The sequence below is a fragment of the Urocitellus parryii genome, chromosome 4 (assembly GCF_045843805.1).
Source record: "Urocitellus parryii isolate mUroPar1 chromosome 4, mUroPar1.hap1, whole genome shotgun sequence".
Lineage (NCBI taxonomy): Eukaryota > Metazoa > Chordata > Mammalia > Rodentia > Sciuridae > Urocitellus > Urocitellus parryii.
Window position 1 is genome coordinate 78,962,295 of NC_135534.1, and position 144,179 is coordinate 79,106,473.

At 35.0% G+C, this 144,179-nt stretch overlaps 3 protein-coding genes and 1 pseudogene across 3 annotated transcripts; 2 read left to right on the top strand and 2 right to left on the bottom strand.

Moving 5' to 3' along the window:
- The first annotated feature begins 37,043 nt into the window (after nt 1-37,043).
- Nucleotides 37,044-57,765, top strand: LOC113178032 (putative N-acetylated-alpha-linked acidic dipeptidase). The gene is made up of 12 exons (XM_077797678.1): nt 37,044-37,138; nt 37,498-37,583; nt 38,714-38,833; nt 41,399-41,481; nt 42,812-42,875; nt 46,498-46,565; nt 49,133-49,224; nt 50,005-50,095; nt 51,920-52,184; nt 52,465-52,546; nt 55,810-55,902; nt 57,576-57,765. The coding sequence occupies exons 1-12, from the start codon at nt 37,044-37,046 to the stop codon at nt 57,763-57,765; spliced, it is 1,329 nt and encodes a 442-aa protein (XP_077653804.1).
- An 18,851-nt stretch (nt 57,766-76,616) lies between these two features.
- On the bottom strand, nt 76,617-82,087 carry LOC113191695 (tripartite motif-containing protein 64-like). The gene is made up of 6 exons (XM_077797297.1): nt 81,659-82,087; nt 80,789-80,884; nt 79,858-80,088; nt 79,120-79,142; nt 78,159-78,256; nt 76,617-77,095 (listed from the first exon to the last, which is right to left on the bottom strand). The coding sequence occupies exons 1-6, from the start codon at nt 82,085-82,087 to the stop codon at nt 76,617-76,619; spliced, it is 1,356 nt and encodes a 451-aa protein (XP_077653423.1).
- A 12,066-nt stretch (nt 82,088-94,153) lies between these two features.
- LOC144254522 (tripartite motif-containing protein 51-like) lies at nt 94,154-100,621 on the bottom strand (annotated as a pseudogene).
- An 18,345-nt stretch (nt 100,622-118,966) lies between these two features.
- Nucleotides 118,967-140,739, top strand: LOC113191696 (tripartite motif-containing protein 64-like). The gene is made up of 7 exons (XM_077797298.1): nt 118,967-119,356; nt 120,859-121,098; nt 121,872-121,894; nt 122,105-122,177; nt 122,797-122,894; nt 124,252-124,618; nt 140,407-140,739. Exons 1-7 carry the CDS (start codon nt 118,967-118,969, stop codon nt 140,737-140,739), a joined length of 1,524 nt encoding a protein of 507 aa, XP_077653424.1.
- The last annotated feature ends 3,440 nt before the right edge of the window (nt 140,740-144,179 follow it).

Consider the following 144,179-nt stretch of genomic DNA (forward strand, 5'->3'; position numbering starts at 1 on the left):
TGAAGAAAACTGGTTCAATTCAGAGAAAATCACCCTGATCTAGCCCAGGACTCCAAGACATCTGATGTCTACAAGAGGTGCCAAACCCAGACCCCCAAGAGACAAGCTATGATTAGCATAAGAACATGACCAGGACAGGAGGCCCAGATTCCAAGTTGATATCAATAGACCAGTGGTCTCTATCAGCTGAAAGAAGAGAATCAGGGTCTGAAGTCTCCATGGAGGGATTCACTGGAGGTTTCTCACATGCCATCATCTATCATCATTTCCTTACCAGGATCAAAACAGAACAATAAGGAAGGGTTTGAAGAGGAAGAAGAAAGTAACTTATCAGTTTCGAGCAGTGGAGATGAAGATGGACATGGTGGGTCTGAAGGCAGTGATTCTACCTTGCTTATTTTTCTCAGGGGAATCCTCAGACAGACTTCATCTGAACTTTATTTATATTCTAAATTGTTATGGTCCTGCCTGAGAAATATACACAATGAAAGGAAGGTGTCCAGGTTGGAAAGAAGGGAATATGGTGCAGTAATTTCTACACCAAGTTTGTAAACCTGGGAAAGGAAGATCCTTCTGAAAGAATCAGTGGAAGTGTTACCAAGTGGAATTACACTGAATTAAGACTCTAAGAATACAGAATGAGATAATTGTGCTTTGGAATGCACACAGAACTAGACTGAATATTCTTGAAGTAAGTTCTGCTTTCACTTTCTGGCTTCCAGAAATAGTAGAGGGTACACCCATAAACTTCTCACTCACTCCTTCTATGAAATTGTCCCTCAGGATGCTTGCACTGAATCTGTAATTAGAGATATTAGATGGTAGTGGGTAGAGTAGGTGCATTAAGAAAATTGACCATCTCCTAGTATCTCTCTCCTATATGAAATTGGGCAGAGATATGCAGGCAGAAATATCTCTATGTGTATATTTACCTCCTAGTTATCAAAGAGACTTTGGTCAATAATTTTTAAAAATGGAAATTAAAATTAAAAAAAAACACCTCATTTATTTTGTCTAAATAAACTCATCCATGGAGTCAAAATTTTATAACTTTGAGATTAGTTCTTATAAGTGATGCCTGAATTTATTCTGAGCAGAAGCCCCAATTTCTTCCTATTGCACCAGGTGAGTGAATCTCACCTTTCATTCTTAGGATAGATAATTATACAGATATAGACATGAGAAATACACTATTATGACTTTATCTTTTCTGAATTTGGCTTATGCACCAATATACAAATATATTGATTATTTTCATTGTCTTGTGTTTTTGAATGTATATGTAAACCTAGGACCTTTTTTAAAAAATAATTTCTCCCTTGAATATTCCTTGCTATTTTCATATTTTGTCCTCATGAATGTTAGTATCCTAATAATTGAATCATATTTATGTGAAAAACATTGAGTTTTCAGTGTTTAAATTGTTCTGAACTTTAACAATTTTTTTCAGATAATAATGGTATTATTTACAATTGCTGTACCTCTGCTGTCTTTTCACTACTAAATATGTTTCGTGAATTTCTAGAACAATGTTAAGCAAAAGCACTAATATGATCCTGATTTTCAAGCTAAGTCTTAGTGATTTTTTATTCATGAAAATCATTTTGATATACACATTTGAAACAAATGAGGACATAGTAAGACATTGTATTTTTTCTTATTATTAATCAGTTTGAATATATAGTGTTTACTATTTTGCTGATATACACATTTGAAATAAATTAGGACATAGTAAAACAATGTATTTTTTCTTAATATTAATCAATTTGAATATATTGTGTTTACTAATTTTTCAAATACCTTTTCTCATAGAACGAGTTTTTCTTAATGTATTAGGCATGATTTTCCACAAAAATAGAACTCACAGACAGAGATGACTTCATTATGAGGAACTGACTCAAATATTTATGGAAGTTGAGAAGTCACATGATCTCCTATATGCAAGCTGGACAATATATAAAACTGGTGCTATAATTCAGTCTGAGTCTGAAGTCCTGAAAACCAGTAAAGCCAGTAGTATAAATCATAGTCCAAAGTTAAGAGAAATACAATGAGATTTCTTAGCTCAGACAATTTGGCAAGAAATGGTAAAACCTCCCATCATTTGCTTTTTTTTTTTTTTTTTTATTGTTGGTCGTTCAAAACATTACATAGTTCCTCATACATCATATTTCACAGTTTGATTCAAATGAGTTATGAACTCCCAATTTTATCCCGTATACAGATTGCTGTATCACATCAGTTACCCTTCCATTGATTGACATATTGCCTTTCTAGTGTCTGATGTATTCTGCTGTCTGTATTATTCTCTACTATCCCCCCTCCCCTCCCCTCCCCTCCCCTTTTCTCTCTCCTGCAGACGCTTTTTGTTATATGTAGTACCTCAGTGGTGAGGATGAGGTTCATTCATTTGGGGTAGGTAAACTACTCTACTGTCTCCACTGATTAAGTTGACACATAAAACTGCCACACTTAGTATTATTAGTAAAGAAACTGAGTTTTGAGTAACCTGCCTAATGTTATTCCTTTGTCACATTCCATAAATGAACCCCTTTGGCTTTAAAATTATGAGTACAGCTTATGCAATTCTTTCAGGTACTCTTATGTTGGTAATATGATATTTAGACACTGCTTCTGAATATTAAACTTACTACCTCTTATTTTTCACATTTCATAATCTAGATTTGTATTGATACACCCCATACCACTGAGTAATAAGATTTAAGGGAAATCTGACATGTACTAAATATTTGCCTAAATCCCAAAGATGTCTCTCACTGTCTTCTCTAGAAAATTTGTTTAAAATGCAAATAAATAAAGGGAGAAAAATTTCTCATCAACTCTTTCATACACAGAGTCTGAACTGGATTAGCTTGTACTCTCTTTTACTTTTCAGGAAATGGGATAAAGTATGGAATAACAAATATACAAGTGTTACCCTAAGTGCTATATGTTCACAGCACTCAAACTACCAGAGGAGGGGCAGGTTCCCCTTCTTGCAGTGATGACTGAGCTGAGTCTTAAGGAACTAGTAAATCCAAGAGGGTAAAGGAAATGAAAAATTGTTTTGTCTCTTATAAGTTTTTCCTTGGCAATGATACCAGACACACACACACACACAAAAGAAATTGTCCACATCCTATCAATTCTACATTCAATATTATCTTCTCCCCTCTTCTCCATCATCACAGTAAATGCTACCTGCTCTCTCAACCCCGGTACAAAAAATAATTATAATAATTGAAGGAAATAATTAATCTTGTTCTCTATTCCACATTATATTAGCCTACAGTTCCAGTTCTGTCTAAATTTTCTTCTTCTCTTTCAAAATTGTACTCCTTATGTTTTCTCTATTAAGGATATCCTTAATTTAAACTTCCAGCTTAAACCAAAGACATCCTTGTAAAATTTTGAGTTCTCAATTTTAGGCTTTTAAGGTCTTAAAAAACATATGCAATAGGTAATGGGCCTCAGTCTTTTATTTTCCACTCAACTTTTCAAAGGAAAGATCAGAGGAATCAAAAACAGGAAATTAAATATTATAAAATCTTAGAAAATAAACACTAAAATATTTTCTCATATTTTAAATTGTTATATTATAGTTGTACATCAGTATTTTTTAAAAATTTATATTTTATCTGTTAAATAAAATGGATAAGAATCCACTGATTTGAACTAGACCTCAACAATTCAAACCAAAATAGATTCCCTGGTGCTAATATTCCACAACACTAAATGAAGATCAAACTTTTCATTGGTCCTTTTGAGAAACCAGGAGGGAATGACCAATTACCTAAATAGGCCAGTTTTTGCCAACATAGTAAGAGAATGTTTCGTGTTTTAACCCTTAGAAGGAAAGCAAGGTGAAGCTAACCAATTCACTTTGTCTTATCCCCTTCCTTAGCTTCTGCTAAAACAACAGTATAAAAACTATTGTTCTGTGAGACCTGGTAGAGTGCCTCTAAATTTCCGTGTTTTATTTTATTTGTGGACCCCTCTATTTATAAACAAGATGAAATTCATGAGTTGAAAATAAAGCCAATTATATTATTTAACCAAATTTGTTGAAAATATGTTTTTCAATTAATCCAAAGAAAAGTCTTAATTAAATTTAAAAGTATTTATTTGAACAATTATAAGTAAACAGAGCAATGCAAAATAAAACAAAAGCAGTTCTCAATCAGACAACCACCAGAATTAAAACAAATTCAGGGAACTCCAGCCTAGGACTTGTTCTAATAGCATTTATAGAAACTGGAAGTGAGATATAAAGACAATTTCATTTGTTCATGGGTTACAGAGGCTTCTGTGATTAGTTGACATTGGATACTGTGGTTAAACACTGTAATAACTTGGTCTGTTAGTATTTCTTATTTATTTATTTATTTATTTATTTATTTATTATTCTGAGAATTGAACCCCTCTCAAGCCACTGGGATTATCAATATGCATCACAGCACCCAGGTTGGTTTGTTAGGTTTGGAGTGGGAGCCCTGTCCAAATCAGTAGTTTTCAATGAATTTTAAATTACAGACATATTTAGAGATATAAGGTGGGAAAAATGGAAATATGAAAATTGGACACCAATCACACACATGCAACATAGTTTAGCTGGAAACCAAAATAACATTTTCTGATTTGAAAGTACTACAGTTTTCATCATTTAGTAACATTAACACATAATCTTGAATGATTGGTCATTAGCAATGAATCAAGGTGAATATGAGAGCAGAAAAGTGGGAAGATGTTTCTCCAAGTCCACAGTTCCCAGCCATAGTTGGAGTCATAAACTGGATACTGCTGGTAACATTGAGGGCTCAAGGGCAGCACTTCATTTATGCTGTTGTAATTTCTTTGCTTAATTTTGCTACACACAATTTTATTTTAGCTACAGTATTTGCCAACTGAATTAGTTTCTTGACTATTTTCCACAGCATGTCCTTCAAATTTTTACTTTCTTAGCATTGTATCATCAGTGATGTTCTTTTTCAATTTGTACCTCTCCCTCTTACAATTTCATCTGCTTTTTTTTTTTTAAAACTGAAACATGCTATGTTTTCCACATCGGTTTCTATTTTTATTTCTATGAAGAGTTATACTTTTGCCAAAAGAAAAAGAAGAAGTATGAATAAACAACAAGAAAAGCCTTGGATTTTTTATGTAAATGGTGAGGATTCCAGTGTTCTCACCTTGATTTCACTTCGATGTTTTATAACTAGATTATAATAATTGTTTCATAGGTCTATAAAAATGAAAGAGAGTAAGAATATGTAATGGGCTAGGAGCAATGGTACACACCTATGATGCTAATGATTTGAAAATATGAAGCAGAAGGATCACAAAATTAAGGCCAACCTCAGAAGTTTAGGGACATACTATCTGAAAATAAAACAAACAAACAAATAAAGCACCAAAGATATGGCTCAGTGGCAGGGTGCCATGACTTTAATATCCAGTACCACAAAATGCTTTACAAAAAAGTAATTAAGTATTTTCAGGAGCATCATTGGGTTAAGATATTCTTTTAACAATGGCTGAGAAAAAATATCAGGCAGATATATAATTTTTCCTGGGGTACATCTTCCCTAGTGCCATCCCCCACATCATTTCCTGCAGCCACCACAAGGGAAGTAGCTTCCCTCTGCTGGGCCCTTCCTCCCTGAAATGCTGTTTCATTCTTAATCAAGAGCATTGTGGTCAGCCACCTATGGATTGAAACCTCTGAAACCAAACTCTGAGACTCAAAAATGCTTTTCATTCTCTAAGTCGTTCTTTTCAGAAATTTTGGTTACAGTGAGGGAAAAGTTCAATAAGATACTTAGCTATTAAAGGACTCTGTAAAATAAATAGGAGGGGGAGAGAGAGAGTCAACTATAAAATCCAGTTGGTATAGAGAGTAAGAATAAGGGAACATTTCTGAAATGAATTTTCATAATTTGGAGAATTGTTCCTATTTTAGTTGACCACTTAAGAGAATAAAAACAAGTAAACTGTTTCTTAACATATAACCCTCACTTACTCAGACAATAAATAAGGGAACATTCAACATATCACCAATGTTGAAAAACAGAATTTAATCTTGAATTGTACTCACTCCTAATTGAAACTCAAATTATCCTAACATCCTTGATTAAAGATTACATTACTTTCAGCTTGGTGCAGTGGCCCACACCTATAATTCCAGTCACTCTGGAGAATAAGTCAAGATGATCATAGTTCAAAACGAGCCTCAGCAAACTACCAATTCCCTCAGGAGTTTAGTGAGCCCCTATCCACTCCCCCCCCCAAAAAAAAATCAAAAGGACAGAGGCAGTGGTCTAGTGGTTAAATGCTCTTGGGTTAAATCCCTAGAATTAAAAAAAAAGCATACCGTATTGAACTAAACATAAACTCTTTTGAGTGTTTATTCTATTGTAACTATCATTTTTTTCTACTATATAAATGAAATCCCTTCATTGTGAATGCAGCATATTCAGAAATATCTTGCACATTAGTGTGTCAAAAGGATGAACTTGAACTTATAGGATGAAAACAGATATGCTGTGGAAAACACCAAGACTTTTCCCAATTCAGGCCCCCTTCCTCATGATATTTTTCAGCTTTCCTACTGGATGGCACATGGCAACAATTTGCCCAGTTTTTCACCCACAGATAAAAATCCAGTTGTTGAAAATCTTTGACTATCTCCTATATTTGGAGAAAAATGTGAGAACAAAACACTTTCCAATTCTTTAAAATTGCCCTCTATGTTAAGGCAAATTGACCTGTGCCCTAACAGAACCCATAAGAGGCTTTAACTTATGAGTGTCTGTGAGAAACAAACTCTGAGGCCATGTTCACATCTGTAATCCCAACAACTTGGGAGACTTAAGCAGAAAAAGCACAAATTTGAGGACACACTCAGCAGGGTAATGAGGCTTTAAGTAACCCGAATTCGTGTCTCAAAATAAAACATAAAAATAGCTGGAGATGTGACTAGGGGTTAAGTACCCCCCCCCCAGTACAATTCTCAATTCCAACACAGAGAGAGAGAAAGGAGAGAGAGAGAGAGAGAGAGAGAGAGAGAGAGAGAGAGAGAGAGAGAGAGAAATGAACTCTCAGTTTGGTGGAATTCAACATGTTATAAATGACACAATTCCTTCACAAATCATTATTTTCTCTCATGGGTATACCCCCAAAATATTTTTTTTCTTTTTAAAATAGTGATAGGTATCCCATTAGTTATAAAAATAGGTATTTTTTTTATCTGTAATATTTAAAATGTAAAAATATTTTGTGTATATAGCAACTTTAGAACGGTAAGTGATTTAATAATATGTGAATATTATTGTTGATTTTCTCCATCATTCTAAATTACATTTTAGCTTCCTCATCACTATAGATCTTTATATTTCACTGGTACATATTTAGACCTGGAGAAATATCAAAATCAACTTTACACCATAAAATAAGATAATTATTTCAAATTTCAAAATAGGAGACCCTCCTTAACATGCAAATCTGGAAATCTATCTCTTTCTTGCCTTTCATTGACATTATTTTCTAATATTTTTTTTCTGTCCTATTATGTTAGCAGCACTTTGGAAACTTTTCTCAAGCTAGCATAATATGTGTTTACACTATGCTTTAATTCTAATGAGAAAAGGGGAATAATAAAAATTGTGTAGATCTAGGACATAACAATTCTGTTAAACATAAGAAAGGCATTTTAATAACTATGTACTCTTCAGGAAAAATACAAACTAACTTTAAGTTCCTTTTTTATGAACACAATTGAAATGTAATAATGAAGCTACTGTGAAGCTTAAGAAGGCAAGAGTATGAACATGAATTTAAGAAATTGCATAAATTTTTTCTTATAAGCAGGGTAGGCTGCAACTTTATCTACTGAGAATAAAGAAGGTGGACTGGACTTGCTGATAGCACTTGACAATTGTAGATTAGCCAGTGATAGGAAGGAGTGAAGAAAATTCATATTAAGAGCTGGGAATTATTTTAATAACATTTTAATATTTGATGCCAACATTTATTTTTGGATACTCTTTTAAATTCTAAGGTGAACTCTAATTGCATTATTTTATCTGATGTCACAATCATTGGGATGAATGTTTGTCTATCACTTAAGATGATTCACCTGAGAGGGATCACGTAGAATCTAAAGTTAAAGCTCATTTGGAGACAAACTCTTTATTTTCATACTCTTCAATTCCTTCTGGCTCTACCTCTGATCCACAGCCCCAGACCAGTGTTATTGTTTTTTTTTTAAATACATAATACATTTGTATGTAAGCCACACAATATATGTTCAGTAAATGTAAAGTCTATAAGTCTTTTCACCAGGACTGAGTAGTAATGAAACTGGCAAAGTGAATGTAGGTAACTCCAAGGCTACATAGTGAACACTCATTCCTGGGTATGGCAGACAGCATTGTCTAGCAAGATACTCATTTTCATTTTTTATTAACAAAAATTTGTTGATTTCTACAATACATTCTGGAAGAACATTTGATTGCATAAATACATTGACAACAAATAAAAATCAATGGAGTATTATTTCATGGATAGATGGAAAGTCAGTAGGGAGTACAAGTCTGTATTCTGTTTCTCTATCTTCCCATCTCATGTCTCATGCCCTGTGGGATCATCATAAATACTTAATACCCATACATTCACCTCTGGTAGAAATTAAACACTGCATGCAGGACAAATGCTCTACTACTGAGCTATAGTCTTAGCTCCTTAAATTAACATAAAAAATTATGTGTGTCCACCATGATTGTAACACACACACACACACACACACACACACACACACACTACATTTTCTCCATTTCGGGTGAATTGATTTCTAGGATTTATTAGATTTAGAGGAGCATTTCACACTGACAGGTGCATTGTGAATAGCCAGATCTGGGTAGATGTGCAAACTCTTGTGTTCGTATAGTAGAATTTGATTTGGAATCAAAAATCCATATTTTTGTAATCATACAAAGGTAACAAAATATTGAGTCAACCACAACCTATATTATGGATAATGGGCAACTAAAGATGATTTTTATTAAAGGGAAATTGAGCCAACAAAATTTTACATTGTATCCTATCTTCATATTTAATCAAATAAGATTAGATAAAGATAAGGGAAAGAGAAGTATAATATTATTGCTTTGCTTCAACTGAGAAGGGGTCCCTCAAATGTGGAGTTCCGAGGCAAAGAAGTCAGGTTCCTGAACTATTCCTAATTATATGTGAAGTGCAAAACAAAACAAAACAAAACAAAACAACAACAACAACAAAACAAGCAAACAACAACAAAAAAACCCCAGCCTAACAGGGAAATTCAGACACCTTGTAGAATATTTCTATATAAAGGAAATTTTGACAATATTAAAAAAAAGAACTCAGGCTTTCATTATGCAAATGAAGAAACACACCAACATGATCCAGAGGTCTCTCTGTATTAGAGAGAAAATATTTGTTTTCATATCTTTATATTATTCACAAATAATTCATAAATAATTGTATGCAACAATTTGATTTCTGTTAGTAAATATGTCCTTAATATCAAGATTTCCTGATCCATTACCTAACCATTCTCCCTGAACAACAGTGTTGCTTTATACTCCTACAAGTAGAAGCCATCAAGAAAGATCTTCCTAAAATCCTGTGATGATTCCAATCATGAGATGAATTAATAAATGTCTACCTTTCCTGTTTTAAGTTGTTTCTGAAGGAAGTAGACTCTCAGACTTACACCCCATTGGTTGACTTTTGTGCTCTTCTCTTTTAGATTTCTCTGGTTTCCTTGGATCATTTCCCAAAAAGATCTCATTTGTTTTAGAAAATTCTCTTGAAAGACAATAAAGTTTGAGACTAGACAAACACACAGATATTGATTTCAGAGCCACAGTGATAGATTAAAAAAAAGTTTTAAGGGGAACAGAAGAATGGTATTTCCAGGATTGGTATGGGTAATTATCAATTTTAGGAGATTCAGACTATGGAATCACAGAACTTAATAAATAATTTTCCTAGAGAAACTGACAAATACAAAATTTTAGTAAATACTTAGTTAGTTTGGAATTTGCTTCAGAATTTGGATCTAATGACACCAATGTTCTGTGAGTTTCAATGTACTATATCCTCTTTAGAAGGCTTTTGAATCTGTCCCCAGCCCATGGTGGTACCAATTGAAACCAGGGGCTCCTGCATGCTAAGAAGGTGTTTTACAGCTGAGCTACATCACCAGGAATTTTTTAAAGTTCTTACTATTTTGTTTAGAGTTAAGTTCTAAGCTCCCTAAGATATCCTCAAACTGAGTATCCTCTTGCCTCAGTCTCATGAGTAGCTGGGATTGCAGGAGTGCACTACCACCTCTAGCTGTACTAAATAATTTTGTTAGTTTAGAAACTGTTTAAAACTCATGAGAGCTTTAAAGTTTCTGAAGTAGTATGCCATATAATCAATTTATTATAATAAAGAATAATAAATTAGGTTAATCATTCTCCCAGTCTCCATAAAGGCAGTTGCAAAAACATATATTATTCAGAATTTTGTCACTGGTATTTACAGCTCTATGGGACACTAAGTTAAGCTGGTGATTCTTGGCTATATATTCTTAGTTATCCTGCACTCCAACTTTCTCAGTGACTTCTAAGCATCACTTACCAGGTACTACTCAGTACCCTCCTCAATGGGACAGTGTCTGTGAGCCCTGTGCTCCTGAGACTAGGAGCAGAGTGAAGAGAGCAGGTTTTTGTCCTCTCAGAAGATCCTTTTTCTCGTGGGTCACATACATGTGATCCTCAGAGCTCAGGAAATGCTTGAGCCTGGCTTGTCTGGCAGTGAATACAATATTCTTCAAAGGAATATTGCTCTTGAAGTGTCTCTGTTGTGATGGCTCCCTGACATAGGACAATGGTCAGGAGTTTGGGCTTCTTTTCAGTAAAGGCAGAGACATGCACTAAAGAAGCTATGCCCACATCCTATGGTGACTGGGTCTATAAGGTAATTTATGCAGATGGAGCAGATGAGTTCTTTCTGAAAGACTTGCAGGATGTCTGAGTCCATTTATTTCTTTTGTCTCTTTTCTTTTTATTTTTAAGGGATAAAAATCTGAACAATTTTAATTTTCTACCCAGAAAAAACAAAGAATTAAGAAAAGTTTTACTCAAGTTATGATGTAATAATTATCTTATGTCTAAAGAAGAATAGAATTTACTTTTTATATGACACTAACAGAAAACTGAGGCATAAAAAGATCTCTCAAAATCTGTAGAAACCACTATGACTTCCCTAGTCATCAACATTCTCATTCTCTATTTTTCTCATGCATAAACCAGTTTCATATAATCCCTAGTGCTCTTCCTTTCCAAATTGAGATGAGACAGAATGGCTCCCACAGGGAAGAATGGTGAGAATGGCTGTTTTACCATTAAGGAAGTGGTCAGAAAGAATGCCCAGTCAACAATCACAGTCCCATACAGGGAATGGGCTTCAAGACATGTACCTCAGTTACTCAAGATCCAGAAATTTGCTGTGAAGGAGATGGGGACTCTAGATATGTACATGGATTCCAAGATTCCAAGCTCAGCAAAAATTTCTAAAAAAGAAGAATACATAGTGTCTGAATTCTGTATCTATGTTCAATTGTCCAGAAAACCTAACAAGGATGAAGATTCACCAAACAAGTATTACACTTTGGTAGTCTACATTCCAGTTGTCCCATTCAAAAACCTAGACAATATGGATGAAAACTAATGGTTGATTGTCAAATGAAGTTATAAAACTGCCTTTTTTTTAAAAAAAAAGGAATGTCAGTTTCATGGAGATGTGACATTCCTCTAAACAGTTTTAAGCATGGGTGTTTAGCCCAATTTACATTTTTATAATGTGGATTCTGAATACCCTTAACATCAGCCATAATGTTTACTGCCAGTAATTCACATAGAAAAGGGCATGTGAAGGCTAGGGACTTAGCTCAGTGGAAGAGTCAGGCCCATCATTGTGGAGGCCCTGGGTTTGGTTTCCAGCACCATAAAAAAAAAAAAGAAATGAAGAATGTGAAAAAATAAAAAAGTGAAAAGGAATGGTCCTGCCATTGAACTTTTACCTTAGTTATTTTATTTAAATATTAAATTTGATAGTATTATAATTTCAACCAGAATCCCCTACTCCCAAACAATTTCTAAATGTCTAAGGGCTAATGATTAAAGTTAATATTGCAAAACTGTATCAGATTTCAACAAAAGTCTACTGAAAAATATATCAATCTATTGTGATAAAAATCCCATCTTTATTATATATATTCTCCTGTAAAAAAATACACACAAACAGGTACATCTTGCAAATCATTAAAACTATTATCAAGTAACGTTCACATTAAAAAATATGTATTTATCTTAATTGATGCCAGAAAACAAACAGTGCTTTATTTCTGTTGGAACGTATTTTGCCACACTTTCTGAATAGGACTCCATAGCTCAATAAATAAGAACCAATACATGGGATGAGAGATAATTAAAAACTTTCTGCACAACAAGAAAGCAACAAAGAGAAGAGAAACTACTGAACTGAAGAAAAATTTTGTCACCATCTCTATGACAGAGTATTAATATTCATAACAGAAAGAACACAAAACATTGAGCACTATAAAAGCAACTAATCCCATTAACAAAGGAGGCATATGAACTGAACAGACAGTTCTCAAAAGAAATACAAATGTCTGACAACTATATGAAAATATGCTCAGTATGTACAGGATGCACACCTGTAATCCCAGAGATTAGAGAGGCCGAGAAAAGAGGTTTGCAAATTCAAGACCAGTTTCAGCAACTCATTAGACTCTAAGTAACTTGTTGAGATTCTGTCTCAAAATGAAAATTAAAACGGTTTGGAGAGGTGGCTCAGTGTTAAAACACCTCTAGGTTGTCTCTAGTACCCAAACTTCATAAAAATATACCAAGGAAGGACAAAAGAAATATTTAATATTTTTTGCCCTCAAGGAAATGCAAATAAAAAATACACTGTGATTCTCACTCCAATGAGAATGGAAATTATCAAGAATACAAAACAAATAACAGCAAAATCTTGTAGGGATGTGAAAAAAGAAAATATTATACACTTTGGTGAGGATGTAAATTGGTTTTTTAAATACAAAGGAACAACAATGCAACACATAAATTATTGAAGTAAATTATTCATCAAATTAATTCCAAGGGATGTACAAAGTTAAGAAAATAGCAGTCTAATCATTTCTAAGAAAGCAAATTATATCACTTCACAGAACATAAGTTTATTTTGCTTATAATTGAAGTTCATATATTTGCTTGCTTTGATATGGGAAAGTAGGAGGAATTGCTCTTCTGTAAACTGACCTAAGAAATATATCTCTGGGCTCACCAATACCTGCTGCAGAAGTAATAATATGAAGATTGTGTATGGTACTGGCAGGCTTCAGAAATCTTCCAGCCAGTCCAAAAGGCACTCTGTGGGTTCTGGAAAAGAATGAGTTGGGCTCTTCAAGGTGTTTTGTTGTTGTTGTTTTTAATTGGCCCTAAAATCATACCCACTTTCTCTAAGAGAATGCTTTCCTTGGAGCTTGGGGAAGATGCTTGAATGGATGATCCATTAGGTTTGTCCAAAAAGAAACTGATTTAGCTCCTTGGCTAATCTCCATAAACAATCTTGTAAAAACTTCCTCTCATCAATAGCCACTGATTTTACAACACTTGAAACTTCATAGGTCAATGTTCAATGTAGTTTTTTGGAATTTTTTAAATTTTTTGTTTATAAAATGACAGAAATGAAGTGTCATCAATTTATGCTTTTAGCAAGCATTTTGGGAAACTTGGAAATGTTTTGCTTCAGATTGGCTTTAATTCTATGCTGTCTTGTAGAGAGTTATGCAGTTATCCATTTGTTTATTTTTTTTTTTTTAAATTTTAATCCAGGAATATCTTTGATCCCTCTCTACACTGGAGATTTCTCCAACCCTCACATTCCAGATTATGCTTACCAAGGCCTCCATCAAGGGAAGGAATTTAATTTGGCAGTGCCTGAACCATTTCAAGAGTACATGGGAGAAAGGCCAAGATTATTCCTTGCTCAGTGAACTTTGTGGGGCAATTTAATGTGTAATTTACTTTATACTTATTTATTTTTTTAATTTTTATATAGTCTGAGTTGCTCAGGCTGGCCTTGAACTTGATATCTTCCTGTCTTAGTTTCCAAGTGGTGAAATTACAGATGTGCTCAACTGGGACAGCTGTAATTTGCTTATTATTACAAAAAGGAAAGAAAAATGGAAAAAAAAATATGAAATAGTTTATTTACTGACTTTGAGAAATAGTGTTTTAAAAAGAATTAAATCATATTGCCAATGTACCAAACTTGATCTTTAAATACAGATGCCTCCCTTTTCCTTGCATACTTCACACTAAGATTAAATTGTGGGAATACAAGGGTTTTAGAAGGAATGAAAATTCATACCTGACCTTTTAGTCTTCCAACATACATATATGTATATATACAATTTATGGTCTGGTTAGTTTTCACAACTGTACTTTCTAGAAATGATCTTGGATTCTAAAAGCACAACCTGCACTCTGGAGTCCCATAATTGTTAAACACAAAGGCTTTATATCCAGTTCTAAATCAAATTTTTCTAGCAGAATCCACTACTCTGCAAAGTATAAAAATCTATTTATTAAGAAAATCTGAGCAGAAGTTGTGCAACAAGCCTGTAACCCCAGCCACTCCTTGACTAAGTCAAGAGAACCACAAGTTTCAGACCAGCCTATGCAATTTAGTGAGTCCCAAAGAGATTGAACTAGATCCTCTCTTAAAACTTAAAAATAACACGCCACACACACACACACACACAAACACACACACACACAGAGCTGGGGATGTAACTCAGTTCTAAATCACCCCTGGGTTCAGTTCCCAGTAGCTAAATAAATTGATTAATTAATAAAAATTTTAAAAGATTAAATTGAAATTTAAAGTAATAAAAAGTTGGGTTATACAAAATGACATATAAGAGGAAAGGAGGGGTAAGACAAGATAATTCAAATGGAAGAAGTGATTTACAGTAGAAGGGGTAGAGAGAGAAAAGGGGAGGGGAGGGGAGGGGAGGGGAGGGGAGGGGAGGGGACGGGGGATAGTAGAGAATAGGACAGACAGCAGAATACATCAGACACTAGAAAGGCAATATGTCAATCAATGGAAGGGTAACTGATGTGATACAGCAATCTGTATACGGGATAAAATTGGGAGTTCATAACTCATTTGAATCAAACTGTGAAATATGATGTATGAGGAACTATGTAATGTTTTGAACGACCAACAATAAAAAAAATAAAAAATTAAAAAAAAAAAAGTTGGGATACATATAGTTCAGTGATAAAACACCCCTGGGTTAGGAAGAAGGGAAAAAAAAGTAAGAAGAGGAATGAAAGAAAAAAAAACCTCCTATTACTTTTTTCCAAAATATTATAAAGTTGCTGTAGGGGTGTTGAGAATAAAATGATTTAATTTATTATTTTGGTTTTTTTTTTGTTATTTGAAAAAATTCTGATAATTAATTTCTGGTTCTTGTGTAATTGCAAAATAAACTCTAAATATCTGCTTTTTTTTTTTCAGAGAAAGCAATTGATGGTTTTAAAAGCTTGTAAAGCTGATTATTAATTCTGTCTAGAGAAATAAGGGCCACCTTTCCCTGAGAAAATCTACACAAGTTCCCTCCAAGACGGATATTAAAGCTGATATCAGAGAGAAAGGAAAGGTTCATGTTTGTTCACTTTCCTTTGGACTCTTCACTGGTATCTACAGCCACCAAATGAGAATAAGATTGGATTATTATATGGCAATGATCTCCACAAATACTCATGTTACTTTTTTTTTTTTTTTTCCTGGTAAATCTTAGAACCAGAGACCCTGAAATCAAGATTGTTTAGAAGTTGCAGGTGAGTGGATGGCAGAAGCCAACAATGGACAATAGTATGCATATTTTCACAAAGAACTGGGTACTAATTTGGGGCTGCTTCTAATGAATTTCCTTTCATGGCTCTAACCATGAAGAGCAGTCCTGCAGCGCTGCTTTCCTGCAGCGAGCTCTCCTGGGTTCGCCCACTTGAAGCTTATGGCGCATGGGCTCTGCTGGGCTTGAAGAGCTAGGATTGAGGAGTCATCTCAGTTTTTTGGATGCAGTACACTAAAATGTCCACTAGAGGGGGCGAGGTCTGCCTGCGCTCTGGGCGCATCTAGATCCGGAACCCATCCTTAGCACTGTCCTCCTTGTTCTGCTGTTTTTTGTTTGAAAAAATTGATTCCTTTCATGCATCAAATGGAATATCTTTTCACATATTTGGAAAATTTTATATCCATTGCCCATTTTAATTAAGTTGTTGTTTTGTACGAACTCCGAATACTAAAGAATCTCAACAGGCTATATTGTCTTCTAGATTTTGTATATATCAGAAATCCTAAGAACAGTGTCTCACTCAGAGCCAGAGCACCATACCGTGTTTGTTATAGGAGGTCATAATTCTTTGTCCTTTGGTCATTTGATTTTCATTTTCCCCTCTGGAAAGGGTGTAAGTGAGCAGACCAGCCACACTGACAACAGTGCTAAGGGCACCACAGATTCTCATTATAGGGATATTCAGATTCATAATCCTTAAAGGATGATTCCATTTTATGAATACCTCACAGGGTCCCAGTTGCTAGAATCAAATAAGAACTGTTACTTCAGTTCTCTGTCATAAACTGATTATAAAATTTATACCAAATTTTGTATCTCCAAATAAATAATTTTAAGATCTTTTAGGATTTTGCTGTCTTAATGACAGCTAAAATTTGTAGGGTGCCTACTGTTTTCCAGGTAATGCATTATTTCTGCCTCATTTAATATTCATAACACCTTCTGAAGTGCTAAAGTTAAGAAGGAATTAAGTTTAAAAAAGAAATTAAGCTTGAAAAAGAAAAAAAATAAAAGAAAAATAAGTTTGGAGAGAATAAAGAGCTTAAGACTACCTGATAATGCACCTACATCTTGAGATTAACTCAGAAAATCAAGTATAGAAGCATTTCATTAAGCTTGTCATTAATACTTCTCATTTCTGAAAACCTGCAATCAGGGTGTTACTTAAGACTGAGGAATAGAGATCGGCTTGGTGCTACATGCCTTTAATTTGGTTGACTCAATAGGTTGAAACAGAGGATTGCAAGTCTGAAGCCAGACTCAGTAATTTTGTGAGATTCTAAGCAGCCTAGTGAGACCTGATCTCAAAATAAATAATTTTAACAGGATGCAGATCTAGCCCAATGGCAAAGCACTATTGGGACTAGTTCCCAATACCCCTAACAAACAACAAAAAAGAGTCAATAAATTGAGAACAAGAAAAACACTGAAGAATAGTTCTGATGCTGTATTGGAAGTAGAATCATTCATTGTGCTTCTAATATGCTGATTTCTTTTTTTTAAATTGGTTGCTTCTATTACTTCATCGTTCTTAGTAGTATATGATTAGGAGTGTGTGTGTATGTGTGTGTGTATATATATAATTTTTCCCTATCTGCAATTTAAAAAAATCAATTCATTTATGACAGATTTTTCTCTTTATGAAATTACCTATGTCACTTTTGTTTTATACAAATAGATTTTTAGAAGAAAGCCAAAGAAACACAAGTGGGATGAGCTTGAAAGTTTACATATATTCTACTGCTAAGCTTCATTCCAGTTGTTCTGGTAGAAACTCAGGAGGAGCACAGCTAGATTCCATTATCCAATTCAGTTTTAGTTTGGGGAATGATTCAAGAATGATTGAATGATTTATTTATGAAATTGAAATAACTTTTACTTTCTTATTAGTTTGGCAAAACAGAATAGCCTCTTAATCTACTAACAAATCTCTCTATTGTCAATATTTTAGTTTCTGTTTCTTTTGTGAAAATAAAATCAGCAACCTCAAGCTTAGGAAGAATTTTTTATATGTGAATTAAATTATTTAATAACTGATACAGATCCTTGAACTATTTTGCAAATGTTTAAACTGTCTTTGGAGGTCTTGTGGGAAAGCTTATTTAATTAAGATGAGAATACTCTGATAATCATTTCACACATACAAATTCTATATAAAAGTGGACGTATAGTTACAGTTTGCCTTATACAACATATATGTCCTTTTTTAAGTATAAAGTGATAATTTTGTAAATTGAATTACTTTAGTGAATTATTTTACTTTGGAGTTTCACAGGTCATTTTTTTCCTTCAAAGATGATTGATTTTCATTCATCATTGGCTCTGAATTCTTTGAGTTTCTTAGGCCACTTTCTTTTATTTTCCCCCTATGTCTCCCTATTGAATATTCACTAAATCCTTGTATGTTTGAGGTAAGCTCAAACATTTTCATAAATTTAGGTGCACTGTAAATGTACTTGCTTTCCTTCTACCATGTATTTGTCTTTTGTCAGTCTAGATTGTATAGAGTTCTTATGAAGCAAGCATATGTGTTTTGCCATTATGTTCAGTCTAAAAAATGTCTCCCTTTTGACTCATTTCCACTTACACTACTTTAAATTTATAAAAATAATATAAGTAAAATAAACATGAGAATACCATCATGCACATTGATATCTCTCTGATATCAATTATACTTTGTTGATCATAAGTACATTGTAGTTGTAGATTTTAATTTTTACTTTAGTATTCTGAAGGCATGTTGAAAGATGAATCAAATATTAATTAAGATAATTTATTTTTGGAAATATATAATTTCTTGTGCTCTCTCTCTCTCTCTCTCTCTCTCTCTATATATATATATATATATATATATATATATACACACATATGTGTGTTTCTCTAATTTCAGAAATCAATATAAAGATACAACAAATTAAGATAGAAAGTGATTAATATGCTTTGCATTCACTTCCATACACATAGTTAAAGAAACATTACTTGTTTGAATTTTCTACCAGATTGTTTGTCATATTCAACAGCATACTTTACTTCTCTAAATAAACATGAGTAATCTTCTTCATTTCCACGATAAATCTATTTTAATGGAATCTCTGATCATATTTCTCTGTAATGAAAAGGCAGCTCTCATCTTTCCTATGCAGGAAAGAACAAAGAGGTGACAGTTATTTGGGCCATAGCTACACAAACCTTAAATTATTTCTTCTCATGAGGAAGCAAGTAGAAAGAAAGGTAATGGGTTCTCTCAGCATGTTCCCATCTGTGTGACTACTTTAGCTTTATTGGATCTGTTTATATATGTATTTGTGTGTGGCAGTCTTATTTTTGTTCTAACCTGTCTCTCCTTTTTTCCACCTATTTTTTCACTGTCTATTTTATTTTTAACTTCTTTATAGTTTTATAAACTTAGAATGGAAATTTTCTATTTTTCACTTTTAAAACAATAACTTTACATGGGTGTCCACTCTTAGAGAGTCTCAGTGGGAGTGAGGCTCAATCCTTAGGGATATCTGATGATACAGATTTCTAGGCCTCACATTGAGCAATTTTGATTTAACAGAATGGGTCTTGGTCTCCATAATCTGGGAGCCTCACCCCTGCATAGATTGGTTCAGAGAATCAAGGAACCACACTTTGAATTCTTCTTTTGTGGGGGGACATTCTGCTATTACTATATATAGTAGCTACTCATTCATAATAATCTTCTTTCTTGTTTTAATTGCATTAAACAATTCCATTAATATTTTCAACCAAATAATTATCAACATTTTCGCAGAATTTATAGTCATAGGCAGGTATAAGTATTTGGATTATAAACATATTTACAGATCTCTATTTCACAAAACTATTGTGCTTAGTTTGCTTATATTTTTATGATAGTAAGTACTATGAATTAACAAAATAGCTTCAATTATAGAAGGCCACAATACTCCAGAAAAGAAGTATTGCTTATGTCAACTCAGATTCATCTATAGAAGGTAAATTTTATTTCATTTTGATGTAAAATGTTTAGAAAGAAAACTTTACTTAGAGTAAATTTCCTTTACTGTTAGTAGGCATTATATATATATATATCTTCTAAGTCTACAAATTCCAACTTATTATCTATCTCGAATATTCTGTTTCTATGAGATTATCAGTAACAACTTAATTTTCTATTTTACAAGAGAGAAAATAATAATTCATATTATATATTAGAAATAAAACTAAGGTATTTCTCCTAGATACTTTTTTGCTATATATACCAGTTTTCTATCTTGAACTACTACTTAGAACTATAGTATTAACCACATTTTTGCTATGGTGATATTAAAGGCATTTGGCTGAAATATTGTACAATATATTTTATACAGAAATATTTTCTGTATTAATATTTATAGAATATTTTATGCTGATATATTTTCTATAATAAAAGGGTTTCTTGAAAAGTTAAAAAATTATCTTCTGTATTTATTGGAAGACACACAAATTACTTCTTTTTAAAATTTGACATACATATGTCACTAGCCTTTTGTTGAATTTTAACTTTTCTAGATCATACATACATCCTCTAACATCTCTTGATGTGCACTATTGAAATGAATGAGTGAATATAGAGTGAATTCAGTAACCTCATAGTGACTTTCCTAAGGCCCCTGACAGATACTACTGTAAGGATGAGGTCTGAATTGTGTGGAAGCTCTTGCCTCAGCCACCTAAGGCCATCTACTCCAATTTCAGCCCAAAATATGTATGGCAGATTCTCTCACTCCTGGAGAAAAAATTCCACCCTCTTTTATTCCATGGTAATGATGCATTTGATTTAAAGACAGTTATATCTAGTTTAGAATTTAAAATAATGTTAGAATTAAGCACAACTGGATTTTCATTTGGAAGTATGAAATAGTATTTTCATTTATTTTTCAGGCAATTGTACTCTCAGAATTGACTGTACACCTCCTCTTTACCAGTTGATGTATAAACTGACAAAAGAGGCATATAAGATCTTTCTTACTATGTTTTCTGATGACTGGATACATGAATAATATTTTTTCCCTTAAATTAGTGGCATTTAATTTCAAGCTGATGTTGGTACTTCCTTGACTTGTATAAATAACAAATAAAACAAAAATATAATATGAAATTTTCTATGACATAATTATGAAGATAATGTTTCCAGCCTCTTCATTCAATAATAGTTCCTATTATTAATTGTGCACATAGTAATAATGTATAGTAGGCCCAATGTTAATCTCACAAAGCATTTTATTTCAATGGAAAAGAACATTGAGCTGAAAAAAAAAAAAAACTTTTGTTTTAAAAATTGTGTTCCCCAGCAACTCCTTTCATACAACATCTTCATTGGGTGGTTACTTTGTTAGGATTCAAATATCATGTTTGGCAGCAATGATGGTAAAAATACAAGACCATTAAAAAAATCTAAAGACTTCAAAAGCTAGAGAGGACACAGACTCACCATTTTGCACAGGCTGGTCTTGAACTCCTGAGCTCAGGCTGTCCTCTTGTGTCAGCCTCTCCAGAAGCAGGACCTGTAGGAATACCACTGTGCATGAAACCCAAATTGTTTCTAACCTGAGAATTTTGGTAGTGGGAATTGAACCCAGAGACACTCAACCTCTGTGTCACATCCCCAACCCCTTTTTAAATTTTTGTTAGAGATAGGGTCTCACTTAGTTGCTTAAAGTCTCACTGAGTTGCTGAAGCTGGCTTTGATCTCGCAATCCTTTGCCCTCAGCCTCCCAAGCTACTGGTATTGCAGGTGTCTGCCACTGCCTCCACCAAATATATACAGCTTTACAGTGGCATAAATTTTGTTGCTTATGTTCCTAATCTCCAGGAATTGATTATTTTTGTAGATTTCTAGCACATATGATGGTTTTGAGAGTAGATCATTTGATGAAAATTAGTTGGAAAAAGCCCTTCACCTGAAAATAAAGGTTTTCCTGGGTAAATAGTTGTATGAATCTTTTCTGCCATAAGATAAATTATGAATTCCTTTTTACACTGATTTCCATAAACAAATAATTCTTGTTTATATCACCAAAAATTGGAGTGAAGTTGATAAAGGATTCTTATACCAGATTTTCTTCAGCTAATCAGCCAGCACAGACAAGTTTTTTTAACCTATAACAGAGCACAGATGAATATAGTTGTGCAAATTTTTAGTAAAAATGTTTTTGCAATATTAGTAGTCACTACTTGATATTCTTATATAAATTTTCATTGTATTATGTGCTAAATATATTTTAAAAAAGTAACTTCCCATAATATTGAATAAGGGAAGTAAAACAAATAATTTACTATTTCCTCATAAATTTACTAACAGGCACATTAGTAACCAGTAAATTGTGTTGTCCTGCAATTAATTTACATTTAATATAAATATTAGTTTTTCCTCTTTTCATTCATGCAACTGTAGCTTCCTTGAATTTATTTTGTTGCATTAAATATCCTTTATCTGCCTGCTTTCTTCTATGTAAGGAGAGAGGAGGATAAAGAACTACAAGTGTAAATATTGGGTCCTGGGGTACATGCATTTCAATTGTAACAAATGCTGCCAAACTATTTTGGTTTCTGTGATAAGCTGTAAAAATTACATGGCTATATGTGCATATTTTTTCCTTCCAGATAAATTTCAGAAACCTTTCAAGTTCTAAAAACAATTCTTGTTGGGTTGACACTGTTCTTAAAATCTTAACTATTGCTGTTTGCAGACATGGATCCTGAGCTTTCAGACAAAAGCTACTTGCCATGCTCTGAGTGTGTCATGTTTCTTATATATCTGGGAATTGTTGTACATGATCTCTCAGATGTGAATGTCATTTCTTGTTTTTCCAGATAATTCCATCTGTTTCAGAAAACTCAGTTCAAGAGTCAACTGCTTGTTGAAACTTTCCTACTTGTATCTCCCTACACCCCTGGTGGAGACACTCTTGTGCTCCTAGGGTTTCCTAAGAAACAGAATGAGAAAATGGAGAGTCCATCTCTGTTCTGTAGAATCAGCTAGGGAACACCTGGCTCACAAATTTATTTTCTCAGCAGATGCTTATTTCGTAAATGCTAAATGATCAGACTGTTGGAAACACTAAGGATATACTAGCTAATAAAAGAGAGTCCTGGTTCCCATGGGACTTACAGCCCATTGGGAATCAGATAACAAAAAGACAACTATTTATTTATTTGTCAGGTGAGGAATTTAGGGAAAAGAATAAATCAAAGGTCAGAGAGGAAGAATGTAGGTATGATAGGGAGTGGAAGTAGCATGCTGTTTTGGGTAAGATGGCCAGGGCATATGTGTCAGATAAGGTAACATCTTACTAGAGGAGGAGTAAGAGATGTGGGATGAGAACAGTGTGTGAAAAGGCCTTGAGGGAGTATTCTTGGGAAGAATGGAAGATAAAAATGTGGAGAGTGATGTGGGTTGTTTCATATATCAAACTATGAGGCCGTGATGAAGATGGTGGGATTTATAGAGTGAGATCAGGAGCCATTCAAGAGTTTGAAGTCATTTTATGTTTTGAAAGGATCATTCCATCTAGGAAGTTAGCAGTGGTGTTTGAATAAGCAAATTACAAAGAGAAATAAAATTAAAATTAATGTATATTTTTCTGTCTTTCAGGAAACTACACCTTAAGAGTTGATTGTATATCACTGATGTAGAGATGTTTACACAATCTAACAAAAAAGGTAAAAAGAAATACATATAACTTAAGAAAATCTAAGTTCTACAAATGATGTTTCCTTGAGGTGCCATTATGATGTTGAACCTTGGTGTTGTTTAATATAGTGTATCTTGTTGTTTTCATTAACAGTCCACTCCACAGAATGTCAGATCTAACATGTTGCCTACACACTACTTCATCTCCCTGCCACCACATTGACTTGGCCATTATGTAGCATTATGTCTACTATTTCCAGTTTGAATTGAGGAAACAGCTTGAGGAGTGATAGCCACCCTATTCACCCAATGTGTACAGTTGCTTAACCACATCTTTATCTTTAAGCCCTTAATTTTACAACCAGTTTCTCCTTCTTAATATAGTGACATTATTTCTTTCAGGATTCAGAAAGAGCCATATTCTAAATGATGGAGGCAGAGTATGCCTAAAAACAACAAATCATTTTGGGGCAGAGGCTAGGTAAAAACTAAGTAAATTCCTTTTGAACTTTTGCCTTGGACTCCAATCCCATGGCTGCATTGAGCCTGACTGATAGTTCAATGTTATCTTAATTTTCACAGCACAGAAGACAGTGAATTTAGTAGAAAGGTGGGTACCTACATTTGTATAGGTCAGTATTCTGTTTAACCCTCATAATCCATAACTTTCATCCTAATCCAAGTGAATTAAAATGAAGAGGGTTTGGCATGACAGAGTTTTGTTTCTGCTAAATGTCTGATTGTGACCTGAAATAAATGGAAAGAAAATAATACAGACAACAGAAAACAGGTTCACTGAATAGAATTACCAATTAAACTGTGATTTCCAAGAAAAACACAATTTCCTTGAAGAAGAATATAAGTTAGAATATATATCATTAAGCTTTAGTTTCAAAAGCATGAAATTTAAACATGTAACTTCTAAAAAATGAAAAAAATATTTATTAATCTAGCATTTATGACCTTCATAATTTGCCTGGAGTCTTATAAATTACCATGCAACATATAGTATATGAAACCCAGTATTTCATGAATTTCCACTATTCAAATAATTCACAATTCATGCTAAGGAAATTTGGCTGTCATTTTGTTTGCTAATTGGATTTGTGGCCTCAAATTAGAATCACAAAAAACATTGCTATTTTGGTCAAGTTTAAAGTGTGCAGAGCTTGAAAAATTTTATTTTTGTAGTTTCTTTGCAGAGAATGATTTACAGTATTTCAAATTTTGCTGAAAAAATATTTAATGGAGATACATATATATCTCCATTAAATACTTTTTTATAATAAATATTTATATACCTACTTATTTAAGGTATATATATTAAATACTAATATATATATTAAATACTAATATATATTAAATACTAATATATACATATATTAAATACTAATATATACATAAATATACACATTTAGGAGACTAATGGAGTTTTACTATTCCTTATTTGAAGTTTGATATAAAATTGTAAACTTGAGTGAAATAATTGTTTTTCATGCTATGTAAATTTAACTTATATCCCTGTAAACTATTGCACATTAATTTCCTTTTTAGCTCAGTATTATTGAGGATTATGAATGATTAGCTGATGCTTCTGGAAAAGGCATTCATTGATCATTTAGGGTTAACAGACAGACCTTTCTATAGGTAAGAAAGAAAATATTACTCTACAGTTTAATATTACATTTTTAAAATGTTGTGCACTGTGGAAAAAAATATCAAAATTGATTTCTTGCAAGATAATAGAATATTTGAAAATGTATGTAGTGATAAATATACTATATTGAGTTTCCAAATAATGTAATATGACTCTTAAATATTTTTATTTTTAGCATTTTTTGTGTCTGATTATAAAAAAAAATGTTTATTTTAGGAAATGTAAGAGATTCATAAAGACAACAAACAGAAAACAAAAATCTCTCCAATTACAGTAAAATATAAAATCAAGTTTATATTTTCTTACACATGATTTTAGCCCCTGTTTAGCCCCATTTTAAATGTGTTTGTTTTTATATGTATGCAAGATAATAATAAATTCAATAAACATGCATAATATATAATAAATGTTTTAATTTCCTCCCCAAATTTGTCATTAAAAGTTTTTCCCCCTAAATTTTGACAAATGTGCTTATTTCTGATAAGTACCCACCCACTGCCCCCAGGTTGCCCATACTGTGAATACTGCAAAATGGGTTATATTATGAACAGCCTGGAGGGATTATCAAAGGGTCAGAGGTTGGGAGAAAATAGTCATCCAAACAGGGTGACTATTTTGCCCATGGTAGCATGTTTGTGCCTCTTTAACACTTTACCTTGTTACTTTGCAACTTATCCTCTTTCAGGGCTAGCACATGACCTGGCTTAGCCCCTTCAATGAAAGTCTTCTTTCTAGGCCTTGTAAACATCACAGATAGTTTTTAATGATTCTTCATGCCTTCAGCTAAGCATTAACTCACATTTAGAATGTGAATTTTTAAAGAAGAGAAAAAAATTGGTTCACTGGTTATAAATGGGAATTTAATTACCACAGCAGTGTTATAAGGTCAGGGGCAGTGTGGTGTCATAAAAGTCAGTTCTTATTTCCCATGCACATTGAGACAAATAATTTAATTGTAGTCAGTTTCCTCCTCTGTGAAATACTAATGTCAACTTTGTAGAATTCACTTTTAAGAATTAGAAAAATTGGCCAGGTGTGGTGGCTCACACCTATAATCAGCAATTTGGGAGGCTGAGGCAGGAGAATCATAAGTTCAAGGCCAAACTCAGCAATGTAGTGAGGCTGTAAGCAACTAAGTGAGGCTCTGTCTTAAAATAAAAACTACTAATAATAAAATAAAATAAAAAATGGCAGGGGATGTGGCTTGGTGGTCAAAGTCCATTGGGGTCAATCCTCAGTATCAAAAAAAAAAAGAATTACAAAATTGTAGTAAATTATTAAAGAATACCAAGTACAATCTATACCAGGTAATCAGCAGTTGTTTATTCCTGTTACTACTGGTGTTAGCTCTGAACCACTTTGAGCTTTCTATTTAAAGTAAAATAGTTAATACATATTTCATAGACTAATCTTTAGAGACTAGTGAACTTGTAAATTTGCTTGCCAAAGGTCTTATTCAAAGTATAAATTTAGAAATATGAGATCCAAGATTGTATGATGCTCCTCTATCTTTCTTGTATGTCATTTGTGCAACTAACTGCAAAATATTTTCTTGACAGGCATGTCATCTATGCTCCGAGCAGCCACAACAAGTATGCAGGGGAATCATTCTTAGGAATTTCTGATGCTTTGTTTGATATTGAAAGCAAAGTGGACTCTTCCAAGGCCTGGGAAGAAGTGAAGAGACATATTACTATTGCAGCCTTCACCATGCAGAAATTGGCAGGAACTTTGAGAGAAGTAGCTTAAGTGAATTCTTTAGAATCTCCAGGTTAAATTGGTATGGTATATCCATGAGTGTCTTGATAAATTAAGAAATAAAAGCGGGAGGTTTTGTGTGTGTGTGTGTGTGTGTGTGTGTGTGTGTGTGTGTGTGTGTGTGTGTTTACTTTGTTCTTTGTTTTACTTCTTGAATGTGTAACAACCCCAAAAGCAACATGACCTCACAAAGTGGCCATCTGCAGCTGAGGTAGTCCCTAAAGGTTTGACAGCTGAAGGCCCTCAGCAGGCAGGGAATATTCCCTGCAGCTGAAGCAAGATAGTCTTCATTGAAGGGGAATCACAGCAAATACAGTTTACTTCAGAGTGAAATGCTGAAGGGAAAGGGGCACAAAACACAAGATCAAGAAGAAAAAGAAATGATGGACTCTTAACCGTAGAGTATGTCCATATCTTTTTTAAAGTAGATGATATTGAATAGTAAATAACTGCATATTTATTTAAATTCCATTGGGTACATAGAAAACTTATGTAAGTTGCTTCTAAAATATTAATATTTATACTATATTAGAAATAACTCTCTGCAGATACTTGAAAAAAATTTAGATGTCCATGTTAAATATATGAATAGGTACATTGCTTTTCAAAGTCAATTTTGTGACTAGAGTACCAAAATAAAACAAAAAAGGTTGGAAGGTCACTGATTTAACCCAACAGTTTATTTCACAAATCAGAATGTTGAGATTCAGAGATGTCTTGCACATAATTATGCTAATAACTGAACCCAATGACACAAGCCATTTTCCTCCTGGTAGTTGTGAAGACCCATTATGTTATTATTTGTGAACACGACTCTGAAGAGAGTAAAGCTGTCATCAAGGGCTCCTTTAGCTAGGAGTGCCTTATCCTTGGACTGCATGCAGCAGTGTGTATATTTATATGTGTTTTTCCAGGGCAGTACTTTTATATGTTCCAAAAAAAAGACATAAAAACAAATATTATTTAATTTGTATGTTTCTAGCCCAAATTAGATTCACCTGAAATTCACTTCTCCTTGTGTGTCTTATTTAATGCTCATATTTTTCTGATCCTTTTGCATGTTCTTGATTCTTTCCTTTTTCAAAGATATTGAATATCCCTCATGCAGGAAACCTGTATATTTTACAATAAATTATTCTTGATCTCAATAGGGAGATCTAGTGTATGTTAATTATGCATGAACTGAAGACTTCTTTAAACTGGAGAGGGACATGAAAATCAATTGCTCTGGAAAGATTGTGATTGCCAGATATGGGAAAGTTTTCAGAGGAAATAAGGTAATATCATCTCTTTCCTTTTCCTCCAATATGAAAAGGTATAATGCAATATATCTAAAATGTCCTTGCAACCTTTTGAAGACTATGATCCTCTTACATTGTATAAGTGTTCACCTTACAGGGAGGACATCCTTACTAGCTTATGGGAAGTGGTTTTAAACTGGGCCACTGGAATTGGCCAGTGTTTGGCCAGGGTGAGCCAAATAGATTTTTCTGTACTGGCAAGTTACCCTGTGGCCTACCTAGGAATGCATACTAGATTCATTGTTTCAGTATTTTTGTTTTAAATATTATGTCTAAAAATATTTACTGAAATAAATTTAATATACATTGTTATTATAGATATTAAGAGAAAATAAAATTCACATAGTAGTTTTTAAATTAATGTCACTTGACTTTTTAAGTTTTAAAAATCTTTTTTTGGAAAATAAAAAATATTCACTTTCAACCACAGAACTGGGAGGAATCTGCCTGAGAAGTCTACTTGCTCTATATACTTCCAGAGCATCAAAAGGAAACACCAAATACTCACTTCCGGTATATGGGTATTTTCCAAACCTGTTCTGAGAACTGATCCATTTTTAGAACCTGAAGTAGAAAAAAGAAAAAGCTACTTCTCTGAGTAAGTTCTTTGTTGTAAGCCTAATGAGAAAGGCTTGAACATAAAGCCCAGTTACTCATTTTGAAAATGTTACTAGCAAATCTGGGGCAACCAATTAACATAAGACAAGGACACTCTATTTCCTAGGTTAAAAACGCCCAGCTGGCAGTGGCCAAAGCCATTATTCTGTACTCAGACCCCGCAGACTATTTTTCTCCTGGTGTACAGTCCTATCCAGATGATTGGAATCTTCCTGGAGGTGGTGTCCAGCGTGGAAATATTTTAAATCTTAATGGTGCAGGGGACCCTCTCACCCCTGGCTACCCAGCAAATGGTGAGTGATAAGGCCTCAGTCATTACAGGACACTTAGCCAAATTTTAAAGTGATTTTATTTAAGGATTTTCTTTGACACAAACAACTGAAAATGAATATGTGTGTGTGTGTGTGTGTGTGTGTGTGTGTGTGTGTGTGAGTGTGTCTGTGTGTGTATTTTTATCTAGGAATGAGAAAGTTTCTAAAAATTATTGGTTCAGCTTCCTTATTTATTATTTGAATTCCTTGTGACTAATAGGTTTTGGAATTCAGACTTCCAAATGTTTAAAATGTAACATGGTCCATATACCATATCATTTATAACACTTCCTTGGGTGGCTGGAACAGAACACCAGAAACAAGTATATAAACAAAATTTGCATCAAACTCTATGAATGCTGATACTAAGTGGGGTAAATATAGAATATAAATAGACTCATCTGCTCAAGTGACTTTTGCTATCAAATAAGTTTAGGCTATATAGGTTTTATTGTCAAGTACATTTACCCTAAATTCATAGTTCGCACAGATTTTTTTTTGTTGTTGTTTTTTGCTTTTACCATTGACCAGAGATAGAAGAGAAAATTTTATAACATCATTAAATGACAAGGTAGAATCTAGAACCCCAGAAAGACAACTTTTTTTAAAAAAAAATATTTTTGTTAGTTGTAGGTGGACACAATACCTTTTATTTTATTTATTTTTATGGGGTGCTGAGGACTGAACCCAGGGTCTTACAGGTGCTATGCAAACACACTACCACTGAGCTATTACCCAGTCCTAGACACTTGTGTCTGTTGCTGCATGATGATAGCAGTGATGGATGTGAAGGAGTATCTCCTACATGCCAGCACTGTACATGCATCAACAACCCCAAAAGCCAGGAGGCATTATCTCTGTTGGCAGGGGAGGAAACTGTGACTAGAAGAGGTAAGCTGTCTGCAAGAGATAAACAACTACTTAGCAGGGACTGGGATTCTAATTCAGGTACTCTGGCTGCAGAGTCTGTGTACTTGTGCTGAAATGCCACCTTGTGAAACATTAACAAAAAGAGCTCAATTATTTTATGTGTACTCAACTATCTGAACATGTTTACAAAAATATGTAATCATTTAGTTTAGGTAGTTGCAAATTAACTAAATTTGCATAAATTTGTTGGCCAAAGCATCTTTGTCATTTACATATTTACTCTTTATGTGGGTTTTCCATCAAATGGTGGATGCCTCTGAAGCTTATGTAGTGTTTTGCTTTGTAAGTCTTCTGAGAATATGGTACATTGTCATAGATTCTTTGCTTTTTTAAAAAAGAATACACATTAACATATAGTAAAACCATATTAATCTGTCTAAAGTTTTTCCACCTTTTTATTCTCAAGTTTAAAAAAATGCAACATCTTCCAAATAAAATAAGATTAACTGGGATGTTTCTGTTGATTATCTTTACATTTAAATGATGGGATTTGGGGGAACCCATGTTATTCTTTGGAAGCTAGCATTTATTCAACCCATTGGATGCCTTTAAGTTTACCACTTCCTTTAAATTTTAGCTTCTACTATGCAATAGTTCTAACATATCCAAAGCAAAGATAGTCACCAACATATTTTCAACTTTGTTTCATCTCTCTATCACCCCCCTTTTGTTGAAAACATTGCCCCCTACACTGTATATCATTATGTCATTTTGCCCAAGAGAATCAGACGTTTTTGAGATTAAGTTTCTTATTAGATAATTTCAAAACCTGGTGAGTCGGGGGGGGGGGGTGGAGGAAAACACAGATGTAATTTGTAATTTGTCTTAAGCCTGAATAAATGTCAGAAAATTATTTTGCAGTAAAATTTATATGCAATAAAATGCATAGATTTTAAATTCAGTTCAATGAATTTTTCTATTTTAAATTTTGTTTTTGCAGCTCAGGGTATTGAATGCAGGGTCTTATGGTCTGGTTCATGTGGTAGGCAAGCACCCTATACTGAATCATATCTACAACCCCAGTTCAATGAACTTTGAAAATTGTATGCTTTCATGTCACCCAAAATTAAAGGACATTTTTATGATGTTCAAAGTGTTCTCCTATGCTCTTTCCCAGTCAATTTGCTCTTCATCCCTCCAAAGCAACCACATTTTGATATCTAGCATCGTACATTAGTTTGCCTCATTTTGATGTTCATATAAATGGAATCAGACAGTAGATGCTCTTTTTTTGTTTCACATATATGTCTCAGTATAATGATTTCAGATTTTCCATGTTATTTTGCATACCAGTAACATGTTCCTTTTGACAATGGAGTAGCATTCTATTGTTGGATTATACAAAAATTATTTATTCTCCTGTGGTCAGAAATTGGTTAGATGCATCTCACTCCAGTAAGACTGGCAGCCATTAGGAAGTCAAACAACAATAAGTGCTGGAGAGGATGCGGGGAAAAGGGCACTCTTGTTCATTGCTGGTGGGACTGCAAATTGGTGCAGCCAATTTGGAAAGCAGTATGGAGATTTCTCGGAAAGCTGGGAATGGAACCACCATTTGACCCAGCTATTCCCCTTCTCGGTCTATTCCCTAAAGCCCTAACAAGAGCATGCTACAGGGACACTGCTACATCGATGTTCATAGCAGCTCAATTCACGATAGCAAGACTGTGGAACCAGCCTAGATGCCCTTCAATAGATGAATGGATAAAAAAAATGTGGCATTTATACACTATGGAGTATTACTCTGCATTAAAAAATGACAAAATTATAGAATTTGGAGGGAAATGGATGGCATTAGAGCAGATTATGCTAAGTGAAGCTAGTCAATCTTTAAAAAGCAAATACCAAATGACTCCTTTGATATAAGGGGTGTAAACAAGGTCAGGGTAGGGACGAAGAGCTTGAGAAGAATATTTACAGTAAACAGGGATGAGAGGTGGGAGGGAAAGGGAGTGAGAAGGGAAATTGCATGGAAATGGAAGGCGATCCTCAGGGTTATACAAAATGTCATATAAGAGGTAAGGAGGGGTAAGTCAAGAGAATACAAATGGAAGACATGATTTACAGTAGAAGGGGTAGAGAGAGAAAAGGGGAGGGGAGGGGAGGGGAGGGGAGGGGGGATAGTAGACAATAGGACAGACAGCAGAATACATCAGACACTAGAAAGGCAATATGTCAATCAATGGAAGGGTAACTGATGTGATACAGCAATTTGTATACGGGGTAAAAGCGGGAGTTCATAATCCACTTGAATCAAACCGTGTAATATGATGTATTAAGAACTATGTAATGTTATGAACGACCAATAAAAAAAAAATGAAAAAAAAAAGAAATTGGTTAGATGATATAAATGTGGCTGATTTAAACAATTTTGTAAGTTTTTTTTGTGCACATATGTTTTCATCTTTTTAAGGTAAATATCTAACAGTGGAATTGCTGTGCCATAGTGCACATTTCTGCTTAAGGTCCCTTTCAAAAAATTATCCCAAGACATTGTCTAATTTATATTCTTAAAAGTAATGTAGGAGGGTTTAGTTGCTTTATGTTCTTGCTAACATTTTGAATTATAAGTTTTCTTTAACCAATTCCAATAGATCAAAATGAGAATGTGTTCAATATGATTTATAGAGATCTACTTGAAAGGAATTGAGATTTTATTGGAAATCTATTTCTTTTTTGTTGTTGTTGTTTCAGAATATGCTAATAGGCATGATATTACGAAGCTGTTGGTCTTCTAAATATTCCTGTTCATCAAATTGGATACTGTGATGCACAGAAACTCCTTGAGTAAGTTTGTATGAATAAATAATTGACTACTTGGGTATTTCCCATGATTGGTAGTTTTATCTTCATTTTTTTCGGTATTGATTGTCCCTGAGATGGATAGAGCATGTGATTGTATCATGATTTTATAGAATAATGGTTCTGTTCTGGAATTTACATTATAGGATTTACATTATATGATTATCCAATGTTTGCCAGTCTCCTAAAGGGGCCTTTCTGATCTCTAACTGCAGGGACCATAATTGATCAATTGCTCCAGCCATTATGCTTTGAAATCTACCCCTGAGTGTGGTAGTGTGCTTAGACATACTCATTCTGGAACCACAGGACTCCTCAGATATGAAAATTTGACTTGAGGACCTGTTGATATTTAGCTCAAATAGAAGCTGCACCATGGCCCCACCTTACTCTTCTTTGTTCCCTTTCTCCTTACTTTGCATCAGATCTGCACTGTAGTCTGCTGACTTTATGAGGCTTCCCTAGCTCCCATTTTGCCCCTAGTAAATCATAGTCTTTTCCCCTAATAAATTTCTTACTCATTTGTATTGCTTATTTCTTATTTCTTGAAGGACCCAGAATAAAATAAAGTGAGAAATACTTCCATTGTGTTTGTATTCTCTTCCCTTTCTTTCTCTGCTTTCATTATTGAATATGTTACTGTTTAGCCTAGCATTGGAAAGCTTTCCCCTTTCTTGCCCCATTTTTTTTCCCCATCTGAATGTCCCTTCTTTCCTTTTAGGAGAAGAGATGCCACTGATTTTTCTGAAAGTGAAGTTGGTAAAGACCAAAACATCTGGCTAGTTTGTCCTTTTTCTTTTTGAGTACAAAGCATTCTTACTCCGTGTATTCTAGCATGTATGAGAATGCATTTTATGACCTAGCATGCAAGGCCCTCATTTATATAGGTGACCTGATATCTGGAGATTTGGAGGAATGTGTCCAATTTAAGAGGAGGTTAAGAAAGTACCCTGTGTTTGTTTTGTTTTTCCTTTTGGCCCATGATTTAGTCAGATTTTTTTGCTGCAGTAACCAAAGGACCTGATGAGAAAAATTAGAGGAGGAAAAGTTTATTTGGGGACTCAGTCTCAGTCCATAGATGGCTGGCTCCATTCCTTGGGGCTTGAGGCAGAATATCAAGGAGAAAGGGTATAGCAGAGGAAAGTGGTCCAGGACTTCATATGGGGAAGGAGGGAGGGAGGAAGGGGAAGGAGAGAGGAAGAAGGAGAAAGGAGGTATGTATGGGGTGGGGGATGGGGGTGGGAGAGCAAGAGAGAGAGAGAGAGAGAGAGAGAGAGAGAGAGAGAGAGAGGGCAGAAAATCACACTCTGCTCAACAAGGACAAGATGGGAAGGCTGACCCCAGGGACCAACCCCTATCTAGCCACACCTTAATACCTTCCAGGGATTAACAGTTACTACCCAGTTAATTCCTATCAGTGGATTAATTCACTAATTAGGTTAAACCTCTTATAACCTCAAAAATCCATCTCTAAACTTTATCCCATTTTTTTTCACACATGAGTTTTTGGGGTACACCTAACATCTAAACCATAACAGGGCTTTAACTCTGTCACATCAGTTATGATTTAGGATCAGGTACAATTTTTGGGTACAGTATGAACTATGGATTTATCTAAACACATTAATAAATAAAATCTAAGTATTTATGAATTTAGACAATGACAGTAATAGTAGCATAACTTGTAATATTCTATAATCAAGATAAAACTTCAACAATCAATAAGTAGTCAAATATGTTGCTTGTTATGGTAGTAAATGAAGTCACAAATAGATACAAGAATATTGTATAATATTCAATGATATGGAACATGTTTGTGATACACTATTGAGTTAAAAAGGAAAATTTCAAATCAATGTATAAGATGGTCCAAGTTATATAATAGTTTAAAAATGAACCCATTTCATGTTTGTAATTAGGGAAAGAATGCATGAAACTGTTTCTGAAAGCTCAGTCCTGGTCCCTGATGCCAATCCAATAATGAGGGACATGGTTTTGAGAAAAAAGAAAAAGAAAGATTATTGCTTTGCTAGCAAAGGAAAGGAGAAACACAGGGGACTCCTGTCCCAGACACTGATTCTGCCCATCTGCAGGAACACAGGGCTTTTAAAGAGGTGATTCAAAAGCTCTGTTTAGTTGTATTTCACTTGTTAATTTGGAATATAATAATTTCTGAGAACTTCTGTCTCATTTACACACTCCTGCCAACAGTAATTTTAGTTGCACTTAGCAGGAGGCTAAATCATCTTCCAAGAAACCAAGTTCCAGTACTTTTCAAGCTTTTTGGTGGAATGATCATGTGTTATACCTAGTTACAATCCTTGTCAAGTAGAACAAAGTACATTTAGAAAGGTAGACAATAAATGTTTCACAAGTGGTCAAATAAAAATAAATATGCTATAGGAAACAGATTTAAGTCACTACTATTTATAAATATTTATGGAGTATCTAACATCTATCAAATCCTTTCAGAGATCTTTTCAAAATTTATTCGTATTATCTAATATCTTTATAGAGTTTGACTAAAACCTCTGTTCTTTGTGAATGTGTGATATATCCTTTATCTGTTATTAGATTCTTCCACATAACCATTTTTTAATGTTCTGTTGTCTGTTTACCTGTCCTTGAGGGACCATCATCATTACACCATATTTTATTGTTTTGTAAGAAAAGGTACTATTTATTTTCTTTTTTATGTTATAATACACAATTGCCTATCTTTTTTCTTGATGAATTTGCATTTTTTTTCTTTTCATGTTTATTTTGAAAAGGAAATACATTGACAAAGTTATAACTTGAAAAGATTTATAGTAAAAAAATTTCCTTTTATTCATTTCTATGAATGTTAATGTTAATAATATTGGAGAAATATTTTGTATATGATCATGTATATGTGTATTCTTCCCTTGCCTCCTACAACTTCTTTGCATATTTAATATTTGCTGTTTTAACTATGGATTATGTTTTCTAACAATGTAAAAATCCTCTTCATAGTACTAGATTATTTTGTTTGAAATTTATTGTACAAAAATAAATAACGTATTACTTGAAATTCTATATATTAGCCAAATTTCATAGTGAGATGGGGGGGGGGAAATAGGATGTATTTACTCTCAAAGATTGTTTCTGCCCTACAACTAGATTTTCATCAAAATCTATTTATAGTAGAGGTAGAAATTGTTCACATTGTATTTTCAGTTTTCTAAGTTTGACTTGGACCACATTCATCTATCTGCTGCTGTTCAGTTAAAATATGTTTTATTTAATGCACAATCCAAGAAGTCAACCCTTACTCTGATACAGTAAAGGTAGCTGTATTGAAGGGAAATGACAAGAACCACATCATTTTATGAATATTACCATATTACTTTTCTCAGTCTCCTACTAAAAGATTACAGTGAGCTGATAGCATGTATAGCTGTTCACGTGAATCCTTCTACTTTTTCAAATTAAAAACAAAATAAAATAAAATAAAAAGCATGAAGCTTTTAGGGACATATGACTAAAGCAAAATTATTTTCATTGATCTTCCTTTTTTATCAGATAATTATGGGAAAACACACTTTGTAAGAGATGACAATACAAAGATTTGGGAGTATATTTATCAGGGAAAATTCCAAAGAGTTATACATCAAGCTCTTTATTCAGAGCATACTCTGGAGAGCACTTCTAACATGTACTCTTGAGATTAGTAGCACAAAGTTCAAATTCTAGTAGATAATTTAAATCTCAGCTGTACCACTTATCAGCACAAAACTTTGTGCATGTTACCGAATCACACTTAGCCTCATGCTTCTCATCTGTGAATTGGGAAAAATAATGGAACCTACTTTATAAGGCTTCTAGTAAGGATTAAATGGCATAGTATATTCAAAATGTTTTACATGACACCTCTCTCATAGAAGCTATTGTAAACAAATGCTCAAGAAAGTAAATTCATTGACACTTATAACTTGTTGAATAAAGTAAAAGTTTTCCTCCAGCTAATAATGATATTTTTTTTTCCCTTTTTTGGTCCAACAGACACATGGGTGGCTCAGCACCACCAGATAGCAGCTGGAAAGGAGGTCTCAAAGTGCCTTATAATGTGGGTCCTGGCTTTACTGGAAACTTCTCTACACAGTTAAGAGAGTATTTTAATTTAACTCTTTAATACAGATCTTTTAAGAGACTAAAATTGTAGAGAATGATATAAAAAGTAAAATGTATATAGCACCAGTAGGAAACAAAACTAGAGGTTGAAGTGGGCCACACTTTTAGAGGGCTTGCGGCTCAACAGTAGAGTGCTCCACTAACACATTCGAGGCCTGGTTTGAGCCTCAGGACCACATAAAAATAAATAAAATAAAGGTAATGTGTCCAATTACAACTAGAAAAAAAAAATGGCTAGGGTAATTTAAACAATGATACAAGATTTAAAAATTGTGGTTTTAATTTGATAACCAGTATTTTTGAGAATGTACCCTTTCTCTTTGCTTTAGAAAAGTCAAGATGCACATCCATTCCAACAGTGAAGTGACAAGGATTTACATTGTGATTGGTACTCTCAGAGGAGCCATGGAACCAGGTAAATTATATAAAATGCAAAATGATATTGTTATACATGTTGTGAAGAAAAGAAATGTGGACCCAGCTTGGGTGGAGGACTGAAGTGAGTGATAAACTATGAGTGTTTCAGTCAAATAATTAAAGCAAGGTGGGCAGGGAGAGAATTTTGAGGTGTTTCTCTTAGTTTTCTTGATTTGATTGCCATATATTTTACATAAGGAAATGTTTTAATGATGACTACAAACATCTGCACAAAAGGAAAAACTGAGAAAACTATGATAACCTAAAGTTAATGAATTCTTTGGAGAATGTTATTTTCTACAACTAAAGTAATTGACAATATCTAGACACATTCATTCCATAGTTTTTCAAATGATCTGCTGATTAATATATTTTATATATAGCCTTCATTTAGTACGTTTCAGTTCCATAGGAACTAGTTGGTTATACATTTCTTACTAAAATAGATACAAGTGAATTTTATATGTTTCTTCTTATAAGGGATCAAGAATGTTAATATCCTTCTAGTGAGTACTGAACAATGTATAACTAGCTCTTAATTGCATCTTATTTTGTATGGGCAATGTGCTAAACATTGGGACTGAAAGAATAATAAAGACCTGGGATGAGGGGCCCCTACTTTGTAAGGAGAGCCATACATTCAATTGTAATCTGTGTTTTATCAGATGTAGAAACTTGCCCTGAGAACTGGGTAGACAGAACAATTCCCTTTTTTCTATGAGAGATAAAAGTTCAGAGAGGAAAAATTAGGACCTGTATCTTGAAAATTTGTAAGAGTAGAAAGTACAGAACTGTGTTTTTTCACTCTGAAAATGTTGGAAGGAAAGTGGTAAGGTAAGAGAGAGTAATAGAGAATTGAAAAGGTGGATAAAGATAAATGTATATAATTGTCCATATACTTTTGATTATAGTAATATATTGAGGTATGCATTTTCTCTATCACATTCATACTTTCTTCTTATAGAGGAAACATATTAAAATCAGATCAGACAAAACATTTGCACAAGATTTCAAGAAACTTGCTATTTTTCTTGAGTTGTGAGTGCTTCGTGTTTAGATGTTGTTGAATCATTTGCAATTTACTACATTTTTAACCTAAATCCACAATCTTGCAATGCTGGTTTCTAGACAGATATGTCATTCTTGGAGGTCACCGAGACTCATGGGTTTTTGGGTGCATTGACCCTCAGAGTGGAGCACCTGTTGTTCATGAAATTTTGAGGAGCTTTGGAAAACTGAAAAAGGAAGGTAATATAAACAAAAAATAAAAGATCAGTCTCTTTGAATTCTCAACTAAGTTTCTGTAGTGTTAATTTGAAAATACCATCTTAGCTGTTGCTATATATTGATCAAAATAGAAGACAACCATTATTAATAGATAATTTATTTATTAATTTTAATTTATTACAGACTATGGTATTATTGGTAGCATAAATTAAATGATAATCTAACATGAAGGAATTGCACTGTTCTTGGCTGCTCTTGGTAACCAAGAAGATGTAGCCAGGTTCTTCCATAAAAGGTCATAAGCCAAAGATTTCCTGTCAGAGAGCTGCAAACAGAAATTCCTGGGCTCCTTCAGTCTCACTCCTCAGGTCATGAAGACTAAGGATATAGAAGCTATGCCCAGAGAAATACTAATCTGGCTGTCTAATGGGATTCTGCTCCCTGTAGGGTGTCTGTTCTCTCCTATTCTCATCCATATGCTTAGAACCATTGATTCAGCCATTTTACAATCTTCATATGAAAACCAAAATAAAAAATGTAGTTTTAGTGATTTTCAAAGTAATTTTTATACTTTGAGAGCAGCAAGTCTATTCTCTTTTCTGACCCTGCAAACCAGGTGTCTGAGCACTATAAGATGCAAACATTATATTTAAGCAACAGTAAAAACAACAGTGAAAGTATGTTTAGTTTGCATGCTATTTATTTTCTTTGAGAAACAGTGTTCTCATATAAATGACTCATTTTGACTTTATAACAACCAGGGAGATGATTATGTAGTTATTTTAGTATTTCTTTTACAGATAAGTTAACCAAGTTTAGAGAATTAAATAATTTCCCCAGGGTCTTGTAGGTAATATGTGGCCCAGTGAGAAAATCAGAGTTTAGACTGAAATTTCTGGGTACTGGTTCACAAAACCATATTGTCTCCAATTAAAATGAAATACAAGGGTTCTCCATTCTCTTCTCCACAGAAATATCTTAGATTTTAAGAAAATAAACCAATGGAGACCTGAATTTACATATTAAATAAATTAGTAGTGTTTAATCTTATTACAAAAGACTTTATGATTTTAGTCAGGCATCATGGTTCACATCTATAATCCCAGGAGTTCAGGAGGCTGAGACAAATGATCACAAATTCAAAGCCTTAGTAAGTCCCTAAACAATTTAGCGAGACTGTGTCTCTAAATAAAAATGTTAAAAAGGGCTGCGGATGTGACTTACTGATTAAGTGCCCCCTAGGTTCAATCCTTAGTTTGACTCTCCCACACATTAAAGTTTCATGGTTTGATATGACACTGGAAAATCCCTATGATAAATGCAAAACATGTCTGTGGCAATTATAGAGTATGCTGAAACAATGAAATTATAAGGAATAATAATAGGAAATTTGAATAATGCTGTTAAAATCTTGATAAAAACAGGATGATAAGTTCAACAGCTATAGGATAAGCATTCTTTTTTTGGGATGTATGTATGTGTGTGTAGACACATTTTAATATAGCTTATTTAGCAACTAAAATAAACATAAGCCAGGATAAATATTCCTAATAAATACACATGAAATATTTACTGACAATGACAGCTTAGAATTTTGGGATCACTAGGTGCTTTTTAAGCATTGCTCCATTTAACCCCCAATAGTCAAGTAGTGACTTCACATTTACTCTGTTATCCTGGTGTGATGAGGAGATAGACTTGGTCAGTTTGAATAACTCACCTCATGACACCTCTTGTAAGTGAGAGAATCAAGATTTGAACAAGATCTTTCTTTAACACTGAGGCTAGAGTCTTACTGCCCAGCCACATGACCTTCCCCACTGAATTACACATATTTCAACAGCAACAGCCATTGCTGTTGCTAATGGAGTCCCTGTTCACTAATTCTACCAGAGGCTGGTGTGAAATCACACTGAGCATCTGTTTATGTGATGTCAGAACCACAGGGAGGAGTTGGAAATGATTTTTCAGTTCCATGGGTTGTCAGAACGCTGGCTGCACCTAGCAATATCTTCTTTCCATTTAGGCAACTGCAGAACAGAAAGCCTTCCAATGCATAGCCAATTATCAAAAATTTATTAGAATATTTTATGGCTTTTTAAAGACTATTATTGTGTCTTTATTTCTCCCTTTTTAATCATGCTATTTCATTTTGACAAATCACCTTTAAAAACTTCCAAAAGGAAATTATTATTATTTTTTTTTGGGGGGGGTGCTACTACAGATTAATTAAGGGCACTTGACCACTGAGCCACATTCCCAGCCCTATTTAGAATTTTATTTAGAGACAGGGTCTCACTGAATTTTTTAGTGCCTCATGGTTGCTGAGGTTTGCTTAGAACTTGTGATTCTCCTGTCTCAGCCTCCTGAGCTGTTAGGATTATAAGTATGAGCCACAAAGCCTAGCCCATTATGATTCTTAAATTCAAAATTCACCCTTCCTAATCAACAAATGATGCTTTCATTTTTTTCTTTTCTTTCTTTATTTTTTGTATTTGTTTATTTTCCCCCATTTGGGCTTTATAATGTCTTGGGTACAGTATGTATTTTCTCCAGTGTTTATATACATATACATATATATTTTAGGATGGAAGCCTAGAAGAACAATTTTGTTTGCAAGTTGGGATGCAGAAGAATTTGGTCTTCTTGGTTCTACTGAGTGGGCAGAGGTTAGTGAATAATTTGCTACAATGTTAAATTTCATATTTTATAGTAACAAAGCAGTGGGCTGGGATGTAGATCAGTTCTAGAGCACTGGCTTAGTGTGCACAAGTTAGGGGATTTGATCTCCAGCACCACAGAACAAACCAAAACAAAGCAATTTGGACTTAATAGTTAAATCTGTAAAAATAACAGGTGAATACAGTGAGAAAATGCTCAAGCTTTTTTTTTTTTTTTAAATCTTAAGCAATAAATCCCTGCTCAAAACTCAAGAAAAAAGTATCTTCACTAAAGATCTAAGTTTTGTTTTTTTAGAGATACAGTGTTAATTGTTGAAATTAATTTATCTCTATTTTCTGAATTTATCTCTATTTTCTGGGAGCATAATAGTAAATAAATTGATATACTGTAAACTTTCATTTTCCTTGGGGGGGGGAGCAGAAATAGTGTTTTCATAGAATGTGGGGTAAAGCTTTTTTTTTATATATATATGTAATATTTGTTTTTTAGTTGAAGGTAGACACAGTATCTTTATTTCATTTTTATATGGTGCTGAGTATCTAACCCAGTGCCTCACCAATGCTAGGCAAGCTGTCTACCATGAGCTACAACCCAAGCCCAAGGTAAAGCTTTTTACAAGAAAGATTTATGATGGTATCAGAAAAAGCCTAAATGTTTTCAGGATCTGATTTGCCCCTTTCAAATTATTTTTATCATTCAGAGTTACATATTTATTTTCATTTTTATGTTATATTCACAATGCTTAGGAAATTACATATTTTAGTGACTTAAAATCTACATTAATATCTCAAAAACATTTTGCTATACTTCCTGATAGTGTTCTAAAAGTGTTCAATTATCAACATTTACCAGTAGGTGGAGCGATCCTACAAGATAACTTGACTTCATGTCTACAGGATTCAACTTTTAAATTTTTCAAGCTGATTTTGAAATAGCTTATTCAATGTGAATGGGGCAATATTTTGTACTTAAATAATGAGATATTTGTAGGAAGATTTCCACTCAAAAGTCTCCTAGGTCATTGCATGTTTGCTGAGAGAATTTTTATGGACAAACTACAGTATGATTAGAAATTCACTTCTTTTCCATGTACATAAATATGTGGACAGTTTCATCTTAAATGTTAGTTTTTTAAAGTTTTGTTTGTTGTTTCTAACTGGTAACCTTCATTGAATTCTTTCAAGCCAACTCTCTTTTGAGAGTCTTATATGCTAAATTTGTTAATATGGGCCTGTTTCATTCAGAAATTTATATTTAATGGGAGGGTGGTTATGTTGATATGTTTAAAGGTGGATTTTTCTTGTCTTTTTGTGATAGGAGAATTCCAGACTCCTTCAAGATCCTGGAGTGGCCTATATTAATGCTGATTCCTCTATAGAAGGTGAATGTAGTTGTCCTCATTAAAAAAAAAAATGATTGTATTAGAGATAGCAATTCAATTTATATCCTAACCAGGAAAGCAACCCTTGAACATATGTTTAAGAAATATGCTCCTGGTCTGTCTCACTGCTGCCTTTAACTCTGGAAAGTATGTGAGCCCTAAATGAGAGAATTTTTTTTTTCCCCATTTGCTTTATACTCTAGAGTGCTGATTCAGGGAAGCAGCATTCTATGATAATAACCTATACCAGATTATCTTAAATATAGCAGAAATTTATCTAATGTCTTTTGATGAGTAAATGAGGAGCATAGTTTTATAATTTAGAATATAAAGTTATTCTCATGATAATACACATATGCTTTTGAAAAAAAATGCTGATTTCCAAGATTTCATCTTTCACCAAATGTTTTTATTTTTAAGTTTTTCTTTAATTCAACAATTAAGTCCAGTATATAACTGAATACTTCTCTGAACTTTTCCAGGAATCCAGGGGAATCAGAGGTTAGGAAGGAATGGTCTTATATTTGGGAGTTCATGGATCACATATATGGTAAAATAAATCAGTCTTGGCTTATAATCAGGTACTAAAAGGGATATTTAATCATTCTGCTCTTGGCAGTTTGAAGAGGAGAATAGTAACTACTTGAGACCAGCAGTAAGAAAGGGGATAATCATTTGAGACAGGTCTTGAATAATGTGTATGCTTTTTTAAAATCAGAGAGTCCAACTAAGAGACATTTCTAGTTGAGTTTCATGACAATGAAGCAACCCATTGACACTGTACTCCACCCCACTGATCCCTTCTGCTCCTTGACCAAAAACAACAGCTGCTTCAACACACTCTCTCTGCTTAATTCTTTTCCTGACAGTCTCCCCTGAAATGTTGCTTTTTCGGGGAGGCCATATCATTGCAGCACTCATCATTGTCATTTGTTTTATAAACTGCCTCTCTCAATAAATAATACTCTTTAGCAGTATCTTGCCTGCTCACTCCTGGATTCTTAATTTCTCATTAAGTAAGTTTTTATGGCATGGTTGCTGAAAGTGAAGAAATAAATAGGTGAAGATTGGCTGGGGTTGTAGCTCAATGGTAGAGCACCCACCTAGCATGTGTGAGGTACTGTGTTCAATCCTCAGAACCACATTGAAAAAATAAAAAGATGAAGGTATTGTATCATCTAAGAAAAAAAAAGAAAAACGTGAAGAGTGAACTTTTAGAATATTTTCCTTAATGTGTTAGAAATTTAGGAGAACAAACTTATTGTAGATTTGCCATGTTAACAATTGGAATACAGTACCTTATTTATCTATCTATTTTTGGCTTCTATTTTTTAAAATGTTTAAAATTTGTCCCTTTTACATATACATGACAGTAGAGTATATTTTGACATATTGTACATACATGGACGATAACTTATTCTAATTATGGTGTCATTCTTGTGGTTGTACATGATGTGAAGTTACACTGGTTGTGTATTCGTATCTCAACATTGGAAAGTTATGTCCAATTCATTCCATTGTCTTTGCTATTTCTGTCCCCCTCCCTTCCCTTTATTTTTAATTGTCTAATCTACTGAACTTCTGAAATATAGCACTTTGATGTAGTTAGTTTGGCATTTATACTTCTTCTTTGTCCATGTGTCTGAGCTACATTGTCCTAAGTTCATTTACAGGGGTGCATTTCACCCATCATTTCCTCCTCCTCTTGGACTAATGTGATGGCCTGGCCTTTCACAACAGACTTCCTGTATTTATTCCTCTCCCTGCCACTTCCTTCTTATGTGACTTCAGGTTATTGCTTTCTGCATCTATTCCTCACTTCTAAATAGATTACTGAGAGCACCTGTATCCAAGGGTGAGTTACTAAGGCAAAAGGAGTTAATGATGGCAGAGCTCCCAGACCTTCCTTGCAGAATAAATGTTCAAAAAAGTTAATCTTGATTCTTATTGTTACTACTACTTAAAATATATGAACAGATGAAACATTTGTGCCCTACAGAATGAATACTCCAAACACAGTCTTCAAATAAACAATATTCTTTTTATTGTAGTTTTTAAGATTTGATTTTTCATGTATTTTTTAAAATTAGTGGGTTTAGCTGATTTACAACATCTGCCTGGAATTGTTTCTTTGTATTCTTGTAGTTTTCAGGATTAAGAAGAAAGGATCTAATATGTGATTGGATCATCACTAATCTCATTTTGTTTTATATTAAAATTTTTGTTAAATTCCCATTTCTCAAATAATACAATAAACCATATTCTTAAGTTTCTTATGTTAAGATACAAAATTTACAGATAAAGGAAATTCCAGTCATGAACCACTCTTAAACTTAATACCTTCTCTATAGTCTTCGATTGGAGGTGTTTCCCTCATGTTGATATCCAGAATATAATTTAGCTCAAGCAAAAGTGGAACAGGTGCTGTTTCAAGTGCTTTATAGGTAAACATTTATTTAATACAATGACCCTGTGGTTTTTTATCGTCATTGTACAGGAGACAAAACTGAGACTCAGACATAAAGTAACTTTCCCAAGGTCACAAAGCCAGTGAAGGTTGAGGTTATACCCACACTCTGCTCTTTCAGCTGTATTTTCTAACCACTACATGTCATTTCCTATCCCTACTTCATACAGGTTTTGGGTATCATATTATACCTAAGTGGTTCTACAAGTTACCTTTTTAATTCAGCAACATCTTATAGAAAGCTTTTCATGTGGCCATTGAACATTGGTTTACTTCACTTTAAAAACCAAAACAACAACAAGGATGACAACAACAACAAAAAATCTCACAAAAAGCCAAACAACAACAAAAGAACTTCTACAATATTTTCAGTCGAATATATCAATTCTCTAAATGAAGGTCAGATTGTTTCAGCTTGTTGCAGAAAATATCCTTCATCTGCAGCTTTTTTTCTGTATAAGGAGAATGAAGGGTAAACCCAGCAGCCCTCAACTCCTGCAGGAAGAATGGAGAGTCCACCTCTACTCTGTAGAATCAGCTCTAGAGCTGCTAGCTCACAATTTTATGTTCACAACAGATGTTTATTGGGTAATTGCTACAGTTCTGACTGTTGGAAACACTAAGGATATATTAGCTAATAAAAGACCACTCTGGTTCCCATGGAACTTATGGCCCATTGGAAGGGCAAATAACAAAAAGACAACTATTTATTATATTAGATAGGTGAGGAATTTAGGGAAAAAATAAACCAATGTCAGAGAGGAAGAATGTAGCCAGGATAGGGAGTGGAAGGAGCATGCTGTTTCAGATAAGATGGCCATAGGATATCTCTCAGAAAATGTAGCATCTTACTAGAGGAGGAATAAGTAGTATGGACTGGGAAATGCCGTGTGCAAAGGCCCCAAGGGAATATTCTTGGCAGAATGGAAAATAAAAACTTGGAGAGATGATGTGGGTTGTTTCATATACCATGCTGGGGGACATGAGGAAGATGATGGGTTTTATAGAGTGAGATCAGGAGCCATTCAAGAGTTTGAAATAAATAAATTTAGTTTTTGAAAGGATCATTTCCATCTAGGAAGTTAGCAGTGGTCTTTGAGTAAACAACTGAGAGAAATTAAATGAAAACCAATGTATCATTTTTCTGTCTTTCAGGAAACTACACCTTAAGAGTTGATTGTACACCACTGATGTATAGCTTGGTATACAATCTAACAAAAGAGGTAAAAAGAAATCTATCTATCTATCTATCTATCTTAAGAAAATCTAACTTCTACAAATAATGTTTCCTTGAGGTGCCATTATGATGCTATTGTTGTTTTATATAACTCATCTTTTTTTTATTTAACAATCCACTCCACAGAATGTCACATCTAACATGCTGCCTACACACTACCTTGTCTCCCCCCACAACATATTGAGGCAGCCTGTATGTATCATTATGTTTACTATATTCTGTTTAAAAATGAGGAAACTGTTGAGAAATGATAGCCACCCTAGTCACCCAAGATGTACAGTTGCTGAACTGGGACATTCTCCTATGGTTTATGTCCTTAATTTTACAACCAGTTTCTCCTTCTTAATATACTGTTCCCAATTAATTCAGGACTCAGGAAAACCAAATGTTGTAAATGATGGAGACATAGTATACATTAAAAACAACAAATCATTTTGTGGCGGAGGCTAGATGAGACTAAGTAACTTCCTTCTCAGCATTTGCCTTGGACTCCAATCCCCTGGCCTCAGTGAGCCTGAATGATACCTCAATGTTATCTTAATTGTCACAGCACAGAGGGCACTGAACTTGGTACAAAGGTGGATACCTAAATTTCTATAGGACAGGAATCTCTTTAACCTTCATACTCCATAACTCTGGTCCTAATCCAAGTTAGTAAGAATGAAGGGGGTTTGGCATGACAGATTTTTGTTTCTGCTAACTGTCTGAAGTGAATGGAAAGAAAACAATAAGGACAACAGAAAACCTGTTCACTGAATAGAATCAGAAATAAACAATGTAATTTCCAAGAAAAACAATTTTTCAGGAGGAATTATAAGTTATAATACATGTCATTAAGCTTCAGTTTCAAAAGCATGAAATTTAACCATATAACTTCTATTGAAATTGAAAAATCAATTTGAAAACATTTATTAGTCTAGCATTTATGAGCTCCATTGTTTGGCTGGAGTTTTATAAATTACCACACAACATACAATATTTAAGTATCTGAGACCTGGTATTTCATAAATTCCCCCTATTCAAGTAATTCACAGTACATGCTAAGGAAACTTGGCAGTTATTTTTGTTTGCTAACTGAATTTGTGGACTCTGGTTATGATTGCAAAAATGTTGCTCTCTAGGTCAGGTTTGAAGTATGTGGTGCTTAAAAATTTTAATTTTCTTATTTGTTTTGGGAGAATAATTTGTAGTATTTCAAATTTTCCTGGTAAACTAACTACTTGGTGGTATATTTTTACACTGTTTAATATATACATGTGTGTTTATGTGTGTGTGTGTGTGTGTGTGTGTGTGTGTGTGTGTGTGTATGTATATATATATATATCCCCCTATGGTTAATGGCGTTATCCTATTCCTTATGTAAAGTTTATAAATTATTAAATTATAAGCTTTAGTGATATAATTGCTTTTCATGTTTTAGAAATTTAACTTGTGTCCCTATAAACTTTTGCATATGCATCTCTTATAGCACATAGGATACTGATTTCCACATTTTCATGGCCACCCCTACTGTAGAAAGTTTGGTATGTGCCTTATTGGTCTATGAATCCCTGGCATTTACAAAGCTCTTAAAAAATGTAGGTGCTCCAAAAGGTATCTGAATTGCACTTGTTGAAAATTAGTTCATTTGACTCTCATTAATAGAAAATAAAACACTTTATACCATTATTGTTCAATTATCTGTAAATAACTGGAGAATGTTAGTTTAGTTTGCTGCCTAATTTTGGTACAACTTGTAATATTCTGGGTCTAGAATTCCATAAAAATGTAGAATTGTAAAATAGGTCATGTTTTACTTCCTTATTTTTCTCATTTATGAAACCAGAAAATGAGTTTAATGTTTAACACAATTACACAAATAATTGGTTAAATAAAATATTTATATTATACTTTATATGCATATATACATATATTACTTAATGGCTTTGACAATCTTTCTGACAAGAAGAAGTCCTAAGAAGAATACATTCTGGGGACTGGGATTGTGGCTCAGAGGGAAAGCACTCGCCTTGCATGCATGAGGTGCTGTTTTTGATCCTCAGCCCCACATAAAAATAAAATACAGATTTTGTGTCCTCCTATAACTAAAAATATAAATATTAAAAAAGAATATATTCCCTTACCAGTTCACTTCTTTTTATTTTCCTTTCTAAGAAAAGGGAAAATATATGGTTTTGAGAGTCACCTAGCCCAATTTCGAAAAGTAGACAAAACAAAATTATACATTTTCTAAAGAAAATGATTTGATAATAATTTGATGTGGTCTTCTTTTCTATGCACCTTATGGATTTTTCTTAATGTAGTCATTCCCATACATAATAACATGAAAATTTCCGTTTAATGTCAGAAACTCATTATTGTAATTCATTTATTTATTCATTTGCTGCACCACTGGGTGACACCCCAACTCCACAGTTTTTAGGGACTGCTAATATAAAGATTGCATTTCTTGTTTTGTGTAACTATAATTAACTTCCTGGTTAACAACAGACATGTAAGTTTTACTGCATCTATTTTTTAAAGTATTTTCCTTTCTTCCATTAATTTGTGTAGCTTCAAAGCCCTGATGAAGGTTTTAAAGGCAAATCTCTTTATGAGAGCTGGAATAAAAAGAGTCCTTCACCTGAGTTCAGTGGCATGCCCAGGTAAAGAAAACAGCAACCCAGCTTTCTGCTCGATTTGATTTTTGGACTGGGATTGTTTAGAAAATATCAGAATATTTTCTTTCAATCATAAATTTAAAAATTAAATTTCAAAATGCTCTAGGATCAGATAAAACAAATGCTTAAGAGTCTCAAATCCAATATTACGATGTGTTTTGAAGTTAAATCTGTTGGCTATCAAAAAATGAGTGTTATTAGAAGGGGTACTTGCATATGGTACATAAATATAAAGTTAGAATAGAGATAATGGTAAAAAGTAATTCTCATCATATTTCTATCACCTCATCACTTGTCTTTTTTCTGAACACCACACAGTTAACAGATACTTTGGTTACTCTAATATTGAACACAAGCATTACTTCTGCATTGGTTGTATCCTCACAAGCAAGGGAAAAGAACTATCTCAGTTGTTTGAGAATGTTGATATGAACAACATGTATAATTTAAAGTAATAAAGGAATAATTTACATCTGAATTACCTGAAAAAACTGGTTACTTATTTCACTTTATCACATACCACAAATACAGATGTTAAATGAAATAATCTGAAGGAAAATATTTTCAAATTTCAGGAATGTTTTTTAAAAGGAACTTATAAATTAGTCATAAAACTGGATATTTTGTGATCAAATTAATGTTTCTCTCATTCTTTTCTGCATGTTTAAGAGTGTCATAATAGGGATGGAGTTTAGTTTAATTGATCTTTAATCTAAAATTGATGAAAAATTACTCTAAAATAATTCTGTTTTTTCCCCCTAAAAGGATTAGTAAATTGGGGTCTGGTAATGATTTCGAGGTGTTCTTCCAAAGACTCGGAATTGCTTCAGGCAGAGCACGATATACTAAAGATTGGGTAATTGTCTTTCACTAAATTCTTCAAGATTATTTATGAATCTATTTTAGCCAAACAAATAATTTTGACTTCAAAGAGTGGCTCAACCATTAAAGGAGGTGAGTAATATGAAGGCAGAAAGGAGACATGGTAGGGCTTGGCAGTGCTGGTCCTATGTGGGGTGGGTCCTGTATCTGATGTCTGAGCCCTTGTTCACTGCCCCTGGCCCCGGTACTCCTGACTGCAAACTTCTTTATGTTATATTAAATATTTTTTTCTATTTTATTTGGTGGCATTGCATTCATAAAGTCATTTAAGTCATATAGAAATTGTCTCTTAAAATGTTTATATTAGTGCATTATAGTTATATGTAAGATTTGGGTTCATTTTGATATAGTCATAGAGGCATGGAATATAATTTGTTCCATTTCAGTCCCTAATGCTTCTTCTTGCCCTCCACTGCTCCTTTCCCTTTTCATTTCTTCTAGTCTAATGACCATCCTTCTATTTATTTACCATTTTGTTAAAATCGGTGCTTTGTAGAACATAAAGGTGGAATGCAGCTATATGCACATAACATAATATCTTTACTTTTAATATCATTCAAAATTAATCCATATAAATACCTATATAAACATTTCTATTTTTATCTCTTATAGATCCAATTATTATATTAATCTTTAAAAAACAAGTGACATAATGCACAATGAAGATATGAGTCATATGCCATTCCTTTTGTTGTTGCTACTACTATAAGTTTATATTTTTATTTTTATCAAAATAACATAGATGCATAGTTTATAAAACCTCATAACTAAAACTAGTAGCTTCTTATATCAGTTTGGTACTTGTCCCACTTGATTTCTATTTGTCAGGTGAAAATTCTTTCAACTTTTACTTTTTAATATGTATCTACCTCCATCTTTATAAATTACCAACAACAAATAAATGATCAATATCAAAAATTCAAGCACTTTGGAAAATGATCAAAAGCCATAAATCAGCAGTTTGAAAAGCTTCTCTTTTTCTTTCTTTTTTCTTTTTTTTCTTTTCTTTCTTTCTTTCTTTCTTTCTTTTTTTTTAATGTACTGAGAGCTGGAACCCATGGGATTTTACCACTGAACTGCATTCCCTGTCCCCTTTTTACAATTTTTAGTTTGAGGCAGGATCTTCCTAAGTTGCCCAGGCTAGCCTTGAACTTATGATCCTATTGCCTCAGCCTTCCAAGTTGCTGGGATTACAGGCATGCACCACTGTGCCTAGATGAAAAGTCCTTCCTTCTTGGCTTTTTCTTATACTGTTGACTTTCCTTATACCTGTCTGACCATCCCTCCCTCTCCATAGTGAGATTCTGCATTTACTTCTGAACCCCTCACTGTTTGGACAGTCTACTTTTCCACACACTGTTCAGCAGAGAATAATTTTTTAATAGAATTTCAGTATTTAAAAAATACCACATATTTCCCTATATAATATTGTCATGTTTATTTACTTCCTTCTAATAGTTTGGTCTTCTTAAATTATTTTTATTCAAATGCAACACTTTTCTTGACTTTTCCTCAGTCTTCTAAAACATTTTCACATCTCTGCTATGCTTAAAGACAAGTCTGTAAGGTGACTCCAAAAGAATGTTTTTATAATATTGTTTATGTCACACATGCATATATTTTACTTAGTACAAGCCTAGAGTGAGTTTAAATACTGTAATAGTAGACCCTTATTAAGTATCACATTGAGGTATTTAAGTACTTCCTTTTATTTATTATTGGTAAACATTAACAGTAAATTAAGTGCTATGTATTTTATTATAAGCTATCTTACAAGAGATATGTGTTTCTTTTGTAGAAAACACACAAATTCAGCAGCTATCCATTGTATCATAGTGTCTATGAAACATATGAGTTGGTGGAAAAATTTTATGATCCAACATTTAAATATCACCTCACCGTGGCCCAGGTTCGAGGAGGGATGGTGTTTGAATTGGCCAATTCCATAGTGCTTCCTTTTGACTGTCGAGATTATGCTGTAGTTTTTAAAAAGTATGCTGACAAAATCTACAATATTTCAATGAAACATCCACAGGAAATGAAAACATACAGTGTATCATTTGGTATGTTTCACGTCCTCTTTCCAATGTCATTATTTGTATGTTTCCAGTAATTTCTGAAATGCAATGACCTTCCTTAGGACATTTATTTTTTATTTTTGTTCTACATGATGAAGTATTCTGTTTACTTGTGCACATGTACTTTTCGTGTCATGACTGCTCATATACCTTGTAAGACACAAAAGAGGATGATCTTCTATATTCTCACTTTTTTTTACCTATGTAACAACATCATGAGAAATTACATTCTTAAAGCTCTTGATGATTCCAACTTCTATTTCAGATGCACTGTTTTCTGCAGTAAAGAATTTTACAGAAATTGCTTCTAAGTTCAGCAAGAGACTTCAAGATTTAGACAAAAACAAGTAAGTTCTACATTTATTTATGTATATAATGGATATAATTAACAGGAAATACAAGTTGACATCTTGATTACAAAAGCATTTTTGGGACATTTTGACTGTGTTTGTGTCCACTCTACAGCACCCTGTGCAGGGTTGCCTACCTCCTAAAGACCTATCTCTGACATTGCTTAGTGAACTGTGCTGCTCAGAGATGCCAGTGTCTTCTTGCTGCCAGCTGATGAGGTACAATTTACCACCTAAACACTGAAGGGTCCTCCATGTGTTACCCCATATCTTTTTTTTTTTAATCTCTTGTTCTTTCATTGTCTGTGCATCACACTTCAACCAAATTCTCTTATTTCCAAAAACATAACTTCTTTCTACCTCTTCTTGAAGTTATTACCTCCATGCAGAAATCCTCATCTGCACCTCCTGCTGGTAAAATTCAATTTATCCAGAATAGGAATTAATTTGAAACCATTATTTATGTTAAACATTATATATGTGAAATTTATGTATGTTAAACATTAGGATTAATCCTATGTAAAATCATAAATGTAAAACAATTTGAACAAAATTTTAAAGTTGATAATGTGACAATACTAAAATACTATCAACTATGCAAACTATGCAAATGTCAAGACTCAGCATAGAGTTCTTATACTTTAACTTAGCATTTCCACTTATTTTTTTCCTTAAGGATATTGTCTCAAGTTTTGATTAAAAAGATATTACCTAGAGAAAGATAAGAATTATAAAATTATAATATCAAATAAATAAAAACAACCTAATGCCCAGTAGGGAAAGAATTTACTGAAAGATCTCTACCAATTTGAACATTTTATAACCATTAAAAATAATCATTTCCCAACACCAGACACACAAAAAGCAAAGCAAAAATGATTCTTATAAATATTATGTATGTGAATATAATAACATGTGAGTTAAACCAAAAACATAAAAATTATGTAGGTTAACTTTTTGACCAAACAGAAAAACTTCAGAGGGAAGCAATTAGTATAATAATTGTGTTATATTGACACTAGTATATAGAGAAAAGATTTTTTATCCTTTATATTTTTCACCAAGTTTTTTATGTATAAAAAATAAAAGAAATGCCTTTTTAAGGGGATCCCAAACACCATGTATTCTACAAAACTGATTTTTCTATCTTTAAAACAAATGATGTTTCCTTCTCTGACAGACTACCTCATGGCTTGAATTATGTTTTCTGATGGAACTCAGCTTGACTATCCTTGAGTATTTCTATTTGTTCCTGTCCTCTTTATATGATAATTAAGATACAGTGTGTGTCTTTCTTTGATGTTTAGGGATCCTGGAACACCTGTATGTTGCATATAATAACAGTAAATGTCAAATAAGGAAATAAAGTGCAGGTGGAGTTTCTAGACTGAAACTTTGAAATCTAAAAAGACACTTCTGGCCCTGTTTTTCTTACATCAATGTTTTTGCTCATCAGAGAACATGAGGTGTTGACTCTAGTACCTTCAGGCTTACATAATAGTCAACCTTAAAATATATAATTCTCTTATCCTTTCTGGAGAGGCTGGCATGCTCCAGGAGTGAAAAGACTGTTTACTTAGCTGTCTTGAGTATTAGCAACCCAGGGTTACTCCAAGTTGAATTCAGTTACTATACAAAGAACCTATGAAGACTTTTAGTGGTAGCCACAAGATGAGAAATCCAGACAGAGAAAGGGAGAGATAGAAATAGAGATAGAGATGGAGATGGAGACAAGAGAGAGAAATATAGTTGGGTAAGAGGAAAGGAGAGAAAGAGAGAAGGAGAAATAAAAAGAAGTAAGTGTGTGTGTTTGTGTACTTACCTGTGTGGATCCACATGACCTCTTGCATTTACAGCAATGCTTTGTGAATTTGATTCAGAAACCTATAACTTCATATTGAAATTATCTTTCACTCTAATCCCCTTTGTTTATATGGGCTGCTAACAGATAAAGTCTATGCCTCCTTTATACTTTCAAAAATACTGAATTCATTATGATAAAAAATAAATGTTGAAAATAACTTAAATCTAAATTATGGGATCTTAGTTATTTCTATTTTTGTTTTGTTTATATAGTGCAGCCAATAGGACAACATTGGTGACCTCCTATTTCACTCAACAGCTTTCTATTTGCAAATTTGGGCAACTTGATAAGCTATTGATTCTTAGTTCTGTCATTTATAAAGTGGAGCTATTGCTGGGCACAGTGATACACACCTGTAATCCTAGCAACTCAGGAGGTTGAGGCAGAAGGATCATCAGTTCAAGACTAACCTCAGTAACTTAATGATGCCCTAAATAATTTAGTGAGACTCTGTCTAAACATTTCAAATAAAGTAGAATTAAGAGGCCTGGGGGATGTGGCTTAGTGGCTAAGTACCCTTAGGATCAATCCTCAATTGATCAATCCCCAATTTAATTAAGTAATTAAAGTCAATTAGAAAATTATATTAAAAAAAATGGAGGTAGTATCTTCCCAACATGAAGGATTGGCCTGAAGATTAAAAATAATGTATTATGTTAGCATTCAGAACTGTGATTACTAAGTGTCCTCATTGTTAAAAAACAACATAAATATTAAGAGCAAATTAAACCAATGAATAAAACAATTATTCCTTTTCTAGTTTATTAATTAAATTATGACACAGGGAATATATTGAATTCAAAACTCATTGTGAAACTATTTAGGACTGTTAGATTAATTTTGATTATGCTGAATCATTTTTATTACAATAACAACCATACCACCAGCGTTTGCAATGCAAATTCTGTGGTATTGTTGGATACATTGTAGGCTTTCTACTACCTTTGAAAGAACACAAAGACACCATCTCTTATGCTCATGAAGGTTTATCCTTAATAACAAGAAAATGTCATGAGTTGTCACTTAAAAAATTATTTATAATTTGCCTGGCACCTTACAAAACATTTATAAATTGTCTCATTTAAATATTGATATGACTTCCAAAGTAGATAATTAAGATTCCTAAGGTGAAAAAAGCCTTCCCCGAATTCATTTTCTTAGATTTACCACTTATTAGTTCCACTTACATAAAAATTACTAACAAATGTTTCCTTTGGCACAAGTCACTGCTTCCATAGTTTCATAAGTCTCAGCAAAATAGAATTTTACAAGATATCAAAAATATGTTTATTACCTGTTGTGGTTATTAATTTGCACATTATCAGAATTTTAAATATTTTTGCTTGCTGGATAGTACAATTTCATTCACTTATACCTATACTAATTTCCTTTTTAGCCTAATATTATTGAGGATTATGAATGATCAGCTGATGTTTCTGGAACGGGCATTCATTGATCCTTTAGGGTTACCAGACAGGCCTTTCTATAGGTAAGAAAGAAAATATGACTCTTCACTTTAATATCACATTTTAAAAATGTTGTGCACTGTGGAAAAAAAATATAAAAATTGATTTCTTGCAAGCTAATTGAATATTTCAAAATATATATAGTGTCAAATATACTATATTGGGGTTGCAAATAATGTAATATGATTCTTATATATCTTTCTTTTTAGCATTTTTTTGTGTCTGATTATAAAAAAAATGTTTACTTTAGGAAATGTAAAAGATTCAGAAAGACACAAACAGAAAACAAAAATCTCTCCAATCAAGTTTATATTTTCTTACACGATTTTAGCCCTTATTCTATTTTAAATATAATTGTTTTATATATTTGCATGATAATAATAAATTTAATAAACATGCATTAATATGTAATAAATATATATTTATTTACTCCCTAAATTTGTTATTAAAGGTTTTCCACCTAATTTTTGTCAAATGTGCTTATTCTGATAAGTACCCACTGCCCCCGGGTTGCCCATACTTTGAGTACTGCAAAATGGGTTATGTTATGGAACAGCCAGAAGTGGCACCACCTTTCCCTGTAGGGACTGTCAAAGGGTCAGGAGTTGGGAGAAAAGGCATCATCCAAACAGGGTGACTATTTTGCCAATGGTAGCATGGTTGTGTCTCTTTAACACTTTACCTTGTTACTTTGCAACTTATCCTCTTTCAGGGCTAGCACATGACCTGGCTTAGCCCCTTCAATGAAAGTCTTCTTTCTAGGTCTTGTAAACATCACAAATGGTTTTTAATGATTCTTCATGCCTTCAACTAAGCATTAAGTCACATTTAGAATATGACTTTTTAAAAAATAGAAAAAAGTTGGTTGGCTGGTTTTAAATGGGAATTTAATGATCACAGCAGTGTTATAAGGCCAGGGGGAGTGTGGTGTAGTAAAACTCAGTACTTATTTTTTATTCTCATTGATACAAATAATTTAATTACAGTCAGTTTCATCCTCTGTGAAACTAACAGCAACTTTGTAGAATTCACTTTTAAGAATTAGAAAAATTGGCCAGGTGTGGTGGCTCACATCTATAATCCCAGCAATTTGGAAGGCTGAGGCAGGAGAATCACAAGTTCAAGGCCAAACTGAGCACCTTAGTGAGGCTCTAAGCAACTAAGTGAGGCTCTGTCTTAAAATAAAAACTAATTGGGAGTTCATAACCCACTTGAATCAAACTGTGAAATATGATGTATTAAGAACTATGTAATGTTTTGAACGACCAACAATAAAAAAAAAAACTAATAGTAATAAAGTAAAATGAAAAAGGGCTAGTGGGTTAGTGTAAAAGCCCTTTGGATTCAATCCTCAGTATAAAAAAATAAAAAAAGAAAGAAAAGAAAGAAAGACTTACAAAAAATTGTAGTAAATTCTTGAAGAATACTAAGCACAATCTATACCAGGTAATCAGCAGTTGTTTATCCTTGTTGCTACTGGTGTTAGTCTGAACAACTTTGAGCTATCTATTTAAAGTAAAAGTAGTTAATACATACTACATAGACTAGTCTTTGGAGACTAGTGAACTTACAAGTTTGCTTGCCAAAGGGCTTACTCAAAGTATAAATTTAGGAATATGAGATCCAAGATGGTATGGTGCTCCTCTTTCTTGTATGTCATTTGTGCAACTAACAATGAAGTATTTTCTCTGGACAGGCATGTCATCTATGCTCCAAGCAGCCACAACAAGTATGCAGGGGAATCATTCCCAGGAATTTATGATGCTTTGTTTGATATTGAAAGCAAAGTGGACCCTTCCAAGGCCTGGGAAGAAGTGAAGAGACAGATTTCTATTGCAGCCTTCACCGTGCAGGCTGCAGCAGGGACTTTGAGAGAAGTAGCCTAAGAGAGTTCTCTAGAAACCTCAGGTTGAATTGGTATGGTATATCAATTGACAAATTAAGAAATAAATGTGGGAGTTTATTTATTTATTTTTTGTGTGTTGTGTGTTTACCTTGTTCTTTGTTATTCTTTCTGGGGACAAATAAAGAAAAAAATAAATATTTTTATTGTATAATTATGTAATTCTGAAATTGAAAAGTTGGACTCAGTATTAAAAGTAAAGAGGTAAAACTTAATATAATAACACTCTTATCCAACAGTATCAGGAAATCAAGTCAGGTGCAGCCGTTTCAGATCTAATCACATTACTGCACACATGGAATTCCATCAGCCTGTTATGGAGCACATGGGAACAATGCATGAAGCTGCTCTGCCCTAAAGCTCGACCCTGCTTCTTGGGAGATTCTGATCTAATCATGTTTCTAGTTAATGTAGTCACTCTGGACCACAAAGCATAATTACTTTTGTATTAATATTTTATTATATATATGAATATTGTATTACATATTATGTATAATATAATATATATTATATATTAATATTGTATATATAATATATATAATCAAATGAACATTTCTAAATCCAACAAGAAATATTAAGTACCATTTTCAATAGTTTTATAACCCATGTTTTGCTGACCTGTTGTGCCTTTTGTGCCAGACATAATCACTTTTTAAAATTTTCTGTTTATCTTTTCTCAGTCTCTCTTCGTTTCCAACTCCCTCTCTCCCTCCCTTTCTCTCTCTCTCTCTCTCTCTCTCTCTCTCTCTCTCTTTTTCTTTAGTACTACTGGAAATTGAAACTACAATTCAAGGGCACTGTACCTCACTGAGTTGCATTCCTGGTTCTTTTTTATTCTTCATTTTTTGGACTAGGTCTCTCTAAGTTGCCAAGACTTGTGTTTCTAAGAAACATCTGAAGTGAGTAGCAGCTCCAAAGCTCTGAATGCAGGATAAACTGAGCATATGTTTGTTCCTCATTCATCCACTGGTCCACTAAAGTTGAGAGAATGTCTTCCTCTTATCACTATGGACTTCATATTTCCTATGGAACAGACTTAAGTATGCCCAGATGGGAGATGAAGCAAAGAAAGTCTGCATGACAGCTCATTAAGACTGATGGCAATGTCTGGACTGATGTGACTTACCATGATAATTTTATGACATCATCAATAGTGACAAGACTAGAGATGATGTCCATCTGATCTATAACACCAGGGATCACTTTGCTATTTATTGTAGTAACCTGAGGAACTCCAATATAAGTTGTGGAAAGTGAGAAAGATCTTTGTAGGTAAAAAAAAAAAAAGAATCCCTTGTCTGGTTATCCACAATGCTCACACCATTTGCACCCTGATCTCCTCATGGAAGAATATAGTGATCTGTATGGGTCCTGGAGGTGCTTACCTGGGAAATCCTGCTGTGATCATAGCAGAGAGACATCCTGGCTCTTTTGATATGGTTCATGTGAGTGATACCACCTGGCTTGTCAACGTATTTGTTAATGACAAAAGCAACAAACTATGCACTTTGCTACCCCAAGAAAAGGAATCCATCTGTTCACTCATGAAGAAAGAGACTGGTGGCCAAGTAAACTAGTAGTGAAATGGTTTCTAGTGGCATGTTGGAGAATTCTCAATAATTAAAGATAATACAGTATGATAAATTGCAAAGATAAAAAATATAAGTATGTTTGTCAGAACAAGTCAAAACAATTCTGACCTCAAACCCAAAACAAAATTTTGACTTTGTGTGTGTGTGTGTGTGTGTGTGTGTGTGTGTGTGAGAGAGAGAGAGAGAGAGAGAAATAAACTGTGTAAAATTAGCTAAAGGGCTAAAAACAACCATGGTTTTTAATGTAAGGTGGCTCCATCACTAAAGTCAAAAATTATAGAAGGAAAACAGAAGGTTTCCCTATACAGCCATCCTGATGAACACATGCAACGTGCTAGTGTAGCTTCATTCAAAGTATTTTATGCTAATGTTCAGTCCTCTCCTCCATAAGTATAAATATAAAAATATAGATGGTTCTATATTAAATATTAGAGCAGAACTTTGAAATAAATTGTCCAAGAACCTTCCTATTGAATAGACTGGGCATCTGCCAATATTATCTTTTCTCTACCAAGGCTAACTCTGCCAATCCCTAGAACAGTGCCCCACCCAGAGCCAGAGCATCCTATCTTCTTTGTTAGATCAGGTCATATTCTTTGCCCTTGAGCCCTTTGATTCTCATTTTCCCCTCTGGAGAGGGTGTGAGTGAGCAGCCCACCCACAATGACAACAGTGCTTCATCTCAGCACAGGTTCTCAGTATGGGAAGATGCAGATTCATAATGTAAAAGGATGACTGCATTTCATAAATACCTCACTGCACTGTCTCCAGGGGTCTCAGTTGCCAGCATTAACTAGGAACTGTTGCTCTAATTCTTTGTTTATAAATTAATTACATGATCTGTAACAAATTTTGTGTTAGCAAATTAATGGCTTTTTAAATCTTTTTGGAGACCATTGTTATTTTAATAATAGCTAAACATTAATTGGGCACTTATTATATGGCTGGTAATCCATTAATCCTGGCTCATTTACTACTCATAACACATTTCTGATATACTAATTAACAGATAAAAAACCACACATGGTGAGAATAATTAATTTGCTTACCACCAGACAATAATGGAGCTATTCTACAGGCCTATTCATAAAAGTAAAAGGTACCACATTAAGTTACCATTGAGCTTTACATTCCTGATGCCTATGGTTAGTATATTATTTGTAACTGAGTAGTTGTGAATGCCATACTTGAAATATAATCACTCATTATTCCCATCACACTATGATTTTTATTGCTTCATAAATCTTTTTTTAAGAGAGAGAGAGAGAGAGAGAGAGAGAGAGAGAGAGAGAGAAAGAGAGAGGAGAGAGAATTTTTAAAAAATATTTATTTTTCAGTTTTTGGTGGACACAACATCTTTATTTTTTATTTTATGTGGTGCTGAGGATCAAACCCAGTGCTCTACACTTGCCAGGCGAGCGTGTTACCACTTGAGCCACGTCCCCAGCCCATAATTCTTATTATTATGATCTTATATAATTTCTTATTGAGTTTTCATATTTATTCTATATGTAAAATGTACATAATCCATTCATTTTGTTAAGGACTAATTGCCCTCTTAGGAAATGTCCTGAATCACATTGGATTTGCAGAAACTGACCTTTTGGTAGATGACTAATAAATTCAAAGTGCTGAGTATTTACCATTTTGTCCATTCACACTGAAAGTCAGTACAAGGCTATTATAAAAGAAAGTGCTAAACATATTCTACAATACATACAGGCTTTTAACTCACCATTTGTAAAATGTAAGTAGAAAAATCCATCTAAATGGTTCTGTAGGTTAAAGGATGTTCTGTTTCAGACCTTTGAAGTTCTGCAAGCATAACCTTGCCAAGATTGTCGAGGCGCTGTCTCCTTCCATTCAACGCCGGCCTTCCAGAATCCTCCTTAGCTTATTGACTTAACCAGGGCATCCTCTGTAAGGCTAAAGCTACTGGCCTCAAGGATTCTTAATTCCTATTCACCCAAAGGTAAAAAGTTCCTCTAATATATCTTACCTTAATTACGTATTTGAATGCCACTAGTTTTTGTTAGTGAGAGTCCATTTCTATTATGTACCACACCATCTAACAGGCCAATATTTTCACAAATTGAAGTCTATTACCAACATTCACCATGATATTTATGATATTGAGTATTTTTATTTTGTTTCTGTTTAACCAAGAAATTTAAAATTGTACTAAGGGATTGGGGATATAGCTCAGTTGGTAGAGTGCTTGCCTGGCATGTAAAAGGTCCTTGGTTCAATTTCATTCCCCACAAAAAATAAAATAAAATAAAATTGTGCTAAGTACACAATTGTGTAAATTAGAGAAACACGTGGAATCAATTTGGAACACAGGTAATGAAATATACTTTATGGATCTTTAAAACCCTTAGTTTGTAGATGCAGCTTGAAAGAAACACTATTTCAAAGGTTGTTTGACAGATCATACTCATGTATAAATTAAAAGCTCTGACAAGAAAGTGGGAGAAACAATGCTTTCCTCTCATAAATGCGGATGGATCACCCTTAATGACTTTTAGGACAATATACTGTATTTTTTTTTCACTTTTTAAAGGGAAATTTGTTACCTGCTTCTTTTTTTATACCTTGTTTAAGTGAGAATTGAAAAAATATGAAGGGGCACTGCATCAGTAGAATTTAACCAAGAAAAATGAAAGCATGCAGTGCATTTAAAGCAGAGGCAGTTTAATGGTAAGTATTGGTTACATTAGTGAAGGAAGAGCTGAAAGAAAAACACAAGGCAGAAAGTAGCATCACTGGGGATCTTCTACCATCCTAGATGAGAGGGAGAGTGTGACATTACCTACCCTCTGGGCCAGCGTGGTGGACACAGGCATCGAGGAGATGGTGCTCTGCACAGAAAAAGAGAAGCCCTTGGGCAGCCCAATGCTGCAGGTGCTTAATAACTGCTAAACCTGAAACATATAAGAAAAAAAAAAAAGAAGGAGGAAGTATGTAAAAAGGAGAAGCAGGGTAGGGAATGGTCAGGGAGATGGGGAGTAGGGAACATTTCTGGATGAGTTATTAAAGAAAAGCAAATCCATGTAATACAAACTAAAACAACATTTTACTAATCATTTCAGAAAATGCTAATCTATCTATCTACCTATCAATCAAAAAATCCAAAATCTGTCTCTTAAAAAAGATTAATTAAACTGTCAAATGTATAGTACTCATATAAAAAAGGCATGGGGAATTCTAATTAAGAATTTAGGACCAAGAATTAAAAAATCAAATGCACATGCCCTCAGAAATTAATGTAAGTAAGAGGATTTTTTTCAAAAATTGTATGCTGATACAGATCACAATTTAGATGAAATGAACAAATTTCTTAAAATGTACTGGACAAAAGCTGACAAAAACAGATGATATTAGTGTTATTTTTATTAAAGAAAATTGAACCATTATTTTAAAACAAAGAAAAAACCTCATAAAAATTCAATGATATATACCAGTGAATCCATCTAAACATTTAGACAGAAATACAAACTTAGACAAAGTCTTCCAGAGAATGGAAAAGGGAAGTAATAATTCCCAATGTATAAATTTTATATCTTGGTCTGACAAAGGCTTTACAAGAAATACAAACTATGATACAGACTCTCATGTAACATAGATGCAGCATTTCTAAACAAGTTACTAGCTCATCAAATTTAGTTACAGATTAAGGCCAAAGATGCCATGTTCAAATGGAATTTTTTCTAGAAACAGTAACTTAACATTGGAGAGTAGAATGAATATAAATCACCACAAAAACAGGAATAAACAACTGATATAATTCATTGTCGGTTCATAATTTTAAAAAAAAGGTTCAATCAATGAATCAAAAAGAATAGTGAGCTTTAATAATCTAAGAAAAATGCCTATAAAATCTTACTGCCAAGTATCATATTTAATGGAGAATTTGAAAGCTTGTATATGGAGTGTGGGTGACAGGAGGGTATTGCTATCACCAACCAGGTTCACCACTGTTCTGGATGTCTCTGTCATAGCAACTAGACAAGAAAAGAGTCATAAAAAATAAATCATGCATGAACTAGCAAGAATTAAATCTACCATAATTTATAATGTATTATATTACACAGAGCTACAATAATTTGTAAAATTATGGTGCTTGTGTCATTTTATTATATCACATGCTTGTGTGGTTATAAAACTTCCCCAAATCCATAAACTATTAGTTAGGGAAACTAGAAAGAAATTTAATCAAGTCTATTCCTACAAATAACAAAAGTAGGAAATAAAATTCCAAATATATTTAAATCTTACTAAAATATCAAATATATAGAAATAATCTAAGGAAATATGTACAAATGAGTGAATATAAAAAAAAAACAGGGTCTCACTGAATTGCTGATGCTGCCTTTGAACTAAAGATCCTCTTGCCGCCGCCTGCCAATCTTCTGGGAATACAGGTGTGAGCCACCACAACTGGCAGCTTGAGAGAATTTTTTTTAAATTTGTTTTAATTAGTTACACCTGACAGTACAATGATTTTCAGAGAATTTTTTAAAAATAAACGCTAACAAAGGGATATCCCATATCCGTGGAGTAGAAGACACAATGTGGTAATTTTCCTTAAATAGACCATTCTAATATAGGCTCAAATAGAGTTTTTGTTCACTTATTTGCATGTGTTTGGATATTGAGAAGTTGATTCTAAAATCTGTATGTGTGGCTGAGTCTCCTAAAAGAGGCTTTATAACCAAGAGTAAGGTACTGATCACAGCCCATAAGAATTAGTACTGCATTCATTTAGCCTTATCACCCCAATTTTTTCAATACCCAAAAAGCACAAACAAAACAGCTCTCACACTGTGGGGAACAATATTTGTAGAAGAGAAAAATTTCTAGTAGGATTTTGGCATAAATATCTGTCTTAACAATCTTTGTGAGTTTTTTGCTCCTTCAAACCAAGAGCCTGAGCTCCTTGAGAGCATGGTGATCTGATAGTCTGCAGTGGATTTACATTTTCAATAATTACAATTTCATTGCTCACACATTCCCTACCATATGAAACTGTTTTTAGGATCAAAGAGTGTTAAGCCCCATTTCATTTCTCAGAGAAAACAGAAAACCTTAGTACACCTACTAAGTTTCCCCCCAAGTCAAGGGTCATTCACTTCATCCACTTCCCTGTCACACCTTCTCCAAATTGGGTTTCTTGAGTATATCTAAAACAGTTGCAGTTTAAAACTTTTTGAGTTAGAAGAACCTGCAACAAGGGCATATTGGAAGGTACAATGTGGTAGACTATGTTCCAAAGAAGCTGAGCCATAACATACTTTCCATTCTGAAAAGCCTATGACTGCACATTTGTATTGTTTCCATTAAGCATATTAATAATAGCAGGTTGATTGTTGACCTTAGTGTCTAGTTTTCCAAAAATCTTTTAGTCAAAAGTCTCATTCAGTGGCTGAAATGCAGATGACCAGGTGAGTCTGAGTGGGGCTATTTTTCCTAAACAAGTGTTCAGGGGGATCCAACATGGCTGCCGGCGAGGAAGCAGCGACTCCAAGGTCTCCACTTTAACGGGATAAGAAAGACCCACCTGGACAGCTGCAGCCTACATACGGAGGAACTCCTAGCATAATTCCCTTTAGTGGAGAGCAGCCGTGATCTGGTAGGTTTATTGGAAGTGACAGTTTGTCCCAGAGAAGTGGATCTTGGGCGGCCACTCGGGCACAGAGGTCTAGTCCGCAGACATTAGCCACTCCGGCAAGGGGCTCCCCCGGGAGGCCTAGCTCTCGCTTTGCAAGCAGCCACCCCACCTGTCCGGTTCCTAACCACGCGGCCACAGATAACCGGCTCCACAGGTGGCAACGCGGCGGGTGCAGAAGTCAAGTCCCGGAGCCAGCAACTGCTTTTGCAAGCGGCGTTCACCCTGAGCGGCTTGGGCCGCCCCGCCCGAACCCGCAGTGGGCCTCCGCCATCCGGGCTCCCCCGGAAGGCATAGCGCTCACTCTGGGAGCAGCTGCTTCTCCCTCCGGGTCCCTAACCACACGGCCACAGCTAACCGGCTCCACAGGTGGCACCGCGGCGGGTGCAGAAGTAAAGTCCCGGAGCCAGCAACCGCTTTTGCAAGCTGCAGTCACCCTGAGCGGCTTGGGCCGCCCCGCCCGAACCCGTAGTCGGCCGCCGCCAATTTCCAGCGAAATCGAGGGGCTCCAGACAGATTTCCATCATGCAAAGTTCGACTGCGGGAGCTCCTTTTCTCCGCACGGAGGGGCGCATAGCCTGATAGGCAATCGCCCTGCGGCTGGAGTCTGTGGCGCGCACTGGGGAGCTGCAAGGTGCCGGAGCGGGGGGAGCAAAGATACCTGCAGCCCACTGGAAAGACAGGCCAGGGGGTAAATTTCAAAAACACAACAGTTGCACCAAGCAGAAAGAAACGCAAGCAGTATGAAAAGACAAGGAAAGAAAGGACTACAAGCTATGCAGGTCAACTCAACATTAGAAGAGGTAATAGCTGCAACTGATGGAATGTCAGATAAAGAGTTCAGGATATACATGCTTCAGATTATCTGGAGTCTCAAGGAAGACATGAGACAGCAAAATCAGACAATGAAAGATCACATTGACAAACAAATCCAGGAAGTAAAAGATCAATTTCACAGGGAGATAGAGGTAATAAAAAACAAACAAATAGAAATCCTAGAAATGCAGGAAACAATAAACCAACTTAAAAACTCAATTGAGAATACTACCAGCAGAGTAGATCACTTAGAAGAGAGAACATCAGACAATGAAGACAAAGTATTTCAACTGGAAAAGAACATAGACAGCTCAGCAAGTCTGCTAAGAAACCATGAGCAGAACATCCAAGAAATATGGGACAATATCAAAAGACCAAATTTAAGAGTCATTGGGATACAAGAAGGCACAGAGCTCCAAACCAAAGGAATAAACAGTCTATTCAGTGAAATAATAGGAGAAAACTTCCCAGACTTGAAGAATGAGACAGAATCCCAAATCCTAGAAGCCTACGGGACACCGAATATGCAAAATCATAAGAGATCCACACCTAGACACATTATAATGAAGATGTCCAACATACAGAATAAGGAGAGAATTTTAAAAGCTGCAAGAGAAAGAAAGCAGATTACATTTAGGGGTAAACCAATCAGGATAACAGCTGATCTCTCGACACAGACTCTGAAAGCTAGAAGATCCTGGAATAACATATTTCAAACACTGAGAGAAAATGGGTTCCAACCAAGAATCGTGTATCCAGCGAAATTAAGCTTCAGGATAGAAGATGAAATTAAAACCTTCCACGATAAACAAAAGTTAAAAGAATTCGCAGCTAGAAAACCATCTCTTCAAAAAATCCTTGGCAAAATATTACAGGAAGAGGAAATGGAAAATAACATTGAAAACCAACAATGGGAGGTAGGACAGTAAAGGGGGGAAAGTAGTCAAAGAGGATAACAAATCAGGTTTAGTAACATCAATAAATAAATATGGCTAGAAGAACAAACCATATCTCAATAATAACCCTAAATGTTAATGGCTTAAACTCACCAATCAAGAGACACAGGCTAGCAGAATGGATCACAAAACAAGACCCAACAATATGCTGCCTACAGGAGACGCATCTGATAGGAAAAGATATTCATAGACTGAAGGTGAAAGGTTGGGAAAAATCATACCACTCATATGGACTGTGGAAACAAGCAGGAGTGGCCATACTCATATCTAATAAAATAGATTTCAAACCAAAGTTAATCAAAAGGGATAAAGAAGGACACGTCATACTGCTCAAGGGAACCATACACCAACAAGACATAACAATCATAAATATATATGCCCCAAATAATGGCGCAGCTGTGTTCATCAAGCAAACTCTTCTCAAGTTTAAGAGTCTAATAGACCACCATACAATAATCATGGGAGACTTCAACACACCTCTCTCACCACTGGACAGATCTTCCAAACAAAAGTTAAATAAGGAAACTATAGAACTCAATAACACAATTAACAATCTAGACTTAATTGACATATATAGACTATACTACCCAACATCAAGTAGTTACACTTTTTTCTCAGCAGCACATGGAACCTTCTCAAAAATAGACCATATATTATGTCACAGGGCAACTCTTAGACAGTATAAAGCGGTAGAGATAACACCATGCATCTTATCTGATCACAATGGAATGAAACTGAAATTCAATGATAAAAGTAGGAAGGAAAAATCAAGCATCACTTGGAGAATGAACAATAGGTTGCTGAATGATCAATGGGTTTTAGAAGACATCAAGGAGGAAATTAAAAACTTCCTAGAGTTAAATGAAAACACAGACACAACATATCGGAACCTATGGGACACATTGAAAGCAGTTCTAAGAGGAAAATTCATTGCTTGGAGTTCATTCCTCAAAAAAAGAAAAAACCAACAAATAACTGATCTCATACTTCATCTCAAAATCCTAGAAAAAGAAGAGCAAAACAACAGCAAAAGAAGTAGAAGGCAAGAAATTATTAAAATCAGAGCTGAAATTAATGAAATTGAAACAAAAGAAACAATTGAAAAAATTGACAAAACTAAAAGTTGGTTCTTTGAAAAAATAAATAAAATTGACAGACCCTTGGCCATGCTAACAAAGAGAAGAAGAGAGAGTACCCAAATTACTAGCATACGGGATGAAAAAGGCAATATCACAACAGACACTTCAGAAATACAGAAGATAATCAGAAATTATTTTGAATCCTTATACTCCAATAAAATAGAAGATAGTGAAGGCATAGATAAATTCCTTAAGTCTTATGATCTGCCCAGATTGAGTCAGGAGGATATAGACAACCTAAACAGACCAATAACAATAGAGGAAATAGAAGAAACCATCAAAAGATTACCAACTAAGAAAAGCCCAGGACCGGATGGGTATACAGCAGAGTTTTACAAAACCTTTAAAGAGGAACTAACACCAATACTTTTCAAGCTATTTCAGGAAATAGAAAAAGAGGGAGAACTTCCAAATTCATTCTACGAGGCCAACATCACCCAATTCTGAAACCAGACAAAGACACCTCAAAGAAAGAAAACTACAGACCAATATCTCTAATGAACCTTGATGCAAAAATCCTCAATAAAATTCTGGCGAATCGGATTCAAATACATATCAAAAAAATTATACACCATGATCAAGTAGGATTCATCCCTGGTATGCAAGGTTGGTTCAATATACGGAAATCAATAAATGTTATCCACCACATCAATAGACTTAAAAATAAGAACCATATGATCATCTCGATAGATGCAGAAAAAGCATTCGACAAAGTACAGCATCCCTTTATGTTCAAAACTCTAGAAAAATTAGGGATAACTGGATCATACCTCAACATTGTAAAAGCAATCTATGATAAGCCACAGGCCAGCATCATTCTGAATGGAGAAAAATTGAAGGCATTCCCTTTACGATCTGGTACAAGACAGGGATGCCCTCTCTCACCACTTCTGTTCAACATAGTCCTCGAAACACTGGCCAGAGCAATCAGGCAGACGAAAGAAATTAAAGGCATAAAAATAGGAAAAGAAGAACTTAAATTATCACTATTTGCAGATGATATGATTCTATACCTAGCAGACCCAAAAGGGTCTACAAAGATGCTCTTAGAGTTAATAAATGAATTCAGCAAAGTGGCAGGATATAAGGTCAACAGGCATAAATCTAAGGCATTCCTGTATATCAGCGACAAATCCTCTGAAACGGAAATGAGGACAACTACTCCATTCACAATATCCCCCCCAAAAATAAAATAGTTGGGAATCAACCTAACAAAAGAGGTGAAAGACTTATACAATGAAAATTACAGAACCCTAAAGAAAGACATAGAAGAAGACCTTAGAAGATGGAAAAATATACCCTGCTCATGGATAGGCAGAACTAACATCATCAAAATGGCGATATTACCAAAAGTCCTATATAAGTTCAATGCAATGCCAATCAAAATCCCAACAGCATATCTTGTAGAAATTGATAAAAGAATCATGAAATTCATATGGAATAATAAAAGACCCAGAATAGCAAAAACAATACTAAGCAGGAAGTGTGAATCAGGCGGTATAGCGATACCAGACTTCAAACTATACTACAGAGCAATAGTAACAAAAACAGCATGGTACTGGTACCAAAACAGGAGGGTGGACCAATGGTACAGAATAGAGGACACAGTAACAAATCCACAAAACTACAACTATCTTATTTTTGATAAAGGGGCTAAAAGCATGCAATGGAGGAAGGATAGCATCTTCAACAAATGGTGCTGGGAAAACTGGAAATCCATTTGCACCAAAATGAATCTGAATCCATATCTCTCGCCGTGCACAAAAGTTAACTCAAAATGGATCAAGGAGCTTGATATTAAATCAGAGACACGGCATCTGATAGAAGAAAAAGTTGGTTATGATCTACACGCTGTGGGATCGGGCTCCAAATTCCTCAATAGGACACCCATAGAGCTAGAGTTAACAAATAGAATCAACAAATGGGACTTACTCAAACTAAAAAGTTTTTTCTCAGCAAAAGAAACAATAAGAGAGATAAACAGGGAGCCTACATCTTGGGAACAAATCTTTACTCCACACACTTCAGATAGAGCCCTAATAACCAGAATATACAAAGAACTCAAAAAATTAGACAATAAGATAACAAATAACCCAATCAATCAATGGGCCAAGGACCTGAACAGACACTTCTCAGAGGAGGACATACAATCAATCAACAAGTACATGAAAAAATGCTCACCATCGCTAGCAGTCAGAGAAATGCAAATCAAAACTACCCTAAGATACCATCTCACTCCAGTAAGACTGGCAGCCATTTGGAAGTCAAACAACAATAAGTGCTGGAGAGGATGCGGGGAAAAGGGCACTCTTGTTCATTGCTGGTGGGACTGCAAATTGGTGCAGCCAATCTGGAAAGCAGTATGGAGATTTCTCGGAAAGCTGGGAATGGAACCACCATTTGACCCATCTATTCCCCTTCTCGGTCTATTCCCTAAAGCCCTAACAAGAGCATGCTACAGGGACACTGCTACATCGATGTTCATAGCAGCTCAATTCACGATAGCAAGACTGTGGAACCAGCCTAGATGCCCTTCAATAGATGAATGGATAAAAAAATGTGGCATTTATATACTATGGAGTATTATTCTGCATTAAAAAATGACAAAATCATAGAATTTGGAGGGAAATGGATGGCATTAGAGCAGATTATGCTAAGTGAAGCTAGTCAATATTTAAAAAACAAACACCAAATGACTCCTTTGATATAAGGGGAGTAAACAAGGACAGGGTAGGGACGAAGAGCTTGAGAAGAAGATTTACATTAAACAGGGATGAGAGGTGGGAGGGAAAGGGAGTGAGAAGGGAAATTGCATGGAAATGGAAGGCGATCCTCAGGGTTATACAAAATGCCTTATAAGAGGAAAGGAGGGGTAAGACAAGTTAATACAAATGGAAGAAATGATTTACAGTAGAAGGGGTAGAGAGAGAAAAGGGGAGGGGAGGGGAGGGGGGATAGTAGAGAATAGGACAGACAGCAGAATACATCAGAATCTAGAAAGGCAATATGTCAATCAATGGAACGGAAACTGATGTGATACGGCAATCTGTATACGGGGTAAAAGCGGGAGTTCATAATCCACTTGAATCAAACCGTTTAATATGATGTATTAAGAACTATGTAATGTTATGAACTACCAATAAAAAAAAAAAGAAAAAAAAATAAAATCAAGAATCAATAAATGGAATGGATTCAAACCAAAAGTTTCTTCTCAGCAAAAGAAACAATCAGTGAAGTGAACAGAGAGCCTACATTTTGGGAGCAAATCTTTACCACACGCACATTAGATAGAGCACTAATCTCTAGGATATATAAAGAACAAAACAAAGACAAAGACAAAACAAATAACTCAATCAATAAATGGGCCAAGGAAGTGAATAGACACTTCTCAGAAGAGGATATACAATCAATCAACAAATATATGAAAAAATGTTCAACGTCGCTAGCAATTAGAGAAATGCAAATCAAAACTACTCTAAGATTTCATCTCACTCCAGTCAGAATGGCAGCTATCAAGAATACAAACAAGAATAAGTGCTGGTGAGGATGTAGGGAAAAAGGCACATTCATACACTGCTGTGGGACTGCAAATTGGTGCAGCCGATATGGAAAACAGTATGGAGATTCCTTGGAAAACTTGGAATGGAGCCACCATTTGACCCAGCTATCCCATTCCTTGGTTTATAGCACAAAGACTTAAAAACAGCATACTGTAATGACACAGCCACACCAGTGTTTACAGCTGTACAATTCACAATAGCTAAACTATGGAACCAACCTAGATGCTCTTCAGTGGATTAATTGATAAAGAAAATGTGATATATATATATATATATATATATATATATATATATATATATACACACACACACACACACACACACACACACACACACACAATGGAAAACTATCCAGTGCATTAAAAGAGAATAAAATCATGGCATTTACAGGTAAATGGATGGAGTTGGAGAATATAATGCTAAGTTAGCCAATCCCAAAACTCCAAATGCCGAATGTTTTGTCTGATATAAAGAGGCTGGCTCATAGTGGGGTTGCAGGGGAGGAGCATGATGGATTAGATGAACTCTAGATAGAGCAAGGGGAGGGAGGGGAAGGGAGGGAGCATGGGGTAGGAAAGATGGTGGAATGAGGTGGAAATTATTACCCTAAGTACATGTATGAAGACACGAATGGTATGACTCTACTTTGTGTATAAGCAGATATGAAAATTTGTGCTCTATAGGTGTAATATGAATTGTAATGCATTCTGCTGTCATACATAACAAATTAGAATAAAAAAAGAAAAAAACCAAAATATTGAATTTTTCAGCCCATAAACATGATATATCTTGAAAAGAGCCACTTAAAAAAAAAAAAAAAAAAAAAAACAAGTGTTCAGAGATATTTTTTGTTATCTGGGTAACACTGTTGACAATTTAAAACTTCTTGCTTTCTGGTTAAAGAAAAATGCCAACTGTATCTCACCAACTACAATGAGTTGAACCTGAGATTCATCACTGGTCATCAGCAACAAACTTATATTGCTCCACTGAAGATTTTACTATGAAACCAATTGATGAGAGTCTGACAACAGCTAGACACATGTGAAATCCACATTGTAGGTCAGATGTATGTGTTCATTCTCATGTCCTATCTTCTCATAATATCCCCTGCCTTTCCCAGTCCATGTTGCAGGAGTTGAATAAACCCAAAATAGATTGAAGGTTGCCAGCAGAAGGCAGAGGATCAGTGGAATGTAAATATTAATGCATTGGGCATTTTCTGGGGAAGTGATGAAATGTTTTTCTAGAATTAGATAGTTACAATGGTTGTACAACTCTGGATATGCTAAAAATCATGAGCAAAACACATTAGAAGAATGCTCTCCATGAATTTATATGAATTTATCTCACTAACATTATTTTTAAAGCTATTCCTGATATTCTAGTAAATGCTACACAATAAACAAGTTTATGACAATGAATTTCAGTAAGCAAATTAATACATTCAATGTGGTAGATTATTTTTGTAGCCATGGAATAACTGTTTCTTAAAGTTACACGTTCCCACAGATCTCATACATACTCTTGTTGTCTGACTTGAGTGGGTCTCAGGACTTTAGTTTCCTGACATGGGAGCTCACCAATTAGTACTCATGACACTTGACTTCATAGGGAACCAAGGCAAAAGACAGGCTCAGAGGAGAGGTAAAGAAGGAAGGAAGGGAAGTAAACATCATACAAACTCACAGTTCCATTGTCATAATCTAGAAACACCCTAACCCTACCCAGAGGCCTTTGTATATATTGAATTAGGGTTGGGGGGGGGGTTGGTAGAGAGACTGTAATGTAATGAGAAATGCCCATCAAAATCAATACTTTAATCAATATTGATTGTTCTGGAATATTTAAAATCACCCAGAATTCAGTTGGAAGAGCTCAGCACCTCTACCTGAGGTGAAGGCCTGGGTCCTCCTTGCAGCATAACTCTCTATTCTCTGGGTATCTCCAGATACACCATACTGGTCATCCCCAAATGTCACACCTCTGACATCCTTAATACAGTTTTGTAGTGTCAGCCACTTCCTATTTCACAGTACTATTAACTGCAGAAAGACAAAACTCCAATTAGCAAATGGTACTATGTAACCTTGTTGTTAGAGGCAGAGGATCTATGTTCAATTATTTCTTTATTTGTCTCTCATCCTCACTAACAAGAGCAGAGTTCAGCCTCACTCAGGTGTGAAGCGGGTTTATTATGACCTCTGTAGGACTCACAGCTCCTTCCCATCATGGAAAGAGAAAAAAAAAGAGATAAAGAGAGAGAGTGAGAGAGAAAGAAAAGGAAGGAAGGAAGGAAGGAAGGAAGGAAGGAAGGAAGGAAGGAAGGAAGGAAGGAAGGAAGGAAGGAAGGAAAGTAGGTCAATTCATATGGCTGTGTGGAGCAGCAATTTATTTTTGTTTACCTCTAGATAATTTGTTTCATAAAATATGAAATCCTTACTTTTGAAGAAAACTGTAATTCTGTTTTTTCTTTAATATTGTTAAAAATATTCATCACTTTGCTATGATGCAGGTATTCATTATGATATCAGCTGTGACTGTTACATTTCCAAACAACAAAAATTACATGACACACAATATATGCACATTTCAGCAGTTTCTGAAAAAAATGTTCTTGCTTTGCCTTATCTGCTGAGACCCTGGTTCTAACCTTACCTGGGTTTCAGTCTTCTGATGTGTATAGACCTGTTTTCTAGTATGGGATTAACACAATTTTGACATGTTCACAGATCACTTAACTTTCATCTGTTTAGAAATCTATCTGGTAGGATTGGAATTATTCCACTTGTGACAATTTTATCTTTTTTTGTTTGTTTTTGCCTAACAATCATTTTTGTCAAAACTTTCTGATTTATGAATAATAAATTTTTTGTAGAATTCATGATAAATGAAACTAGAATATAGGACAAATTAAAAACCACTATTCCATATTCAAAATGCCAAAATTAAACTAAATAAACACAAACGTTTGATTGGTACTCTGAGAAGTAAGCATTGTATCATTTCATACTCACTTAAGCTAAAAATTCTGTTTTTTTTGTTTGTTTTTTTACTGTGGCTGTGTTCAGATATAACTAAAGTGTGGTCTGAATTTTGCATTTGCAATCTGTAAGTTAAAAGGTCAATTTTGGTCATTGTAATGTGATTATGCAAGGAAGGATGGTACAAACATTCTAGAAAATCATATATAAATTTTATGTCAAAAATTTTAAAATTGAAAATGGGTATTCCTCATTTCAGAAGCCACTGAAGAAAGAAATTGAGGCCTGACTGCCAGACAACTGTTTCTTACCTCTGAAGCTATTCAGTATGTCCAGGATTCCAGTGGTGTTCCCTGATGTGAGCTTTTGGTTCTTTTGCTGAGCCATTCTCATCTGCAACAACTTAGTCCTGTAAAAATGACAAAATTTTTCCATTTGGGGTTAATTTAATCTCTTTGCTCATGTGTTTTCAACCCATTGTGCATTCAGTAGCATATTATTAATCTCCAGGTGTTGGAGTAAATTTTATTTCTTATTTTACGATTGATTTATAATTTCATTGCGTTATGATCTAATAGAAGGCAAGGTAGTATCTCCACTTTTTTATATTTGCTAAGAGTTGCTTTGTAGCATAATATATGGTCTATTTTAGAGAAGGACCCATGTTCTGCTGAGAAGCAAGTGTTCTCACGTGTTGAATGATGAAATATTCTACATATGTCGTCAGTTAAGTCTAAGTTATTGATTATTATATTATTGAGTTCTAGTTTCTTTGTTCAGCTTTTATCTGGAAGATCTATCTACTGATGAAAGAGGTGTGTTAAAGTCACCCCAAATTATTGTTGTGGTCTATTTGACTCTTGAACTTGAGAAGATTTTATTTGTTGAACATAGATGCTCCATTGTTTGTGGCACATATATTTATAATTGTCAAGTTTGTTAGTGTATGGTTCCTTTAAGAAGTATGTAGTGTTCTTCTTTATTCCTTTTGATTAACTTTAGCTTGGAGTATACTCTATTTGATATGACAGTGGAAACCCCTGCTTGCTGATGCAGTTCATGTGAGTGATATGCTTTTTCCCAACCCTTCACCTTCCTCTGTGGATGTCTTTTCCTGTGAGATGAGACTCTTGGAGATAGCATATTGTTGAGTCTTTTTTATGTGCAATCTGCTACCCTATGTCTTTTTAATTTTTTTAAAAAATTTTTTATATTTATTTATTTTAATTTATTCATTTATTTTTTTATTGGTTGCTCAAAACATTATAATGATCTTGACATAGAGTCTATGTCTTTTTATTGGTGAGTTTAGGCCATTAACATTCAGTTATTATTGAGACATGATTTGTATTTCTAGCTATTTTTATTTATTTTTGGTATTTAACAGACTTGGTTTCTTTTCTGACTAGATTTTCCTTTAGTGTGATACCACCCTCTGCTGATTTTCACCATTGTTTTTCATTCGCTCTTCTTGGAATATTTTGTTTAGGATGCTCTCTATTTTATTCTTTCTAATTGTAAATTCTTTTAACTTTTGCTTATCATGGAAGGATTTTATTTCATCATCAAATCTAAAGCTTAGTTTTGCTGGTGTGGGAAGTCTGGGCTAGGCCTGGGCTCCCATGGTAGATGGGGTATTGAATTATTTGAAGCAACTGAAAACTAACCTCAAATCACATTGTGGTGGTTTTACAACACTTTATTAAAATAAAATTTAATAAACAAATTTATAAGTTCAATGTGGTTATCAGAATTTATGACCATAAAATGCTTATACTTCCTTAAGTTAAAACAAGCCCACAGATATCATGTGTAGAATGGTAATATGACATGAGGTAGTCCCAAGAACACAGTTTCTTCAGATATGGACATTCACCAATTAATTCTTATTTTCTTTTAAAATTTTCATTTTTTTCTTTTTTCAGTATTATGGAATGAACCCAGAGACTCACACCTTCTAGACAAGGGCTGTACTACAGGGCTACATACACACCCCTCCCCCATTTTAACTCTCTTTAAAATGACCAGTCTGCCCTCAAAACTTGTGTTCCTCCTGTCTCAACTTCCTGTGTAGCTAGTATTATAGACAAGTGACACCATGCCCAGGAAAACCTAAATTTTATGGAGAATCAAGGAAAAGAAAAGGATTCAGAGGTGAGGTCAAGAAGGGAAGAGAGAAACTGTATATGAGGGAACATCGGGAAACATCATAGAAACTCATAATTTCATTGTCATAATCTAGAAATACCCCAACCCGACCCTCAGGTCTTTGTACATACTGAATTAAAGGTGGGGAGTTGGTAAAGATTCTACAGTGGTTGTTCTTCTTTAAGGAAAATAGGAAAAATGCTTTCTCAGAATCAAAAGTGTCACTTATCATAAAATCTTTACAGACGCCGAGAATCCAGTTGGAGGTGTTCCCCACATCCACCTCCCAGTAGTGTCTACCAGAGGTAAATCCCTCAGCACTCCATATAACGTAACTCTCAACTGTCTGGGGATCTTTAGTTCCACCATCATCTCCAAATATATTATTTCTATCTTCATGAGAAAGGCTCATATAGCAATTGGCCCATCCTTGAATAGTTCCATTGTTCACTGCACAAAAACAAAACAAAACAAAAATCATATCAGTAAATAGCATTTGCATGTCTTCGACAAAAACTGTCTATCTAATCAATCTTTTTATTTGCCCCTCTTCTAAGTAACAGTAGGGAGCAGAGAGACTTCAAACTCATGTATGGAGAAAGTTTCCTATGCCCTCTTTAGCACTGAGAAATCTTTAAATTATAATGCTAAATAAAAGAAAACAGAAGGTACTCCTTGTTGAGTGAAGGGATAATGTAATATCAGCTTTTGGATGGATTGTTTCAGGTCACACACACAAAAAGTCTTTTTTCTTTTCTTTTCTTTTCTTTTTTTTTAGTAGAAATCTCTTCTTGAATTGTTTTTGTTACCATTGATAAATAGACACTACTTTGCTATGATTGTGCCTGTTTCATTATCAAACACCAAATAATTTGACAGAAAGCAACATCTGCACACTTGACAGAAAAGAACCTTGGACTTACATGATCTGTTGAGACCATGAATCCAATCTAACTTGGGTTTCAGCCTTCTGATATCTAGACCTCCTCTCTAGTGATGCACAAACATGGCTAGGTCATGTTTACAGATCACTTACCTTTCAGTTCTTTTGAAATCCATCTGATGTTATTAAATTATTCTATTTATGGGAAATTTAGTCTTTTTTTGTTCAATAAAACTTGTATTTTATAAATAGTAATTATTATTTGCCCATTGCATATCATAAATGTACTTGGAATATAGAATAGATTAAAAGCAACCAATATCACATTTAAATCTTCAAAATTAGAATAAACTGAAAAAACACAAAATATTGATGTCTGCTCTGAGAGGTAAACATTGTATTGCTTAATAACTCTCCAAACACCAATAATGTTCCTTTTCTTGTACTGTCTGTATTAGAACTAGAATATGTGTCTGAGCTATAAGTTAACAAGTGTGGTCTTGGTCATTGTATTATGACTATACAAGAAAAAAATATAAACTTTTCACATCAGAATATTAAAATGGGAAGCCTTTTATTTGAGGAACCTACTAAGAAATTTGAACCTGAGTGCCAAAGGCTCACACTTACCTCGGAACTTGTTCAGCATATCCAAGATTCCAGTGATGTGTAATGAAGAGAGCTCTGGGTTCACTGGCTTGGGCTTCTCCATCTCCAGCAACTCAATTCTGGAAAGAATGATACCAGTTACACTTTCAAAACAAAGGTCAAACAAAAAATCATTAAAGATACCACTTTTAATCCAAGATGTTGTTAAAATTACCCATGTTGGTGAATTAGGTGTACATTTTATTCAACTCTCTTGGGATTGTATGATACTTTTTTCTAAATTTAATATACTAAAATTCAGTCTCCTTATTCATCTCAAACATTATCCAACTTAAAAAACACTGAGTTTCATTCCTGATTCAACCTTGGAAAATGCAAAGATCTTGAATATCTTGGAGAAAGCAGAGTGTTCAACTTTTGGGACTTTGGTCCACAGAGGTCAACAATGATATAGTTATTGGTTTCTAAAGGGGAAGGTTCTTTGAACCAGTGACTTTGATCATCTCTGCCCATGGAGGGTATCTAGTACAGCCTGGAAGCACTGATCTTGAGGGTTCTCAGGCAGCCCTTCCTCTCTGAACATGTGCTGTGTGCCATGATGAAATGGGATCTGGTCATTGTTACTGATGGTAATGAAGCCCCCACCCTTTACCATTCTATCTTGTTTACCTTCTACCTCACTAGAATTGAATCCTTTCTTGGATTTGTTATGAAAATCTCCTTAGTAAGGTTTATATGGACTGGGCTGGAGAGGATAGAAGGAATGGGTGAAACAAAGCCTAGAAAACCAAATCATTCTTAGGTATGGTTGAATTCAATCACATAAGGACATTTTTGAAACCAAGGTACATATTACCTCAGAGCCTCTTTACAAAAATAATATCCACAGACAAAGATGTTAATATCTGAAAACATAAAATTTCTCTTCTTCAAGAAAAAAAAAAACTTTCTCATAAACCAGAGATTATTACTTAAAACTCACCTTTCAAATATGTCCCCTAAGTCCTAAAAGGAAAAAAGAGATAGTATTAATAATGTGTCCTTCTGTATCCTCTCTGGTACTGTGGTATTTTGCTGTGTGTGTGTGTGTGTGTGTGTGTGTGTGTGTGTGTAAATTTTTTTTCTCATTTTCCTCTGAAAAGTCACCAGAGTTTATGGTAATACCAAAGCCCACATCAAACATGGAAGACAGACTTGGTGAAGGATGGAGCTTAGAAAGGGTCTGTGCAGTGATACAACAGGACCTAGGTTCCTGTGTCACTCATCTCCCAGTCTTAGTCCCAGGAGAGATCTGACCCCTCTGACAGTTACAATTAACAGTGAGCTATTTGAAAAATAGTGCACTGAAATTGATCAACAACTTCTACACATCTTCCCTACTAGAGGGGAAAAGCCTCATCTGCTTTTGTGCAGAACAGAGGGTGATGGAGTTGGGAAACATAAACTGAACATTTCCTCAACAAAATTAACTTTCCTCTGATTACTGAGTTTTTGGATAATTTCTCTGTGTGTATAGTCATCTTAATGACACAAGATTTCGTCTCATTTACCTTCTACAAGACTTACAATCTCTCAAGATTACCAGAATATAGGGAAACAAGTGATTGGACAATGATGGGTGTAAAGGAGCTCCTATCACTCAGCTGAGCACAGTGGGCTCTGCAGGCAACATTGCCCAGACAAGAATTCCTCTCTCTAAGGATGGACCCTCCCTGGTCACCTGGAGCAACTCCATGTCAGGCTTATGGCACATGTCAGTCAGCTCCCTGTACATTTCCTTCAGCCTTTCCCTGTGTTGGGCCATTATGATTTCACTGTCTCTGAGTTGTTGAAAAATCTCCTGTGCTTCTCTTTCTAGTGTCTCCAGTTGAAATCGCTCCTCCTCCACGTGAAACTTATGCATCATGTGATATTGAACTTGGATCATATTCTTCCTTAAGACTACATAGTCCTGTAGAGATATTCATTTAAAAAGATCACATTCAAAAACATTTTTAAAGCTTCAAATATTATTGTCTTAGCATCAAGCAAATATTTCAAATACTTTTTGTCTCATGCTCACACAGTGTCTTAAATATTTACTAATCGTGTCTACCATTTTTTTCTCTATTTCTTGCCTCTCTCCTGTTTAAGAAAAATGTCTGAGGGGTCCCAGGCTATCTCCCTATGATGTCTTTTCAGAGTTCTTAATGCATTGTTTCCTCTTTTATCTGAATCTTCCTCCTTTTCTTTTTTTCCTTTGTCTGATTCTTCTAAATATTTTTCAATATTTATATACACACTGTATGAAACGTTAAATAAAAAGAACCTCCGCATTCCCCTTAGTTAAAAATCTATATCTCTCCTCTCCTTCCAACTAACTAGTGCAATACTGTCTTATCTTCAGTGTCTGGGAAGATTTATCCAAACTTCCAAAGTTGGACAAAGAATACCAGTCATGCCTCATTCACGCCCGTATACTTGTATTCTTCACATTAGCTTGTGTTGGCCAGTGTATTCATACTATTACCAGAAATCACTGCTTTTTTTTTTTTTGAGATGAAAACACTATCCTTCAATATCAACTCAAATTTATTTGACAGCAACATTTTAATTAGCATAATGAATTAGCAACATTTTAATTAGAATAATGAAAACATTTTCAAACTTACCACAAAAGACTGACATTTGTTAATTTCTTCATTTAGATAATCTTGCATATCCTGAGTCATTTGCCATAAAGGATCCATTTTATTTAGCAGTTTTTCCTGAAACATAACCATAGGCTTGAGTAATAGGGAAGATAATTTTGTAGGTTTCATATTTTGTGTAATGGAATAAAATAGTGCTTGGTAATACAGTAATATTTAGTTTAAAAGAGTCAGATTTTTACAAATTAGTCTACATTGATTTTACTATTTTGGATATTTGAGCAAAAGAAAAAAAGATTTTGAAAGGAATCTATAGATAATAGATAATAAAACCAATTTTCTGAGAAAGTAGTTTTTACATAACCTCACTATGTAAGGGTCCATCCTTCAGTAAAAGAAGCCCATGTTCCTAGTACTAGCCATCTGCGGTACTGCTGCCCCAATTCCACATATTTGGACATATATTTACTTCTTTATTTATTTTTCAGTAGTGGAGATTGAAGCCAATGTTTCCCGCAAAATAGGCAAGAATTTACCTGTGAGCTATGTCTCCAACCCTTAAACAAATGAAAGAAGAACTGTGTCTTACTAGGTTGCCCAGTTTGGCCTCAAATTTGTGATCCTCCTTACTCAGTTTGCTGAATAGCTAGGATTATTGGCATAGCCACCATGCTCTGTCATTTAGACAATGTTTCTAGTGGAAATGTCCTTCATGAGCAGGAAATGAGCATTATGATTATAGTGTCGAATTGATCAACATTTAAACAGCATGTTTACCTCTTATGATCTACACTGAAACATCACCACCTCTACCATCTGCATTCTCAACTGCCTGATTATCATGGTTCTTAATTTCTCTCTTTGATCTGGACCCTACAGGTTCTAAGTTACTTCAGGCCCATCACTCACCCTGTACTCTTCTGCCGCCCATGCCACTGGGCTGTAGCTGTGAACCACATGTTCGGGTGAGTCAGAGCAGGGTGAACAGAGCAGGCTCTTGTCCACCTCACAGAAGAGCCACTTTTTCTCCCCATGTGTCCTGCAGAGCTGCTCCCCAGACCTGCTGTCAGAGGGAGGTGTGGCCTGTCTGGCAAGAGAAGCCAGCTTCTTGAGCATGATGTTGGTCCTGAAGTCTGAATTCTCTACTATTTCTTTGCACTCAGGGCAGCACATTGGCATTTGGGCTTCCTCCCAGCAGAGAAAGAGGCAGGGTCGGCAAGAGGTATGTCCACAGTCTATGGTGACAGGTTCTAAGAAGTAATTCATGCAAATGGAGCATGTGAGTTCACTCTGGAAGTCTTGCAAGACATGGGAATCCATGTTTCTGAAACCAAAAAATATAGAGGATGGAGTAAAAGGAAAGTGGGAGAGGAGAGAGTGATATTCTTGTGTCTTGATGATGGTATAAAAACAATAAAAAGACTTTGGTCAGTGCTGATTGTTCACTTGAGTCATGCCTAATCTTTTGTTAACTTTGTGTAAGACAAACCTGGATATGTAGGCTGAGTTTCCTCTATGACACAAATGACAAAATGAGATGAACATGATCTTGATTTTTAAAAAAGCAACTTTCTTATTCATTTGGGCAAGTGTAATATTGGGACAAAGAAGTTTTAGGATGATTCTAGACTTACTTACATTAGCTGATTTTTCTAGATGCCCATCTAAGATCTCTCTCTCTCACTCTCTCTCTCTGTTTTTTTCTTTTTTTGTCTCTCTGACTCAATGATGGTAACAAACATAGAGACAGTTAATCTTTATGCCAAATGTCTATGATCTCTGCCTCTCTACCCATAGATGGACTTTTCTAAAAGACAATTAAAATTAAGCATAATTCACTTGAAGATGACTTGACTTAATCACTGTTGGGTTCAACTTCCATCTTCTGAAACTACAAACAGTTGAATTTATGCTTTAAACCTTAATTGAATAATATATTTTAAAAAATACAATGTAGTGGGGTTTATCAATGCATGCCTCTTTTACCAGCTATTTGGAGGCTGAGGGAAGAGGATTGAAAATGTGAGGGCAACCACAGGAATTTATTGAGATCCTGTCTCAGAAGAAAAAATTTAAAAAGGGGTTGAGGATATAACTCAGTTGTAGAGCCATCCTGTGTTCAATCCTTATTACTAATAAAGAAATAGATTAAGTTTTTTAAACTGAAAATTAGAATGTAATACTGGGGATGTAATCAGTAGTAGAGCACTTGCCCAGGACTTGTAAGATCCAGAGTTTTAGCCCCAGGACTAAAGTGGAAATAAAAAAATAAAAAATAAATTTTTATTACTTCTTATTAAAGAAAATAATATTTACCAGAATCAGTTCTTACCATCAGAGTGCCTTTATATATAGAGATGATGAGTAGGCATGCTATAGTAGTTATCAGCAACAATTAACCCATTGTTATTTATTACAAAATCAACTAGAGAGCCCAGTGCAGTGGCACATGCCTACTATTTCAGCTACTGGGAAGTCTGAGGCAAAAGGAAACTAAGTTCAAGGCCAGCCTAGGTACCTTATTGAGACCACATCAAAACAGGCTCTAAACAGGGGAACATTAGCCCTGGGTTCAATCTCCAGTATAAAAAAATAGTGAGAGAGAGAGAGAGAGAGAGAGAGAGAGAGAGAGAGAGAGCGCGCATAAATTAACAATGGTGCTTTCTTCTCCAGAGACTACCCTTCAGTTTAGAGATACAGTTTAGAGATCATTGATCATGGTGAAGCATGATCAATTCAACTAATTTCTACTATTTTTCTCTAGTGATCAAATTTCTCACTTGGAAACTTCTACAAGTCTCTTTCATCTACTGGACTACTTTTCAAATCTAGTTTAGAAATTGGAGATTTTAAAGGGATAGCAAATAGGACTTCCACTACAAGGGTTTAACAATCAAATCTGTATGTTAAAACTCTAAGCCAATCATGGTGGCACAAGCCTTTATCCCAGTGGCTCTGGAGCCTGAGGCCAGAGCATGGAGAGTTCAAAGCCTGCCTCAGCAAAGGAGGCACTAAGCAATTCAATAGGACCCTATCTCTAAATAAAATACAAAATATGGCTGGTGATATGGCTCAATGGATGAGTGCCTCTGAATTCAATATCTGGTATCCACTAAGAAAAAAATCTAAATTGATGTGCAGAAAAACTATTACATGCATAAAATATACTGAATATTTTAAGCAATTTATGGATTCTAAAATTTATAAAACTGAAGAAATATTTCATTTCATACCTGCAAAATGAAATAAAACACAAGGTAATAGAATAAAAATTACTCAGATCACTTAGCAGAAACCAATATTTTACAAATAGTCTAATTATATATGTATATACACACTCACATACACACAGTATATATAAAACAGAAAAAGCAAAGTAGGTTTTTTACTTGGACGAAACCCAATTAAGTTGAAAAGTAAATTCAAACAATTCTTAGGAAAGAAAGTATACTTAAAAGCCTTTCTTCTAAATTTCCACTCACCAGAATCTGCTCTAAGAAAACTCACGTCTGGAAGTAAGTAAAATTTTGTCTGTATCACTGTGTCAGTAACACTCAGGTTTCCAAAGCTCAGTAGCTGAGAATTCAGTCTGCTCCTTAGAGGTACCTTAGAGGAAAAACTATTCTCCAGAGAAACGCCTTCCTTAAATACATGGAACTCACCTAAAACCACACCCACTATAGGTTACCTCTTCTAAAAGTGGTGAATCATACTATGAGATCACAGTGATTAGATTCATACAATAGAGTAAACAATAGAATCTAATCACAGTGATTAGATTCATACAATAGAGTAAACTTTGATGAGATTTGGCTTCATACAGGAGCAAGTTCCCATGATTTGGGTTTGCAAAGAGACATTTTAACTGAAAAATTACTTTATTAAATAATATTTAGTTTTAAAACAACAACATCTCAATTAAAAAAATGATTTCTTCCTCAACTGATGTTTAAAGTTTTAAATTTTGAATTCCTCTACTGATATTTAAAGTTTGAAATCTCTGATTTATTTTTATTTCTTGCTTTTTGGTTGCTTTCTTCTCCTCCTCCTCCTCCTCCTCCTCCTCCTCCTCCTCCTCCTCCTCCTTCTTCTTCTTCTTCTTCTTCTTCTTCTTCTTCCTCTCTCTCTCTCTCTCTCTCTCTCTCTCTCTCTCTCTCTCTCTCTCATTTTGGTGTTCTTTTCCAATGAACCAAAGGTGGAAAAAATAGTTTGGCATGGTGGTACATGAATTTGACCTCAGCTATGGAAATGTAGTTCAGTGGTAGAGCATCATCAAAAGTATTAAGGAAATAAGCCTCCTCAAACCTGCACTAAATTTTGGATGAATTTTTTCTAGTCAATTAAAAAACAATATTTAGTTAACCAAAAGCAGACCTGTGGCAGAATTAAGTTTAGGACTTTCTTTTGTTATAAACTGAGATGGAGCTTGGCAGTTCAATAGATGTAAACTGTGATGCTCATTCAGTTTGTGTTTCTTTGGCATCTACCAAAGATCTGTTTTTTTAATACAACCCAAGTGTCATAGGTAATTGCATAAAGAGAAAGATCTGCCCTAAATCTGATTGATTGATATTTTTAATTGCAGATAAGAAAACAATAAGATACACACACACACACACATCTATATTGTACTAAGAAAGATGAAGTAATAGAAATCAGCATGTTAGAAGAGTAAAGAATGATTCTATTTCAAATAAAGCATCAGAACTATTTTTCAGTATTTTTCCCGTTCTCAATTATTTTTCTTGTTCTCAATTGTTTGATTATTATTTTTTGTTTGTTTAGGGTATCGGAAACTGGTCTCAGTGGTGCTTTGCCACTGGGTTATATCGCCAGCCTGTTAAAGTTATTTATTTTGAGACCAGGTCTTACTAGGTTGCTTACAATCTCACAAAATTGCTGAGTCTGGCTTCAAACTTGCAATTCTCTGTCTCAGCCTATTGAGTTGATGGAATTAAAGGTTGTAGCACCAAGCCAATTTCTACTCCTAGATCTTAAGTAACACCCTGGTTTCAGGTTTTTAGAGATGGAAAATATTAATGAGAAGCTTAATGAAGTGCTTCTATACTTGATTTTCTGAATTAACCCCAAGATATAGTTACATGACTAGGTAGTCTTGAGCTCTTTATTCTCTCCAAGCTTAATTTTTTAGATTTTTTTTTTGCTTTTTTCAAGCTTAATTTCTTTATTAAAAAAATTAATTTCTCCAAAAGTTTAGCACTTCAGAAAAGTGTTATGAATATTAAAAGAGCCAGGATTAATGCATTACCTGGGGGCACAGTTAGCACTCTAGAAAATTTGAGCTGTCATTAAGACAGAAAAAAATTCTAAAAGACTTTAAAAAAATGCTCACCATCTCTAGCAGTCAGAGAAATGCAAATTAAAACCACCCTAAGATACCATCTCACTCCAGTAAGAATGGCAGCCATTTTGAAGTCAAACAACAACAAGTGCTGGCGAGGATGTGGGAAAAAGGGTACACTTGTACATTTCTGGTGGGAATGCAAATTGGTGCAGCCAATTTGGACAGCAGTATGGAGATTCCTCGGAAAGCTGGGAATGAAACCAGCATTTGACCCAGCTATTCCCCTTCTTGGACTATTCCCTAAAGACCTTAAAAGAGTATATTATAGGGATACAGCTACATGGATGTTCATAGCAGCACAATTCACAATAGCTAGACTGTGGAACCAATCTTAATGCCCTTCAATAGATGAATGGATAAACAAATGTGGCATTTATACACAATGGAATATTACTGAGCACTAAAAAAATGACAAAATCATGGCATTTGCAGGGAAATGGATGGCATTAGAGCAGATTATGCTAAGTAAAGCTAGGCAATCCCTAAAAAACAAATGCCAAATGTCTTCTTTGATATAAGGAGAGCAACTAAGAACAGAGCAGGGAGGGAGAGCATGAGAAGAAGATTACCATTATCAGGGACTAGAGGTTGGAGGGAAAGGGAGAGAGAAGGGAAATTGCATGGAAATGGAAGGAGACCCTCATTGTTATACAAAATTACATATAAGAGGAAGTGAGGGGAAAGGGAAAAAAACAAGGGAGAGAAATGAATTACAGTAGATGGAGTAGAGAGAGAAGATAGGAGGGGAGGGGAGGGAAGGGGGGATAGCAGAAGATAGGAAGGACAGCAGAATACAACATACACTAGTATGGCAGTATGTAAAACATGGGTGTGTAACAGATGTGATTCTGCAATCTGTAGTATACTGGGTAAAAATGGGAGATCATAATCCACTTGAATGAAATGTCTGAAACATGTTATGTCAAGAGCTTTGTAATGTTTTGAACAACTAATAAACAAATAAACAAACAAACAAAAAGAGAGCAAAAAATCCTAAAATACTTTGATATCATTTATTTACAGGTACAAAATTTGTTATAAAATGTAGAATCAGTTTATGACAAAGAACTAGAGCAACATTTCTTATTTGATTATGGCAACCCCTGGAGATGGTCCTGTGAGGTATTTATGAAATGAAATCATTCTTTTATGATTATGAATCTGAATCTCCCCATAATGAGCATCTGTGCAGCAGTGAACCTCTGTTGTCAGTGTGTCTGGGCTGTTCACTCACACCCTTTCCAGAGGGGATAATGAGAATCAAATAACCCAAGGGCAAAGAATTGTAATCTGCTTCAACAAAGAAGGTACAGTGCTCTGGCTCTGAGTGGAGCACTTTTCTTACAATTGGAAGTTTGTATTGGTGGAGAATCAATAGACTTGAATGGTAGTTGCTTAGGGAGCTGATCAGAATACTCAATTAAATGCTTAACCTAGACCCACTGGTCCTAATTTTGTCAACACCTATGGATGATTGAGCATTAAGCACATAGTCTTTGATTTAAGCTACAATAAAAACATTGTCTACTGGGTGTCAGGGAAGCTATGCAGTAAATCCTTCTGTTTTTCCATCACTGATTTTTGGCTTGTTATGATATTAACTGGATTCAATTGTCAGGATCAAAAACAAATAAGCAACTACATACATAAGTGCTGTATTAGTACAAAGAAGTGGTGCATTCCCTCAAATTTCATGATTAAATTAACGTGTCCTGGAATATGTTGTGTGCTGCTTTCAGCTTAATTGAGGATTTATGTTGGTTAGTATAAATGAAGAATTTAACCCTTGTCCAACATGGTGAGTATATTTAATAATATATAGTGTGTTTGGAAAATAGTATTGCAGTGGATGTCAAGTATATTTATTTATTTATCTATTTATATATTTATTTATACATACATACATGCATACAGCCATACATACCGTGAATAGAACCCAGTGGGACTGAACCACTGATCCAAATCCCCAATTTTTTTAAAAAAATTAAAATAAAGAAGGTCTTACTGAGCAATCTTTAGGGCCTCACTGTGTTACTGAGGCTGACTTTGAACTTGTGGCTCTCTGGCCTCAGACTCTTGAGCAGCTGTGATTATAGGCCTGCACCACCATGCCTGGAGGATGTTAAGTATTCTTATTACAAAATAGCTATGTGATGAATAGGTTATGCATAGATTAATTAGATAGGTTTGGTGATTTCACAATGTGTCTGTACTTCAATATATCATGTTTACATGAGTTTATAAGATTTTATTGGTCAAATAAAAATATAAGGTTAAATTAAAAAGTTTACTGAAATAAATTATGTAACACTGTGATGCATTTGATTTTGACATCCTGCATCCAAACAGCTGCTGTAATGCCATTGTTGCTCAGCGAGCCTATCCGAGCTGGCGCACTGTAAGCTTCAGGTGGGAGAACCCAGGAGAGCTCGCTGCAGGAGATCAATGCTGCTGGATTTGTCTTCTTGGTTAGAGCTTCAGAAGGAAATTTATTAAGGAGCAGCCCACAGACATATTTCTTCAATGAGAATGGCAATCAGCAAGAATACAAAACAAAACAATAACAACAACAACAACAACAAAAAACCAATAAATTCTGTTGGGAAGTGGGAAAAAGGAAATATGATACACTTTGGTAAGAATATAAATTGGTTACTGTACTACAAAGGAACAACAATGGAGTCCATAAATTATTGAAGTAAATTAATCTTCAAATTAATTCCAAGAGATGTACAAAGATAAGAAAATAACAGTCTAATTATTTCTAAGAAAGCAAATTACACCACAGAAAACAAGTTCAGTTTTCTAATAAATAAAATTACATATTTCTTTGTTTTGATATGATAAAGTTGTCAGAGATGCTCTTCTGTGTACTCACCTAAGAAATATGTCTGTGGGCTAACCACTACTTGCTGCAGAAGTAATAATATGACAACTGTGAAGCGATCAGGGCCTCCATGTGATACTGGCAGAGTTCAGAAATCTTCCAGCCAGTCCCAAAGGCACTCTGTGAATTCTGGAGAAGAATGAGTTAGACTTTCAAGTTGTTTTCTTTCTTTTTCTTTTTTTCTATTGCCCCTAAAATAATTCCTACTTCCACCAAGAGATTGCATTTCTTGAATATTGGGCGAGATGCTTGAATGGGTGATCCATTAAGTATGGACCAAATAGAGATTCATTTAACACTTTGGTTAATCTCCATTAAAATTTTTTTTGTAAGAACTTCCTCTCCTTAACAGCCACTGATTTTACAACAATTGAACCTTCAAAGGTCAACTTTAAGCGTGTAAATTTTGAAATATTGTTATGTTTTAATGAAATGATAGAGCAGAAATGTCATCAGTTTATGGTTTTAGCAAGCATTTTGGAAAATTTGGAAATATTTTGCTTCAGTTTAGCTTTAATTCTATCCTGCCCTGTAGAAAGTGATACAATTATTGATTTCTTTTTTTTAAATTTTATTTCAAGTATATCTTTGATCCCTCTTAACAGCGGACATTTCTCCAGCCCTCCCATTTAAGATCATGCTTCCCAAGGCCTCCAGCAAGAGCAGGCATTGAGATTGGCATTGCCTTATTCATCTTAAGAGTGTTTGGGAGAAAGGTCAAGATTATTTCTAGATAAGGGAACTTTGTGGGGCAACTGAATTTATAGTTCGCATGATGATTATTAATATTTGTTTTTTATATAGTCTAAGTTTCTCAGGCTGGCCTTGAACTCTAGTTCCTCCTGCCTTAGTCTCCCAAGTGGTGGAAGTACAGGTGTGCAAAACTGTGACACCTGTTATTTGCTCATTATTACAAAAAGAAAAGAACAATGGGAAAGAAATGTGAGAATGTTTGTTTATTTACTGATTTTTAGAAATAGTGTTTTAAAAAGAATAAAACCATATTGCCACTCTACCAAAGTTATCTTTAAATCTGGGTGCCTCCCCTCCTGGCATACTTCTCACCAAGATTCAGCTGTGGGAATGCAAGGGTTTTAGAAGGAATGAGAATTCGTACCTGATCTTTTAGTCCTCCAACATACACATATGTACATATACAATTTATGATCTGGTAAGTTTCACAACTGTGCTTTCTAGAAATGATCTTGGATTTGAAAAGCACAGCTGCCCTAGGGGTCCATAATCGTCAAAAACAAAGACTTTATTTCCAATTCTAAATCAAATTTTCTAGCAGCATCCACTCCTCTGTAAAATATAAAAATCTGTTTTTATTAAGAAGATCTGACCAAGAGTTGTGGCATATTCCTGTAATCCCAGGCACTCAGGAGGCCAAGACAGAAGAACCACAAATTTGAGGCCAGCCTCTGCAAGTTAGTGAGGATCAAAGAAATTTAGCTAAATTCTGTCTGAGAATTTAAAAATAAGAATATATATATATATATATATATATATATATATATATATATATATATATATATCACAAGGCTGGGAATATAGCTCAGTTTTAAAGCACCCCTGTATTCAATTCCCAGTACCAATAAATAAAATAATTGAATTTTAATATAATAAAGGTCTGGGATGTAGTTTAGTAGGAAAATATCCCTGAATAGAAGAAAAAAAAAAGTAGGAAATAAAAAAGAACCTACTATGTATTTTCCCAAATTATTTGTAAAGTGGCTGTAGGGGTGTTGAGAATAAAAGGATTTATCTTTATTATTCTGTTTTTCAGTATTTTTTAAAAATCATGATGAATTAGTTTCTGGTTCTTGTGTAATTGCAAAGTAAAATCTAGATATGTGTTTACATTGTTTGTGAGAAAACAATGATGGTTCATGTAGAATTTTCAAAACTTGGAAAGCTGACTTTTAATTCTGCCTAAAGAAATAAGGGCCACCTTTTCTGAGAAAATGTACCCAAGTTCCTTCCAAGGTGGATCTGAAAACTGATCAGAGAGAGAAGAAAGGTTCAGGTTGTTTCACTTTCCTTTGAACTCTTCATTGACCTTTTAGTCTTCCAACTAAAACCACCTGGGTACACTTCCATCTAAAACCAACTGGGTACACTCTTCACTGGTATCTACTTCGAACACACAAATGAGGAAAATATTGGACTTGTTACCTGGCAATATTCTCTCAAACCCTGATGTTATTTGTTTGTTTGTTTGTGTGTTTCTTGTAAATCTTAAGATTCAGAGACCCTTAAATCAAGCTTGTTTAGAAGTTGCAGGTGGGTGGATGGCAAAAGCCAACAAGGGACAATAATTTGCATATTTTCACACAGAACTGGGTCCTAATTTAGGGCTGCTCCTTGATAAATTTCCTTCTGCAGCTCTAACCAAGAAGAGCCATCTAGCAGCACTGCTTTCCTGCAGCCAGCTCCCCTGGGTTCTCCTACCTGAAGCTTACATCGAGTGGGCTTAGATAGGCTCACTGAGCCACAGTGGCATCATAGAAGCTGTTTGGATGCAGAACATCAATTCCTGGGTCCAGCAAAAGGGCGCGAGTTCTGCCTGCGCTCTGCATGCACTTAAACTCTGGAACTCATCCTTCACACTGTCCTCCCTCCTCTGCTCTGTTCTGTGTTTCAAAATTTCGAGTCCTTTCATGCATCAGATGGAACATCTTTTCATGTGTTTGGAAATTTTTGATATCCTTTGCCCATTTCAATAAAGTCGTTGTTTTGAATGAACTCTTTAAATATTGAAGTATCTCAGTCTCTAAATAGGTTGTATTGTCTTCTAAGTTGTGCATGTATCAACAAGTCATTTGTATATACATGAAACAATGGGCATAGGGAATGTATTCAAAATTCCATATTCAATAGGGAAATGTATTCAACATTAAGTCTTGCAGGGACCTCTGTGGTTCTGAATATTCTTACTGTGTCTAACTTTATATCCTTCATTTATTACACTCGTGTTAGCTCACTCCACACTCAATTGTTCAGTTCAGTCATTTGAACTTACACTTTCTCCCACTTGATTATCCCTGCCCACCACACCCTAATCATGTTTTATCTCTAAAGTCAGATTTTTTCTTATACTAATCAGGATAAACTCTTCAGCATTTATGATCACAGTAACAGTATTTTCCTTCATAACACTCAACCTTATTGAAGGTAAGTGATTATTCCTTACCCTATTCAATGCCTTGTTCTAGAAGTAGATATTCACTCTTTCATGAGAACAGTTAGTTTCCATAGAGTGAATCTGTACTTCAGTTTGCTGTCCTGTATGTCAATCATTTCTAGAAACACTTCCATTGACATGCCAGAAGCATCCTAAAATTAAGCATATTTTAATTCAAACTGACAATTCAGATCAACCAACACAGCATCTATGATGCATGTATATTGTATCTTTGATACATACTTGGTAAATATATTCTTTATTGGGGGGAAGGGCACTGGGAATTGAAACCAGTGCTTTATCACTGAGTAACATACCATGTCACTTCTATTTTTTGAGAAAGTATACCACTAAGTTGCTTAAAATCTTGCTAAAACTCTGACCCTACTGCCTCAGCCTTCCAAGTGGCTGAGATTATAGGCATCTTCCACCATGCCTGGTTCTAGCTTTTATTTTTTTGAGAAAAGATCTTGCTTTATTGTCTTGAACACCTGGAATTAACCAACCACCTTATTTGGCTTCCAAGTAGGTGAAATTACAGGCAGAGCTCATAGTGCATGGCAATTTTCCAACTCCAGTTTTGTATGTTTACACTTTTGAAATATTATCTTTAAGCAAAAAATCATTAATTTTAATGCAGATTGGGCAGGGGATGTGGCTCAAGTGGTAGCATGCTTGCTGGCATGCGTGCGGCCCGGGTTCGATCCTCAGCACCACATACAAACAAAGATGTTGTGTCCGCCAGAAAAAAAAAATAAGTATTAAAAAATTCTCTCTCTTTAAAAAAATTTTAATGCAGACCCATTAAATTTTTCCTCATTGATTATTCTTTTCATGTCTTGTCTAGGCAATTTTTCTATGAGACTACTATTTTCTCTTTAGTCAACCTGTAAAAGACTATGTATAGGCACGGCTAAGGTTTCTTTTTGTCCACCTGTATAACCATTTTATTCAGCACTAGATTGATTGTCCTGTGATTGCCAATGCAGAGGAGAATGCTAATGATTGTAAATATTCATATGTATGTTTATAATTTTAGAAAGGAAATCATCACACAGATGATTAAGAATGATTACTCAGAATAATGGACAGAATGGATATAAAGTAATATGTTTTGAATATGGTTTTTTCCTAAAAAAAAAAAAGTTAAAGTGTAATTTCATAGAGCAGTGGTGTTTTGACATGGGGCCTTTAAGTCATTAAAAAGGATCAGTGCATTTTTCCTGGGCCTGAACCTGAATGAAAGAGTGAATTTTGGGCCCTTGGAGAGTTATTTTTAAGAAAGTGGGTTGTTATGAAGAATGCCATCCATGTGCTTTCACATTCTGCACAGGATGATTTCTCCTTCTGCTTCTCTGCTATGAGCAGATTCATCATGAAACTCATCAGAAACTGAGTCAGAATGACCTAGAACTTATCTGTCTTTAGAACTGTGAGGTAAATGAATCTTTTATTTATAATTTACTCAGATGCAGGTTTTGTGTGAAAACAACAGAAAATGGACCAAGATGAGTAAATTAAAGTTAGATTACAAAAGGAGAAAATTATGTTCTTATAACCATTGAGTCTTTATGGTCATGCTTGTTTGGGTAGAGAAAGAGACATGTTAGATTGAATTTTAACTTTATTAAATCATACTTTATCTATTCTTTCATTTGTGACAGTCCAGGAATAAATTAAAACCAGAAAACATATTCTATTTCATGTACCATAGGCAATTATATTCCTCAAATGAATAAATTTCAAAAAACAAATTTTAGGAATATATGAGCTTTTAATATTATCACCATAATTAATAACAAAGTAAACAAGTTTTCATAACATTAGAAGGAATGTAAAGGTAATAAAATATAACCTGTTTGATATGTTTGATAATATCCAAGGAAGAGGGCTTCCTTGGATATTTAATTTTTCATACATTGGGGCATAGTCCTTATCTATGTCTGGTCAGAGGTGACTACAGCAGAAAACAGGATTGACATGGGGAGAAAAGGAACAGGAAAGAATACTGTGTATCAGTGAACTTTGAGCAACATTAATGAAGCTCACTGCTCTACCTTCATAATCCAGGAATACTCCTATTCGGCCAATGGGCCTTGGTATATATTGAAGTACAAGTGGGGAGGTGGTAAAGAGAGTGCAATGGGAACCCTCCTTAACACATCCAAGAAGGAAGAGCCCCTCCACCTCATCCATCTTGTAATTTCTGTCCTTTTCCCAATAATCATTACAGACTCCCAAAGCCCAGTTCCAAGAGTCTCCCACTTCCACCTCCCAGTAATATCTGCCAGTGGCAAAAGTCTGAGTACCCCAGGCAAGAAAGCATTCTGATGTTGGAATGATCAAGGAGGAACCTTGTGGATTGCATCCAACATTCACGCTTCTCAACTCTCCATACAGGAAGATGTGGTATTTGGCTCTTTTACGACACAGAGTAATATCAACTGTAAGAAAAATATTGCAGACATGTATGTAAATAATAAGAAGTTCTAAAAAAAATCTTTCTGAGAAGAAATGATACTACTGAAAAATGTGAAATTGTAACAGCAACAATGATTTTGGTTGTAAAATCTAATAAAATATGGGCATAAATAGTAAATCTACAGAACAAACAAATTCCTTGCCACAGATACAGAAATTTGTTGAAAATATGAAAAATCAAATATTGAGCCAAATATAAAACTAATATCTTTTAATTTAATTTTTATTTCAAAATAGCTACAGAGAGGATGCCCTAAATTCTCCGGAGGCATCAAAAATAAGTATCAGAAAAATATTCCTATTTCAAAAAAATGGTGTCATTATTTGGATGAGAGGTGAAGATTTTCTCTCTTGTAACCTTTTCTAGATAACTGGATAAAACTACATTTATACATTTTAGAAATTATCACTTGGTGATATTAATTCTTATTCATAGTTACTAAATATTCAAATATCTTATAAATGTTGTTGGAATCCATGTTAATCCTTTCTGTTATTCCTCAAATTCAGTAATTTTAGAAAGAATAATTTAAAATTTATTTATGCAAAACTTTCCACTATACCTAAGTTTTCTGCATGCTCTGCATTGCCCTTCATATCTGAGATTTAACATATAGCTCTTTATATTGAGCAAACCAAAATCAATTTTATGTGTATTTTCCTTTCTTGGTGATAAAGCTGATTTCTTATCTTAGATTTCCTATAGCTATTCAAAATTTTATGTCATTTAATCATATATACCTATGGTAAAAACAACATAAAGTTCTAGTCAAATATTTACTCCCCAAAGCTTCTCCTAACAATTCAAATTAAGCAGGATGAGGTGGCTTAAGCCTGAAATCCCAGAAGACTGGGATAAGCAGATGAAAAGTTCAAGGCCAGCTTGGGCAAATTAGTGAGACTCTGTTTAAAAAAAAAAAAATCTGGGGGCTGCATATCTGGCTCAGTGGTGTGGTGCTTGCCTAATATGTGTGAGGCCCCACCCAAGTTAAAATGCCAGGACCAAATTTTTTTTTCAATAATGAACATACTGAACAACTGCATAAATTTGTATGTGAAATTGAATAATGAATCTTAAATCTGAGTGTAGCTCTGTTTATTTAAATTTCCAATTTTTATATCATTTTTATGTAACTCAGGTCATATGAGCCTGGATTCTATTTAAGTAGTTTTTTTTTATCTTTCACTCTTTATACTATAAATTTGACTATAGAAACATACTCAAGAATTTGCAGTCAAATTATTTATTTCTAAAAATAAGTAAAATATTTAATGAAAGAGAAATTACACTCATGTGGTCCTAACAACAAATAATAGATTGAGAGAATGCTGACAATGGGCTTATGCTTACCTCGGAAGCTGTTGAGCCTGTCAACTAGTCCAGTGATGGGTCCTGCACTGAGTTCTGGATTCACAGGTTGGACTATATACAGCTGCATAGATTCAATCCTGCAAGAAGGAAGATGCAGTTAACATACGTACAGTCAGAAAATCATGACTCTTCTTGATAAGACACTTTATAAAAATTCTTGCAACACATAGATGTGGAAATACAGAATTATCACTTTGTGAAATTAATTCTTATTCGAAGTTCCTAAATATTCAAATATATTGTAAATGCTTTTGGAATCCACTTTAATCCTTTCTGTTATTCCTCAAATTCTGTAAACATACTTAGTTCTCTGTTCACTTACGTATATTTAAGAGTAAAAGTCTGGTGTCCATTTCCAGTCTGCACTGAAATCTCCCTATCTGCAGACACAAGCTTCTCTAAAAACTAGAACTGGCTGTTGCCTCCTTCACAGGGAGAATTTCTGAAGAATCTTAGGCAGGGATATCTGCTTTCTGGAGGACCCACAGAGTTCTAAAATGCTTTGAGTTTCTTTCAACTGTCATTTAAAACTGTCAGCTTATACATACAAAATTAACAAATCTCTAGAGATTTCACACATTGGAGCACTCTATCTCTCCTGTTAGCTGCTGTTCCCTCTATTAGCTCTGTGAGGTGTTTGACTTCATCACCCTTGAGAACACTTAGTACTTCTCCTTTATCTGCATAGGCTTTCCAAAATTGAAAAGAAAACAAGGAATGGAAGGATTTTTAAATAATTCCTCTTTTGCCACATTTTTATTGAAGCTGCTCCTAAAATCACTGAGAATAGGAAGTAAGAGAGATGTCAAGAGTAGGTAGGGGAGGAAAAAAGGAGATCAATGACAATAGTGACTCAGTATTCCAATGAATCATGCACATAGTAGTCCTGACTAGTACTGTAGAAACTGAAAATAGCATCTGCTGGGAGGCAGGTAAACACTCACCTGTGCAGTGTGTCTCCAAAGACCTGTGAAAAGAAAAATAAAAAGTCTGAGTGATTTTCACAGGATCCCTCTACCATTAGTTACAGTGTGAGATTTTTGATACATCGCCAGAAGTTACTACATCCTTGAATGCAAGTCCCACTTCCTCTCCACTCATAAAAAAAAAAAAAAAAAAAAAAAAAAAAAACAGTCCTGTATAGAGTCCTGGCAAAGTCTGGTTCTTCAATATTCTGTGTGAGTGGAAGGGGCAGAGACTGTGGAGTCTGGGCTCTGCTGCAATCAGAAATAAGATCCCAGCCATTGTCCCAAGGCCCTGTGTCTCAGGTGAACAGCCACAAAGGAGTATTAAAAAGATCTATATTCTTGAATCACCCCATCTTGTTATGTCGGTGAGTTAACCTGAATACCCGTGTTCAGCTCACTATTTTGTGAATTTCTAAAAGTCCCAATTATGTTGTTGATTTTCAGATGGGGACTATACATTAATCATTCCATACAATTTTGTCTCTTACAGATAACCTAGGAGGGAATCCTAGGTTTTTGGAAATCCTTGAAGCAGTGACCTGTTAGCAAAGTAACAGCAGTTGTGGGGAAATATGTTTATAGACCCAAACTGGAAGCAACAGGGGAAGTGGATTTCAGCTGGGAAATGCAACAGCTATACATGCTTGTCCTACATCCCCATGTATCAGTAGTTACCTGGAGTAACTCCACATCTGGTCTGTGGCATATTTCCTTCACCTCTTCATATATTCCTCTTAACATCTCTGTCATATGAGCCATTCTGGTTTTACTCTCTTTGAGCTGCTCAAAAATGTCTTTGCTCTCTTTTTGCAGCCTTTCTAAATGATGCTTTTCTTCCTCATAGTCAGTTGCAGGCATCTTCCCATATTCAACTCTAATTGCTTCTCTTCTTAAATTTATGTAGTTCTGCAGTAAAATTAAATTCATCAAAATATGGACCTATCCCTCTAACTCCTGTTGAAACTCCCTGATTCTAGGATATAACTTTCCTCTGTTTATATATGAATATACCACCAGTGAAATTCCACATCATATACTATCACAAGAATGGGATTCTAATCAGAATAAGTTATAATCTAAGTATGCATAATATGTCATAATACATCTACTCTCATGTGTATTTTAAAAGGACAAACAAAAAATAAAATAAAATAAAGAAACTCCCTGATTCTTGTTTATCTTATAACAATTATTTAAGCCTTCATCTTGTCAAACTTTCAGAATCCACAAATTTTTACTCCTTTCCTTCTTTTATAAATACTCATGGCTTCTTTCTTTCCTTTCTTCCTTTCTTTCTTTCTTTCTTTTAATTTTCTTAGAGAATCTCATTAAGTTGCTGAGGCTCGACTCAAACTTATCATCTTTCTGCCTTAGCCTCCCAAGCAGCTGATATTTCAGGACAGCACCACCATGTCATTTACTCTGCATCATGGTCAACAGTTTCATTCAACAAGTTACATTCACTTAATTCATGGTTAAGAGTTTTATAAAACAATCCACACACAAAAATAAAGTTGTTTTATCCGTTCCAACCCATATGTGGAGAAACATAACCCATTTCATACTTAAGGACTTTAGACCCCAAGGAGTGAATTGCAATCCATTCACTTTTCTTCAGTATAAGCCAAGTCACTTAAAGCCTACATTCTGTAACCTCAGAGTGCAATACTAATTTCCATGCACTTCACCCAGCTGTCATACTGAAGTGTCATTTAGCATCTATTCTGTTATCTGTCTGATACCATTTCCTTCAATTCTCCTCAAAAGTCATTCCAATCTATGACATCAACTTCAATGTGACTTCAGCAACCTCCCTCACAATATACCAAGTGCAATTATTGGACATGTGCTTCTCTCTGGGTTGACACTCTATGGCTATGTTCCTCTTTGTGTCTTAATCTCAAAGTAATTTTTTAGTGAAAAATTTTGCCACCAACTATTTAAAAAAATCAAACCTCATCTCCAGTCTCTGCCCTTCACCCGCTTTCTACTTCCCTGCTTAATTATTCTTAAAAAAACCCAAGTTATCATATTCTAATATATCAAGAATTTTACTTATTTACATGATGGCCATTTTCCTTTCTGATTTGTATCTTAACCTTTCCAATAAGAGATATTTGCAGGTTGAATTCTGCCATATTTTCTAGCTTATAATTTGTCATAGTTATCATAAAACAAATTTTAAATTAATTTTCATTTAAATTATAACACACTCAGGATAAACATTCACAAAGAAAATGAGTTATTTAAAAATTATTCTCAAACTTGTAATCTTCTACTCAAAACACAATGCTATGTCACCCATCATATTTCCCCTCCATAGTTTATATTATGTTGTTAAATATTAATTAGTTGGGGTAATTTCAGACTCTTCTTATATTTGAACCATTTATCCCTTTCTCTGAAATTTTCTACCAGGAGTCAGCTCCGCTTTGGAAGCTGCATTTGAATTTTCAGTGACTACCAAATGCCACTTTTTGCCTGTCACTTATATCTTCCCAGCATGTGACATTTTGAAATGGCCCAGTTTTTTGTAGCTGTTGTGTATGTACTAAGTGTACATTTACCTGTAGTAAAGCAGCATGCTTTTGATAATATCTGTATCTCAGAAATACTACCTAAGGGCCATACTGCCCTAAATAGGAACTGAGGAAATACTTTTACTATTGACCCCACCCCTTTCTTGTTTAATCCTAGAGAAAACTAGGGTTTCAGATCTATTTCCTACTTTAAACATTACACATATGTCCCCCTAAGTTCATGTTGAAGGCAGAAGCATAGAACTAACCTCCCATGAGCCCATAATCAACATCTCCATAGTCAGGTTTCTGTAACTTTCACAATATTTGTCCCATAAACACTTCATTTTCTTCACCATATTCTCCTGTTAAAAAAAAATCACAAATCATTGAAGCAGCAAAAAAAAAAAAAAAAAAAAAAAATAGACCTTCACATAGGGAAGAAGCCAGAAATGAGAGATAAATTAACCCCAATGAAAATAACCGGGTCATTATGTTTTCTTTGTTCCTTTCAGATGTTTATCAAATATGGGAAGCCTGAGACTTGGAACCTGGAAGAGATTCTGAATGGGAAACATAGAGAGAGTCATGCATTCCCCAAGGAAAGAGACCCATATTGATTTCTTTGTTCTTACAGACATGGATCTTCAGGGGAATCACTTACCCTGTGTTCCTCAGCAGCAAGTTCGATTGGCCAATGTTTGTGAGCTTCATGCTCCTGGGATTTAGAGCAGAGCAAACAGAGAAAGTTCCTGTCTTCTTCACAGAAGATCTTCTTCATCTCCTTATGAGCCCCACACATGTGTTCCTCAGAGCTCAGGAATTGCAAAAGACTGTTTTTTCTGACAATGGCTGCCAGTTTCTTCATACAAATATTTGTTTTAAAGTTTCTCTTCTGTACCATCTGCTTGCATTCAGAGCAGGTAACATGATCTGGGAGGTCATGCCAGCCAAGGTAGACACAAGGCCTACAAAAGCTGTGCCCACAGGCTAAGGTGACTGGATCTACGAAGTACTTCATGCAGACAGGGCAGGTGATATCCTTTTAGAAGGCTTGCATGGTTCTGGAATCCATGTTTCTGAGGAAGAAAAAACAGGTCACTTCTGAGCCTGCTTAGGCTAAAAGGTTCTCAAGAACTATGCCTGAGGAGTAAGAACTGCATTTTATTTTCTTAAAAAATGCTCATTAAAGCAAGACAAACTATATTCTATGACACAAAAGGAGAACTGATGCACAAGGAGAGCCTTCAGCTTTATATCAGCCATAATTTTGACAAGATGATTCACATCCCTTCCACACGGAGTTCCTGTTCCCACCAGAATAGAAATTTGAGTATTGATCTTCTGAATTTAGGTATAGGAATTGGGTCATAAGAAGTCTACAATCATAACTGTCCCCATTCCTCTTTCCAATAACTGGAAAAAGAAAGTCTATTTGGGTCAAGGAAGTATGAGAAATTCACAGAAAGTTTTATACAATATCCCTGGAGAGCCAGGCATAGAAGCCCAGCTCTTTAAAAGTAAAACAAACAAACAAACAAAAGCCCATATGTATTATGGTTATCTAGAGGAAGAGAACCAATAAGAAGTATAATTATAAAAAGAGATATTTTAGGTTGGCTTATGCGACCAGAAAGTGAATACTCCACAAAGGTCACTTGCAGTCTGGAGAGCTGGAAGAACCAGTAGCTGTGAATTCTTAGAGGCTGAAGCCTCAGAAAAAGAGGGATCAATTGTTCTACCCTAGTCCAAGACTGAAACTTTCTGGATACTCCCTGGAGGCAGGCATAAGGAAAATTCAAAGAAAACCTCAGCAATACAGGGAAACATTTTCTCAAAATAAATCATACAAAAAAGCCTGGCAATATGGCTCCATGGCTAAGCATCCTTGGCTCCAATCACTGTTACAAAAAAGAAATAATAATAGGAACATCTCCTTTGTAAATTATATACTCACCCAAGGAATGTGTCTATTGTCTCACCAGTGCTTACTGTAGAGGTAATATGAAGTCTGTCTGGGGATCAGTGCTTCACTTAGTAGAACTGATGTCTTTCAGGGGTCTGCAAAGCCAGGTGAGTTTCAAAGCTACTCTGATCTGGAGAGGAATGAGACTAGCTCCTCCTGCACTTTCTTTTTATAGAGGCTCTGAAGACCACACCCAGTTCTTCAAGTGATTAGATTTCAAGAAGCTTCCAATAGGAATTAGTATGAGTGATTAAGATTGTATAAGTGATTAGATTGGTAAGGTAGATTAGGCTAGGATGGGTTTTTAATTTCAAAATAGAGAAGACTGATTTAACACTTTAGCTAATCTTGATCAACAAACCTTTATAACACCACCTCCCACACACTTCCTGAAACACCCTGACACTCCAGACACACCCTGTCTGCCCACAGTGATCCCACTGGCATAGAAGTTTGTAAGGTTTTCTGGCTCCTAAATTTCCTCCTAATGTCTTGAGTCCCAAGTTCCCTGCCTGAGCCAGGGGGCTACACAGCTTTTTCTTCCTTTTCTTCCACAGTAGACAGGGCACGCTATTCCTTGGCAAACTCCAGGCAAGCTTTTCTTGTTATGAGAGTATATAATATGTCTAAAAATAGAACAATAAAAAATTTTATTAACATTTTACTAGCTAGTTACACATTTCAAACATGTGCACATTCCATATATGGGCCTCAACTTGTTTTCTTACTTTGGCTCCACAAATATGAAATATCAGCTAAAATTTAAAAAGATCTCATTGAAAGGTACTAGTCAAAATTATGAGCCTGGTGCTATGGGCACAAGTTGTAAAGTGAAAGCATGTGTTGACACCCATGTTTTCTGAGTCTAGAGCCCATTCACAAGAAAGTGTCCCAAAATTTCTTTAACTACTTACAAAAATTGTATTGTAACAACAACAACAACAACAACAAAATTATAGTAGTGTATAAAGTAGCAAGGAATACTTTAAAAAAAATAGTTTTTGTCCCAACTTTCCCAAAATTTGATAATTGAATTTAACATGGATACCTCCATTTTCTTATGCAATCTTTTTTTTTAATATTTATTTTTTACTTATAGGTGGACACGATACCTTTATTTTTTATATGTATGTGGTGCTGAGGGTCAAACCCTGTGCCTCACACATGCTAGGTGAGCTCTCTGCCACTGAGCCACAACGCCAACCCTTTTATGCATTCTTCAACTAATAATTTAGCTCTGACTATGCCACATTTTTGGGATACATGGGAATTGTTACCTGATCTCTAAACCTTTTATTATAATGTTTTGTATATTTCAGGAGAATGATTGTATTGGGTTTGAACAGTTGTGCTTTTAACAAATTATCTTGGATTCCAAAGGCAAAACTCATCTTTCCTGGGGACCATGATTTTTAAAAATGCCCCCAAGAATTTTTTTCTATTGTTTTACTAATTTTTCTAGTATCAACCTTTCCTTGGTATATGATAGTATCTTCTAACAAAATAATATATATTATTAGAAAATATTCATAACTTTTATAGGATAAAAGAAAATATTTGCCTCAGAAATGGTTAATAGTTATGTCTGGGTTAAACCTTGTTCCAATAAAGATTTAGAAATCTTAAAGGATATCCAAAAGGATAACGATCTTTTCAGTAGCAGATCTCCCAAACAGCACCGAAAAACATTAATAGACACACAACAATAGGCTTTTGCCTATGAGAGATCTTGAGGCCTGGACAGTGACTGTGAAGAGGCAGATTGTAACATCCCAGCAGCAAGGCGCCGACTCCCAACCCTCTTCTTCTCTGCTGTCACCTCCATGGGGTCTCTGGACTAAAGTATCTTTAGCATTAATTGTAAGGCCGATGCTCCCAGGTCAGTCTTCTTCTCTGCCTGCCCTTCTTTCTGTCAGAAGATGGAGGGTGAAGGGTCTAGTCTGCCAAATCTCACCTTCCCTCCCCACTGCAAGCCTGCAGGCCGGAACCATGAAGAAGATAAAGTTGGGGTTCCTCTGTCTCCCAGAGTACAAAGAAGACTCCAAGCAGTACACTACATTCATTAAGAGAGAGGTGCATAAATGCTTACCTAGATATTCTTTGTATCATAATCTTTTGCTATGAAAAGCAAGCTATCTATATTACAGAAACAGAAACTACTCATTAGATGCATATAGTAAAATATTGAAGCATTTTTTTTAATTCAATGCTTTTTTTATTTTTTATTTTTAGTTGCAGTTGAACATAATATATTTATTTATTTTTATGTGATGCTGGGGAACGAACCCAGGGCCTCGCCCATGCTAGGCGAGCACTCTACCGCTGAGCCATAACGCCACCTTGAAGCATGTTTTATTAAACTTTCAACAATTATTCAGCTATATAGTCTTGTATATTCCAGATATCCAGTTGATAATAGAAACGTTTTCCTCCATGCCTAAACTATTTATTGATGGCAGCTTGCTAACTGGAGGAAAAGTCCTTGACGATGAAAATGCAGGGATCTCCAGAGTGCTGCCCTTGTTACTGCATGCATTGAGTAAAGATTTGGAATGAAGGGCAGAAACATAGGTGCCTATTATTTTCAAAAAAGATGTTTTTAATCAAAACTAACTTTGGGTTTGTCCATCTGGTCCAAGAATATGAAATCATCTGCCCAGCAAATTTGACAATGCAATGGTTTCTCCACTCCAGAGAAAATTTGCTCATCCTGGAACCACATTCTATATAAAGAGAACACATGAAACTGGGCATGGTGGTACATGCCTGCAATGCCACCAACTCAGGAGGCCGAACAGGAAGAGTCTAACTTTGAGGCCAGCCTCAGCAATTTAGAGAGGCCCTAAGCAACTTAGCAAGACACACTATCTCAAAAAATAAAAAGGGCTCAGGATGTGACTCAGTAGTAAAGTACCCCTTGGTTTAATTTCTAGTATCTCCCTGCCCCCTCACATAAACTGTGACTATCATTTTGGAAATATGAAAATGGTGATTGCACAGAATGGAAGATTGAAAAGCAACAATAAAGAGGGTATGAATTTGGGAGAAAAAGAAATAATACAGGTAATATTAGTAGCAATGTAAAATGGTCAAGTGACTTCTTTTTAAATTTATACTGCTGCAAATTCTGTTTCCCTAAAATTTATTAACAATTTTTTTAAGTAGACATCAAATCCAGAAGTGTTTAAACACAAAAACACATACCCAAATCTTTATTTTTTGTTTTAACATGAGTTTCATTATATTACTTAGGTCCTTGCTAATTTACTGAGGCTGATTTTCTTCCTCAGCTTCCTAGGCTGATAAAGTTACAGGTGTGTGCCATTACAGAGGGCTTAATGACCATTAAAAAAAAAATTTCTTCATCTGTTAATAATCTTTGAATCATGATATTATCCAACTATTCTTATTTTAGCATAATTCAGTTAATGCTTTCTTCCCTATTACCTAAGGAGGGGAAAAAGAAAAACAATATTTAATGATCAGATCAAAGGAAATTAATCAATCTAATCTAATAAGTCAATCTTATCCAATAAATTAATCTAATCTAATAAATCTAATATAATCTAATATGTCAATCTAATCTAATAAGTCATTCTAACCTAGTTAACTTTTTTATCTCTGGGTTCTTCCCTGTTCTATTCTAGGGGAGTTCTTGACAATCCAAGGAACCAGTACTCTGTGAAACTCCTCTGAACCAAGTTCTAATCACTAGGCTCCAGTTCAATTCTAGGATTTCCTATTTAGGAATTTTGGAGCCTATCCTTGGGGTCCTGAGGGAATCCCAGTGCTATGAAGTCTCTGCACATTCATGTGGGCAGTGAACACTGTATACAAATGTTTTGTTATTTAAATTATTTAAATGTTAACAGAAAAAAAGGGGAAATAGAAAATTAGCAAACAAATTCTGAGAGATGGGCCTCTCACAGTGGCAGAGGCCTGTAAACCCAGAGGCTGCAGAGGTGGAGACAGGAGGATTCCAGGTTCAAAGCCAGCCTCAACAGTTCAGTGAGGCACTAAGCAACTCAATGAGAACCTGTCTCTGATCAAATACAAAATGGGGCTGAGGATGTGGTTCAGTGGTCAAGTGCCCCTGAGTTCAATACCCACTATAAAAAAAAAAAAAAATTCTGAGAGATGAAATCTACCAAGAAAAATAAAAGAACATGTACTTCAAAATTATTTAAATTGCTAATGTTCTTTCTTTTGAAGAGTCATAAACCCTACAACAAAAAGGAAAACAAAAGAGAAAGAAAGTTTGATGAGAAAAAAAAAGAATGGGGTAGATAGGGCAAGAAGGAGAGAAAGGATTATTCCTATGTCCATGGTTACCATTCAGCATCCCAAATATCAGTCAGTATATTTATTGTGAAACTTTATTCCAACTTCTACATTAGACAATGCCTTACCAACCTATTTGTGTACTGTTAACAAATGCAAGTAGACTATTTCTAGAACACGTGTTTTGGCTTCCTGACAGGAGGGAAATATTACTGAACTAAGGGCAGTTTCAGATAATTTAATCATAGAAGCATCTACCCATTTGTTTAAAGAATTTAAAACTTTCATTTACACCAGAGTTAACTCACAAGAGGTTTTCCCCATGTGATAAATGTGGTATAGGAAAGATGAAGAAATATATCATGGGTAATAACTCAGCATTACAGATCTTTGATGACCAACACTATAGATGAGAATAAAATAATTTTGATGAATCAGGTATTTTCTCAATCCTTGAATCTTATTAGAATATTAAAACAAAATCTCTAAGTCTAAAGAAAAAACCTAAAACAACCCGCAAAAGAAAGTAGTCTAGTTATAACAAAACAAACTATTCCTCAAAGCAGTCCCATTGTAACTTACATTTTATAATTTTTTTGAATGCATGGACCAAGTACTATTATGGGTATATAAATCACAAAATTCAATTTACCCTTTTATACAATATATTCATATATTTACAAAACACTCACCTGTACAAAAAATCTGCAATATTTTTTGGTAATAGATTACCCAGACTTGTTGTTCCATGTGATTAGGAAATAGAAAATGAAGTGCCATTGGATAATTCTAAATAAAAGTTTACAAACAGTATACCAAAAAAACAGATTATTTTGGTATTGTGTGTTTGGTTTCTAATGGATGTTTTATATATATATATATATTTACACACACACACATATATATGTATGTATAGTCATTCCTCCACATAAATATGATCCATTATCTTTCCTTCTGCACTAAAATAAAATTGCAAATTTGTACCATAACCATATGAAAACTCATTCACAACTAAATATCCTTTCTGATTTCCAAACACATTTCTGAAACCTCTTAGCTTCTGGGTGACCTGATTTCTCAGTCTTTGTCTTGGATCAAATAGCATTCTCTCAAGGAGGACTATTTTGACCTCTTCAATGTTATTCAACTTGCTTACCATATGAGGCATCACCCATTCTTTTTCTTGGAATTTGGTAATATTTCAAATATAGCATTCACATTCTCTTATTATTTTCTGTTTTTCCAACTGTGATGGTTAATTTTATGCATCAATTCCATCAAGGTTTTAATCAAAGTAATCAAAGTGTGCTGGGCAGAAATTGTTTAGACCTGTTTAACATTTAAATCAATAGACTTGGATTAAACAAGGTTATCTTCCAAAATGTGGATGGGCCTTATCCACTCAATTGATGGTCTCAGAGAAAAGGACTAAGGTACCCTGAGGAGAAAGAATTCTGCTTGCAGGCAGTCTTCAGGTTTGAGACTGCAACATCAACTCTTTTCTGGGCCTACAGCCTGCTACTCTACCCTGAAGATAGACTTGTTTGTCCCTACAGTCATATGGACCATTTTAGGTATACATATTCATATGGATATAGATTTGAACATAGAGATATAGACTTATTTGGTTTCTTGGACAACCCTACTACACCCACTAAACAACCTGAGAGTTTTGAAAACTGCTGGCTTAACTCGTTTTGTTGTTTATTTAGTTATTGATATACATTGTTTCACTAATGCATAGAATGGTTCTTGAAACTTAATAAATAAATAAGTGCTAAATAATAAGGTGTAGTGAACAAGCAGACCCTGTCATAGAGATGAAAAAGAGAAAAAAAATTGGATGTGTAATATCTGTTTTCTAAAACTACATTAATTATGATTTTGAAAAATTCTATCTAGAATATCTCATTTATAATAAAATAACATTTCTCAAACCATTCACTAATAATTTTTTTGTGAGTTAAGGGAGAATTTCATGGTGTGATAACTTTCTGTCAGCCTATAATGTGATTGGTGTTAAGTGTTATAGAATTTATACATTAAAGAAAGACACATTTTTGGTGTATGCAAATACCTACAATATTTCTATATATTCAGCAAGATTTGGAGAGTACAACTAGTCAAACCTTCAAAAAACTAACTATATTGATAATGTAGCTTCATTTCATTAAAACTTCTTTCAATAATAATATCTTCTTGGACTATACTCAGACTCAAGATTCTTGAAGGGTATTTTGGTGTCTTTCTATATTTGGCTTATTTTATTGTATTTCATGCATCAAAATAAAAACAACTAAAATAAGAATAAAAAGATCCAGACTCTGAAATATTTTTCAATTTATAGATGTATTCAGAGACAATTTTTTATGATTAAAACTCTCCAAGACTTGAACAGAGACATTTGCAGTCCAATGTTTTGGGTGACAGAGGCTATAAGATCACAAGTTTCAGATATCTGCAAGATCCTATATCAATTAAAAAAAATAGGTAAGGCCTAGAGGTAGAGTACCCTTGGTTTAAATCCCTAGTACCACAAAACAAACAATTAAATGTGTCTATTTACCTGGAAAGCATACATTTTCTACACAATGAACAATAAAACAGCAGTTATGATTTTATTAATGTGTCTGTATAAAAGATTTAATTTCAGTAATGGGGAAATAAGTTAATTCTTGTGTCACTGTATTTCTGGACAAACTTCTAGTCAAATGTAGAATAGAAAGTATGTTGGCTTTACTAAGTTTGAAAGTTTGAATTCCCCTACGGATATTTAAAGTTTGAAATCTCTGATTTATTTTTATTTCTTGCTTTTTGGTTACTTCCTTCTTCTCTCTCTCTCTCTCTCTCTCTCTCTCTCTCTCTCTCTCTCTCCCATTTTGGTGCTCTTTTCCACTGAACCAACAGTGGAAAAAATAGTTTGGCATGGTGGTACATGCATTTGACCTCAGCTATGGAAATGTAGTTCAGTGGTAGAGCATCATCAAAAGTATTAAGGAAATAAGCCTCCTCAAACCTGCACTAAATTTTGGGTGAATTTTTTCTACTCAATTAAGAAATATTTAGTTAACCAAAAGCAAACCTGTGGCAGAATTAAGTTTAGGACTTTCTTTTGTTATAAACTGAGATGGAGCTTGGCAGTTCGATAGATGTAAACTGTGACACTCATTCAGTTTGTGTTACTTTGGCATCTACCAAAGATCCGTTTTTTTAATATAACCCAAGTGTCATAGGTAATTGCATAAAGAGAAAGATCTGCCCTAAATCTGATGGATTGAATTTTTTAAAATTTCAGATAAGAAAATGATAAGATACACATACAAACACACAAACTCACACACACACACACACACACAAACACAACCATATTGTACTAAGAATGATGAAATAATAGAAATCAGCATGTTAGAAGAATAATGAATGATTCTACTTCCAATAAGTCTTCAGAATTATTCTTCAGTGTTTTTATTGTTCTCAAGTATTTTTCTTGTTCTCAATTGTTTGAATATTTTTGTTTGTTTAGGGTATTGGAAACTGGTCTCAGTGGTGCTTTGCCACTGGGTTATATCGCCAGCCTGTTAAAGTTATTTATTTTGAGACCAGGTCATACTAGGTTGCTTACAATCTCACAAAATTGCTGAGTCTGGCTTCAAACTTGCAATTCTCTGTCTCAGCCTATTGAGTTGATGGAATTAAAGGTTGTAGCACCAAGCCAATTTCTACTCCTAGATCTTAAGTAACACCCTGGTTTCAGGTTTTTAGAGATGGAAAATATTAATGAGAAGCTTAATGAAGTGCTTCTATACTTGATTTTCTGAATTAACCCCAAGATATAGTTACATGACTAGGTTATCTTGAGCTCTTTATTGTCTCCAAGCTTAATTGTTTAGATTTTTTTTTTTGCTTTTTTCAAGCTTAATTTCTTTATTGAAAAATTAATTTCTCCAAAAGTTTAGCACTTCAGAAAAGTGTTATGAATATTAAAAGAGCCAGGATTAATGCATTACCTGGGGGCACAGTTAGCACTCTAGAAAATTTGAGCTGTCATTAAGACAGAAAAAAATCCTGAAAGACTTTAAATAAACGCTCACCATCTCTTGCCATCAGAGAAATGCAAATTAAAACCACCCTAAGATACCATCATACTCCAGTAAGAATGGCAGCCATTTTGAAGTTAAACAACAAGTGCTGGCGAGGATGTGGGAAAAAGGGTACACTTGTACATTTCTGGTGGGAATGCAAATTGGTGCGGCCAATTTGGAAAGCAGTATGGAGATTCCTCGGAAAGCTGGGAATGAAACCAGCATTTGACCCAGCTATTCCCCTTCTTGGACTATTCCCTAAAGACCTTAAAAGAGTTTATTATAGGGATACAGCTACATGGATGTTCATAGCAGCACAATTCACAATAGCTAGACTGTGGAACCAACCTAGATGCCCTTCAATAGATGAATGGATAAACAAATGTGGCATTTATACACAATGGAATATTACTCAGCACTAAAAAATGACAAAATCATGGCATTTGCAGGGAAATGGATGGCATTAGAGCAGATTATGCTAAGTGAAGCTAGGCAATCCCTAAAAATGAAATGCCAAATGTCTTCTTTGATATAAGGAGGGCAACTAAGAACAGAGCAGGGAGGAAGAGCATGAGAAGAAGATTTCCATTAAACAGGGACTAGAGGTTGGAGGGAAAGGGAGAGAGAAGGGAAATTGCATGGAAATGGAAGGAGACCCTCATTGTTATACAAAATTACATATAAGAGGAAGTGAGGGGAAAGGGAAAAAAACAAGGGAGAGAAATGAATTACAATAGATGGGGTAGAGAGAGAAGATGGGAGGGTAGGGGAGGGAAGGGGGGATAGCAGAAGATAGGAAGGACAGCAGAATACAACATACACTAGTATGGCAGTATGTAAAACGTGGATGTGTAAAACAAAGAAACAAACAAAAAGCAAAAAATCCTAAAATACTTTAATATCATTTATATACAGATACAAAATTTGTTGTAAAATATATAATCAATTTATAAAAAAGAACTAGAGCAACATTTCTTATTTGATTATGGCAACAAAGACCCCTGGAGATGGTCCTGTGAGGTATTTATGAAATGAAATCATTCTTTTATGATTATGAATCTGACTCTTCCCATAATGAGCATCTGTGGGGCAGTGAACCTCTGTTGTCAGTGTGTCTGGTTTGCTCACTCACACCCTTTCCAGAGGGGATAATGAGAATCAAATAACCCAAGGGCAAAGAATTGTAATCTGCTTTAACAAAGCAGGTACAGTGCTCTGGCTCTGAGTGGAGCACTTTTCTTAGGATTGGAAGTTTGTTTTGGTCTAGAATCAATAGACTTGAATGGCAGTTGCTTAGGGAGCTGATTTCAAAATGCTCAATTAAATGCTTAACCTAGACCCACTGGTCCTAATTTTGTCAACACCTATGGATGATTGAGCATTAAGCACATAGTCTTTGATTTAACCTACAATAAAAACATTGTCTACTGGGTGTCAGGGCAGCTGTGCTGTAAATCCTTCTGTTTTTCCATCAATGATTTTTGGCTTGTTATGATATTAACTGGATTCAATTGTCAGGATCAAAAACAAATACGCAAGTACATACATAAATGCTGTATTAGTTCAAAGAAGTGGTGCATTACCTCTAATTTCATGATTAAATTAATATCTCCTGGAATATCTAATGTGTGCTGCTTTCACTGTAATTGAGGATTTTTGTTGGTTAGTATATATGGAGAATTTAGCCATTTGCCAACATGGTGAGTATATTTAATAATATATAGTGTGTTTGGAAAATGGTATTGCAGTAGATGTCAAGTATATTTATTTATTTATCTATTTATCTATTTATTTATACATACATACATGCATACAGCCATACATACCGTGAATAGAACCCAGTGGGACTGAACCACTGATCCAAATCCCCATTTTTTTAAAAAAATTAAAACAAGGAAGGTCTTACTGAGCAATCTTTAGGGCCTCACTGTGTTACTGAGGCTGACTTTGAACTTGTAACTCTCTGGCCTCAGACTCTTGAGCAGCTGTGATTATAGGCCTGCACCACCATGCCTGGAGGATGTTAAGTATTCTTATTACAAAATAGCTATGTGATGAATAGGTTTTGCATAGATTAATTAGATAGGTTTGGTGATTTCACAATGTGTCTGTACTTCAATATATCATGTTTTCATGAGTTTATAAGATTTTATTGGTCAAATAAAAATATAAGGTTAAATTAAAAAGTTTTCTGAAATAGATTATGTAACACTGTGCTGCATTTGATTTCACATTCTGCATCCAAACAGCTGCTGTAATGCCATTGTTGCTCAGCGAGCGTATCTGAGCTGGCTCACTGTAAGCTTCAGGTGGGAGAACCCAGGAGAGCTCGCTGCAGGAGATCAGCGCTCCTGGACTGCTCTTCTTGTTTAGAGCTTCAGAAGGAAATTTATTAAGGAGCAGCCCACAGACATATTTCTTCAATGAGAATGGCAATCAGCAAGAATACAAAACAAAACAATAACAACAACAACAACAACAAAAAACCAATAAATTCTGTTGGGAAGTGGGAAAAAGGAAATATGATACACTTTGGTAAGAATATAAATTGGTTACTGTACTACAAAGGAACAACAATGGAGTCCATAAATTATTGAAGTAAATTAATCTTCAAATTAATTCCAAGAGATGTACAAAGATAAGAAAATAACAGTCTAATTATTTCTAAGAAAGCAAATTACACCACAGAAAACAAGTTCAGTTTTCTAATAAATAAAATTACATATTTCTTTGTTTTGATATGATAAAGTTGTCAGAGATGCTCTTCTGTGTACTCACCTAAGAAATATGTCTGTGGGCTAACCACTACTTGCTGCAGAAGTAATAATATGACAACTGTGAAGCGATCAGGGCCTCCATGTGATACTGGCAGAGTTCAGAAATCTTCCAGCCAGTCCCAAAGGCACTCTGTGAATTCTGGAGAAGAATGAGTTAGACTTTCAAGTTGTTTTCTTTCTTTTTCTTTTTTTCTATTGCCCCTAAAATAATTCCTACTTCCACCAAGAGATTGCATTTCTTGAATATTGGGCGAGATGCTTGAATGGGTGATCCATTAAGTATGGACCAAATAGAGATTCATTTAACACTTTGGTTAATCTCCATTAAAATTTTTTTTTGTAAGAACTTCCTCTCCTTAACAGCCACTGATTTTACAACAATTGAACCTTCAAAGGTCAACTTTAAGCGTGTAAATTTTGAAATATTGTTATGTTTTAATGAAATGATAGAGCAGAAATGTCATCAGTTTATGGTTTTAGCAAGCATTTTGGAAAATTTGGAAATATTTTGCTTCAGTTTAGCTTTAATTCTATCCTGCCCTGTAGAAAGTGTTACAATTATTGATTTCTTTTTTTTTTTAAATTTTATTTCAAGTATATCTTTGATCCCTCTTAACAGCGGACATTTCTCCAGCCCTCCCATTTAAGATCATGCTTCCCAAGGCCTCCAGCAAGAGCAGGCATTGAGATTGGCACTGCCTTATTCATCTTAAGAGTGTGTGGGAGAAAGGTCAAGATTATTCCTAGATAAGGGAACTTTGTGGGGCAACTGAATTTATAGTTCACATGATGATTATTAATATTTGTTTTTTATATAGTCTAAGTTTCTCAGGCTGGCCTTGAACTCCAGTTCTTCCTGCCTTAGTCTCCCAAGTGGTGGAAGTACAGGTGTGCAAAACTGTGACACCTGTTATTTGCTCATTATTACAAAAAGAAAAGAACAATGGGAAAGAAATGTGAGAATGTTTGTTTATTTACTGATTTTTAGAAATAGTGTTTTAAAAAGAATAAAACCATATTGCCACTCTACCAAAGTTGATCTTTAAATCTGGGTGCCTCCCCTCCTGGCATACTTCTCACCAAGATTCAGCTGTGGGAATGCAAGGGTTTTAGAAGGAATGAGAATTCGTACCTGATCTTTTAGTCCTCCAACATACACATATGTACATATACATACAATTTATGATCTGGTAAGTTTCACAACTGTGCTTTCTAGAAATGATCTTGGATTTGAAAAGCACAGCTGCCCTAGGGGTCCATAATCGTCAAAAACAAAGACTTTATTTCCAATTCTAAATCAAATTTTCTAGCAGCATCCACTCCTCTGTAAAATATAAAAATCTGTTTTTATTAAGAAGATCTGACCAAGAGTTGTGGCATATTCCTGTAATCCCAGGCACTCAGGAGGCCAAGACAGAAGAACCACAAATTTGAGGCCAGCCTCTGCAAGTTAGTGAGGATCAAAGAAATTTAGCTAAATTCTGTCTGAGAATTTAAAAATAAGAATATATATATATAACACAAGGCTGGGAATATAGCTCAGTTTTAAAGCACCCCTGTATTCAATTCCCAGTACCAATAAATAAAATAATTGAATTTTAATATAATAAAGGTCTGGGATGTAGTTTAGTAGGAAAATATCCCTGAATAGAAGAAGAAAAAAAAGTAGGAAATAAAAAAGAACCTACTATGTATTTTCCCAAATTATTTGTAAAGTGGCTGTAGGGGTGTTGAGAATAAAAGGATTTATCTTTATTATTCTGTTTTTCAGTATTTTTTAAAAATCATGATGAATTAGTTTCTGGTTCTTGTGTAATTGCAAAGTAAAATCTAGATATGTGTTTACATTGTTTGTGAGAAAACAATGATGGTTCATGTAGAATTTTCAAAACTTGGAAAGCTGACTTTTAATTCTGCCTAAAGAAATAAGGGCCACCTTTTCTGAGAAAATGTACCCAAGTTCCTTCCAAGGTGGATCTGAAAACTGATCAGAGAGAGAAGAAAGGTTCAGGTTGTTTCACTTTCCTTTGAACTCTTCATTGACCTTTTAGTCTTCCAACTAAAACCACCTGGGTACACTTCCATCTAAAACCAACTGGGTACACTCTTCACTGGTATCTACTTCGAACACACAAATGAGGAAAATATTGGACTTGTTACCTGGCAATATTCTCTCAAACCCTGATGTTATTTGTTTGTTTGTTTGTGTGTTTCTTGTAAATCTTAAGATTCAGAGACCCTTAAATCAAGCTTGTTTAGAAGTTGCAGGTGGGTGGATGGCAAAAGCCAACAAGGGACAATAATTTGCATATTTTCACACAGAACTGGGTCCTAATTTAGGGCTGCTCCTTGATAAATTTCCTTCTGCAGCTCTAACCAAGAAGAGCCATCTAGCAGCACTGCTTTCCTGCAGCCAGCTCCCCTGGGTTCTCCTACCTGAAGCTTACATCGAGTGGGCTTAGATAGGCTCACTGAGCCACAGTGGCATCATAGAAGCTGTTTGGATGCAGAACATCAATTCCTGGGTCCAGCAAAAGGGCGCGAGTTCTGCCTGCGCTCTGCATGCACTTCAACTCTGGAACTCATCCTTCACACTGTCCTCCCTCCTCTGCTCTGTTCTGTGTTTCAAAATTTCGAGTCCTTTCATGCATCAGATGGAACATCTTTTCATGTGTTTGGAAATTTTTGATATCCTTTGCCCATTTCAATAAAGTCGTTGTTTTGAATGAACTCTTTAAATATTGAAGTATCTCAGTCTCTAAATAGGTTGTATTGTCTTCTAAGTTGTGCATATATCAACAAGTCATTTCTACATATATGAAACAATGGGCTTACAGAATGTATTCAAAATTCCATATTCAATAAGGAAATGTATTCAAAATTAAGACTCTCAGGGACCTCCATGGTTCTGAATATTCTGGCTGTGTCTAACTTTATATCCTTCATTTATTCCACTCTTGCATCAGCTCACTCCACACTCAGTTCAGTCATTTAAACTTACACTTTCTCCCACTTGATTATCCCTGCCCACCACACCCTAATCATGTTTTATCTCTAAAGTCAGATTTTTTTTCTTATACTAATCAGGATAAACTCTTCAGCATTTATGATCACAGTAACAGTATTTTCCTTCATAACACTCAACCTTATTGAAGGTAAGTGATTATTCCTTATCCTATCTATCCAATGCCTTGCTCTAGAAGTAGATATTTGCTCTTTCATGAGAGCAATTAGTTCCCATAGAGTCATCTGCCTTTTTCATGGTCTGTTCTTAATGCCTAGAACATGTTGTTACTAAATAAGGAATAAAAGAATGCATTCCAATTTATCAGTCACTGAATAAAATACATACTAACCAACAAAGGACTTCAATTATAGTGAAAGCAGCTGAGATTAAACTCTTAATTCCCATTAGACATCAATACTTAATCATGTAATTTGATGGAGTGATAAACTTCTTTGAACTAATCCAACATTTATATATTTATTTGTTTATTTACTTTTGTTTCTGACAATTCCCTTTCCCAGGAGTACTAACCACTGATTTATGTTCCCAGAACTATTTCTATTTTGATTTGAGAAAGGGTCTCCTAAATTACTTAGGGCCTGGCTAAATTGCTAAAGTTGGCCTGGACTGTGCATTTCTCCTGCCTCAACTTCCACAGTAGCTGAAGTACATGCAGAGGCTGTCATGCTTAAACATTAATATTTTAAGAGCCATATATGGTGGGTATCATAGTGTGTGCCTGTAGTTCTAACTCAAATGAGCACAGGAATTAGAGGCTACCTGAGCAACACAGTGAGGCACTATAAAAAATTTTCCTTTTTAAAAAGCAAATGCAGAGCTAGGGATGTGGATCAAGTGGTAGTACACTCTCCTGACATGCCCATGGCGCTGGGTTTGATCCTCAGCGCCACATACAAATAAAATAAAGATGTTGTGTCCACCAAAAATTAAAAAAAATAAATATTACATAATTCTCTCTCTTTCTCTCTCTCTCTCTCTCAAAAAAAAATCAGATGCAGCACAGTGTTACATAATCTATTTCAGAAAACTTTTAAATTTAAACTTATATTTTTATTTGACCAATAAAATCATGTAAACATGATACTTTGAAGTACAGACACATTTTGAAATCACCAAACCTATCTAATTAATCTATGCATAACCTATTCATCACATAGCTATTTTGTTATAAAAATACTTAACATCCTCTAGGCATGGTGGTGCAGGCCTATAATCACAGCTGCTCAAGAGGCTGAGTCCATAGAGTCACAAGTTCAAAGTCAGCTTCAGTAACACAGTGAGGCCCTAAAGAATGCTTAGTAAGATCTTCCTTGTTTTTATTTTTTTAAAAAATTGGGGATTTGGATCAGGGGTTAAGTCCCACTGAGTTCTATCCTTGGTATGTATGTATGTATGATGTATAAGTAAATAAATAAATAAATAAATAAATAAGTAAAATACGTGACATCCACTGCCATACTATTTTCCAAACACACAATGGATTATTATTAAATATACTCACCATGTTGGACAATGGCTAAATTGTCCATATATACTAACCAACAAAAATCTTCAATTACACTGAAAGCAGCCTACATTAAATGATCAATTTCCAGTAGATATTAATTTAATCATGAAAGTAGAGGGAATGCACCACTTCTTTGAACTAATACAGCATTTATGTATGTACTTGCGTATTTGTTTTTGGTCCTGACAATTGAATCCAGTTAAAATCATAACAAGCCAAAAATAAAGTGATGGAAAAACAGAAGGATTTACTGCACAGCTGCCCTGACACCCAGTAAAGAATGTTTTTAATGTAGCCTAAATCAAAGACTATGTGCTTAGATCACTAGAGAAAAAACTAGAAATTAAGATGAATTGATCATGCTTCATCAACGCATCTCTAAACTGAAGGGTAGTCTCTGGAGAGGAAAGCACCATGTTACCATTGCTAATTAATGTTCGATCTCTCACTGTCACCAATTTTTTTTTTTTGTATTGGGGATTGAACTCATGGCTAATCTACCACTGTATTACAACTCAGTTTGCAATGTCCTCACTAAGGTGCCCAGGCTGGCCTTGGACTTAGTGTCCCTTTGCCTCAGTCTCCCCAACAGCTGGAATAGTTGGCATGTGCCACTGCACTGGGCTTTCCTGTTGATTTTATTTAAATAACAATGGATGAATTATTGCTGATTATTACTGTAGAATGTGCATCCATCTTCTGAAAATATGAAGGCACTCTGATGTTCAGAACTGATTTTGAAAAATATTATTTTCTTTAATGAGAATTAATAGAAAATTTCTTTTTGATTTCCTATTCAGTCCTTGGGCTAAAACTCAGGACATTACAAATGCTGGGCGAGTGCTCTCCCACTGATTACATCCCCAGAATTTATATTCTAATTTTCAATTTAAAACTTAATTTATTTCTTATTGATAATAAGGATTGAAGACAGGATTTCTCTACAACTGACTTACATTTTCAACCCTTTATTTTTTATTCTGAGACAGTATGTCAATAAATTGCTGAGGTTGGCCTCACAGTTTTAATCTTCCTGCCTCAGCCTCCAAAATAGCTGGTTAAGAGGTACATTGATACATCTCACTTTTATTTTCTGTTTTGAAATATATTGTTTAATTATGGTTAGAGGCATAAATTCACCAGATTGTAGTTTCAGGAGTTGTAAGTTAAAGCCAACAGTGATTAAGTCAAGCAATTTTCAAATGAATTAAACTTAATTTTAATTGTCTTTAGAAAAGTACATCTATGGGTTGAGAGGTGGAATTCTTAGACATATGTCATAAAGACTGTCTTCACATTTACTATAGTCATTGAATCAGAGAGGGAGAGAGAGAGAGAGAGAGAGAGAGAGAGAGAGAGAGAGAGAGAAAGAAAGAGAGAGAGAGAGAGAGAGAGAGAGAGAGAGAGAGAGAGAGAGAGAGATTGATTTTACATGGGTATCCAGAGCAAACACCTAATGTAAGTAAGTCTGAAATCATCCTAAACTTTCTTTGTGCCATTATTAAACTTGCCAAAATTAATGAGAAAGTTGTTTTTTTAAAAAATCTAGATCATGCTCATTTCATTTTGTCATTTGTGTTATAGAAGAAACTCAACCTGTCTATATTTTTTATATCTAGATTTCTATTGGAGGAGGTTATTAGAAAGATTATGCATGACTCAATTGAAATAGCAGTGACTAAAACCCTTTTATAATTGTAATTTTCTCATCAAGACAGAAGGATAACTTTTCTCAGTCTTTTCTCTTGCTCCACCCTCTATATTTTTGGTTTCAGAAACATGGATTCTCATGCCTTGCAAGACTTTCAGAGTGCACTCACATGCTCCATTTGCATGAATTACTTCTTAGAACCTGTCACCATTGACTGTGGACACACCTTATGCCAACCTTGCCTCTACTTCTTCTGGGATGAAGCCCAAACACCCAGGTGCTGCCCTCAGTGTAGAGAAATAGTGAAGAAGACAGACTACAGGACCAACACTGTCGTCAAGAAGCTGGCCTCTCTCGCCAGACAGGCCAGACCTTGCTCTGTCAGCAGCTCTGGGGAGCAGCTCTGCAGGAGAAATGGGGAGACAAAGGGGCTCTTCTGCAAGGTGGACAAGAGCCTGCTCTCTGCACCCTGCTCTGAATCACCTGAACACATGGATTGCGTGGTGGAGGAGAACAGGGTGAGTGATGTACCCTAGAACCTGAGGGTCCAGATCAAAGAGAAAGATGAAGACTCCTGATAATGAGGCAGATAAGCATGAAGATGTAGAGGTGGTGATGTTTCCGTGAAAATGTGCTGTATATATGCTGATCAATTTGACACTAAAATCATAAATAAGTTGAATGCTCATGAAGGGAATTTCCTCTAGAAATATTGTCCAAAAAACAGGGCATGGTGGCTATGCCAATACTTCTAGCTCTTCAGCAAACTGAGGCAGGAGGATGCTAGGTTTGCGGCCAACTTGGGCAGCTTAGCAAGACACTCTCCTTCTTTTCTTTTTTTAAAGGGCTGGGATATAGTGGAGAGGTAAATTATTGACTACTATGTGTGAAAATTTTTTTTCAGTATCCAGTACTAAAAAACAAATTAAAATGTAAATATATTGTCTAAATGTGTGAAATTGGGCAGCAGTACAGCAGATGGCTAGCACTAGGAACATGAACTTCTGTTACTGAAGCCTAAACCCTTTTATAGTGAGACTATATAAAAACTGCTTTCTCGGAAAATGGACTGTATCATTTATGGACTCTTTTAAAAATCTTATTTTTTCTTCTACTTTACCCAATAGTAAAATGAATTTGGACTATTTTGTAAAAATTGACTCTTTAAAACTCAAGATTACTGTTCTCCCAAACACTGTTTTATTCTAGCACACAAAAGATGAAACCTACAAGACTGTCTTCCCAATCACTAAAGCCTATGGTAATTTTGCAGAAGAAAATTGTAAAGAAAATGGATCCTTTATGGCAAAAGACTCAGGAGATGCAAAATAATCTAAATAAAGAAATTAGAAAATCTAAGTCCTTTGTGGTAAGTTTGAAAAGGTTTTATTTTTATGCAGATTAAAATGATGCTATCAGCTGAATTGGAGCTAACATTGAAGGATAGTGTTTTCCTCTCAGACAAGGCAGTGACATCTAGTAATATTACAAATGTAGTGGCCAACACAAACTAGTGTGAAGAATACTAGTATAAAGGGTGAATGAGGCATGAGTGTTATTTCTTGTACAGCTCTGGAGATTTGGATAAATCTTCCCAGACACTGAGAATAACACAGTCTTCATTCTAGAGTCAGAAGAGAAATAGATTTTCAGTTATGGGCAAAGTGGAGTATTTTTTAAATTCACAAAACAGTGTGTATAAAAATATGTTAAAATATGTAGAAGAATCAGACAAAGGAACAAAAATAAAATTGAAGATTGAGGTAAAGAAGAAATAATTCATTAAGAACACTGAAGTGGCATCATAGGGAGATAGGCTGGGATCCTGCAGAGATCTTGATTTAATCAGGAGAGAGACAAGAATCAGAAAGTCCAGTAGACAGTACTAGTAGATATTTAAGACACTTTGCAGGCATCAGGTGGAAAGCATATGAAGTACTTGCTTGATGCTAAGACAATAATATTTGAAGTTTTACATTTTCTTTTGAATGTAATCTTGTTTTAATGAATATATCTGCAGGACTATGTCATTTTAAGGATGAACATGATCAAAGTTCAATATCAAATGATGCATCAGTTTCTCCTTGAAGAGGAGAGATTTCAACTGGGGACACTAGAAAGAGAAGCACAGGAAATTTTACAGCAACTCATAGACAGTGCAATCAGAATGGCCCAACACAGAGAAAAGCTGAAGGAAATGTACAGAGAGCTGATGGAGTTGTGCCACAAATCTGACATGGAGTTGCTCCAGGTGACCAAGGTGGGTTCTTCCTGAGAGAGAGGAATTCTTGTCTGGGCAATGTTGTCTGCAGACCCCACTGTGCTGAGCTGAGATCCTTTACACCCATCAGGAGATCCTTTACACCCATCATTATCCAATCACTTGTCTCTGTATATTCTGTTAATCTTGAGAGACTGTAAGTCATTTAGAAGGTAAACAATACAAAATTCTTGTATCAATAAGACTATGATACCCACAGCGAATTATCCAAAACTCAGTGATCATAGGAAAGTTAATTTTGTTGAGGAAATATTCAGTTTATGTTTCCCAACTCCATTATCACACTCTGTTTTTCTGCCCAAAAGCAGCTGAGGCTTTGCCCCTCTCTACACAAGATTTACAGAGTTTGTTAATCAGTTACAATGCACTATTTTTCAAATAGGTCACTGTTTAGTTTTAATTTTCAGAGATGGTCAAATCTGTATTGGGAACTAAGACAGGAGTCAAGTGACACTGGAAACTAGATCCTGTTGCATCAGTGCACAGATCCTTTGTAAGCTCCATCCTTCTCAATGCACACCAAGGCTGTCTTTCACATTTAATTTTGGCTTTGGTTTTAACATGGTCTAACGTGATTACTCAGAGAAAAAAATGTTACACACACACATAAACACTCATACACACATACACACACACACACACACACACACACACAGAGAGAGAGAGAGGGAGAGAGACAACAAAGTACCAGACAGAATGCAGAAAAACAGTGTTCACTTTATTAATATTATCTCTTTCTTTTTTCCTTTTAGGACTTAGGGGACATATTTGAAAGGTAAGTTTTATGTAGTAATCTCTAGTTTATGAGAAACTTGTTTTTCTCTTGAAGAAGAGAAATTTTTGTTTTCAGTTATTAACATCTTTGTCAATAGATATTTAATATTTTTTTTTGAAAAGAAGCTTTTGAGGTAATATGTTTCTTGGTCTCAAAAATGACTTTTTTTTTTTTGCTGAATTCAACTATACTTATGATTTGGTGTTCTAGGCTTTGTTGCACCCATTCCTTCTATGGACTCCAGCCCAGTCCCAATAAACCTGACAAAGGAGATTTTCATAAGGTATCACACAAAAGAATCGAATTCTAGTGAGGTAGAATATAAACAAGATAGGAAAGACTAATACTCCCTAGGAGGGAAAAAGAGGAGGGCTTCATTACCATCAGTAACAATGACCAGATACTGTTTCATCATGGCAAAGCCCCTTTTCAGAGGGGAAGGGCTGCCTGAGACCCCTCAGGATCAGTGCTACCAGGCTGTACTAGATTCCCTCCATGGGCAGAGATGATCAAAGTTGCTGGCTCAAGGATCTTTCCCATTTATAAAACAATGACTGTATCATTGGTGACCTCTGTGGACCAAAGTCCCAAAGGTTGAATAATCTGCTTTCTGTAAGATATCCAGGATCTTTGCATTTCCCAAGGTTGATTCAGAAATACAGGGAGGGGATGACAATCAATTTTTTAAAGTTGGATAATGTTTGAGAAAATAAAGACTGGATATTAGTACATCTGATTTAGAAAAAAAAGTTTTATACAATCCTAAGATTGTTGAATAAAATGTATTCCTAATTCACCAACATGAGCAATTTCTACAATATCTTGGATTAAAAGTGGTAATTTTGTAATGATTTTGTGTTTGATCTTTGGTTTGAAAGTGTAACTGATGTCATTCTTTACAGAATGGAGTTGCTGGAGATGCAGAAGCTCCAGCCAGTGAACCCAGAGCTGTCTTCATTACACATCACTGGAATCTTGGATATGCTGAACAAGTTCCGAGGTAGGAGTGTGCAGCAGTCTGGCTGCAGCAAAATAACCCGGGGTGGGGGTGGGGTGGGGAGGGGTTAGTGACGCGCAACTTGTGTACATTGATACAACAGGAGTGGGAGCCATTTATTGTAGGACAGGAGGGGTATATATACATTCCACACAGCTTATCTTAATTAACATAAACTAGATACAGCAGTCAACCAATAAGGAATCTCCACACTTAATAGCTCACTGGCCTTACTTCAGAAACCACTCACTCTGGCATTTTGCCAGGGGCCATCTTGACTTGTTTATATACCCTAACAGGAGTAGGCCCTCTGGCATTCAGGATTAATTATTTTAGTAGGTTCCTCAAAAAGATGCTTTCCATTTTTAGTTTTTTGAAAAGAAAACATTTATATCTTCTTTTCCTGTCTAGTCATAATACAGTGATCAAGACCACATTGGTTAACTTGTAATTCAGATACATATTTTATTTCTGATACAGACAGTACAAGAGAAGGAATATTATTGGCGTTTTGTGGCTATTAAACAATGCAATGCTTACTTCTCAGAGCAGCCATCAATATTTTGTGCTATTTCAGTTTATTCTAATTTTGAAGATTTAAATATGATATTTGTGGTTTTCAATCTATTATATATTCCCAAGTGCATTTATGATGTGCAATGAGCAAGTAATAATTTCTATTTATAAAATATAAGTTTTTAATGAACCAAAAATGACTGAATTTGCCATAAATGGAACAATTTTAATACCATCAGATGGATTTCAAAACAACTGAAAGGTAAGTGATCTTTGTACATGACCCAGACATGTTTGTGCCCAACTAGAGGAGAGGTCTAGATATCAGAAGGCTGAAATCCAACTTTAATTGAATGCATGGTCTCAGTAGATAATGTAAGTCAGAGATTCTTTTCAGTAAAGGGTACAGATGGTTGCTTTCCCTCAAATTATTTGATGTGTTATAATGAAGCGGGCACAATCATAGCAAACTGATGTCTACTTATTAATGGTATTAAAAACAACTCAAGAAGAGATTTCTACTAAAGAAAAAAAGGACCTTTGGTTTTTTTTCTGAAACAAACCATCCAAAAGTAGATATTAATTCACCCAGCATAATTCATACAGCACAGAATAACTTCAGTTTTCTTTTGATTGCCAAGATAATTTAAAGATTTCTGGGTGCTAATGAGGGCATAGGAACCATTCTTCATACATGATTGAGTTTGAAATCTCTCTACTCTAGAGTTTCTTTAAGGAGGAATCAATAAAGAGATTGATTAGGTAGATAATCTTTGCCCAAGGCATGCAGACACCATTTACTGATCTGATTTCTTTCTTTCTTTCTTTTTTTTTTTTCTTGCAGTACACAATGGACTTATATGAGTCTTCCTGATGAAGTTAGAAATAGGATATTTGGAGTTGATGGTGCAACTGAAAATCCCCAGACACTGGAGAGTTATGTTATATGGGGTGTTGAGGCCTTTAACTGTGGTAAACACTATTGGGAGGTGGATGTGGGGAACACCTCCAACTGGATTATAGGTGTGTGTAAAGATTTTACAAGTGACAGTTTTGAAGGTAAAAAAGGTTTTGTCTTATTTTCCTCGAAGAGGAACAATCACTGTATTCTCTCCACCAACACCCCATCTGTAATTCAGTATTTACAAAGGCCTGCAGGTCGAGTTGGAGTATTTCTTGATTATGAAAATGAAACTCTGAGCTTCTATGATGTTTGCCGAGGTTCCCTCATTTACAGTTTCTTTTCTTTCTCTTTCACATCCCCTCTAACTCCTTTTCTTGTCTTTGGTTCTCCTTAAAATTGAGGTATTCCTAGGCATGGTTTTACATGCCCTTAATCCTTGCTACACAGGAAGCTGTGACAGGAGGACCACAAGTTTTGAGGACAGAATGGACATTTAAAGAGAGATAAAAATGGGTGTCAAAGGACAGTCGAAGGCCAGTTGTAGAGCACTTTCCTAACTTGTGTGAGTCTCTGTGTTCATCCACAGTAATGAGAAATAAAAATAAAAATAAGTTTTTAAAAATGAAAGAAAAAACTGAGAAAATTCAAAAAACTATGATAATTCATTGGTGAATGCCCAAGTCTGAAGACACTGCGTTCTTGGGAGTTTCTCATGTTATGTTACATGCCTACACATGATGTCTGGGGGTCTGTTTTAACTTAAGGAAGTATAATCATTTTATGGCCATAAGTTGTGATAACCACATTGAATTTATAAATTTGTTCATTAAATTTTATTTCAATAAAGTGTTGTGAAACCACCATGATATGATTTGAGGTTATTTTTCAGTTCCTTCAAAAAAATTCAATACCTATTAACATTAACTTCCCATTCATTTCCACTTCACACTGCCTGGAATTTTCTGAACTGTTTAGGTTTTTATGGATTTGTGTATTTCAGAAAGTTCATGAAAATGGATATGTGTTGTTTTTGTATCTTCTATCACTTAGTATAAAACTTTCAAGGCTCATGAACAATGCAAACTATGTCTTTATTTTTTATTTATTTATTTTTATTGGTTGTTCAAAACATTACAAAGCTCTTGACATATCATATTTTATACATTAGATTCAAGTGGGTTATGAAGCACCATTTTTACCCCAAATACAGATTGTAGAATCACATTGGTTACACATCCACAGTTTTACATAATGCTATATTAGTAACTATTGTATTCTGCTACCTTTCCTATCCTCTACTATCCCCCTCCCCTTCCCTCCCATCTTCTCTCTCTACCCCATCTACTGTAATTCATTTCTCTCCTTGCTTTTTTTCCCATTCCACTCACAACCTCTTACATGTCATTTTGTATAACAATGAGGGTCTCCTTCCATTTCCATGCAATTTCCCTTTTCTCTCTCTTTCCCTCCCACCTCATGTCTCAGTTTAATGTTAATCTTTTCCTCCTGCTCTTCCTCCCTGATCTGTTCTTAGTTGCTCTCCTTATATCAAAGAAGACATTTGGCGTTTGTTTTTTAGGGATTGGCTAGCTTCACTTAGCATTTTCTGTTCTAATGCCATCCATTTCCCTGCAAATTCCATGATTTTGTCATTCTTTAATGCTGTGTAATACTCCATTGTGTATAAATGCCACATTTTTTTATGCATTCATCTATTGAAGGGCATCTGGGTTGGTTCCACAGTCTAGCTATTGTGAATTGTGCTGGTATGAACATCGATGTGGCAGTAGCCCTGTAGTATGCTCTTTTAAGGTCTTCAGGGAATAGTCCAAGAAGTGCAATAGCTGGGTCAAATGGTGGTTCCATTCCCAGCTTTCCCAGGAATCTCCATACTGCTTTCCAAATTGGCCACACCAATTTGTAGTCCCACCAGCAATGTGCAAGAAAACCCTTTTCCCCACATTCTCACCAGCACTTGTTGTTGTTTGACTTCAGAATGGCTGCCAATCTTACTGGAGTATGATGGTATCTTAGGGTGGTTTTGATTTGCATTTCTCTGACTGCTAGAGATGGTGAACATTTTTTCATGTACTTGTTGATTGATTGTATGTCCTCCTCTGAGAAGTGTTTGTTCAGGTCCTTGGCCCATTTGTTGATTGGGTTATTTGTTATCTTATTGTTTAATTTTTTGGAATTCTTTGTATACTCTGGATATTAGGGCTCCATCTGAAGTGTGAGGAGTAAAAATTTGTTCCCATGATGTAGGCTCCCTATTTACCTCTCTTATTGTTTCTCTTGCTGAGAAAAAAAAAAAAAACTTTTTAGTTTAAGTAAGTCCCATTTGTTGATTCTTGTTATTAACTCTTGTGCTATGGGTGTCCTATTAAGGAATTTGGAGCCCAACCCCACAATATGTAGATCGGAGCCAACTTTTTCTTCTATCAGATGCAGAGTCTCTGATTTGATATCAAGCTCCTTGATCCATTTTGAGTTACCTTTTGTGCATGGCAAGAGAAGGGGATTCAGTTTCATTTTGTTGCATATGGATTTCCAGTTTTCCCAGCACCATTTGTTGAAGATGCTATCCTTCCTCCATTGCATGCTTTTAGCCCCTTTATCAAATATAAGATAGTTGTAACTTTGTGGATTAGTCTCTGTGTCCTCTATTCTGTACCATTGGTCCACCCTGCTGTTTTGGTATCAGTACCATGCTGTTTTTGTTACTATTGCTCTGTAGTATACAAACTATGTCTTTAATGTACTGTTTTTTTTTAATCAAACCTGTGCAAATGTTCATCAAATTGATATTTACTTATTGCCCCTGGACTCTAAATTTCAAGATCAGAAGGGTAGTACTACCATATTCTTATCATCCAAAATGCAATTCTTAGGAGGTAATACATGATACAAATGGAGTGAAAGAGTGGATTAATTAACCAATAAAAGTCATATCAAGCAATACCAGTGTAGCATTAAGAATACTTCCCAAAATGCAGCTAACAAGGTAAGAAAATGCTAATAAATAATTTTAATAAAGGTCAAGTAATAGGAGATTTCCAGATTCATAATCTTCTATGGGCTGGATCTGAAAGTCCCTGAAAGGTCCCTGGGTTTAAAGGCTCCTTCCTGAGATGTGCTGTTGGTTCAACAGTTATACAACCTTGGTGGTATGCAAGATGAAAAAGGGTTTCCCAGGTGGGTGGCCCAGCACCATGAGTAGACCCATTGAGACAGAATTGCAGACAACTGAGAAGTGTTGAAGATGGGATGCAGATTTTTGTCTTGGCAGTCAGTCAGATCCCTGAGCCCTCCTCAACTAAGCAAGTCTGTTCACTTTCTTACAAATCCACATCCAATGAAGAAAAAGGTGCCGGTTCAAAGTGGTTGCGTTTTGTTCGAAGGGAGAAGGCAACCACACCTCACCTTTGGTTTCTCCTGTTCCCTGTGGTGCCCCCCCACCCCTCTGCCAGGTGACTGTTATGCCCCATACTAAAGAATAGAGGTAAAAATAGAAGCACGGTTAAGACTGAGGTGGAATCTGAGCTGCTGTTCCAAGAGGACCACCTAGAGGAAAGAGGTTGAGGTTATTCAAATGTGGAGCAAGAGGGTGATGACCAGAAATGTGTTTGGAGGGTTAAACTGAAAAGGCTATGTGTTGTGTTAAGGAGGAAATGGATTTGCTCACACACCTCACAGTGGATGGAATCTGGCACTACTGGGATAACAAAGCCATTCCACCTTCAGAAGATTTCTCAGAAGAAGCTGAAGTCTTATGTCATACATAGGGACAGCCTTCAGAGTGTCCTGAAATTGGCCACCTTATAAATCTTGCTTGAATGTGGAGATTTTTATTTAAATTTGTAGACCATGGACATCCGTTTGGTGATCGCATTTGATCACTAGAAACATAACGATAAGACTATGGATGTGAATGTAGCCATATGCCCAAACGTGACTGATTTTGGAACCCAGGATGGAAGAGCGATTTTGAAAGAGTAGCCTTGGCAGTTGCGGAAACTGAACGCTAGGGGGCACACAGTTACTTTGAATTGGAAAAACGAATCTCATTTTTAGCCTTTTTGTATCACATGTGTTCAGCATTCTCTTTTTAGATCAGAAAGGATATGTGAACTGCATGATTTTTAGAAGCCCCACCCCCCACAGAAACTATATTTTGAGTGATTTATAACCACATTTAAAAAAAAAAAACAGTGTCAACAATGTAATTTTGTAATGACTTAGAAAACAGTGAGGGATGGCAATGGAAACATAATCTCCAATTTATGATCGGAAGAGCTGCAGATGAGAAATATAATTTTAAAAAGTTATATTTCCAAATACATTAAACTGTTACTTTTCTTTGAGGACGAACTCTATTATATGGAGAAATTACTATATATATGGAATATAGGCTTACCGTTTTTTACTTAAATTTTGTCATCAACTCTTCCACTAAAATATGCCTTAGGTGAGATAATTAGGCCTCATCACCATGTTTAAAACTTATGAGACCTTTTTTTTTATCATTCTTTTAGTGGTGGTGGGAATGAATTATACTCAGTTCCACCAGAACCCACTGATCCCTAGATTCAGTACTCTACTAATAAGCTCAGCCTGAGTCTTTTCTGTCATGCCTGGTGAGTGGCACACACTTGTAATCCCTAGCAGCTTGGAGATAGAGGTAGGAGGATTGCAATTACAAAGCTAGCCTCCACAAATTAGCAAGGCTCTGAGCACATGTGTGAAACCCATTCACAAATGTGACTCAGTAGTGAAGTACCCCTGGGTTCAATCCCTGCTACAAAAATAAATAAATAAATAAATAAATAATTTATTAAACATTCTGAGCACATTTGTGAAACCTAGTCACAAATGTGGCTCAGTAGTGAAGTACCCCTGTGTTCAACCTCTGCTACAAAAAAAAATCATTTATTCAGCATTCACCTTATGAAATTTATATATTCTGTTGTTCTCTCAAGAACTGTTCAGAGAGGAATACTATATGAAAAAAACAAACCTTCATATAATTAAAAACACACAATATTTGATTTTGGTACTTTTACCAACAATCAGTTGATTTTAGATGTCTGTGCTTATGTCTGGGTCCTCTCTTTTAATCCATGAATTATTATCTTGATAATTCTAAGGAAAAAAATGAACTCATCATTTCTTTGGGAATAAGGACATCTAATCCTTTTAAATGAATATCTCTGCAGGACTAGGTGCCTTTAAGGAAGAACATGATCCAAGTTCAATATCAGATGATCCACCATTTTCTTCTTGAGGAAGAGCAATTTTAACTGGTGACACTAGACTGAGAAGCAAAGGAAATTTTTTTAACAACTCAGGGACAGTGAAATCAGAATACCCCAAAGAGGGAAAGGCTAAAGGAAATGTAGAGAGATTTGAATGAGATGTTACACAAACCCTAAATGGCATTGTTCCAGGTGAGGAGAGAGGATCCATCCTCAGAGATAGGAATCCTTGTTTGGGCAATGTTGCTTGCAGAGACCACTATGCTCAGTGGAGAGACATGTGCTCCTTCATACCCAACCCTACATTGGGTCAATCACTTGTTTCTGTGCCTTCTGGTAATCTTGGGGAATATTTTTAGTAGCTAATAGAGTATAAAATATTTTTCTCTGTATCCAGGAGACTATTCATACAGAAAACTCTGGCTAAGGGAACATTAAGTTCATTTTTTAATCAAATTATGTTACCTAATTTACCACCATCTGTTGTCTGACCAGAAATCAATTTCTGAAGACACTGAGAATTCATCCATGCCTAAGCAAAGTTGCAGAATTTGTAACCAATTCCCATGCTTTCTGCCTTTATGTGATTCCCTGTTTGGTTTAAATTGTTGCCAATTTGGTCAGACTTCTCCTTGAGAATAAGACTATTAAATGAGTGACACTGGGTTCCTGGGTCCCATCACCTCAGTTCACAACTTCATTCTGAGCTCCCTCACTCTCGGTGCACACCAAAAATGTCTCTCATGGGCAATTTTAGGTACTCTTATCAACAAAACCTCTGATTGCAACTTACAAGGAAATAAGAAAAAAATACTTTATTAAAACATATAAGTAATACTAAAGAAGCAGAAGGGCAGAATTCTCCTGATTAACATTATTTTTTTTTCTTGCAGGAATTGAAAGCATATAGAGGGCTGGGGATGTGGCTCAAGCAGTAGCGTGCTCCCCTGGCATGCGTGCGGCCCGGGTTCCATCCTCAGCACCAACTACAAGCAAAGATGTTGTGTCTGCCAAAATCTAAAAAATAAATATTAAAATTCTCTCTCTCTCTTTCTCTCTCTCTCTCTCTCTCTCTCTAAAAAAAAGAGAAAAGCATATAGAAAAGGTATTTTTACACTTTGATCTCTGCTTTTTGAGAAATTTGTTTTCTTGTTGATAGTGAAGATATATTTTGAATTATTAACATCATTCTTTGTGGCTAGTTAACAATTTATCTGAAAATAAGCTGTGAGGTAATAGGTTATTTGATTCACAAATTTCCTTCTTATGTGGATGAATTTAAATATACTTATTCATTCTGGGCTTTGTGTCACCCATTTGCATTATCCTCTCCAGCCCCACCTAAACATAAAAAGAGATTTGTTCACAGGCACCTCAAGGAACCCATAGTTTTGAGAAGAGGAAGGTGAAAACAAACAAACAAACAAACACAAACACACACAAACATACACACAAAGAAACATTCCCTAAGGATGGGAAGCGGGATGAGGGTGGGCGTTCTTCACCATGGTCGCAATATCCAGATCCTACATGCTCTAGGTATAGGGAGAACACAGAGTGGAAGGGTTGCTAGAGAACCCTCAGGATCAGGGGTGCAATGCTATACTTGATCCCTTCCATAGGCAAAGATGATTAACATCTCTGATCCAAGGAACATTCCCCTTTAGTAATCAATGACTACGTCATTGTTGACTTATGTGGACTGAATTCCCAAAGGCTAAACTTTCTGCTTTCTGTAACATACCCAGGATCTTTGTATTTTCCAAGGTCCATTGAGAAATACAGGAAGGAAATGATATTCAATAATTTTAGAAGTTGGATAATGTCAGAGAAGAATGAAGGCATTATATTTTGGTATAAATTAAGCTTACAAAAGCCATGACATTTCTCATATCTCCAGGAGTTTAGAATAAAAAATATAACAAATTAACCCCAAATGGAAAAATTCTGGCATTTTTTACAGAACTGTGTTGTTGCAAATTCAAATGCCTCAGCCAGTAAACCAGGAGCTCAGTTCAGGGTACATCACCGGTATCCTGGGCATGCTGAATAGTGTCAGAGCTAAGAAACAGTCCTCTTGCAGTGAGGTCTCAATTTCATTCTTTTTTATTTATTCTAATTTGTTATATATGACAGCAGAATGCATTTCAATTTATATTACACATGCACAGCCCCCTTCATTTTCAAAACGCTAGAACAACTAGGGATATCAGGAACATATCACAACATTGTAAAACTATCCATACTAAGCCTCAGGCTGACATCATTGTAAATATATAAAAATAAATAAATAATAAAACCAAAAACCTGGGGATGTAGCTTTGTAGTAAAGAACTTCTGGATTCAATACCCAGTACTAAAAAATATGATAAAAGTAAAATAAATTCACAGATTAAATAAATGGTTCATCCAGATTTTCTTATCTAAAATATTTTGTAGATGACCTTAGCTTTCTAGATCTTTCTCTAGTTTCCCAAAATGCAAGTCTGAGATTGACTAAAAACTCTGTAAGTTTCAAACCTTAAAATCTAACTCATAAAATTGAAAGGTATCTCTTTAAATACTCCATCTAACAATGAGTATTTTTGAGTAATTCAGCAGATTAAATTTTAGCATTTTGTGTATACCTGTACACAAACATATACATAAATATACAAATAGCAAAATATTAAATACTTGAATCATGTATGGATCCTATGATAAAACAATACAATTATAATGTGTATTGCACCACCTAAAAAATTACAGGTTATCGGATGACAGTTATTTTCTGAATGCTCACAATACATATCAATAAGGTTCTACAGAAAGTACAGCAAAAAATATTAATCCAAAAGGTCTACAGAAAAATCTACAAATGTACAAAAATTAAGTATAAAGTAATCATAGAATTTCTAAGCACTAAATTTTTAATTTGAAAACAACCCATCCTAGTGTGGTGACACATGTGTGTGATCCCAGCAATTCTGGAGGCTGAGGATGAATAATTCCAAGTTTGAAGCCAGCCTCAACAACTTAGTGAGACCCTAAGCAACTTAGCAAAATCACAAAAAGAAATTAAAAAAGGGCTGGCTATGTAGTTCAGTGTTATAATGTCTCTAAGTTCAATTTTTAGCATAAAACAAGCAAACAAACAAAACAAAACAAATAAACAAACCTATCCAGAGAAATTATTTTGTGCAAATTATGCATTTACCTGTGGGTATTGGTAACGGGTTTTTCCACTGTCATTCAATAAGAAATCTGTTAAAATCTGCTTAGTTGTTCACCTAATAATTGCACTAAGCTTCAGAGGTATCCACAGTCCAGCCAAATCCAAACCCAGTAGCTCTGGAAAAGAACAAAGTTGGTCATTTATAAAAGGTTTTATGGTTTCCAATGACCACACCCTTTTCATCAAAGTATAGATGTATGGGATTAGATTTTCCAATGGCAGACACACCCTGATGTCAATGATTGTATTTAAAAACCTTTAACATACTTAATCAAGTTACCAAATCCAATCTCTAGCAGGAAGCCATCCCTTAAATTAATCTATGTAAACCAGAATTTGCTATATGTAATAATAAATGAGCACCTAGGGAGGCTGAGGCAGTGGGATCATGAGTTCAAATTAGCCTCAGAACCAGTGAGGCAGTAAGCAACTCAGTGAGACCCTGACTTTAAATAAATACAAAATATAGCTGGGGATGTGTTTCAGTGACCAAGTGCCCCTAAGTTCAATTAGTGGTATCCCCAAAAATAAATTATAAAAATAAATACCCCAAACAAAAATGTCATATCTGTTTTTAGGAAATTCTATTCCAATCTCTTTTTTTTCCTATTATTTTTCCTAAACCTTAGTTTTCTGTCTGAATCTATATCTGTTTCTTCCCTTTATTTCTTTTTAGAACACTTAGGCAGTTTGCAACCAAATGCTTGTAAAAGGGTGACTTGATCATCTCATTTCATGTATCAGTGGGAATAATTCTTAACAATTGCAATCCTATTGTTTACAAATTATATACAATTGCTTAGATATGTCATGTTTTGTCTTGTTTTATTTGTTTGTTTAATTTTGTTTTGTTTTTTATTCTAGTACTGAAGATTGAACCCAGAGGCACTCTACAACTGAGCTACATCACCAGCCATTTTTATATTTTATTTTGAGACTGAATCTCCCTAAATTGACCAGGTTTGCCTAGAATTTGAGATCCTTCTGCCTCAGCCTTCAAACTGAGATTATAGGCATGTGCCACTAAACCTACTTATGTTTGCTCTTTTATATTTCTAATAAAGCTGAACATATTTTCTTAAGTTAAATGGAAGGTTTTTGGGGTTGTGTTTTATTTTGGGGGCATTTCTTTTAATATATTCATACATGTACACAATAAAACATTATAATTTGATCAGTTTCATTCCCAGCATCTCCTTTTTACATCTCCTACTCCCCCTCTTTCCCTTTTTCTATGCCACTTGATATATATATATATATGCAGTTTGTTTTTTTTTTAATTTGTTCTAATTGGTAATACATGGCAGTAGAATGCATTTTGATATATTGTACACAAGTGGAGCTTCTCATTCTCTGATTGTACAGATGCAGAGTAACACAAGTAGTATTATCATACATGTATATAAGGTAATAATGTTAGTCTGTCTCATTCTACCATCTATCCCCTCCCCTCACCTCTCCCCTCATTCTCCTTTACATAATCCAAAGTTCCTTCATTCTTCCCTGCCTCCACTAGTGCACTATGTATCTGTGTCTGCTTATCAGAGAAAATATTTGGCCTCTGGATTTTGGGGATTGGGTTATTTTACTTAGCATAATATTCCCCAGCTCCATCCACTTACCTGCAAATGACACAATTTCACTCTTCTTTAAGGCTAAGTAATGTTCCTTTGTGAATCCACATTTTCCTTATTTATTCATCTGTTGAAGGGCATCTAGGTTGGTTCCATACTTTAGCTATTGTGAATTGAGATGTTATAAACATTGATGTGGCTGCATCACAGTAGTATGCTGATTTTAACTCCTTTGGGTATAAACTGAGGAGTGGGATAGCTTGGTGAAATGTTGGTTTCATTCCAAGTTTTCTGAGGTATATTCATACTGCTTTCCAGATTGGTTGCACCAGTTTTCAGTCCCTTCATCAATGTATGAATGTACCTTTTCCCCCACATCCTTGCCAAAAAAATCATACTGCTCATATCACTTTCAATTGTATGGATTTTGGTGAAGCTCCTCCTTTTTAGAATCAGCCACACAGGAAGGACCATTAACCCTGTTTCCTTGGCTTACTCCACAGATTTCAACCACCTCAGCTGCATGTCAATTATTTCTTCCCTTTCCATTCTCTTCTCTCATTTTAAGGGAAAAATAAAAACCACCCATAATTTAGATTAGAAATTTGAAAATAGTAACCATATGCACCCTTGGAGAGCATTTGTGCTTTTCACCAACAGAAATCATACTATTTATGAGAGCCCAAAAAACTACTAGGGTAAAGTATAATGAATGAAGGAAGTGAGGAAATTCTCTTCTATGTCATGGTATGAATAAACTTTTTATATTAAGACTTTTTATTGCCAGATGTGGGATGGTGCCCATGTGTAATACCAGCTTCTCCAGACACTGAGGCAGCAGAAGCCCAAGACTGAGGCAAACCTGAGCAACTAAGTGATGCCATATGTCAAATCAAACAAACAAACAAAAAAATAAACAAACAAAAAACCTGGGGATGTAGTTAGTGGTAGAGTGCTTTCCTAGTATATGCAAGGCTCTGGTATCAATCTACAGTACTGCAGGGAAAATAATAATAATAATACCCCCAAATCCACTTTACTGGCTTTTATTTTTGAATACTCTAGTTTGCTAGAGTTTAAAATCTAATATTATATTGTATATAATGATATAAAGGCCTGGGAATGTTTTGTAATGTTTTGTAATCAAATTGATTAAAAGAGGAAGAAGAGAATGGAAAGTAGATTTCCATTTCATTCCCTAATATTCTGATTCTTTTAATATCTTCATCTACTACTAACATTAGATTTATATACTACCCTTGTTTTGTCTTGATAGCATATTAGTTAAAGTCAGGATTACCAAAGTTCTAACTTTCTTGATTATCTGTTAACATGTGTATGCATCTCATTTCTGCTTGCTCTCCATTTGTCCTTTAACAACTCAATATCATGCAAAGGGTCAATGGTCCCATGAAGAGGAAATTCTTTTGATGTGGATGCATTTTTTTTTGTAAAATTTGCAGAGTTATGATTACAAACAGAAATATATTATTTGGAGTGGGATGGCGATGGCAAGGGAGTTCACCACCTCCTGTATAAATATTTCAGAAATTTTGAATCAGTAACCACATTGTGGCAAGCCTAGTCCAGGTTTGAGTGGGTTTGGGTTTTCTTTTGCATTATTCCCAGTCCAGCTTTCTCTTGTGATCTCATGCATCTGATACCCTACTTGGCTGACATCTTTAGATGCATTATGAGCACAATTTCAGATTTCAAGGCAATCTTCTTCCTCTGCTTCATCATCATAATTAACTTCACCATCCAAGACATGTTCTGTCTTCTACCCAGATAGGCTGCAGGGAACCCATCTTGGTTTAAGGAAGATGCAGAGAGCCAGATTGGATCACCTGGAATGGGGAAGTGCTGAGGACCCTAAATGGTCACACTAATGTGCTGAACCCAGTGGTCAATTTTCAGTAATCCCTGCAAGCCCCTTTGCACCCATGAGCTTGGAGAAATTGGCTGTGTACTCTCCTTCCTGGTTTGAGTCCATGGACAACACTGAATTTCCAGTGTCAGGGAAGATAAGCATTGATTTTGGTATCATAGCCCTCCAGTGTGTTCTCTAGCCCTGGAAAGCTGCAGGACTCAAGCATTTTGCTGTTGTTTTCATTCTCCATTCTCTGGTTAAATCCAAAGGTGCAGTAATTGGGACAACAGGACACCCAAGGACAAGGCAGAAGTGGCCTTGCAGAGAACCAGCTTCCTCTGTAAGTCGCAGTGGTGGTTCATCTTTTTGAATATTTCAGTGGTTTAAGATCACAAAATCTTAACCCAATCCCCTCTTCAATGGCACAAAATGCACAGAGGGAATGGAGGATTCCGTTTAATCCTAAAGTTGTGGATAAACTTGAGCCAGGCAAATGACCAGTGGCTCCCTGTAACCCCCTTATCCCCCACCCTAAGACATTTAGGGTCCATGATTTCTCCAGTTCACAAAAGTAATGTTCCCAGTAAGCAACATTTCTCACCATTATTAACAGGAACACAGGAAAACTTCAATTCATGTCTTTCCCTCAGAGTAAGACAGCTACCTCAAACATTTTTTCATGTCCAGCATTCCCTTACTAGTTAAATTGAATAGTTGAAATCAACCCTTTGGTGGCTTATACTGTCAAACTCCATCCCCCAAGCATAGCTGATTTACTTGAATCATTTCCTAAATCCAAAAACTTGTGCTAGAATTACAGGTTAGAAGCTGGAGCTGACTTCTGATCTCCAGTTACACATACCAGATTTCTTTGTATGAAGTAGAAAAGTAATGATCTGGAAGTGGCAGCATCATATAATTTAGGATCCTGTGCACTCCACAAGTGAATCTGGATGGATAGAATGATGGATGAATAGATGCAGATAGTAGATAGAGATCTATATCAGGGTTTCTTGAATGAAGTATTTTTTGAGCAAGGACAGGTAGAAAGAGTGTGGGTGGGGTGTGTTGCAGTAAGAACTAAAAGAGGAAGTTTGAGGAGCAAAAGATCAGGAAAGAGTACAGGGAATTAACTCTCAGGAAATGCTTGAGGTGAATAATCACAGTTGACCTTGTGAAGTGGGGTCAGAGTTTCCAAGAAGGGGACTGACAGGGTGGCTCAAATGTAATTCTTCTAGGATTGGGACTGCAGTCAACAACCTCATTATAATCTTATGACCAAGGTTCTTTCAGGAATTTTAGAGGCCACTACTAAAAATAAGGTCTATTATTTTTTGAAAGGTCCTTTCTTTAGAATCTTTGTAAGTATGAATGAAAATGTTCTCTATTCTAATTATCTTTATGAAATTAGTATTTTTAAATTTTATGAGACAAGGATTGTCAAGATAGCTTTTCTAGGATCCTCAAACTAGAGCTAACCTGCTGGGAAGATGCCAATATTTGATATCTTACTTTTTACCCTTTCTTTATTCTGTTTCTTTCTCCCACTTATTTTGTAAGAATATCTTGTATCTCTGATTATTTTACATCACCTCCATTTAATATGCATTTTACTCTTTGTACCTTTTTTTTTCCATAGAGAGATTTGTTGTGGAAGGTTTTTAGGGCTAGTTATGTGTGAGAATTATACTAACCACGTTGTCCCAATCGCTTCACTTGTTATCCTGGACTTCTTGCACATTGGAATGAACCCTGACCCTACTAAGCTGTTGTTAAATTTTCCCTCCACACTTTTTGATGAATCCTTGTTGCTGACTTTTGACATTCTCAAATCTGCCAGATGTTCTGTTATGTTCCTGTGCTTCATCTTGAAAAAATTCTGACACCCCATGGATCTTGTAGTTATCTTTGATTTGCCTGTACCTGTACCCATTTTGGCATTTTGGAGAGCATGTTTTACTCCAGTTTTGTTATAGACATGGTTCATAAGCTTTGATTTTGTTAACTTGATTTTTCTTTTTATGTTTTTTTACATATTTGGAGTAGAGGTTACAGAATCACATTGGTCATGCAGTCACATATATACACACATCAACAATGTCTATTTCATTGTACTATCCTTCCAGAAACACATCACTTTCTAACCTCTGCTATCAGCCTGACTCTCACCTTGTGCCTTGCAATTTAAAGTGCTTGCCTTACATGCATAATACTGATTTCAATCCCTAGTACCACACACACACACACACACACACACACACACATACACACACACACAAAAAAAACCAAGTTCCTGTAATGTATGTTTACAACCATGGTAAAATTCTATATTAAATGAAAATACAAACAGCACATCCCCCATCCCCCACTTTACAACACAAGAATATCATAATTTTCACTTATTGCATATAATTTCACTTTTTTTAAAAGAAAAGCTGGGTAACATGGAGAAGACTCTAGTCTCATTGTATTTATTTTGCATATATGTAACAAAACCATTAAAGATCTCCTAAATACTCAAAAAAAAAAAAGTAAAAAGAATCAGATATTTCTCTGAGGGTGGAGATCAGTGATAGAGTTCCTGCCTATCAAGCATGAAGCCCTGAGGTAAATCTTCAGCAGATAGTAAAATGAGAGGGCAGAGAAATAATGAATATAAATGAGAAACGCATCTTTGACTATTTATTAATTTATTAATTTATTTCTTACAGTGCATGGAACACATCCAAAATCTCACATATGCTAAGCAGGTGCTATACCACTGAGCTCTATTTTTCAAATTTAGTGTCAAGAATGGAAATAATGGACTCAATCTGCAACAGCTTTTTTCAAATAAATTCAATATGTTAGACATATGTATTTTATATAGAATAGTCTAAATTCCCAAAGGGTGTTAAGAAAACAAAAATATATTTGTACACAACATACTGCTGAAACTGCCTTTAAAACTCTATAGACAATACAACTATTAGTCATTTTCTTGGGTGCCAAAACCTTGTGCATTATTTTCATTTTTGTTGATTTGATTAAAATTCAAAACATTATTTGATAAATTTTTGTTTAATGAAATATGATAGAAGAGTCTCCACTGTGCAAAATAATTAATATAAATATGCAATTATATACCAAATGAGTCTTTCAAAGACCTTTGTCTTTAAAATAACCTCATCTTCTCTTGTCAAAATGGAGGCCATCAGTTGGCAAATTCTATTTCCTCCTCCACTAGTCTATCATCTCTACTTATTTTGTTTTTAACAAGCTGCAAAACCTAAAGTTTAATTATAAGGAAAATTTACTAAAATTACACAAGAGCCTGGCAGCCTTTTAACATTCTTCCTGGGCATCATATTTATGATTGTGTGTTGATGGAGAAGAAGCAAGGGAAACACTAAATACAAAGGGGAAGGATGTGGGCTGTTGGGTACTTAGTTAACAAGGAAAAACAGAACATGCTGAAAAACTAAGCAGGATTTAGAGGTAGGATTAATTGTGACTTTCTGACATGTCTTGATAACAATTTTGGACTCAATATAATTATGATAGATCAAAGCACCAGGTATGGTGAGTTAAGGAGTAAGAAAATACACACATCCCAATCAAAGAGAAAGCAGCAAAGGAGACTAAGAAGGTAACTTCAGGAAACTACAGTTTATGGTATTTAAAGCAGAGCAAAGCCTGATGAGTGAAAAACAATCAGTACATGAACTTTACCATAAACAAAAATTCTTTAAACTTCCTCTCTCTGTTGGCGCAGCCACCATCTACTCTGAGGACAGGGCAGTGGCACTCCCTGTACCTAGTGAAGGGGTGAACCCAAGCAGTGCAAGGGCCACAAGGGTATATAGAGCTCATCATGTGCTACAGCATTTACTTCAATTGCAAGAGGAAGAGCACCTCCACCTTCAGGAACAAACTTCGGGGGGTTGGGGATATGGCTCAAGCGGTAGCGCGCTCACCTGGCATGCGTGCGGCCTGGGGTTCGATCTTCAGCACCACATACCAACAAAGATGTTGTGTCCACCAATAACTAAAAGAAATAAATATTAAAAAATTCTCTCTCTCTCTCTCTCTCTCTCTCTCTCTCTCTCTCTCTCCTCTCTCTTTAAAAAAAAAAGTGCAATGCTGGCCCTCTAAACAATATCCATTTCAGTGGATTTATTAAAAAAAAAAAAAAAAAAAAAGAACAAACTTCGGGAACGAAAAGAAAAGCAGAAGTTTGCCCAGGAAGAGAGTGGGTTTTCCAAGTTACATGATCTTAAAGATTCTGAAGCTGTTCATAAAGTCTTCCTTGAAGAAATACAGCTTGGTGAAGAGTTACTACCTCAAGGCAAACTTGAGAAAGCTACAGACCATCTGACAAACGCAATTGTTGTGTGGGGACAGCTGCCTCAGTTGATGCCTGTGTTAACAGCAAATTCTTCCACCACAGGTGTTGCAGATGTTGCTAACCAAGCTCCAAAGACTAGTCACAGAGTTTTAAGCACTCAGAACTTGGTTGAAGATCATGTGAAATGAAAAACAAATGCTGAAATAATAAAGTCTCACTGAAAAAGATTTTTAAAATTCTTAACTTTTGAATTTCATAATTAGAAAGTTAAACAGCTCTGGGGGGAAAATGGCAAATATGTTTGTGATAGAACGTCATACACTAAAATCTACCAAAGTTAATGTTTACTTTGCATAAACTCATTTGTTTATCTTTCCCTTTGAAAAATGTATCTTGGTAGAGAATCTTTTCATTTAATACACACACTGTGAGTCACGAATATACCATTAAAATATACATACTACAAAACATTTATTTGGTTAAAAACATCCAGATCTCAGTTTGAAGATAGGAAAGAAAAAAAATTGTAGAAGATAGCTGAAGTATAGACATCTTTTTAAGTTAGTACATTTTACTGTAAATCAGAAAACTGCATAAAAACTTGATCTTTGTGAAATCCAAGCAGTACAATCTTTGAGAGACCATTTTTTAAATTAAATCTCTTATACACATGGGGTGGGCTGCTATGCTATATTAACACCTTTACCTCTGGTCTATGTATTAGTCTTGAAATGTTTTATTTAAATTAGTGAGTTTAATGTGTTCAGGGTATTTTTCTTCTGCTTGCAGTAGTATTTTCAAATTGATCTTTTTAAAAATTGCATAATATCTTGTTGATTTTCACTGAAAGTAAATAGTTCTATTACTATTCTATAAACTACTCTGAAAACTAATATTTAGTTAACTGGGATGTTCATATCTCTAAACTCACATCTGGTATTATTAAGAGACAAACATTTTAGGCCTCTTTCTCAGGTACCCTCTGGGGTTGTGGTTCTGAACCTTTAAGCAGTGCTTCCTGCTGGTGACACAGCATGCTTTCCAGAGGTGTTGACATGTACAAACAAGCTGGTTAGTGAGTTATACTGGTAGATCCCAAAAGCAGTGTGATGATGACTGGCCAGAGTTTGAACACAGGCAAGAAATAATCCTCTGGTGAAGCTGAGAGTAGATAGAGGGTCAGGGGGAGAATAGAGGCTTGAACAGGGAGGAGCATGTAGCCCAGCATGAAAAGAATGTGCTCAGAGAAATGAGGGCTGACTCGAGGGGTGAGGGACATCTTAGATTGACCATATTAGTAGTGCACCATGATCTGAGTATCACTGGATTCTTTGAAGAAAATTGACTTTATTCCAGCATTAGAAAAGACAGTGAGTGATAAAGAGCATTTTCTTGTTTAAATGATAAGTTTGGAGCTTCAAAAGTAATCACCTTTCCTTTTTCTTTTTTCTTTCTTTCTTTCTTTCTTTCTTTCTTTCTTTCTTTCTTTCTTTCTTTCTTTCTTTTTCCTTTCTTTCTTTCTTTTTCCTTTCTTTTTTTGCACCAGGGATTAAACCCAGGAAGCACTTAACCACTAAACCAAATTTTCAGCCCTTTTGATACAAGATCACTCTAAGTAGCTTAGGACCACATTAAGTTGCTGAAGATGACTTAAAACTTGGGATCCTATTGCCTCAGATTCCTGAGCCACTGGGATTTCAGGTGTCTGCCATTATGCTGGCTAACTACTACCACTTTTGAAAGATAGCTCTGGTTAAAAACAGAAGTCAGCTTTCTTTTCCTCAGAAACATGATTCCTGAACCCTCCTCATTTCTATCTTGAGTTTTACTTAGTTGTGGAACCAGGAAGTCCTAATGCTGGACAAATGATACTCAGGAATTGAGAATAAAGGAATTCTACATTTAAGTAGCAAAATAGCATTTTGAATGCCATGAGTTGACATTGCACACTTACATACAAGTGTGCAAAAATATGATAGTTAACTTTTAAAACCACAAATATATTATGTAAAGAAGAAAATGGCCTTGATCACTTACTGCCTCTTCTACTGCTGGAGTGAAGTCAGTTTTCTTCACAGAGCCCAGTGATACCCAGCTCACAGTGCACTACTTTGAAATGAAACCTGTATTTGGGCATATGATATACATCTTTGAAGAAAGATCAAATGTTTCATTTTAATTTGCACTTACAGTGAAAGACCAATTAAAATATAGACCATCCTGGGGGTAGGAGTGCTTCTGTGAACAAATAACTGGAACTATGTTTAATATTTTAGTTGAAGTATATACAATTTCCTGTAGTGTACATGATAGGCAATCAGTAAATATTTGATTCCTCTTAACTCTGAGTAAGTTTGAAATTTTTACCATCATCTACCTGTCTTTATGACAATTTCAAATTGATGTAGGGATCTTAGTGTTAATGAAATTCAGAAAAGATAATGAGAAGATTGGTGTATCATGTGGATAACATACCCAATCCTCTTCACATGCAATGAAAAAAAAAAGTTTTGTTTTAGCTTGTGCCCTCAGTTGTTTACCAAGAAAATTTCCTATAGCTTGGCAGTCTTATGATTCCCTTCTTGGGACCCATATTATGATTGTGTATTGAGAGAGCAGGTCACATTCACTGTGCTGATGGAGAAGAGGGGAAGAGATTACACTGAATGTAGAATGGATAGGATGTGGACACTATGTGTGTGTGTGTGTGTGTGTGTGTGTGTGTGTGTGTGTTATCATTGTCAAAGAGGAACTTATATGAACCAAAATTATTTTGTATTCTCTTTACCCACTTGCATTTACTAATTCCTTAAGACTCAGCTCAGTCATCATTGGAAGAAGGGGAACCTGCCTTTCCTAAGTTGTGCTACTAGGTGTTCAACCCAGGGATGAATTTGGAATCCTTATGCCTCAACCTCCCAGAATAACTTGAATTACAAGCATGCACCCCTCTACTTTGATGTTAGTTACAACTTTGTATAGCTAACCACTTATTTAAACATCTCATTAATGTAATCTTTCCCATATAACAATTCATTATTAGATATATTCTGTTAATTACTAGTTGGTAACTTATTTAGATATAAAACTTTGTGTAGATGAAATATATCTTTAAAAATATGTCAAAGCTACCAAGTGTGGTGACACATGCCTGTATTCCCAGAGAATCAAGAGACTGAGGCAGAAGGGTCCAAGGTTTGAGGTCAGCCTCAGCAACTTAGTGAGGCTCAGTATCAAAATAAAATATGAAAAGTGATGATATTAAGCTCAGTGGTTAAGTCTGCCAAGTGCTCCTGAGTGTAATCTGTGGTATTTTTTTTTTTGAAAGGAAGAAATCTGATATAAAAAAATAGTCTTTGTTCATATGTCATTTTTTTTTTTTTTTTAAATATTTATTTATTTATTTTATTATTTTTTTTTAAAGAGAGAGTGAGAGAGGAGAGAGAGAGAGAGAATTTTTTTAATATTTATTTTCTAGTTCTCGGCGGACACAACATCTTTGTTGGTATGTGGTGCTGAGGATCGAACCCGGGCCGCACGCATGCGAGGCGAGCGCGCTGCCGCTTGAGCCACATCCCCAGCCCCATATGTCATTTTTTGAATCATGATATCTTCTGACAAATTTAAG

Coding starts and splice junctions, on each gene's coding strand:
- LOC113178032 (XM_077797678.1), top strand. CDS start 37,044: ATGGGTGGCTCAGCACCACCAGATAGCAGCTGGAAAGGAGGTCTCAAA. Junction 38,834..41,398: donor TGGAAAACTGAAAAAGGAAG/GTAATATAAACA, acceptor TATATATTTTAG/GATGGAAGCCTAGAAGAACA. Junction 52,547..55,809: donor CAAGATTTAGACAAAAACAA/GTAAGTTCTACA, acceptor TTTCCTTTTTAG/CCTAATATTATTGAGGATTA.
- LOC113191695 (XM_077797297.1), bottom strand. CDS start 82,087: ATGGATTCCCATGTCTTGCAAGACTTCCAGAGTGAACTCACATGCTCC. Junction 80,089..80,788: donor ACAAATGTCAGTCTTTTGTG/GTAAGTTTGAAA, acceptor ATATCTCTACAG/GACTATGTAGTCTTAAGGAA. Junction 78,257..79,119: donor TTAGGGGACATATTTGAAAG/GTGAGTTTTAAG, acceptor CATTCTTTCCAG/AATTGAGTTGCTGGAGATGG.
- LOC113191696 (XM_077797298.1), top strand. CDS start 118,967: ATGGATTCTCATGCCTTGCAAGACTTTCAGAGTGCACTCACATGCTCC. Junction 121,895..122,104: donor TTAGGGGACATATTTGAAAG/GTAAGTTTTATG, acceptor TTGGTGTTCTAG/GCTTTGTTGCACCCATTCCT. Junction 122,178..122,796: donor ACAAAGGAGATTTTCATAAG/GTATCACACAAA, acceptor CATTCTTTACAG/AATGGAGTTGCTGGAGATGC.